This window comes from Phasianus colchicus, chromosome 26 (genome assembly GCF_987193195.1).
Source record: "Phasianus colchicus chromosome 26, bPhaCol1.hap1.1, whole genome shotgun sequence".
Lineage (NCBI taxonomy): Eukaryota > Metazoa > Chordata > Aves > Galliformes > Phasianidae > Phasianus > Phasianus colchicus.
Window position 1 is genome coordinate 5,449,256 of NC_143461.1, and position 107,288 is coordinate 5,556,543.

The window sequence follows — 107,288 nt, forward strand, 5'->3', positions numbered from 1 at the left end:
TGTAGTTTAGCACAGAAAGACCTGAAGATGGTGTTCTGAATAAATGTGTATGCATATTAGAATGAAGATAATGTAATGGTTAACCACAGCTAAAACAGGACCTCACCAGAATCTGAGTTTTATTTAAGAGTAACCCTAAAGCTGCTGAGCACTTGCTGCCGTGCCTTTGAGACCAACTGCTTCAGCTTGAAGCAGAACCTCACCTCCCAGCTCTTAAGCCCAGTTGAATACATCAGAAGTCACAGACCACATGGGGGTCTCGCAGTGTTCGGTTGCAGCCCCTCCCCAGGCGCTGTGCCCGCCCGGCTCTCACTGCAGCCCCCCTGTGAGAATCCTTTGTTTTTTGGCTCAAAGCTTCCTTTTTGAGGTATTTCTTGTGATAAAACTGACTTGTCTAGGAGGTGAGTGATGGGTGTTGCTGTGTGGACAATTTTAGCTGTTTGCCTTCAGAAGATAGTGCTCAGGAGTGTTTACTGGCAGAAGATCTGGCCTGTGACCAAAGAACTCCAGCTTGCTATCGGAAACTGGGGGATGATGCCACTGTATCCTGTGAAGGCAAGATACAAGTTGGTGCCTCCCTGCTCCCTCTTATCTGGCAAGGCCAGGAAGATCGGAACCAAGGAGTTTCCGCTAAGATCCCAGAGCCAGAAGCTGCCACTCCAAGGAGAGCGGACTCAACCACTTTGGATTTGAGCTGTCACTCCAAAGACAGCTGACTCGACCACTTTGAAAGCATTGAAAAAGGGCCATCATCACCATGGTCGTCCTCGCCATTGTCGTTGTCAACAGAACAACAACACCCGATGAGCCACTGCTACTGAAGATCAATGACTGAACTACGAACCTCGCTGGATCCATGGTGGTGAATGTGTCCCTCCTGCTTCCTATAAAGACTCCTTGCTTCTTCTCTCCTATCTTTTCTATCGCCCTCCTTCCCCTCCCCATTACCCTAATTCATAATAGCATCCGTCCTCCCCTTCACCATCTCCTTAATTAACATCTGTAATAAACTGGTCGGACCAACATTTGAACCGTTGTTTCTTAATCTCACGCCGGGGATACAGATATTAAAAGAACCTCCTCTCCCTCCTAGAAATCAGAGCGAGACCCCCTCAGCACTTCCCTCCTAGGAGGCCGATCCCACTGCGGTCCTTCCCTCATCCTGGGGTCCTTCCCACCCCTGCACACCATCTGGGGTGCCGGACCCACACTGACTCACTGCAGCTCAGGCACCTGACAGCTGTCACCCCTTTATTTGGCTTTGCAGGAGGTTGCCTGCAGTTTCCCTGCCCTACACTTACATCCCTGCCTGCAGCAGGGGGTTGGAGCTCCGTGATCCTTGAGGTCCCTTCCAACCCAAGGCATTCGATGATTCTGTGATCCCTGGCCTTTCAGTACACTCTGTTGTCTTATCTGTAGGCAGGTGCTGCTCACATCCCCGTGACTATTTATTGCTCTATTTTCCTTTTGTTCATCAGCTATCCTAGCAGGTACGCTGCCTTTAGAGCAGCATCTTCAAACCACTTCCGCCAATAAGGACGAGAGATGAAAGGCTTCCCTCCAGCACCGGCAGAATACTCAGAAGAGGTGGGCGTGGGGCCTTCAGCTGCTCTGCGCTGCCTGCAGAGCGCCGCAGGACGGGCGCTGCCAGCTGCATCACTGCCCGGCAGCTCGGAGGTGGGCCGTCGTGTGGCTGCGGTGCATCTCCAGACCCCGTGCTGATGGAGCAGTGAGGAGCGCAGGGCAGCTCACAGCTCGTTTCCCTGCTCCCAGGCACTGTGTGCAGAGCCGTGCGCTGTCAGAACCAACTCAGGCAAAGTGTTTATTTTCAGCGTTTCCAGTTCTGCGAAGAAAACAATCTGCTTTTCTTATGACACTGAATCTTCTTGTACGGTCTTGTCTGGGGCCCGGGGAGCTCTCAGATCATTTATAAAAGCTTTGCTTAATTTGGCTGCGTATATTTGCAGTCTATTTCACGCCTCTGCGACTTTCTTTGACATCCTCCCTTTCACACGTGCGTCCCACGAGCTGCCCTTACAGGAGGGTGATCCTGCTTGAACAACACAGGGTCTCTCAGGGCCAGGCCTCAGGCACACAGCACTGTTTGCTCACCGCACTGCATTTGTTACTCTAACATTCAATAGCTATGTAAAAAAAAGAGAAAAAGGTGTTTTGGTCCTGGTTAGATCCTAGATTGGTGTCAGCTGCACTGCAAGAGCAGCAGAAATTGGTGACAAAAGTCACAAGTGAGGTCACAGTGCCAGAGCTGCACAGGGGTTGTTCATCAATACGACTTCAGGAGACAACAGAGTTCCTTTAGGTGAACTGCAGTGAAAACTGACCTTGTGACAAATCTCAGCTGCACAGAGAGTCACCCACACGAACCTGGCCTGGCTGGAGCTGCTGGCAGATTCGGGTAAAGAAACTGATGTGGTGAGCTCCGGGCTGGGCACTGGGAGGTGCTGTCTATGCCTACAAGTCACACAAAGCACTACAAGGTGAATTCAGGTGTTACAGGTCCTTTGCAAACTGCTGGCATCTCTCTTCCCCACACCCTGCCAAAGGGCCAGCAGTGCAGTGCTCTGGGCAGAGCATCAGTGCCTCCCTTTGCTCTCTGCTGTACAGCATGGAAGAGTTTGTCCCACTGCTGCAGGATGCTGGAGTCGCCCAGACAGAAGCAATGGTGGCTTAAGGGTGAACGTAACTCATGTGCCCACTTCCCATGATGTCTCTCCTCTTACGTTGGATGGGACCTTGACATTTGCTGTCTGCAGTGCCTGGCTTGGGACCTCCAGCCCTGCCTCGTGCCCAGACCCCTCATATCTTGAGTTACTGAGCTGGGAGATATGTGGGGAAGGTTCATGCAGTGCAGTCAGTAAGCTTACTCTGGAGAGGACTTTTAGGGTTTTCTTCAAGCAAACAAAATAGGAGAAGTGAAATTTTAAGTAAATTCCTGACATTAAGAGCAGTACTGAGCTGGGATTCCACACCGAGAGGAGTTCTGAGAGTGGTTTTAGGGGATGCCCTGAAAAAACAGATAAAAACGAATCTTGTGATTATCATCTCACTGTGAGGTTATTAAAAGATTCTTATCCACCCAGAAGAGGAAGCAATCTGCACAGCAGGCAGGCTTGCCTCGGGGGCACACAGCTGCCCATGCTGCCTGCTGGTCAGCCACAGGAGGGAAGGAACATGCATGGTGACGCTGGGAATTCACCTTCCTCATCCTGCGTCACAGCGTGATGCTATTTCTTTCCACAGAACAAAAAACTGTTGACCGGTTCAGCATCTGCTCTGCACACAGGCAGCTTCCTCACCCTGCAGTCCAGGAATTGAGCTGAGAGCAAAAGCACCCAGAGATGCAAACAAAAGGGGAGAGATCTGGTTGGCATCTCTGGTTTGCAGCTGAGGTGCGAAGGAGGAGAGGGGCGGTCGCTGCCCCACACATCACCAAACCCCTCCGGGTCGGGGCTGGGTGCTGCCTGCAGATCTGCTCCTTTTGGCCACCGAGTTCATTTGCAGATGCAGGGGTCTGTGGTGAACAAACAGATCCCTTCTGGCCTGAAGTAACACGAAACAGAGACAGGTGGTCATGTGTGAATGATAGGAGAGGAAAGGCAAGGAGTAAGAAGCAGCAGGAAGACACCCATGGACACTGGGCACCACGGTGGGGAAGTGCGTGACTGCAGGTTATGGCTGGAGAGAGTTATGGAGCACTCCCTGAACTTTGTTCCCACTCTGATTGGGAACTGCCAGCACCTTCCTGGAGGACATCAAACACCAGGGGCAGGGGAACATTCCACGAGAGGAAGAGGTGCAGTTGGGTCTCTTAGAAGAGCTGAGAAAGGTGAAGTGCCATCATGTGCTCATGCAGAGAGCATCCTTCCCACAGCCTGAATGACCACCTTCCAGCGTGGGGCTTAACGCCCATCCCCTGCAGCAGGCTGGATATGGGACAGGGGTAATAATCCTGCCAGTGGCTTCCCTGAGAAGAGCTCAGCCAGAAATGCATTGCTCACATGACAGGGGAAGAAAGCATTTGCTGATGTTCTGCTCTGCTCCGCTGTTACTGCTCCCGTCCGACCTTTCCCCCATTGCAGAATTGATGCCTGCATTAAAACAGACCTTTCTTATTGTTGTTTTTTTAAAGTAGAGATGATTTACAAAGAACAAAATGAAACTGTGTTCAGAAATTCTGGGCTTCTGTAAGTGGAGCTGTACGTGACAGTTTACAACCCAGTACGATTCCAACCCAATAACTGCAAAACCACTTCAAAAAAACCCAACAAAACACGAAACCCAAAGACCATGAAAAACACACACACTCACACACACACACGCGCGCGCGCGTTAAAGAAGGGAACCGAGAACAAAAACAGTGAGATCAGAGCAAGCTCTGTGCCTTCAGCCGCCGCTCTGAGCGCAGCGCACACCGCCCAGCCCCGCAGCCTCGTGGAGCCGCACCGTCGGAGCCGCACCGGGGCAGGTTTCACACGCAGGGATGAGCAGCGCCGGCTCTCAGCGTTCAGAGCCCCGGTCGGCTGCTGCGGCTCCCTTCAGGCTGCCGGTGTGACGCAGCCCGGCTCCGCGCCCGCAGCTCCGCATCCCCTCCCGGCACATCGCGGAGCCCCCTGCTGGCGGCGCGGAGCGGCCCGGCCCTCGTCGGCAGCGAACGCGGAGCTTTTGCTCCTCACTCGGCCGTGTCCGTGTCGGCAAAGCCCGGTGCCAGCGCGCCCAGAGGAGGTTTGCAAAGCCCGGATTTGGTTGCAGCGGAGCAATTCGTGTCCCGGCCCTGGCCCGGCTGCCAGCGAGCTGCGTGCAGCGCCGCGCTGCGATGCTCGGAGCGGCTCCTCATCTCCCCGCCCTGCTTCACTCTGACGTTTTATCCCCCCAAAGCAGCGCTGATCCACTCTGTTTTTTCCTGCTTAGGGATAATCCTTTCTGCAAGCAGAGCTCGCACGGCCGAGTCCTGGTTTTGCTGGAAGCAGATGAGCCGTGCAGGGCTGCCCCCTGCCATGCGCAGGTAACGTTTTGTGAACTCCTGCTCAGGGGTAATTCGGGTGCACAGAGATCTTTGGGTCTCAGTAGGAACAGCTCTGATGTTGGGTTGCTTTTGAAAAAGTCTCGAGAGGACTCCCAAGGGTTTGAACACCTGAAAACCTTCCAGCCGTGACCCTTTGGGTCTGCTTTGTGCCACGTAACCGTTAGGTCAGCTTTGTAGGTCAGAAGGTTTTGGGGTAGCAACGATTTCTAATTACATTAATGTAGGGGAAAAAGAAAACAAAGAGCTTTTTTTTTTTTTTTTTTTTTTTAACCCAGGCTTCTTAAGTCACCTCATTTATTTCTTTATTTATTTTTGTGGTGAGATAAAAGCATATTTTTGAGAACTACAGAAGAGAACTTTTGCCTTCTTGATTTTACCCACAGAGCAAACCCAGCAGCAAAGTGCAGAGCAGCAGCTATGGCAGAGGTCAAAACGTGTGAGTCAGCCCCAGCAAAGCCCACTTCTTCTTGAAGGGAAAAACAAAGTGCAGAAAACAACTCCCTCGCCATGATGTCATGTTTTGGATTTGTCGCCCCGTGTCCTTGTGGGTCCCCTGTGTGGGGGGGAACAACACCCACCCCCTGGCGGCACCCAGCCCCACACCGCAGCGCTCACAGCAGCTGCTCTGCATCCAACGCACGGAGCAGCGCCGCCGGGCTCTGTGAGCGTGCGCCCAAATCCCAAACGCAGTGCACAGAAAGGGAGGAGAAGGCGGGCACTGAACGGCCCCGAGCCCAGCAGCGGCACTGCGGGCTGATCTGCGCCGTGCGCCTCTGGGACGGTTTCACGTCTGGCCGAGGGCTCTGGCGGTGAGCTTTCATCAGGAGGCCCTTTTAGCTGCCGTGTGCACGAGCCCTTGGAGCCAGCTGACGGGAGGTGGTGGGCAGACATCGGGCTGCTGGGCGCTGAGCCCGGCTGCACCCTGAGGATGCGGGGCGAGAAGGGGCTCCTGCCGGAGCGCAGCGTTGGAGCGGGGTTTGGTGGCAGCTCGGTGCTGCGCCTCCCGGCGTCTCCTCGGCGCTTCCCTCGTTCGCTTTGCAGTCCCGGCGCTTTTCACTGCTTCCCTGCAGCCGGACGGGGGCGGCGCTCCTTCAGGGCCCCGCTGGGGTTCCTCTCCCTTCCCGATGCTCGCACCTCGTGCGGACGCGTCCTGCCCACGGCTCTGCAGCTCTGCCCAGCGCTCAGAGCTTCGGAGTCCCCACGTCGGGCATTCGTTCGGGTTTCTCTGCGAGCTTGGAAAGGTGGTTTTACCCTTGAAGATGCCACCTACTCACTCAGGCACTCAGGTACACACCCGTGGCTGCAACACGCCCCGTCTGTGCCAGTAATTGCTGTTATTTACGTGTACCTCGAGAAAAGGTGGGAGATGGAAAACACAAACAGTCTTCAAACAGCGGGGCTGCAGCACAGATAGGAGCTGCTGCACAAGGAGCTCATTGCCCTCCTGCTGTGTCCCAGCCGGTTCCACCCGAACCCCTTCCTGCTCACATCGCTGCAGGGACAACAACTCGCCTGTTTTGAGAGACTGGAATTCTGAGCTTGAAATTATTGTAATCTGTAGCAGGTTTCACAAAGAACTGCAGCTTGGCATCTGTGGAGCACAGCTGTGAGCCACCAGGCCGTGTCCCACGAGGGTCTGTTTTACACAAGTTTTACACACGTTTTACACACATTTTACACACTGCTGCCTCAGCACCTCCCAGCAGGAATCCCTCATGGGCTCACGAAGCCGTGTGCGGTCAGACGGAACGCACAGCAGTTAATGAGCAGTAAGGATTGGATCCAGGTATTAAGGATTAGGAGTGTAATTACATCGTATCACACGCTTTGTAAATGCACAAACATCACAGCCCTGCGGGGTGGAAGTTCCACTTCATTTGGGGTGACAGAAACGTGACTGCTGATCGCAGGGAAGGAGGCAGTTAAAAGCTCGCAGGCAAAAAGATCACGATTTCGTTACAGGCATTTCATTGCAGGTATTATTTCCTTCCCACGTTCCCCATCCAGCAGCTCTTGAAGCCAAGAGCTCTCACCAGCTCTGGTCACAGCATCTGAACAGCAGCCCAGATCAGCTCTGAGTTTTTGGTTCCGAGGTGCTCCTACAGCACAGCTTTCAGTCCTGAATGTATTTCAGCAATGGATTCCACATTTTCGTCTCCCCTGGGCTTAAGGCAGACAAAAGCCCTGCAAGCACAGCAGTGCCTCCAGACAAGAACCAGACCACTATCGGTTTAAAAAACAAGAACGTTGGATTTTATTCTTTTTAGACCATTAGGAAAAAAACATTTAGAAAAACACAACCATCTCATATACCCACTATTCCATCAAAACATACTATTTACCGAGGCGTGTACACCGTGTGCTCTCTTGTAGCTGGAAACAAATGGGTTGTGTCTGGTGCAGTTCTCTGCAGAGGCTTCTGCTTACACAGACAAGATGGGGCATTTCCAGCAGTAGTTTTATAGGGTTTTTTTGGAGGCTTTGGGAGGGCACAGCAATTGCTGCTTGTCACTGTGCTGTGCTTGTGACTGCAGTAACACACTGAAGGGCTCTCCTGCTGTGTACTTCGCCAGATCTTTGGCTGAGGCCGTTAGGATATCTAAGTAGCAAATAAAGAAATAAACGGTGGAGAAAAGCAAAGGCTGCTGTAAGTAATCCACTATCACAGAAAAAATCCTTAAGATACAATGTTGCTTACTTCAGGATAACTGCACTCAGTCATTTGGGAATGCATCTCTGGATCTGCTGCATGCAGAACAGCAAGTTTCCCTCTCTGCTGATGGGCCATTGTCCAAAAGGTGACAGAAATTATACAACAAAAGTCCAAATCTTGCAGCCTTGTTTAGGAACCCAACTCACAAATACTGAAAGCATTCTTTAAAACCAGGCAGCTGCAGTAGACATCATTGCTGTCAAGAACTGAAACAGCAGCAGGAACACATCCTGGGCTGCTGTGGGTTGGGTTTGTCAGCTCCAACCTCTGTGCATGGCACTGCCTTCCTGGGTGCAGGCTGACCTTCCCTTACAGCAACCAGGAGATGCCGGGGCTGAGGCAGCCCACCGCCACATCAGGAGGAACGCAGAGGTGCTGCACATCTCCACCTCCTTCAGCCACAACAAAACCAGGGCTCTGAAGGAAGACTGCTGTTCACTGTGATAATTTAGTCAGAAAAAGGGGAGAAATCCTGATTTTGTTATTAAAAACAAAGCTAGTACTATTGTTCTGGGGAAGAAATTCCAAACAATTATCTTGATACATATCGTACCACTATGCTTAGATGTGTGAGATATTTTCTGTCTGTTTTAAGATCTCCTTTGCCCCTGAAATGCCCTTTAGGTCACTATGCTGATAACAGGTGTTACCAAACCCCAGTATCTTTGGGAGACACGTGGTACAGGCAATAAAGATACAAAAGCCGCTTAGCACATTTTGAAATCAAACCAGTACTTCATTAAGAGGACACACATGAAACAAGTCACTGTTTATTCTTTCTTCTCACTTTCCTCAGTGTTGGGGTCTGCAGGAGGCTCTTCCACTGTCGCACTGTTGCTCTCTGAACCAGTGTTGCTGTCACTGGTTCCTTCCTCTGCAGTGCTGTCAGCCCCCTCTTGGCCACTCTCCTTATCATCAGGGGTAGATGTTCCTTCTTCACCATTCTGCTGGTTTTCTGTGCTCTCTTCTGGGTGAGGCTCTTCTGTAATAAAATTCTTCTCAGTGTCATTTATATACTGATATATTTATTTAGGTAGTGCAGTTAGAATTTAGGAATGGAACTTGTAATAAATAAGAGCATTTCATAGCAATTATTTGTTACTTAGTATGTGCAGTAAGAGGCACAGCTCTCAAAGCCCACTCAGTGCTCAGAACATACGTGGTCCTGCCACATGGCACCCTGAGGGTCTCCTGCAGCTGCCTGAACTCAGGAGTGGGGCACAAGAAAGCAATGTGCCTCATTAAGCTACATGCACCAGAATCCAAACAGTCCACTCTCCCTTATGCTGTTACAGCAATGACTCACTGAGACACTGGCCACCGATTCTCATAAATACTGTCACTGTCACCTGAGTCACTGTATGGACCACAACAAAGCCTGCAGTCAGGTTGGAAGAGCAGCATGGGAAGAGCTGCAGTTCTAGCATCCTTGCCAGATGGTGGCAGTGGGTCAAGGAAATGTGCTCAGTTGCTCCCACCTGACCCAAGTCTAAAAGACGAAATCTTTTTTTTCTCCTTACACAAAGTATTACATACTGTTTTTGTGATATTGTTACCCTTTCAAAAAGGAACAACTTAATGAGGAAAACAAACACCCGTGTCCACCAAGATAACTATTCTGAACATTCCTGTGAAGAAGCCTTTCTTCCTAACAGCACAAACCTGAGGCACTCCCCCCAGCCAAGCAGACTCTCTACAGAGGTACTTTAACAGTGATCCTTTGGGGATCCTGAAGGTGGTTTGAAATGTGGTTACCTGTCTCCATTGGAGTGCTCTCCTCTTCTTTCTTCTCCTCCATTTTGTTAGCTGCCTGTTCTTCCTCAGCTGCTGTGTTATTCTGACTGCGCTCAGCTTGCTCAGCTGCTTCCTTTTCCCTTTCCTCCTGCCTCTTGCGAGCCTGTTCCTCAGCTTGAGCAATTTCAGCTGCAATTTTTTCCATATCCACTTCCACCTTCAAACTGCATAGCTAGCAATTAAAAAAAACCTCTTTTATTATCCCAGTTATATTGTGAAAGACAAAACATCAAGAAAACTCAATTATTAGCTCAGTATCTCTATGTGCAGCAATATGTGCACAATAACTATTGTGATATGACTAAGTTTATATTAAAAGCTTCAGAAACCACAGAAGTAGCAACAAGTATGTATAAAAAAAACTAGGTAAGTGATCTAAACCTTGGCTTTGGGTGCAGCCTGGAACACAGCCATATGTTCTCCATAGTGGCTCCAGGCCCCTTTCCTTGAGCTGCCCCTTGGTGAACTCCAGGAGCCTGGAGGTGCTCACAGAGTGCACTGCCTGAACATAACCACTGCAGGACACCAAAGGAGCACTGAATCACAGAAATGCTGTGTGCTTTACAACTGCCACACACTTCATCAGGCCTAGGACACTGCAGTCATCTAATGAGAAACAATTCAATACTGAACTAAAGGGAAGTGGGCAGAGTATCTGTATGAGCAGGTAACTAGTAGATTGCTCAAAGTGGAGAAGGAGACTCGTACCCTTTTGAGCTCATTGTTAAAGGATTCTGTGCTTTCCAAGAACTTCCTCTTCTTCTCCTGGTGACGTTCTTCAATTTGCAGCAGTTCAGCTTCCAGTTTACGCTGGAAATGTAAGAAATGAAGATGCTTTATTTCTGAAGAAATGGCAACAATATTCAGTTCAACATTTAATTGCAGCCATGTTTAAATCCTTACACCAAAATGTTTTCTTGATCCAATACCCAACATACACCAAAAAGTAAAAAAGTCTGAATGACAAATGGTCTGTGCAGTAAGGAGACTGCAGTCATAAGCAACTGAATCTATTAAACTGCACATTTACTCTCTATAGAGAAAGGTTGTATGTAATAATGAAGAGCTACGGGTTTGCTACTTAAGGTGTCCAAAAGAACAATATACACCTTAATGTAACTCTCAGTAAAAAAGGTCACAGGAGGTGAAATCTCACATCTTGGCACTCCTGAGAAAACCCAAAGATCAGCAACCAGAGTGAACAGAGCACAGACACCCAACAAGAACAGCGTGGGGATGATCAAAGGATGCGGGACTTGGCGTGCTGCCTTCCCATCATTTATCTTTACCTGGTGAACCATTAAAGACTGAACCTGGCGTTTAAGAACTTGCATTCTAGCTGTAGTGACAACGGAGCGGACGTCAGGAACCACACTTTCGCTCAGGATCTCACTGATGAGCCGATGGTTCCTTTGGAAGCGAGCTGTAGCCGTGTGCTTCATTGAAAACCCATCGTCGTAATCTGAAACAGGAGTTGGAAGTGCAACGGCTTCAATTCCCCAAAGTAAGCACTGGGGCTAATGAGACTGTACCAGTGTCACCACTAATTACAAACAAACCAAAACCTAACACTGCTTTCTCGTGTCATGGAGTTCATACTAAAATATTTGACTAAGGAACAGCAGCTAATGAGGAAAAAAGACAGTGTGAGGATCAGAATGCCATTCACCTCAGCACAGCTACGGCTGCTGTTCTGTATGCATCTCCCACACATATCAGCTTTGGATTGACCTCATTATTTACTGTGTGTTTTCCAAGTTTCCAGATTAAGACGAGCTATTAATGCACTGAATAAAGAAACCATTTCTGATTAACTGTGGTACCAGAACAACATTCACTGAAAAAGAAAAAAACAAACGTAAAATACTAACAGAAGAGAGACTCCTCCTGACATCTGGAACTACAAAACTCTTTTCCTATATCTAGCAGCACTCAAAGCTTCTGGCCTGTAGAAGTCAAGACTTGCTGTGCTGTGACTTCCTGCATTTGCCCAGGGAGCAGGTCAAGCCTTTTGCTATAATGAAAATCGAAGCAGAGTCAGGTTCTCAATAGCAGAACTGCTATCTGAGCCTCCAGAAACACAAGGTCTTTTTCCTCTTCTCACGATATTCCTGCAGTCCCTACAATCCTAGTGACACACAGGGCAGCACAGCAGCAATGTTCCTGCCAGGAATGAATTTGCCTTTGATCCCAAATGTGAGCGGATCCAGCCTGGTGCTGGCACAGCCTGCATTAATTCTGGCCCATGTACTGCAGAGCAGAAATTAAAGCCCCAGAATGTCAGCTGCTTGGAGCACTACACGTGTTGACTAAGTTCAGCAGTTACCTCACATGGGAAGGTGCTGTTGCTGCAGGCTTTATCTCAGGGTGTAACTGAACAGATTTTTTCACCCTCAGGTTTCAACAAGCACATACTGGGTCACGAATTTAAAAGCAGACCTTAACTGCACGAATCTGAATTTTTCCTGCTGGGTGGGGTGCATTTCCTTGCAGTCAAATAAACTTTCAGAATTTTCTCATCAACTTGTCAATAGTGAGGATAACTCTGTTCTAAACAATCTCAAATGACATTTGTTGAACGTTTGAAGTTCAAGTGCTCCTAATCATACCAGAACTCGGCTTATCAGAATGACGTGCTTCTGGTAATGAAGTGCAGGGTTCCACTCAAGTTGGATTAAAAGAAGCAACTCATCATTTTGTAATTCATGTGTAAAAGCCACTACAGAGTTTTAAGCAGACTGATTTCTTTTGAACTGTACGCCTTACTTCACACACAATTAAGGGCTGGAAGATTTACCACTGGCTTGTCACCTTAGGTTTTGGGAGTGAGACAAGGACAGCTGTTAGCTATACGAAATAAAATGAAATCATGAGAATTAGTATTGAAGGTATGGAAATAAAAGGAAGTCACGCTCAGCACTGCAAGGCTACACAGAAGTAATTTTCTCTATCTGGCACGTGCTTGTGGCACAGGCCCTGTGATGAGACTTTCTCCCTGCACATGCATACAGACTGCTTTCTGCTTACCATCTGGATCTTCTGCTGGCTGTATGCTCATGTAAGGTTCACCCTTCTCCATGCGTGACTGCCTTTGTCGGCTTTCTTCTTCTAATGCAGCCTCAGCACGACTTTTTGCATTGATGTAGGCAAGGTATGCAGGAGAGTTATGGTAGGCCTTCATGGACTCATTGTACTCAATCTGAAACGTGACCAATATTGTTTGATTGCACCACTGGCCAATTTCAGACCTGACACAATTAGGTGTAACTCGAAGCGCAGTTATACAGACATCTCTTCTGAACTATCTGACTGATACACAACCAGACTCCCTCAGCTTTAAGTTTTATAAATTAGAACTTCTTCCACAGTCATTCAGCCAAACTGGTGTTGGGTTTTTGGGTGTGTTTTACTGCTTAAGAGGTCTTAAGAACGCTTTATTTTTGTTGTTTGAAGTCAAACTTCAGAACAAGGCATTTATCAAATGAACTCTGATAAAATAAAGATGAGTTGACTTAAAATATTCTCAGTAATTCTTTGGAGTTTTAACTACGTCTTTTATTCCAATTTCTTCTCTTTCTTTATTCCAGTTATGCCATGAGCCAGTTTCCAAATAACTTATGCCTTTGCGTTCTTTGATCCATCCCTGCACTGGGATGATACAGAGTGCTGCAGCCAGACTACTGGTAGCAGGACTGCATCACTGTTTTCACCTTCTCTGAAATATTTTCCCTTTGAATTGCTTTCTTTCACATAACTTTTAAAATTTGCCTAGTCTAGAATTTGTACAGAGATGAGGTATTTCCAATGAAAAATGAGATAATCTACAATCCTGGTATTGGTACCTACGTATCAATACCTAAGGGTGTCAGTTTCTTCATTACTAGGACAGGAAACCTATCTAGGCACTGGAAAAATACAAGCAAGATGGCCCCTGCCCCAAGGAGCTTACAATCTAAACACTGTTACCAAGTTAAAAAAAAATAGAATTCCTTAATTTTGTTTCAACTAAGAGCAGCCAGCTTGGAAGTACTTCTCTACTGACTTGGAATAAAACAGCTCAGGTTTGATCAGGCTGTGCACAGACAGGATGCCAAGCAGGTTTAAGTACAAGGCAGCGGGTGGACAAGCTCCCCTTTGTAGTTTAGGATCACAGTAACAGTCTGTAAAAGTCCTTAACACTTACCAACCTAGAGACATGGCGAAGCTGTCATCTTTTGTCAGGAAGATAAAAAACAAAAACACAAGAAAGCCCTAAAAAATGGTATAATTTTTCTACTAAGAAACAAAACACTATGCCACAGCGTGGAGATACACCAGATAATAGCATGGAAACCAAACCCTACGTGACTGGAAGTCTTTTCATGCCTCAATAGCAGTAGTTGCAGAGCACTAGTTTTGAAAGAGGATTTTGGTGTTGAGACAATCTTTTCAACACTGATGTTGTACAATTAAATCCACTCATTAAACAGTTAAAATCGGCACTCAATTATAAATACTTCATTTTGAATTAGGTCTAAAAACTGACCAGTCACAGCTGATGTACAGTTATTAAAAAAAAATCTAAAAGATGTGTCAGGACATACTTCCATTAAGTTACATACAGGGGGTCTCGTGAAAGCCTCATACACCACTGCATGGGTAAGATGAATTTTTCTTCTCAGACCAGTTCCTAGAAGAATCAGCTGTAATAAACATCCCAGATTTCTTCCATTTACCTTTTCAGCTTCATATTCATTCAAATACTCTTGCTTCTCTTCATCAGTGAGATCTCGCCACATTCCTCCAATAATCTTGCCAATTTCCCATAACTTCAAATCAGGATTGGACGCCTTCACTTGGTCCCAGACCTTAACAGAAACAGCTGGAGCTTTACTAATGATATCTAAATACTTCCAAATTAAACATTTTATATTGTCATCTCAGTGTTCTTTCTGGAACCACCACGAAAAACAGGATTAAGTTAGGAATGAGCCTGGCTAAACTATCTTGGTTATTTTCTGGGGCAGGAAGTCAGTAGGAGGTCATCTACTGAAACGGGCAATTGCTGAAATGGCTTTGGTTTCATGAGAATATTGCCTTTAACCCTCTTAATTCTCTTCTCAAATGCACATCGCTGCATCTCTGGGAAAAAAAAAGTGCTACTGAGTACACACATCCAGCAGTAGATTACGGTAAAGAGCACTGAGCTTTTCAGATCAGAATGCAACATTTCAAAATATTTTTCAGTCTTGCTGATCAATTTGAGTTCCAACAAGTTCTGACTCCACCAAAAAGGTTTCTAACTTTACAGGGAAAAAAAAACAAGGAGAGAGCTGCCAGTGTTATTTCTTGCTGCGCCACTTGACTTTTTTTTTGTTGCTGGTTTTTTGGCCTAAGACAGAAACGCTGGTAAAGATACTTAACCAGAAGTGGAAGAATTTCCTTCTGGTTCACCCGCTTCAGACAGGCTCACATGCCCTCCCCATGCCAATCAGATTTCAGACTCCACAAGGGTCTCTCTCCTACTTTCTGTCAAACAGTTCAGAGAATAGCGAAGTAACCGTTGCCACAGGCTAGGTTGGTGAAGGAGAACATGCAAAGTCCACTCATTGCTACTGTTCAGTCCAGCTACAGCACTGTACCAAGCCCAGTATACTGCAAGGAATATTTCCTTTATATAAGAAGTTCTCTCAGTAAGTCACAGGAACTTCTGAATGTGGCAGGGTGGATCCTTGTCAGCGGACAGCAGTAGGAAATTATCATTTTAGAGACAACCTTTCCCCCCAGAAACTGGCAACTGTAACAACAGAATACTGCTGCCATTATTCTGCAGGGCAATGCATCTGTACTTTACAATTCCCTTAAAAGAATGTGCAGGCTGTTAGGAGTAAAAGTTTAAAAGTTAAAACTAAAATAACAGCAATGTATTGTTAGCACGTACAACGCTACCGTTTATTATTACTTGTACCCATACCCACCTTCCGGCTGTACCTCATGTAGGGCATCAGGGGCTTGTCTGGGGGCTTTGGGGGCTTTGGAATGGTAATACCAGAGGAAGCCTATGGAAAAAGATGAAGAAGCCCATTTGTTAACGTGCTCACTGGACAGTTTCTACACGCGCCAGCTTTGGGAAAGCATTTACTCTTGCACAGTTGGAAAAAACAAACATACCCCCACCCCATTCCAAGAATGAAGCACCAACCCCCCCAGCCTGTGCACAGGTACACAACTAGTCCTGTTAAACTGCTCGCTATGAAAAGCAGATCCCCCTCTGCAACCCATCCATCCGTGTGCGTTATTTGCCTCCAAGCTGTAATTATCCATGTTAGCCTCTGCACGTTTGTGTGCTCTGCTCTTCCTTCCGGTCTGTGCAATGCTGAACACCTTGTGCTAAGTAAGAAGACAGAGAGGAGTGCTGCTGACGGAGAGCTGCTGCATGCCCTGCTCGTCCCTTACAGGACACCTGGCAGCTTTGTTCCCCTCACCACAACCTCACAGCCCACCAGCTCCGCTCTGCAGGCACTCACTCAAGTGGGGAGTTACCACTGGGGAACATTTTCATAAAAACAGAAAGCAGTTTTGAGCTTTAGGCAAATATCTGAAATTGGCCATAAAGGCCAACGCTGTATTCAGCTTTCCAATTGTTCCTCTTCACTTTTTTTTTTTTTTTTTCCTGAATTTATGAAGTTCTATGAAACAATGCATACAGAACTGCGTATAGGTATAGATAATGTACATGGAGTATATGCATTACCAAAATGTATACATAGATACACACACAGATGGATTTGAAAAACAATTAACGGAAACTGTTTAATGCTTTTAAATTAACAGGAGTTCCAAGACACCATACATATATTGATATATGCATGGCAGAGAAAGCTGTATATGCTTATGACATACAGAAACAATGAGAGTTCTCAGAGCAAACCTAACTTAATCTTGCTTAAGAAAATAAATATATGTTCAGACAGTACATCAGTCGAGTTCCAGCTTGTATGGGGAAGGCCTTTTCTGTAAGCATTTCAATAAGCCTGATGAACTCATGAAGTCTGAAAGGAGGTTTATAGAAGAGGCACAAGACGACTCTTCACTTAAGGCACTGTCTGTGTTCCTTGACAAATCACTTCTTATACCACATTCTAAACTGAGCAGATTTTTCGAAGTTAAGGAAGTCTTAAATAAAAACATTATTATGATAATTACAGGAACTTTTTTTTTTTTTTAATAGGGATTTACTCTATTTCTGTTGTGTTAGTTAAGAAGATTTTGTGCCTTCACTGCTTTTTCCTGACTGCACCTGATGCTCAGGAGTTGATCTGTATTTGAAGGAAGTTTTCACCTCTCATTTCACTTCACTTACTCCATCAAAAATGAATTTAATGTCCATTTTTGATACACCCACAGAATACAGAATATCTGTTTCTATTTTATATCATTATACTTCTGTTGAAACAACTGTTTCTGAACTAGGGACTTCGCACAATTAAACCAGACGAGCACTGGAAAGAAAAACAAAGGCTCACACTTCTTGCACAGCTCAATAGTGTGATGCAACTACTATCAACGATCCCCGCTCTGCAAAGCATTCCTCCTTATTTTTGTGCCACTCAAAGTCAATAAATTTGCAGTTCCCTCCCCCCAGGGATCGGTACCTGCAGAACAGACCTTCCCTACACGTGCAGTGGTCACTGAAGACCACAGAGTGTCTCCTTGGAGTTCTGCATCACACAGTTCCCACGTTTTTCCCCCCTCTTGAACAGAAGTCCATTTGCTTTTAAAGGGTTTCAAAGTGAAGGGGAAGGGGTAGGGATGGAGAGTGAAAATCAGAAGTAATCTTTTGTTCCTAGAAAACGAGGCAGCAGCCAAGATTCAGAAGAACCTAACTCTAAAGCCATTTCTGGGCAGTGCCTGTTGTTTGCCGGATGATGTAATAGTTGATTCTCCTACCGTGACCCGGCTGTTGGTGCCCGGGTTCCCTCCCAGCCTGTAGTTGTTGTAGGCCAGATGGCTGTATGGATTGTATCCCACAAACCCTGGTGTGCTGGGCATTTGCTGATGGAAACAAATGAGACAAAAACACGAATGAGAAATGAGATCAAACGAGGAAAACACATAAATGAAAATGAACTGCAATATGGCATGCAAAAGCAATCAGAATTTAAACAAGCAAATGAGGTGTAGCAGTTGATATCTTCTCAACACACAGAATTTAGTCCAATATAAAGCTATTAAGGAAACAGGATTCTTTAGCAGCTGTGTCACTACAAATTTCTGTCCATAGTGCTTTTACTTCTGCTAAGCGTGTCACAAGAATTCCATCAGTCCTGATTATATTTCCAACATTTAAGCCACCAAGAAATTCAAGAGGAGTCTCATATCCAAACTTAGGAGGCAAAGTAGCACATAGTATAGGGGCAAAAATTCCCCAAGTCAACATTTACTACAATAGTGAAAATCTCTGCCTCCTCCTTTTCCCATCCTTTTGACTTCTAATGAACACGATGTTGCCAGCGAACGGTAAAAAAAAATAAATCAAGTCTCTCAAAGCACCATCTGTGCACCAGTACCAGGAGCAGAAGACTTTACTGGTGGTTTGCAGAATCAAAACCCTTTGGAGAACTGTAAGGATTAGAAAAACCAAGAGAGGACGATGCATGGAGACGCTGCTCTGTTAGGAGGCTGCAGACTGACGGAGCTGAAGAAGTGCTGCAATGCAATCTGCAGGTTAGAAACCACAAACTAGTCCTAGGCCACGACTGAATCAGAGACGGTTTCAGCAGTTAATCAAACACATCTTCACCCCTTCTTGTAGGTGGATCAATTTGTTTTCACCTCCTGTAATGCTGAGAAAATCTAATTTCTGTGCACGCAGATGGTGGGTAAGTGGGGACTGTAATCAAACATCAGAAGGTTCACTGTCTCCCCTTTTTCTTCTGAATCCCCACTCCTGCGCTTCAACTGCACTCTTTTCTTTATCCAGAATACAAATGGTGTTGGAAATAAAGCAGACCAGGCATGTAATGGTGATGGAGTGCTGCTCCCATCCAGGGCACCAGCACTCCCTGCAGCACCACGCCAGGTTCACACATTACCTGCACTGTCTCACACTTGAGTGCCACTTTGGTAAGGCCCATCTCAGCAGCCCTTTAAGGCAATGTGCTCACGGTTCCCACTCTACATTATGGCTACAAAAGCTCTATGATTAAGTTCAAGAATCCAAGGTGTGACAGATGCAAACAGAGAACAAACAGAACCTGTAAGCTAAACTATATTGACTTGCAAGGTTTTCAACTATAGGTGCACGTGCTGTAGTTGGTTTATTTCTGAACAAATAATACAAAAGTACCCTTTAAAAACCAGCCTTCATATATTCCATTGCCGAACTTAAGCTCAATTGCAGCAGCTGACATTGACTCAGTTTTTATGCCTCTGATGATGACACAGACATTTGCTGTGTAATATGATGCCATTTTACTATATGACAGCATTACCGTAACATCTTCCTTAAAATCAGAGGACAGCTAACCTCCATTGCAGAGGAAGAAATCAGCAGGAGTTACGTGCTACAAGGTAACCACCCTGCATTACACACCACCTGTTACTTCAGATGCAGTACTGCAGTCAGTGAGAGCTGGTGACACTCTGCTGAGCTCAGGATCCGGCCCAGGAGGGGTAAACAAGGTGTTCCTCTGCAGCTCTTCACAGAGCGCTGACTATCTCAAGGACTGCAAGTGATTTAAGTTAATACAAAAGGTGTTGGAAAGACAGGCAATGCACATCACTGTTAGCAAACGTGAACCTGGCTTTGTGTACACTGCTGATGAATTCATAGCTTGACTAAAGGATGCATGGCCTCTGTATCCATCCTTCAGCAGTGCAGTGTGCCCACACTGCGCTCCAGGAAAACCACAAGCACAGCTCCTGATGCAGGGATTCACTCGTAAGGAAGAGTGTGATGGCACGTACCCTTACAGCACAAATCTATCAAGTTGTGTGCAAAATGAAAACTGAACAAGCAATGCAAGACACAATGATTTCTTTCTTTTTCCTTATTTAAGCTTAACTTGTACTTCACACGTTGCAATCACTTTTGGGCCTCTTCTGATGTGAAGTACAGCACAGTGAAGTGAAAGCACTGCATTTCACCTGACTGCATCTGCACTTCCCATCCCCGATGCGGAGATCAGGGATGACAGCTCCTGGGTAACAGATTCCAAAAGCATTCCAACATAGCATCTTCACTCATTCTTTCGTTCCACACATTAACATTTCTCCCCACGAGTGCACTGCTTCCAAAACAAGAGCTGCGTTTGCTTTCAGGTGCTTTTCCAACCACAGCACATGAATACTTCAGGATGCTTTTATACATGCACGACTACAACTGGACATCATTTTCCTGTTTTCCTAACCAGCATTTCATACTATTTTACGATTATATTTTATGATATTTATCATGCAGTGAACCCCAAAATATCAGTATTTTTATGAAATCTGAGTAAGATTACCATCAGTGAGTGTTTCCTTTTTCTGACCAAATACAACAGACAATTGCATTCCACTGAAAATGTGTCAGAAGCACAAAAATGCATCCTGTTTTTGCTCATTATTTGTGTACAGATTGAGCGCGGAGTTTGAGAATTAACTGTATCAACTTGTTCCTAAATATTCCAGTATTCCATTGCAAATACTGCAAATACCATTTTAGAGCAATGGGCAGCACTGTCTGCATAAATTTAATGGCCACACAGGTGAGTAATTCCAGTGACTGCTGATAAAAAGGCCAGATCCTGCAGATGCTTAATTTAAGATGAAACCAGTTTATTCAGCTTCTTTTTCACAAACTGTTTTGAAATTGAGATGACTTTAAACAGTGCATATCATATTATGAATGAAATTCAACAAGTGTGTTTTTCCAACATAGGAAGGTGCTGCTTCTCCGCCGTTATGGCTCTAGTAAGTCACTAAGAGCTCTGCTACCAGGGATCTGTGTTAATGAGAAAAATCACTGTACTTACGGTTGCAGGAGCGGGGGTAGGAGGTGGAGCATAAGATGGCCTTTCTGTTAAAATATAAACGTAAGCAAAGAAAATCCTTGAAATTTTGAATGAGTTCTTTAAAAGGCATCCTCTGTGGCAAACATTTTGATGAGAACATACAGCGAAGGACAGAAGAAACTTAAAAAAAACCCAAAAAACACATCATTGCTACATTGCTGGTCTTTTATTTCGGCAGATTAAGTAATATGAGATGAGGGTAAGGAACAAAGCAGGGCTTAGCAGAAGCTGACAGTCAGATCTGCCGTGAGACCAAATGCTTGGACTGCAGCAATGCCTGAGACCTCCGAGCAGGCATCAGAAACAGCTGCGTGCAGAGCCAAGCTGCAGGGAGAGCCGACAGCACGGCAGTCAGACAGCATGGAGCACTGTGGATACAGCACTGCTGCTCTGTGCACGAGGACTACGGGCACTGCCTCAGAGCCTGCTGAACCAGATCTGTCATTCACCAAAGGAAGAAAAGTCTGAAAACTTACTTGACATTTTGATAGGCAAATTTTCAGCCACCTGACATTATATTTGTGTTTCTGAAAGACAAAAGAACACCACCCCATTAAGCATTACGCCTTTACCTTCCCCAGCCTGCGATGCTTCGACCACCCGTCCATTCATCACAATTACCAAAAGCTCGCCAGTTCCGAAAACAAAAGACCTTCTGGAAACAAAGGCGCTCCCTCCCACAACGGCCGCGCTTCCCACGGGCGGAATTAACGGGCCGCGGCACGAAACGCGCGGCTGTGCGGCGCTCACGGTCGGGACTTCGTGTGCGCGCCCGGCGCCCCGGGAGCCATTTCACGTCACGCCGAGCGCCGCCCGCACGGAGTCCTTCGGCAGCCCGTTCCCGCTGCCCGGCCCTTCTCCTCCAGGAACTCCGCCAAGTTCCGCCGCCACTCGGCGCCGCCCGCCGGCCGGCCCCCAGCGCGGAGCCCCGCACGGACCCGCAAACACCGCTCCGCCGGCCGCGAGGGCCGCACCGCCGGGAGGAGGCCGTGAGCGGAGCCGCCGCGCGGGCAGCGCCCATCTGAGCCCCTTCGGCCCGGCGCAAAGAGCCGAGAGCCGCCCCGCGACACGGCGCCGAGAGCTCCCCGCCCGCCCCGCGCCCCGCCACTTACCGCTCCGCCGCCGCCGCGCTCCCTTTGTTCCTCCCCGGGCCGAGCCGGCGGCGAGCAACGCGCCTGCGCGCTCCGCTCCGCACTTTCGCCACGGCCGCCGCCCTCCTCCTGCCCGCGGGTGTTCGGATGACGGGGGGCCGGTCCGTCCGCCCCGCTCACCTCGGAGCCGCCGCCGGGTTGAGGGCTGCCCCGCGCCCCGCTGAGAGAGGAAGGGGAGCGGAAGGTGTTGTGGCGAATCTGCGGGGAGCGCTGCCTCACCCCGCCGAGACCGGGATGGGCGAGGGAGGCGCGGGCGGGACGAACCGCTCCGCTCCGCTCCGCTCCGCTCTGCTCTGCGGCCGCAGCCTCGCGTGCCCTCAGCCAGCACAGCCAGGGCGCGGGGCGGGGGGGAGCCGTGCGCTTCCACGTTCTTTTCAGCACTTTCCACAGAGATGCGGCCGCGTTCCCCGGTAGCGAATCTGCGGCGCAGGGCGGCGTCGCGCAGCGCCTGCTAGCGCCTCGCGGCCATTTCGCGCCTTTTTCTGCTGAGGCGGCGGCGCCGCGCGTCCGGCCCGAGTAAATCCCGTACAAAATCCCGTACAAAGTCCCGTACAAAATCCTGTAAAGGGGCGAAATAAGGGCTGCGGGGCTGCCCGGGGAACTGTCGGCCGCCTAGAACAGCTCTGCTCGATGTGGTGACAGAATGGCGGCTGTGGCCACCAGAAGGGCCGAACGGCGGCGGTGCTGCGAAGGGCCCCGAGGTGGAGGCGCGGCGCCGTGCGCTGCGCGGGGATCGGTTACACCGCGGGACTGCAGGTGGAATGAAGGCTGGGGACTGGAAAACTGTCCTGTGGCTGAAAAATAAAGATCCCTGTCTCTGTAATGCACGGCTGTGGTGGGCCTGGTGAACGAGGAGAAACAAACCGTGACTGCCCTTGGAAAGACACCAGAAATAGGGTTTTTTAAACAAACAAACGATGCCTATATAACCCAAAGGGGAGAAGAACAAACTGGCCGTAATGCCGAGGTGCTGCAGTGGACCAGCTCTTCTTGGTGCCTACAGCCTGGCCTGCTTTGTTTTTCTTCTTAAGCAAGCACACTTACGTGGACATAAGGAGATGAGCTCTGCCCCCGCTGCTCACCGTGCGCTAATGGAGATTTGTGGTATTACAGCAGAATCATCTGACTTTCGTTCAACAGAAAGAATATGACAATTGAAAGGATCCTCCAACAGCCAAATCTGCAGCCTTTTGGTCTGCCAGCTTCACTTGGGCAGAACCCAAGTTTGTAAGGTAAAGATAAGAAAATACTTACAGAAGTGAAAAATAGCCCTGTTTTGTCTTGGATTTGACTCCATGCATTATGCTCGATGTTGCATTAAATTTACACAAGTTACTGGAATGTTCAATTCAGTTCCATGCTAATAATTCGGAATCATTGTATATGTTTCCAAGGTCAGCAATTTATTGTTTTATTTGGTTTACTTGTTTTTTTTTAATTATTATTATTTGGTGTTTTTTTTCAATTTTTTTTTTAAATTTCTGTTGGGCAGTGATAAATTTTGCCTATATTCAATTTTCAGCTTACTGCATGGCACATGTACTCTTACTGGTGTAAAACGTTTGTTTGTACTGGATCATTCTGGTCAGGAGCTCTAAATGTTTGGCTTCTTATCCAACTGTTTCAATTAGCAACAGTTTTTTAAGGTTTGTAACAAGGACATATATTCATTAGAGACAAGGAAGCTAATTCTTCTACCAGGTGTTTGCAGGTAAGGAGCTGTGGTGCTCAGCCCAGCAGTGAGGTCCGTCTGCAGCGCTGTTGGTTTGGATTCAGCCTGGTGCTGATGTGTGCTCAGGGTGTGATGTTGCTGTGAGTTCTTCTTGTGCCCATGCACACCCTCCTGTAGTTCACACTGACACCTGTGGAGGTTTGGGTAGTTTATGAACAAACAAAGGAAGCTCTTCAAATTTGAAAAGAGCAATTTTGTAGGTAACTTAAAAGATACTTGCATAGGTTCTGTAGGGGGTGAAAATGCAGTTAAAACCAGGGTGCATACTTGAATTGGTTTGAGAGTAGCAGCAGTTCTTGATACGGCTGAGGAATTCTGTGTCAGGCAGTCAGCCCTTTGATCAGAGAAGGGTGGGCTGCCTGCAGGGCTGTAGTAACCCAGCTATTACTGTGTGCTGCAGTGTTTTTCTTTTTTTTCTTTTAGCCTCAGGTTTCATGGTCATAAAACCGTACAGCTGAGTTAGTACAGCTGGTTTCCAGCTTCAGTCAGAAGCTGTGTGTTTTAGGGGCTGTTGAGCTGAGTGTTACAGCTGTGTGGATGGATTACAGCTCTCACTGCAGGGTAGCTCAGGATGTGTTTGTGCTGCTGCTGCTGTACTAAGATGGCTTCAGAAATGGCGAGGTCAGGTGTGTGGATGATGTAATGTGCACAATTAAGGGCAACATTTTTTCTGGTTGCTTAAGCTTCCCACATGAGAGTGACTAATGTAGATGCACAATAATATCAATATTCTAAAATAATGTTTAGATACTACTGCAAGATTAAGGCCGGGTCTGTGCTCTGTACTGTGCTGCTGAGCTTTGTGTCACAAGGGAAGACATTTGGAGTTAGACTGAGGAAGAGAAACCCCAAATACTGAGTACTGGGGGTCCAAGAATGAGCCGGGTGCTCACTGGCCAAAGAAAAAATATGTCTGTGAGTAAAGTTATTCCATTTTTGGTTACTGTGGAGCTGCCAGGGCTTCCGTGTGTATGTTAATGGCGATGTGCCTGTGCAAGCTCTGCCTGCGTGAGAGGAGCTGTAAGGTATATGTGTTCAACCAAGTTTCTGTACGTGTTTACTTGCTCTTTACCTGTGCCAGCCAGCTTATCTTTTAGATCATCGCTTTGTAAGCCAGATGCCATCATCTGCTCCTTGTGTGGCACTCATGCAGAGATCTTGTCAGGTTGGTTGGAATTAGCAGCAGATTTTCTAGTAGGAGGACACACATCTTCCACGTGTTGGTAGAGGTCCTCGGGGAGTTGGAGTTACACTGCAGAGAGCTTTGCAAAGTGCTTGGATGCAGTGCTGCGGATTTTCTTACCTATGGCTTTAGTTTGTGTTGTCTGCCACCCAGACCCTCTCAAGACAGACACACTGAAGCTCACAAAGCAGGCATGGGCAAACTGCATTTTATTATTTTTATTGTTGTACTGCTGTTTACTTTGGTAAGTTTGTATCCCTGTTTAAAGTGCCTTACAGCAATTAAAACTTAGTTTAAATTCAAGTATTGTAAAATATAGAGTATAACACAAAAAAAAGCTGCATAGTCAGGAGAGGCTGTTACATTCAGGATGCCAACTACTCAGGTATTAACAACACCAGATCAGTTTTAAGGTTAATGATAATTAGCCAGCTTTATACAGTAGATAGAGACGTGGGCGACGTAAACATTGCATTGTTCTTGCCACTGATAAAAGACAGAAGCATAACTGAACGGTGGAGGACTTTGTGGTACCAATCCTGTAACACATGCCTTAAGTCATATGGCACTCACTGACACTGCAGTCAGTTGTTTCCCGCTGCTTTGGATCCCGCAGATTCTGTCTGTGTGTTTTCTCGTTTTGAGCCCCCATAGTTCCAGTGATCCCAGCAGGAGTTTCTGATTTTAAGAGTTACCTCTTTAAATCCTTGTAACAAATGTCCTTACTCTGTTTCTTTTGAAGTTTGTCCTGTGGTCTCATAAAGCACGTTGGAGTTCCATTTCTGGTTTCTGTCCGTGTACAGGTGCAGGACTACCAGCCCTGCTGTGTATGTGCCCACTGCACTACGTGGTGCCTCAGGGGCACTTAATGTGTGTGGCAGGGTCTGACTCAGCATACGCAGCCCTTACTTTGTCCGTCCCACTGAAGCCAGTGGCCGTGACCTGGCAGCTCAGTGATCTGCTGTGTGCTGGATCAGGGGCCTGTTCTACCTACAGGATTTGTCAGAAGAGGAATCTGTTGAAGGTATTTAAATTCACATTGCAACTACTCACAAAATGAATTAAATATCAATATTAAAAATGGATGCTTGACTCCTTAAATTTGAACAGTTAGAGGATATGATTCTCAATATGGTTGGGAGTCGTTTTGCAGATGCACGTGGACAACAAAGAGAGTGACTGATTTTCAGTGGGAATCCCTGCTTCAGAAGCAGCAGAACCATACAGCTCAGTGTTATCTGTTTGTAATGGCACTGCTGAGAAATGTGTCCATAGTTATAGGGGAGAGACATTTTTGCTCGGTTGCTGCCTAAAAAGTACTTAAAAATACTATTCACTTTTAAAAGAAAATTGTTGGTTAATACCTTATGTGTTTTAAGAGCATTGTTGCATGTCACTTTTTTTTTTTTCTATTAGAAAGTGTTTTAAAATATATATCAAGTATGACAGTTATGATAGAAATCATTCCAAGGGTTCATCAACCAATATGCATATGGAGTATTGAAGAAGAAAATGAAATATGTGGCTCTCATTCCCAGAGTTCTCTTGCCGAAGTATAAAGTTACAGTTTAATTCTTTTAATGTTTGGAGAAGTACTACAAAACAACAGTAATGAGAGAATGATGGTCTGTACCCAGAGTATAAAACTGGTAGCAGTCAGGCTTCCTGGGATCTGACTCTCCTGCTCTTCTCCCTCGTTGAAGACTCACGTATGTCGTGCTGTGTGCAGGTCCAGGCGTGGTTCTGTAGCAGTGGCAGGAGGTTCTGGCCTGCTGTGCTGAGCGCTATGGTTGGATGGAGGGAATGCTGCACGAGCGCCTCATCACCAGCCTGACCTCGATGGCTGGCAGGGCTTTCTGCTGGCTGGGTTTGCATCCTTCCTCAGCTGCTGCCAGGTGCAGGTCAAAGCGCAGCGAAACGGATTTCTTCCTTAAGCGCGGGTTGTCCTTGAAGAAAGAGCCTTCCCATTGCTTAATGACTTCATCCACTTTTTCTGTCCTGGAACAATAAAGCAAATGTGTTTTGATCCTTTAGGCACTGTGTAACACATACCTTCAGGACTGCTTTTAAAATGTTATACTGAGTAACCAGAGTTCTTATTTATTTATTTGTTTATTTATTTAATTTTTAACAGCTTCCTTCTGGAAAGCCAAGTCAAGGTGGCATTTCAGCGTGGTTTTGTTTGTACACTTTTAACTAGACTTGGATATGAAACCATTGCTCTGAACACAGATAGTTTGTTTCCAAGGAGAAAGTTTAGAATTCAGCCTGCAGTATAAGTTAGGAGTCTGTATGACTGAGCTGTGCCACAAAGCTTTTAGAACATGGAAGAGAAAAATGTAGTTCACATTTGAACTACAGAACTATAGAACATTTAGGTTCTGAGCTTCAAATGAGGGCTGTGTATGGCAGCCCCTAAGGTGGCATCACGTTTTAAGCAGATTGATTACAGCTAAGTATTAGCATTGTGTGGAACAGCACAGTTTATTCCAAATGTTTTGTTCAATGCCAGACTACAGAAAACCTGAAGAGTGGCAGGAAAGAGGAAAAAGAGGCGATGCAACACCAGCAAAGTCAATAAAGATGAATAAAACATTCCAACCCTCAGATGCCCCCTGAGCAGCCAGGCTCTCCTTCCCTCTGTAGTAATCAGCAAAACAGAGGGGTTTCCCAATACAAGTCAAGCAGCCAGGCCTGAATTTATGCGCATAAAAACGCCCCAGAGGGACTTTGCAGACATGGTATGGGCTCCTTTACTTTCAGCCTTAACTAAATGTATTATTAATAGTTTCATTCTTGACAGAAATTGCAATTAGAAGCAGCATCATGATATTGCTAGCTCAGGAAGTAAATGCTAATCAAAAGATCTTTAATTTTTCATTTATTGTTAAAATACATCATTCAATCCATCTTGAACTACCAGTGCTACTCTGGAGCTTCCTAGCTGTGTGGATACCAAAGAAAGGAAAAATCAGAGAGTGAGTTGTAATGCCCAAGATTCACATTTAAATATTTTCTTAAATTTATGCTTATCTTACTTTATAGTGCCATGAGCTTCAGCACTTTGCTTCATAATATTTCCTTCTAGGACTGCTTGTTTTGTCATCAACTCCATCTTCTCAGTTTCGTGCTTCTTTACACCATCTATAAAAGAAAATGCAAAGTGCCATGCAGGTAGATGGGTGGTGGTGGCACACACCCCAGCTATGAAGCTCTGTGGAGGCCATGAGTCCCAGGGAGCAGTGAGAGCACCCACCTGCAGGCAGTGTGAAGGTGGTCGTGTTGAGGTTGGGCTTCCTGCCCTTCTGCTCGGGTGTGGAGCAGCGGTACCTGCAAAAATAAACAGCTTCACCAGCACCTCGTAGTACTGAATTACTTTAATCCATCACTTGTTTTACAAGCTATGGGCAATTGAAAAATAGGAGGAGTATGAGAATTTCTGTTTGACTGTAGTAACCATTGGGATTTCTTGTTCTGAATGTAAAACTAAAGAAAGTTACTGAAAATATCTGTTTAATTTTGTCAATATTTTTAACAGGTTATTGTGTGCCAGGTAGAGGTATTTATTAATACCGTGTTGAGTGTATTTTCACAGAGTTAGAAGCACCAAATCTGACTCCCTTGTGTGGAATCTTCTTATTCAGATGTGTGAGGTTGCTGGATGAAGGCCCTGCGTCATCTGAGGGAGTGGCTGAGGGAGGCAGTGATCTGCTGAAAGCTTTCTGAGCCCTGTTTTGTTTGGGTACCAGTGGAAGTGATGCTTTGCATTTCCTTATCCTCTGTTGCTGACATAGCTGTAGCTGCCTCTCGCAGTTCTACGTTTGAAAGTGCTGCTGTTCAGTGTGCTGGGGAGGGCAGACACAATGAGCAGCTAATGCAAAGCGTCACCATCAGACATTGTTAGACAGCGTGCTGGTGTGCAGAGCCCCAGATGTGTGACTGACACTTGTTTCAGGCTGTGCTGAGTGATATGAGCCTCATGCAGAGGGATCCTCCATGTGATCCCATGGGAGCTCCTCTCCCAGCACGTCACACACGTGGACTTGTCTTGTGTTGTCAAGCAGCTGATGCCACACAGACCTGCACTGATAGCAGTGCCTCCAGTGAGGGTGCAGGCAGCTCGTTATTACCTGCAGTGTACTGCAGAGAAGTCTGACATCCATAAAGTGTGGAATTGGTAAAGCTGAGTACAATGAAAACGCTTGTAAGGATTTTATAAAATCATTTTTTTACTGATCGGTTCTTGTATTTACAATTCGGATGGTTATTTCATTGGGGAGTTCTGAAGAGGAAGATAATGTGAGTGCTTCAGTCAGCAGGTACCTGTTCTCTTCTTGCTCCAGCAGGCTGCGGTACGTTGCTATCTCCTCCTCCAGTTTCATCCTGGTGTTCAGGAGAATTTCGTGCTCTCGCAGCTGTTTCTCAATGCCTCTCCTCACTTCCTGCAGGTCTTTCTCCAAGCATTCAATCTCCGCCTCTAAGTTCTGTAGCTGCATGTGGTACTGCTGCTCTGTGACACGCAGCGAGCGCTCCAAACCCTTTTCCTGTTGAATTTAACTCCTTTTAGGATTTGAAAAGTGTCTGTGAAGATGCTGTACATACTTCTCATTAACAGTCAGACTGTGTTTTTATATTGAGTCCTCTAAGAATATTACTTAAAAACAATAGTACAGACTTTTTTAAGGCTGAGATATTTTCCAGTAAAACCTGTAATCATTTAAGAGAGGATAAAAGCACACAGCCCTGTGTTATTTTCCCCAGAGCTGGCTGCTGTTCTGTGGTGCTTACCACAGCATGCAGGGATTCAATCTCGCTCTGCATGTGGTGCCACTGCCGCCGGGCCTCGCTCAGTTCTGCTCTGGCTGCCTGCAACGCTTCTGCATCTTTGTCCATTCTTTTAATTGGAGCTGCTTCTTGCTGCAGGGAATAAAGAAATAGATAATATAAAAATATTTATATAAAAATAAACAAAACAGACACACAAAGATCTCTTATTAGGATTTTTTTTAGATTCCCATCGATTTGTTGGAGCTAACAGTGACGAGTTAACATTTTATGTACTGTGTAATGAGGGAGTCCTTATCCTGCTGTGCATGGGGAGTAGTTGGCTGTCTACAGCCCTAACATTTCTTGCAGAGGAATTCCAGTACAAACCAAATGGTTGTATTTAGCCCACATCCAACTCCTGAGCACACAGGCTTGGCTTCATGCAGGCAGGGGAACTGCAGTAGAAATGGTCTTTAATTGTAATGTATTTTTTTAATTCGTTTCTAAGAACAGCTTTATAGAAAGGGACGCATGAATATGTTACAGTTGATAATAGCTGTCATTATGTTCTTGCCTGAGCAGATTGCTATTTGAAGGCAAGCACCTCCATGCATTACCTGAATAGCATCTCTGTCCAAATCTACAACTTCTTGTCCTTTAAGAACAGGTTAATTAAGATTTGCATAGAATGTGAAGGAAAAGTTGGCGTGCTGAATGTGTGCTGACAGCCATGTGAAATGTGACAGTTCATCTGCGGAGCTCATGATGGAAATAAACTCTTTAAGGTCAGATGTTACAAAGCAAATAAAGCAAGGTTTGCCCCCACCCTACAGTATACTAACCTACTGCAATGATCATCATCACACCATCATTTTGGTGAAACCCTGGAGCTGGCTGTTCTGTAAGGGCACACTCCATGCTCCCTGCTCGTCCCTGCAGAGTTGCTGTCACACAGCTGTCGTGGTACTTCTGGGCTGCTTTGTGCCATACTCAGCTGTGGGCCTGGAATGGGGCTCCAGCAGGCACTGCAGCAGCACTGTGAGCAGTGCTTCAGCACAGAGCTCAGAACGCCTGCAGTCCCTCTTCTGCAGCACTACTGGGTGACAGCACGTCTGATTTGCAGATTGAGTCTCTTGGCATTTGATGTCAGTAACTTGGTTTGCTGTTTTATTTCAAGGTTTTTAGGTTTCAGAGATGTTTTGTATATAAATCTAAACCAGCAGCACTGCACATTGGTAACATGTAATGAATCTGTATGGAAGAACAAATTATATTTGCTGAAAAGTATGGCAGTTTTACTGTGTGCATTAGGAAAGAGGCCCTGAAAAGGTACGGGTTTCTTTAATATAGGTGCTAAAAGCTGTAAGGCTTTCTTCAGATAAATGGCTCCTTTACATCGCCTTTGATTTTCGAGACTCATTAGCTGTGGGGTAACGGAGAGGTGCCGGTGCTGCCGTGGTGCAGCTCGTATGGCTGTGCAGCCCAGCAGTGCCACTGTGCAGGTACAGAGCACGGGCTGCACAGCCTCCATTAGTGTGCATTGCATGCCGTAAACAAAACCTTTTATCTTCCAGTCCAAATCTTACTGCAGTAAAATCAAAATCCCGTCCCCCGTAATATGCTGCATGGAAAAGAAAATACTGTACCTCGTAGAGGCTGAGGGAGGAGCTGCATAGACAAGGGCTGTCTCCTTCCTCTGGAAGGTGTCTGTCTGCATGAAGTCATTACCTGGGTCCTTGCTGAGACGGCGCTCCTTATCTGATTTCTGGTGTCGGGCGTTTCATACTTTGCCCCGCTGCCCCCGAGCAGCCGGGCCGCTTCCATCCCCCTCCCATGCTCCCCTTTGGTGCCCGGCCTCGCTGGGGGTGGGGGGGCTCTGCAGAGCCTGCGGCGGGAGGAGGCAGAGCATCGGCGGCTCTTAAAGCCGCAGAGCTTCGGTTCTGGGCACGGAGTGGAGCCGCGGCTTGATGTCCGTCCTGCAGGTGTCCGCTAAGCCAACGTCTGTGCTCCAGCAGCGGCTGAAACCAGGATGCCCAGCTTATGTGTGGAAGGGAATGCATACAATGTCTTAATGTTTCTGTTATGCCTTAAGTTAGGGTTTTTTATAACCTCAAAGTGTGTGAGGTTAGGAGATACAAGGCTTAACTTTCCCCATTGCTACTTGGAGGGTGGAAAGTAAAGGCAGTCTGTCCTGCTTTCTACAAAACATTCTGTTTTCTGGCCTGTTTTGATTGCTGAATAACCTCAATGATCGTGTATGGTAAGAACTTCCCTTAACTTTCTGAAGTTTTTTTCAGTAATGTGCAGTATGGGATATTTAGTAAAAATTCTGATTTCAGTAAGAAAATGAACCCACAAAGCAATGTATTTTAGACTCTAGCATACATCAGTAAAACGAGGGGAAAAGGCAGTAATTTTACAAGATGCTCCTTTGAAGAAGTCAAAGCCTTGTTCCACTTCAAAGTCCCCTTGTGTGCATAAGGCTTCCTTGTTCCTGACTCTGTCTGCTGGCACACGTGAAAGAATCCCATGTAGTGCTTTGATTTTTCTGAGCTGGTTGTTCTCCAGCTGACCCGGGCAGGAATGAGAATGTTTTGTTGTCCACTGTTTTTTCTGCAGCTGTCTTAAACACTCTACTTTTACTTAGTTCTGAAAACAAATATTGTCAGTTTTTTCACTGATCCATGTCCATGAAACAGACATAAGATTTTTTTAGCTTAGGAGAGTATAAACAAGAAAGGAAGAACCCATGTCTCCAAGCAAATAATGTATAATTTTCTTTTATTTTCTTTTCTTTTTTTTTAAATTTTTCATCACAGTAGCAGTTCTTTGCAGCTGCACTGCAGTTCCCTGGGGCTCAGAATGTCTTCTGCTTCCACCAGGCAGTCAGGGCTGTCTGCTGCTCAGAAATGTTTCTGTTTGAAGTACAGTGCAGAGGTCTGCAGGGGTGTTGGACTTGCTCCCAACAAACCAAATGTAATGCATCAAAAAGTGCCAAGAGCTGAAATGTTGATCACATTTCTGAAAACTTTTAAAAAATAAATGAGCAACAGTGTTTTGTTTTTCCTTCTCTTTTTCCAGGTGTAAGGGGAACATCTGGCTATGACCTTGCTGCAACTCTCAGGTAGGTTTAAGCTACCTTATTTTCACTAGGTTTTGTGTCATTTTGGATCCTAGCAACTTTCAGTTCTCATATTTTATTGCAGATGTTGGATTTTTGTATTCTAAATATCAGTTGTCAATTCTTTGGATTCTGTGCTAATGTTACTGTGATTGCAGACTCTTTTGGTTCACCATTGGTGACAAGACAGATCATAAATGGAGTGATTTCTAGTAATCATAAGTGATTCTACTTTATCTTTTAGATCATAATATTAAGTTCAGGATTAATATGCATGTAGGTAAATGCGTGATTACTCAGTAAAAATCTGCAATAGTACAAAAATGTGTCTGAAATCTAAAAATTTCTGAATTCCCAATGAATCACAGCTGCATTCCTTGACACGATGTATTGTTTCATATTTCTTCATGTACAGTTGTATGGAAAATACGAAATCTTTGGAAGAGGAATATGAAAGAAACATATTTTTCTCTTCAAAATGGAGATGCTATTTATCATGTGTTCCCAATTTTTACCTCTTCATACTGACGTGTATATAACAATCTTCTAATTAATATCTTTGTGGCATTTATCACGGTGACTTTTATGTAGCTGCTTGGGATTCAGACATTGTGGTTTTGCTGTACTGATTTCATTCTTTGATTGTTTTTATTACCCTGGCTTTTGCTTGTTCCAAGCAGGAAGCTGAAGCAATGCTCATAGTTGGGTTTGCAGAGTGTGAAACAGAAGCACAGCATAAAATCTGTGCTGCCATTAGACTTTGAGTTTGGGTCAAATGTTGAAGGGACGTGACAGAATGCGTGGAACATTTGTATTCTGGATGCACAATGGAATACTTACAAGAGGTCGCAGCATGTTCTCTAATCTGAGAATCACACAAAAATGGTCAACATTTTGACTCATGTGCAAATATGGAAGTGTAGGTTGTAGGGGGGTTGTATATTGGTTCTTAATTTTGTTCTAAATGACAGATTGTTTTGAACAGTTCATCACCGGATGACCAGAAGTCAGTCCAAGGTAGGTTTCAAAATGGAAAATGATGCTTCCACCAGGTGGCACTCTGGAACATCTCTCCGGGTTTGTGGCATGCTTAGAAGTCAGTGCAGCCCTTCTCCCCTACCGTGGCAGCCTCTGTACTGTTGGCAGAAACTTCTCTCTTTGTCCTCTATATGGCTGTAAATTGATAGCTTTATGTATTTTTTATTTTTTTGTATCCACTATTCCTCTAATCCCAAGTTTAAACAGTTTTTTTTAAATCATTTTTGTGTTCTAACATTGGATTAATGCCTCTATGGGGGGAGCACAATACTGTGGATATAATATATGGTAAAGGAAAATACCAACAGAATGGAATATATGGCTCAGGAGTTACAGTCTTCAGTGGTGACGCGCAGAATGAAAGGAGATTAATATCTTAAAGCTTGCTGAGTTCTCTTTTATTAGTCAAGAAATTTGGAAAACTTGGTTAAAACGGCAAAAATGTATTATCTATTAATTCTATTAACTCAGAAATATAGAAAAGCATATTTGATTGAATGTGTGCACAATATTTCTAGTAACTGAACAAAGAATTGATGATAGACTTAAAGAACACCATGAAAATAATGCAGGTAATACCAATGGACTGAAGTGGAAAGTGTATTGCATGGCTGCTAAGAATGAAAAAGAATGTTCTGCTTCTATCAAAGAATCTTAGCAAAAAGCCAATCTATTTTTTTTACTTCATTCAAAAGAACAAACTTATTTATACTCTTGCTTGGGAAGAAACATGGAAAGAATGGATCCTTTGCGACCTCAGGTTGTTCCTTATATCTTCTCTTCAACTTCCTTCACGTGCGATGCAACGACTTTTCCATCCACCACTTCTTCAACGATCGTCTTGATCTTTCTGGTTTTGGTGGGATCTGAGCATCACAAAGGACACAAAGCAAATATTGATCCAGTTGTTACCATACCTTACATGGACAGCTGAGTCCCTTTTCCTAGGAGATTAGTTACTTGTTCCGAAGAACTGTGATGTAATTAAACAGAATGGCATGCATCATTTTACTTTAAAACTTTGGAAATAATTCTGAATAAGTACTTAATAGTTCTGTATCTGATAGTTATGCTGGTTATGTAAAACATCTGTGTTTGGGCACACATCAATATTTACCTGAATTTTAATGATCAAGGACTATTATAGCAAAGCTTTATTTGGTTGAGTTCTGCCTACCCTGAGAAGAATCCAGTGATTGCGTTTGTGACTTCGGCCCCGTCAAAGATGAGCTTTCAAATACAACTCCCTGCCCGCCACCCCTAAAAATGAAGCAGAGACATGCAGTGCTGCAGTGTTTGTCATGTTCAGAGAGTTTGTATTATCTCCTCTTCATGTTGGCATTCATAGATTCATTAAATGCTGTGTAGAATTCATGATGTTGGTGAAGAAGAGCCAATTATTCAGAATCTGTCCATCTGCCTTACTTGTCTTTTGGTGAGTGCAGCACTTGTTTATAACTCTTTTCCTGGAGAGGATATTGTTACTGAAAATAAAACAAAGAAGATACTGTATAGACTCTTTTTCCTTACACAAACTCGCCGTCCAGCAGGCGGCGGTAGGTTTCGATCTCCATTTCCAGGCGAGACTTGATGTCGAGAAGCTGCTGATACTCTGCGCTCTGGCGCTCCATGTCAGCCCTGACCTGCAGCAGCTGAGACTCCAGGTTCCCAATCTGAAGCTGGATTTGTGAAAGCTGAGCGCAGTAACCTCCTTCTGTTTCTGCTAATGTGTCTTCAAGGGATTTTTTCTGTGTAGGAAAGATACTGAGTAATAGCTGACTGAGGAAGAAGGATTCCTTACAAATACAAAACCAACAGAATCAGTTTAATGGGAGTAAGTGTAGCCTCATTGTTCAGAGTATTTGTTTTTTTCTTGAAATCCTGGTTTGTTAATTAGCTTTTGCTACTTCACTGAATGTGGACATGAAAGTTTGCTTGCTTTATAATATGCTACTTGCAATTCAGTCGTGTATATATGACTGCTATTTAAGAACTAAAAGAATGCACGATTTAATAGGAAATACATGCAAATCTTTGATCCTGTAGAAAAGTATAAGATCTAAAAAGAGCTGGTAAATTGGAGAAGGTTCTCTGTCTAATTAGCAGTTTCCTTTCCACATACCATGGCAAGCTGAGATTGTAGCTCAATTTCCAAGTTCTGAAGAGTTCGTTTCAGATCAGTGATCTCGCTTTTTCCTGACTGAAGCTGCTCAGTGTTGGTGGAGATCTCCCTTTTCAGCTCCCCACTCTGAAATGGCAAGGAGGAAGAGTGTAATTTCTCTGTTCTGGGCACTTACATTTACACGCGTTGGGCCGAATTTTCCTTCAGTGAGATTGTTACTTTTTCATTGAACCACGCTTCAGCCTCTTTACGGTTTTGCTCAGCAATGACTTCGTACTGCCCCCTCATGTCATTCAGAAGCTTGGTGAGGTCAATTCCTGGGGCTGCATCCATTTCAACGCTGACTTGGCCAACTGCACTGCTCTGGAGACCCTGGAGCTCCTGGAAAGATTTGAAGTACAAATTATCTTAATAAAAGGCAAAATACTTGTCCCAGCAATGTATGCAGAGAAATGTGTGATATAAGTTCTTTTTCCATGGGAACCCTTCCTAACTACGTTCTGTCTCTTCTTTGAAGAATATAAAATATGTTGAAATATGAGCACAGATCTTGCCTGTCATTTCCATTTGTCTCATGGATTTGATATTTAACTTTCTGATTCATTTTGAAACTATTATGGTAGGTAGAGTCATTCTTTAACCCACACTCTACGCCATCAGTACAGATGATGCCTGAAAAGACTGCAATAAGCATCTGAGTTGGCTCCCATTTCCTTTATGGTTTTAATTGGCACATTTTTGTAGCAGCTTTCACTGTAAGGGAACTGTTTAATCCCCGTCTGGCTGAAGTAAGTGTAGATATTTATTTTATTTAAAAATCTGTTTATGTTATAAATTCTTACTTTCAATTTTTTTACATATTTTTGTATTACTTAAAAATCTCCATCAACATGATGACAAGAAGAATATTGGAATATTGTGTTAGGATGGCAGCAGGAGGCATCTTCTGCAACACAGTAAGTGCTGTGGTGGTATTGTGTAGCCAGATTAAAGAATATAACCTGAGCTTCTGAGTTGGTTTGGCGAGAGGAGAAAGGGAAAGGTTGGGTTGTGGTAAAGCAGGAGCTTAAAGAAGAGCAGCTTTCTGGGTCGGCTCTGAGCACATGTGGGGAAACACTGCACAGCCAAAGCGAGGCAATGGGGAATGCTGCATCAGCAGAACACGTGGCTCAGTGCCTATCTCCTTAGCAAGCTCAGAAAAGAACAGTGAGCAAACGAAACAATGACATGAAACCAAGGATCTGCCACTTGCATAACTAAGGGAATAATTGGATGTTTCAACTTCCATCTGCCATTTTATGAGTATATAAAGAAAAAACATATACCTCTTCATGATTCTTCTTGAGATAAGCCAGTTCTTCATTCAAGCTTTCAATCTGCATCTCCAAATCGGCTCTTGTCAAGGTCAGCTCATCCAGAACTCTGCGCAGACCGTTGATGTCAGCCTCCACACTCTGACGAAGGGCCACTTCATTCTCATATCTGAAAAATAAGTAATTAAATATACCTTTAATGTGGATAATGTGGTCAAAAGTCAAAAGCGCACTGTTACTCTACTTGTACAGCTTTTGCTATGAAATCTTAATGCACAAAATTCTCGTAGTATTTCTGTTAACATATTCTTCAATGAAAGAGATCTGTGAGTACTAAGAACATTTCCCCTTGAGTACCAGGGAGAGGTTTTGCAATATTGAGGGATACTTACTTCAGTCTGAAGTCATCAGCAGCCAGTCTGGCATTATCAATCTGCAGAATGATTCTTGCATTGTCGATAGTCGCATTGATGATCTGGAACACAAGCACCGACTGGAGAATGATTTTACAGCCCAATGGCTGTGCAGCTCAGCATAGCTTCTTGCACAACTCTTATTCTAAATGTGACTGTAATAAAAGTAGCTTCTTAGACAATTGCATAAATAACTATGAACGTATATAGGACAGATTTCCAGCCTCTGCAAGTTGTCTTGTTTCACTTAGTGGAAGAACACTAGTTTGCCTTGTATAGTTCATAATCTCTGAAGAATTTGCCAGGAAGTCTGTCTAATTTATGAATTGAATTTGTGATTTTAAAAATATGAAACTTTCTAAAATGTGAACATTTGAACAAGAGTTTGCACAGCTGGACTCTACTGCTTGCTTCCTTATTCAAATTAAACTAAGTCACTTCACAGCATTGTGTGACAAAGCTACAGAAGTGCAATTAATTATACATGAAAAATTCTACACAAGATTGCAGTGCAGGATGATTACAAGCACCCATCATGTACGTTTGCTCTTGGTTTCTGAAAGGAATTTGTTATTTTTCTCCAATTGTGATGCAATGAATTGCAAACACAGAGATGCATTAAGTACATAGCTTTGCTACCTTGTTTCGAAGATCTTCAATTATTGGGTAGTATTTACTGTAGTCATTCCCAGATCCCGGAACTGCAGCTCCAGGCCCATTTTTCTCATACCACTCTCGGATTTTGCGCTCCAGCTCCGTATTGGCATCCTCCAGGGATCGCACTTTGTCCAGATAAGCGGCCAGGCGGTCATTGAGGTTCTGCATCGTTTCTTTCTTAGAACCAGAAAGAAGGCCGCCATCCCCACCACCACCAACGCCAAATCCACCTCCAAAACCAGCAGCTGCGCCGCTGCCAAAGCCGCCTCCAAAAGCGACGCCTGAACCGCTCCCAAATCCGCTTCCTAAACCTCCACCAAAACCACTGCCTGAGCCGCTTCCATAGCCGCCTCCTGAGCCACTAACAAAGCCTCCGCCAAAGCCGCTGCCTGCGCTGCTCCCAAAGCCCCCGCTGAAGCCAGAGCCGAGCATAGAAGCAGCACCGAACCCTCCGGCGGATCCAGCGCCAAACCCAAGGCCGCTGCCGCCAAAGCCGCCTCCAGTGCTACTGCCGGACATCCTGAGAGATCCCCCGCCAAGGCCGCTCCGAGAGGAGAACTGCCGGGATCCCACACTGCTGCGCACAGAGAGGGCCATGGTGCTGCACGGAGCTGGGCTGTTCGGCCAGGCACGGCGCGGAGCAGGGCAGATCGGGGAACCGCGATCCCTTTATATAGGGGCTGTCGTGGTGTGCAGCACCCTAACCCTAACCCCGCCTCAAACAAAGCCCTGAATTCTTTCTCTCCCTCTCTTTCGAATTTAGGGAGGAGAAAAGTAGTTTAGGAAATCCAGACCAAACTAAATGATACGTGCAAATCTAAATTGCCCATGGGAGTGGAAATCTAGCACCCTGCAGGTGTTTGCTGTATGAGGAGAGATGGGTGGAGTAGAGCTAAGACATCATGATAATGTTTTGCCATGTGCAATAGAGCGCAAATTTCTTTTCACATTTAAATCCATCTTAAATAATTTTTTTGTCATTATATATTCATTGCTTTCTTGGTTTGGGGCTATTTTTATAGAATTATGCTTAAGTAAGTAGAATGATCCCTTTCATGTTATACTTCCCAGCATGCGTGTCAAAAATGTGTTTCTATTCACAACACTTTTCTGGTACAAACCTCTGGCAGATCGGTGTTCTCTGGGTGTTAAATAAGAACTTAGAAGATCAAACGTAGCTCTAGAAGGTTAGAAGCTTTGAGCTGGAAGCTCTTCAAAATCAATATAGTTTTATTTCTAAGTTATTTTGAAAGACAAAAAATTGATTTTCCTTGGCCTGGCTTAATTATATCACTGGATTTGTCAACCGAAATTTACTCCTCTTTAATTAATGTACACCCAGGAGCATAGGTGTGGTTTTTGGGGTGGGTGGGGGATGGCAAACTGTATTAAGAGCAGTAGATCAAAAGTTTAAGTGAAGCATTTATGTAGAAATGAATTGATAGCCTGATATCAGTGACTCAGGTTAAGAAAGCAAAGATTTATTTCCCTTGGCAGCTGTTTATGAACAGTAAATAATGCAGTGGACAGGTGAGATTTCAAAAGGAAGAGCTGTGTGTTTATGTGAGGAGGAAGCGCCGACTCCTTGGGCTGGAGGGCTCAGCAGGTTTGTGCAGCAGTGACTGAGGAGGGCCTGACAGACGTGGTACTCTTCAGTTCAGATCTGATGGGCAGGTTGTATTATTGGTTATCAGATATCTTTGGCAATACAGAAATTCCCAGAGAATGACAATTAATGAGAAGGCTTCTTCGGTTTTGCATTTTAATTTATTATGAAATCACAATTGATGTTTCTTCTTATTTGAAAATCACGTTTATTGAAGTGAGTCTCCAATGCACTGCAGTGATATTTCACATTCAGAACAGATGCACCGAATCAACTTTGTAATGCTTTTTCGAATATAAATCTACTCTAGATGTTCTGCTGTGTAAGGCAAAAAATGATTTTATTAACAAACACACACACACACAAAGATGAAAAACTAATTGTCTGAGATTGGATAATTTGGCATTTTTCAACCCTTGCTTTGGTTTCTTTATGAAGTTTAATGGTGCCTTTTTGGTGCTCTCCCCTCCGCCGGCGCTGCTCACATCTTCTCCTCAATCTCCTTAACCTGAGAGGACACGACTTTGCCATCAATCACCTCTTCGACAATTGTCTTGATCTTTTTAATTTTACTTGATTCTGGTAATGAAATTGAACAGTAAATTAATAAAAATGGAGTGTGTACTGACAGAATAATATTACTGTACTACTGGCAGCAATTTCACTAATGAGAAAATAGACAAAAGCATCTTTTCAATGCACAGTTACTAGGAAGTAAGCTTTTGGAAGATACAAGATATGGTTTATCTTCCTTCTAATATTCTGTATGTTACCCATAATACTATTCTGGGCATTGTGTTAAATAACTGTTCATCATTATGTTTTTGCTTCAGATCACAAATTTGCAAACTTGAAAACTAGGAACTTGCTTACACAGACAGGGATTTTTTTGCTGTTAAAAAGTGTGTGCACTTCATTTAGGAGCCTGGTCTCCCTGTGCGGTCAGTGGAGAGAAGCAAATGCCTCTGAAAACCTTCAGAAAGGAATTCCATAACCTTGCCACTCACCTGGCCCTTTGAGAAGTCCGTGGTTTTACGTTTGGCACCTAGGTTACATACATAAAGCAGGGCTTGTGTAATCCCTGGAGGTTCCCTATCCATACAGTTGATTGCTTTCTCGTTTTAAGAGTTCACTGGTTGTTTATTTGCTCTGAAACTGCACTTTTTAAAATCAGGCTGCTTAAGTCCATAACATTTAAACAAGAAGCCATCAAAAATACACGGCTTGTGCAACATACCTTTTTCAAGTTCATTTGTAAGTGCCTCCTCTTGGACAAACCTGTTCAGATTGTAAACAGAAAAATGTAAGTAAATTGTGCGTGACAAAGTGAAGAAACAACCTGGTATGTTTTCTGCACCTTTGATCAAAACACGTAAATTTCCTTTCATCAAGATGTTAGTTAAACCCATGTCATGTGTTTGGATGAGTTTTCAGTACTAAAGTAAATTTCATTAAGCATTAGCTATAGGTGAAATTAACCTGCAGGCTGATTTCTGCACTGTTACAACTTCAGCTCCTGAGGATTTGCCCAGCCTGGTTCCTGAGGCAGAATTGCTGCATGGGGAGACCTTCGGGGGAAGCACTACTCTCTGCTTGTGCTGCTCTGTGCTCTTCCACAAACCTCTGTGCACTGCTGAGCAGGGGATGCTGGACTATCCAGACAATAAGTGTCAGCTCATTTGCACCTCCTACGTATTTAAGTAGCTCAGCTGCTGGTGGCAGAAGTACAGCAGAACAGAATCCTGCACAGGCTCCAGAACTTGTCATAGACTGCAAGAGGAGGTCAGTGTGTGCTCACTGAGTGGGCTCTAATGTGGGCAGGTACTCGTGCTGCCTAAAGCAGTTTAAAAAACTGTGCCCTGGGTTTCTGTCACTAATGGAAAAGTTGATCTAAAACCGCATCACTTTTATTAATGAGTGTGGGCGGCTATCAGGCTGCTCAGCTCAAAAGAGTAACAGCATGTACCCGTGCAGAGGCTGGCACAGACTGATCTGAACACTGCAGCAGCCTCCGAAGGAGCACAGACTGCAGCCTTGGAGCCTGCAACTGAGAGCCGGGCAACAGGCAGATTTTTTCCTTCAAAAACCAGTTGCCATAAGACAGATTTTACCACTGTTACTGTCTGAGAATTTAGAGAGCATTTGCACTGCTGTCAGTGGTGCGAGGCTGCTGGAGCCCCTTTCCTCACCCAACGTCCTCTCCTTCCAGCAGACGTCGGTACGTGGCAATCTCCAGCTCCAGGCGAGTCTTGATGTCCAGCAGGATGCTGTACTCCGCGTTCTGTGCCTCCATGTCGGCCCGCAGCTGCCTCAGCTGATTCTCTAACCTGGCAATTGTTTCCTGTATTTGAGCCAACTGAAAACTGTAACGTGCTTCAGTTTCAGCCAGAGTGTCTTCCAAAGACTTCTTCTACAATTGGTGAAAAGAACAGAGATTTATCATTCAAGAGGATACATTTTGTCCTTAAAATTACATTTTGAAAAATGTCTCAGTTTCTGTATTTATCTCCATAACCATCTTCTAAACACGGGCCCTATTTCAAGAACTGTTTATTGCTCACCATGTTCAGATTGGTCTGTAATTCCAGATCCAGACTCTGGCAGATCTGTCTCCGATCTGTGACCTCTCTCCTTTGTTCTTGCAGCTGTTCTACATTGATTGCTACTTCCTGGTTCAGCGCTTCTGTCTGAAATATGAAAATGGAAGGACTGTAAGCTGTGACCAAACACGACAGCGGCTCTTGCTGATGTTCAAGCAATTGACCTTACTTGCTTTTCGAATCGCTCTTTGGCTTCCTGGCGGTTCTTTTCTGCCATTTCTTCATACTGCCGTCTCATGTTTTCCATAATACTTGAAAGATCAGCACCTGGAGCAGCATCCACCTCTACGTTAACTGAGCCGCCCACTTGTTTGTGCAGTCTGTCAATCTCCTACAACATTGAGCACTGCATTAGCATCAGCTGAAGTGAACATTCAGGCCTAAATGTTGGGCGGAAGTTCACAGTTACAGAAACAGAGCTAACTCTTAATTCTTAGGTGTCCCTGACAAAAAACAAACAAACAAACAGATGACAGTTTTGCTGCTCTCACCTCCTCGTGGTTCTTCTTAAGAAAAACTATTTCTTCATTCACGTTTTCAATCTGTGACTCCAAGTCTGATTTAGTTAAAGTCAGGTCGTCAAGGACTCTCAGCAGCCCATTGATGTCACTCTCAACACTTTGCCTGAGCAATAACTCGTTTTCATACCTGTAAAACAAGGCTTCTTTTGTCATCATTGAAGTGCAGCCGTTTGACAGAAATATCAAATCAATAACTTCTACATCCCAAACCCTGAAATATTTATTTTTACTGAGCTTTGTGGTTTACTTCTCAGCCTTGATACTAATAACTAGTTGTTATCCTGAGTAACTGGAGCATGAAGGAGTGCAGGCAATGCACGGAACTTACTTCAGTCTGAAATCATCAGCAGCCAGCTTGGCATTGTCAATCTGCAGGACAAGCTTTGCATTTTCCATCTGTGCAGCACTGATCTAAAAAGGAATGGTTGGAAAGGGATGAAGCAGTGGTAGTAGAACTCGCAAAGGACACCGAGTGAGTCTTAAACATTAGAAAGTCTGTCACTAATTTGTATCAGGCCAGAATTAAGCATTTCCTGTTCCCAGGTGAGACAGTTCCAACTTCAAACAGCATCTCTTCCACAGCAGATTATTATCTTGCAGTTCATGTTTTTATAGATGGCTGTATGAGATCTTACCTTGTTTTGGAGATCCTCGATTGTTTGAAAGTACGAGCTGTAGTCACTCCTTATGCCCCCTGTATTCTTCTCATGCCATTCCTTGATCTGCTTTTCAAGCAGGGAGTTTGCTTTCTCCAGAGAGCGCACCCTCTCCAGATAGGCGGCCAAACGGTCGTTTAGATTTTGCATGGTTGATTTCTCATTGCCAGACAGCAGCAGGTCGTTATCAGAAATGTTGGAGTGGAAGGCACCGCTGGAGCTCTGCCTGCGGACGGAGCTGCTGGAGATGCGGGTGCCATAACCGCCCGCCCCGCCATAGACGCTGGGCGCCTGGACGCGCTGCACGGCCACGTTCCTGACCGACAGAGCGCTGCTGCCGGGCGCCATGCCCTGCAGGCGGGCAGCTGTGCCCAGCTGGAAGCTTTGCGTGGAGAATGACATCGTGCTTCTGCTGAGATGGGGCGGCTGACTCTACGACGGCGAGCAGCTGGAGCGAAGTGCGGTGTGTGTTCTGTAAAGCTTTATATTGTCTGTCGAAGAGGAAACACGGTGGTTGTAAACCCCACCTCTCTTGACGCATACTGTAATTGGTGTCAGTGCAAATAACATGCAGGACATTGTCCCCGCACTCTGTAGTGCAAAGGGTTTTTAATCTCTTCATCTGCCTTTGAAAAAACTCCTCAGGAAATTTGGTTTTCTTCGTTTTTATTTTGAATAAAAGATAAAACACAAACGAGCTGCTGAATCATTTATAGCAGCCTATCTCTATACAGCCATTGTCAAACAAACCCCGTGTGCAGGTTATGAAATTAAAATGAGTTGACTGTATGTGACAGGAGACTTTAAATATTTATATCTCAATCAAGAACATATTGCTGTTGTGTGAGCCATTGCCTGGGCCTGAGGATGATGTACAAAAGTCTCGAAATGATTAGAAAGATGGCATTTGTAGCTACTGCTTAACTCATTCTATAGTGGGCACAAAACAGTCATCTTGGCATGAAAATTACTGGCGTAGTTTGCTTGCATTGACTGTACGCTGTTCAGTGGAAGAAAGCCCTCAGAAGTTGAACTGGGCTGCAGTGCAGTTGAGATGACTCAGAAAGTGTATTGCTTTGTGAGTAGGCAAAGCCATAAGGATACTGGAACCACCTTGATTGCTCACTTTATTTTACAAGTGAGATGCTGATGTCCATAGAGTGATAGTGCTGAGATCAAGCTTCCAGCACAGCTAGGTGCTCCAAGGCCTCCTGCGTGGCTGAAGGGAAAGCAGAGCAGAGCCCTGGCAATGTGCTCAGCACGTTGTGCCCTCTGGCCAGTTCCGCTGCTGGCTGCTCTGCCACTGACAGGAAATCAGCTGCCTCTGTTCAGCACACAAAGAAACCCAAGCAGCTGTGTTTTGAGTGGTTCCTCCAGCTGCAATGTATGTACTTCTGAGATGTGAAACGCTGAGATACGTGAAAAGTGAGTGAAGAAGCTGATAGCTGAGGGAGTTACTAGCATTGCACAAAAGCAGCAGCAGGTGTGCAGCAGGACAAAGCAGGGGTAGTTCCTTGGGGCACTGCATTTAGCGTACTTCAGTGTATTAATAATGTATAGTGAGTCAGGTAGAACAGTTTACATGTATTGTTTATTTTAGTGACAAAGAGCTGCCGTACATACTGGTCTTCAATCTGGGGACAAGGAAATTGGTGACAGGCACTGCGCTGTATCTTGGAAGCATCCTCAGGTTCTGAGAACTGAGCGTGGGATTCTATGGGACCAGTTCTGGTCAGTTAAGTTCCAGTGCTATGAATAGTCTGCTGACTGGTGCTGGAGCAAGGCAGAGTCCAGCTGTTCTGGAAATATGCATCTTCCAAACTAAAATGAGCAGCATTCAGGGCAGAGCTCCTTTTTATGAAGATGCAAAGTGTACATTCAGCTGTCTGAACTGTCGTTGGACCTTGAGCTTTGGGTGTAGCTGAAAAGTATGTGTCTGAAAAACATTTATGGCAGGTCCAGTCAAAGTACACCAGCCAGGTCAATTGGCCTGTTGCTATAGACACTCAGGGTGGGTCTGTTCTATCTGCACTGAATAGGAATCATTTCCATTAGTAGGGCAGAGTTTACATCTTTAAAGCCATGAGAAGAGCACAGCCAAGATCCTGCTACAGTTACATCTTCTGGCCATGTGTTTCACTGCCTGCATCTCTTACAGTATTCTCCGACGACCTGCTTTTAGTAGACATTCGGCTTTGTCAGATTTTATGCAGATGTCAGTCTGAAGGTTTGTGTGCAGTCACAATAACTGTTCATAGCAACGCCAGCAAGTTGTTTGATTTCCTGGACGACTGTCACCTTTGTGACGGACACCGAGCTATGAAGATAACCCATATGAGGTTTTGATAGCGTGTGCATGCCATTAGCGTTAGTCACTAAGCAGCCAGAGGTAACCAGGCATGGGAGTTCCAGGAAAAAAGACACACCCAGCTTTGGCGCTGGGTTTGAGCAGCCTGTAGCTGGAGCACAGCTTTCCTTTGGCTGAATTAAAGGTTTAACTGAAAAGGTTTTTTAGTTCAGGCTTTAGTGATGATCTGCTTTAATGGTGAAATCCAGTGCCTGTTTATTAGTCCCCGTGACCGCATGGTCGGGTTCAGTTCAGGTTTTGTGTCATAAGAATTTGATTCCATGTCTTTTCCAATGCAGTTGTGAAAAGGCTTCTGCTGTGTGAAGTACATTCAAGGAAGAGGAGTTCTATGTTCAGTATTTCAGCTGTATTCCAGCCAAAATCCATATTGCTGTGTTTGAAAAAATTCCCCCTTCTCTTCATAACCTCCCTGTGAGAAGACGTGGCCTCGTTTGTGCCACACGTCTGGTTTAGAACCAAGAGAGCAGCAGGGTGAGCGTCAGGGCACTGTGCTGCTGTGTGGGTACGAGCCAATGGCAGCTTCTGAAAGCAGATTTTTCTGGAAGAGTGAAAAAGGATACTTAGGACAGTTCTCCACCCTGAAAGCAAACAGTGTTTGCACCATTTGTTAATGCTGCACCCTGTTTGAATGCAAACAGTAAACAGAGATATTTTGTATTTTGCAAACTGTGATCCAGGCTCATTGGTTCCATCTGGGAAGCAGGATTTCCCAGGACACAACAACCCTGCAGTCTGCAAGAAAAGCTCCTCCTTTGCACCTGGCACTGGGACCTGTTCCGTGTTGGTCTCTTATCTGAGAGCCACTAAGTGGGAGCAGCCCGGCTGGGTTCACGGGAAGGCAGAAAGGATGGAGCTTTCTAGCTCTTGTCCCTGCTGACTTCTCTGAGAACAGAGGGTTTTTCTCAGAACAAGTGAGAAGTGCTTGTCTGGGCTACAAAAACACTGCAACCAAATCAGAGAAGAAGAGAGACAGATGAGGTCGCTAATTAACTGCCTTCCTTAATCCCTGAACATCTGCAGCGCAAGATCTTACAGTGGCTGCCTCACATATGCATTTTTTTCCTCATTTCCCTCTCCTTTTTACCTTTTGTCCAGTGAAAATGTTCTACTAGTCAAAGCACTCCACCTTATTGTTTTCTGCAGTGAGTTTTTGATCAGAGGCAGATTTAAACATGATGTTAAATTGTATAGTACTTGAGGAAGTGCTGCAGATTTGCAGTGATGAGTAGGACAGCGTGTTGGATGCATCCTTCCCCAGCCACTGACTGCAGATGGGAGCTGGGAGCTGCCTGTCCTGTCTAGGCCACTGTCCTCAAGTAGAACCAAAGTCAGTGCCAAGGAAAACAGCCCCAGGCCACACAAATGAGCACTCTTTTTTTTTTTTTTTTCCCCTTGAAAGTATTGCAAGTGTCAGCTTTAACGTAATGTAAGAAACTGCTAGCAGGAATTTTTCCCTTGTGGGAACCATGAGCAGCTGAGGGGCAGCGGATGAGGAAATCAGCAAGCTGCAGAATATTCTCCTTGATGCGAGAGCAACCAATAGCAGTGTTTGCTGAACATTTCTGCGTGTGGAAATGAGGTTTGTAAGCAGTCACATGAAGCAGCTTAAAGCTAGCACAAAGCTGGGACATCTCAATACTCACAGGAAGATGTGATACGGAACAGTGGCATCCCAGAATACCCTGAGCTGGAAGGGCCCATAGGATCTTGGACTGTGCAGGACCTCCTGCCAACGTGTGTATTGTTCAGGAAGCAAACACAATTTCCATGACCCTGTGCAAATATATGCACACTGATAGCACGCTGTAACAGATAGGTACAAACACTGCACTGCACGCAATGACATTTATGTAGAATTTTCCCCTAGCTCTTACAAAACAGCAGGCCTTGGGGTCCTGGCAGTGCCCAGCACACAATCCCTCACACAGTCCCAGCTCCAGCTGGCTCTCTGAGCCTCAGGGGAGGCACAGCTACCAGGGCACAGGGCAGGCTGCTGTGCTGAGTTTCAGTCTCACCTTCATGCAGAAATGTCGTGCAGATGGAGCTGTGTGTCACTAGGGGCCACCATAGGCCTTCTGAGAGGAGCTGCCTGTGCGAGTCTGTATTGCTTGCTGCAGCTAGCAAGTCGGTGCTGGAACCTGAACGTGCTTCGTGACAATTACATAACAAAATTTCACGTATTGCCCACTTTTCTGTTCCCATATCCAGAAGAAAAATTTTTTGCATAATTCTTGTGGCCAGATGTGTAAGGCAGTATTTATCTTCACAGCCACAAGCTGTAGTTACAAAGAGTTCAGTGGTGTTTGTGGCAGTGAGCTTGTTAAGCAACAGCTCTGAGTATTTTCTGTGTCTGAACCTCCTGTAATGACAGACACGTTCATTATCCATTCAGCTGATGCCCCTGTCTTCATTGCTGGAGCTCAAATACCTTAATCTTTAGAGAGAATTAAACTTTAGACATTAAATATACATATATAGACATTAAATATACATATTTTTTTATTATTTGTGTGCTTTGTTTGATTTTGTTGTGTTTTTACATAGTAGCTATGTAATTTCCAGTGGAACATATTGGTCAGAAAGTGTGCCTCAGTAGGAAGGAAGGACAGAAGTGGTGGTGGTGATTTTCTAGCACTGATAACTTTAACATTCCAGTTTTTGGCCTGGTTCTAACAACACTGCATGCTCCCTGCTTTGTGGTTGCACTGCTAAGAGTTCCTTCCTGTTTATTTGTTTTAAGCCCTTTATGCTGCAGTTTCTTGTTTGTGTGATCCAGGCATTGGAGGTCTCAGCTGGAGCTCGGACTTTCCTCTGAAGGTTTCACACTTTGTTCCACAGAGGTCCTGCATGGTTTGTCAGCCGCTTGTCAGCTTGTTTCTTTCCTCTTCTTTTCCCTGTCTGCTTCAAATAATTATTCCTCTAAATTAATTATGTTTTCTCTAATTAAATTGTATTCCTCATTTTCACTGCTTTCATTAGAGCTTAATGACAGCCTATCAAATTAAATCCCTTTGGCTTGTCCTCAGGATGTTGCAAAGCAAAGAAGGTTTACCCCTGAAGTCTAGATAGTTATTGAAAGTGCCTTTGCCACAGCTGATGTTGTGATTTTATGCCTTTAAGCTTCTGATGTATATTCAGACATTCAAAAGGCAGTTTAACGTGTCTGGAAGCAGCAGCAGTGCTCCTGTCCTGCCATCAGGTCACGTCTGGTCCTTCGTCAGCTGTACGCTTCTATCGTAAGGACAGTCCAGAACTCAAACGTGAGGAATTGTGTTCAATGTGATCCTGGGAGCAGCTCCTTTATGCCAACCCTTAGGTGTACGGCTCAAAAAGGTCATTTCAGTATAGCTCTACAAATAAAAATACCTTCAAAACACGGCTTGATAAGAAACAGAATTATAGTGAGGCAGGAGTTCTGAGGATGCAGTGTGCAGTAAAACAGGCCCAGATGCTTCCTGCTTTCTCAAAGCCAAACACCCATGCGGGGCCAGCAATTAAGATGCATTGCAGAATAGCTTGGGCAGTGGGGGGCAGGGGGTGCAGACCTCTCAAGCATCATTCTTCATTTGCTTTCCCATTTATAGATTCTTCCCTCTTCTGCATGATTCATACGCAGGAGCAGGCATCTCCCAGCAGAACTGCAGAAACCTTTATAGGTCAGGGTGTGGACATTGTGAAATGTTTTACTGGCTCTTCCACCTATTCTCTGTGCTTCAGTAATAGCATGCAAACAGTGTTTTTAGCAGTGATGTAAATGCTAGATTTTGTTTTCTGCTCTTGCTGAAATTACTAGCTTAATTTTGCAGCTGTTTTAACAAGGCAGGTACAAAGCAAAAATTTTGCATTCAAGAGAAGTATCTTGCTTGTAAATAAGAAAGAGAGCTGCCAATGTGTGGCCACATCACCAGAAAGAATGTGTGATTAATGGCACCAACCATGACTGCATTACCTCATCGCAGACCTCTTCCAGAGGATCAACAATTCACTTACCAAAGCTGTGTATTGTAATGCACCTTAATAAGTTCTAACATTTCTACAAGTGAAATGAGCTGTGACTCATACGCATTCTGGAGTGCATTCAAGTCTGTTATAAATACGTTGGAGGATTATTTAGTGCAGGACTTCCTTAAATGGCAGGTGAAACTACGAGCGGGGATTTGAGAATGCTGGTGGTTTCAGCCTCCTTTTATAGCCTGAAAGTTCCTCAGTCTTGTCAGTTTGCTGTAGTGTTACATCACTCAGTCAGCCTTAGAAATGATATTATGTCCTGCTGGGGTTTTTCTGCCATTCAATTCCATCTGTGGGAAATCGAATGTCTTCATTTTGAGCCTGTTCTTCTTTATGATCTTTCAAATCAGAAAAATTGCAGATTCCCTTGGGCCTGGGTCAGTCACTTCTTTGATACTGAATGAGCACCTCTGTATGTGTTTAATACTAACGTGGAATAAATTCCAGCTCACAGCGTGTTCAAACAGTCGTACAATAAAATAATGCCATAAAGCACAGTACCACACTTGTGAAGATTTCCTTTCCTTCCAGACACTGATCTCAGTCTCAGTGAAAGCAGGACAAACCCCATCTCTTTTTTAGAGTTTCCCAAATTCTACAAAATCACCAAAACTGCTGTCAGTGTTGCTCACAGCAGTGATCTGTGCAGGGCTGCTGACTCGGAGTGCCCGCATTGTGTGGGTGCTGGCTGGGATGGAGGATTGCTGCAGCTGCTCTTTGCTGAAGGTGCCTTACCTGATAGCTGAGGGAAGTAGGAGCTGTGAAGTGATGAACTCCAGTTTGGCCTCTCTTGGTGATGTTCTTTGCAGCCCTCAGCAGATCATGTCATCTCTTTTACCAGTTTCTTAAGCAGTAAGAAAGGGAATGCTTGTGCCATTCCCACCCGTTATCTCCCTAACTTCATTTCTCAGTGTGTTGTGAGAATATGATGCTGACCATATGTAGAAGTGGTAGATGCTAATATCATGATTTGTTATTGAGAGTAAAGAACAAAACTTCAGAACTAATAATGAATGACCTGCAGATGCCGGGTACCATAAGGCCAGTGACACAGCATCGTTAGCTGTCCCAGTAAAAGGAATCATCAGTGACACATCCTATTCTGAAGTCAGGAGAAATGCCTAGGAATAAGCTTTTTTTGCCATAGAATAACTGCTTTCATTTAGCAAGCAGAGTACAGTGTAACTAATATGTATATGTTTAAGGACTAATTGGTTTAATTCAGTTATTAAAAGCAGCCGGCATGGATATATTAGAGCATGGATGTGTGATGACGTTGGTAAATTGAACTGAGGTCAGTGAGGAGCTGTGCTGGGCTGAGCGCTGCGGCAGGGACACAGCTGTGAGCAGGGGAGTGGAGCAGCTCTGCTTTGCACCTCAGCGCTGCTGTGCCGAGCTGAGAGCAGTGCAGGGACACGAGGAGGGCAGTGCAGGGACACGAGGAGGGCAGTGCAGGGACACCAGCAGTGCACCTCCGTGCTGCGTGGGACGCTGGGCACAGCAAAGCCAATGTGCTGCACAAAGGTGTGAAAGAAGGACAGGTTTGTTCTCTATTGCTCGTTCTACAGCTGTTCAGTTTTCTTTCTTCACAGCTTAGCACAATCAAAACAAGTGCAAAACAGATCCTCTCCTTTGGCTTACAAGTTTGGGACTGGTTAGAAGTTTTAATAAGAACCTGTATCACAAGAATGCCAACGTGCTTTGTGAATTTGATAAATACGTACAGCTTTAAGTAATACAGGAAACTGTTCAGGAGCACCCAGGCACATTTTGTCCAGCTGCTACGAACACCAGATCTGGCTTGCTGGATCTGGTAAGCCGTAAGGAAGGACATTGTTAGTTAGCCAAGAGTTACCAGTCCTGTATTACAAGTTTTACCCAATTTAAAGAAACCATTAGGTAATCCATTCGATGCTTTTGGGATCTTTGTGCAACAAGGGTGGAGAGTTGGGGGAGGGGGCAGGGGGGGATCATGGACTGGTCGTAACTTGCTGGTAAGAACTCGTGGTGTTGTAGAGGTGGACTTGGTTTATTTTAGATCTGCATTGTCTTTGAAATTTTCTTTTGTGAGCCATGTTTCAAAGGAAAGCTGGTAATAAGATCCTGCACGAAAATCCGTCATGAGGAGATATGAAAGAGTACTGTGACAATTTCACTCATGAATATGAGACTGCCCAGAACAAACTGTTTTATGTGTAGATGCTGACTTTGGAATGCAAATCCACAGACACTCTTGGTGCTCCACTTTGTCTCTCTTTGTTCTGCTTTCCGGGTTTCACTGTCTACTGCCCTAATAACACTGCTGTTTCTCATGCTTAGCTTTTAGTGTTGTGTATCTCTGGAAACTTTCATGTTGCTGCTGGGGTCTGAGCTGGGGCTGGGCTGGTCTGAGGAAGGGGACGGAGCCTGGGTTTGGCTGAGCAGCGCGGGTCTCTGCCTTCCTGCGCACACACCTTGCTATGCACTGCATACAGCAGCCGTCCTGATCCATCAACCAAAACAGTGAGCATCAATAAGAAAGCAAATTGCTGAAGTGGAGTTTTGAATTAAATAGGTCACTGAGAATGTATGGGAGTGTATGGGGAATTACTTACAGTCTTGGAAGGAAAATGTGTAAAGATAACTGAAGGAAATTTCTCTAAAACTGAAGAATAAATAAATGTTTTGAGGATGTAAAGTGTACTTTTCAACGCTGCTGATAATGCTGCTTTAAATGGCAGCAACCAGAAGCTGTATAGAAGAAAATCTGACAGTTTTGCATATAAATGTCACGTGTAACTTGCACCACCTCTTTTTCTATCTGCACCCTTCCAGCTTCATGCTGCTCCATCAGTGAGGAGCTCTTTGGCCTCTTTCTGTAGCCCTGCCATTTTGGGCAGGGGCATGTTTAAGAATAAGCAAAATCAGAAATTCCAATAACCAGTACGAGTAAAGGAAAAGAGTTTATTGGCAGCAGTGAGGTATATGTAAGAGACATGAGACCAGGAGAAGAAGTCAGAGATTATTCACTTTAAATTATAGTTAATTTTCAGAGCAGTAAATGAACCACAGATGGAGATTCATGCCCCAGTGAGGCGTGCATAATACATACATTACCAGCCCAGACAGTCATCTTGATTGAATAGTTTGGCTCCAGCGTTTTGATGACTAAAAGCTCTTTAACAGCATCAGCTCTGCCTAGCTCTGCGTGGCGCTTTGCAATGTTGGGCTGCAGATGGCTGCAGGAGCGTCGCACCGAGGACCAGCACACAGCTGGCAGTTGCAGAGCAGCCAGCAGAGGCAGCACAGCAGCCCACCAGGAGCAGAGGAGCTAGCAGAACGTTTTCCTTCACTCTTGCTGGTGGATCTGGTTGGTGGTGGAGGACATCAGCTGCCCATTCACGCTGTCATGCACAATCGCTTTGATCTTTCCATTGGTCAGTTCAGCATATTCTGGAAGAAAATGAAAGGTTAATTATACCAGACTTTGGGGAAACTTCATTTACAGTAATTTACCAGCTACCTCAACTGATTTATCTTTACATGTTTTCCTTTAAGTCAATACTTATTACTGCTCTGTGTGAAATTTACAGACAGAGTCACCCTGGGCCTTGTCCAGGTCAGGGCAAATGAATAGCAAAGCTGCATCACAGCCAATGCAAATCTGACTTCAGAGCAGATTCACCTGCATGTCCGTAGGTCATGCTCATACCAGAAGAGGAGTTTCCAGACATGCAGATTTTGTTTGCTCTCATGCTCTCAGACTGTTTTAGTCACCACATGGAGTCTTTATGCCTCCTCATCTGCCATGAAAGCTTTAGTCTCGAGCCCAGGCTTTGGCCATGTCTCACAGGCAGGGCTGTGTGTGGAGCAGCTGTGAGAGGGCAGATGCAGCAGAATGTGCTGTGAAGTGCAGTCCTTCACAAGCCTGATGAATCACAGAAGTTATTCTCAAATATGGCCTGCATGAGGAGCCAACTGCAGTGTAACCCTTCCGTAGCTCTGCCGTGTGAGGTGAAAATGGAGTCAAGTTTGATAGGAAATGACAAAGTTAGAAGTCACTACAGAGAACAAAATAAAGGACTTTTACCTTCAGCTTTTGATTCACATCTTCTTGTTATCCTGTAAAGATGATGAAACAAAGACAAAATAATGAAAATACTGATTTTAAGAAGTTATTCTTCCCCTTCTTCTCACTGGTTCTAAGACCTTGTACAGGTATGAGATGAGAAAAGCCCCGGTTTGGGCTGTGATAAATAATGTGGAGCCACCTGTCCTGCACTGCATGCTGCAGATTCTCACTGATGCAGGTTACACATCTTCCCTGTTCTGATTTGGCATAAATTAGGCGTACTCTGTACATAAGACAGGAGAACAAAGGGCAGAGAGGTGCAGCCATTTCTGAATGTAGATTCAGACAAGACACAGATGGGGAAAGACAGCAGCTCAGCAGAGGGACACATGGTGGAGGTTTTGATTGCTGGTATTTGTAGCTGCACATGGCTGACCCACACATCTGCACTTGTCTCCACGCTTCTCCTTGACCTAGAATCTAAAAATCATTTAAATATCTATATATTGTTATATTAATTTAGATAATCCGAAGTAAGATACATGTTTCTCTGCATACCAAGTGGCTCAAGCTTTGTATTACAATCCATCAAATTAAAATATCAACCCCTCTGTAGCATGGGACTCACAAACTTTGACTGAGTGTAAACAAACAAACAAATAAGCTGAACTTGGAACTCTCTTCTCATCTGTTCCAGTCGGGGCAGCTTTGCCTTACCTGTCCACATTCCCTTCCAGCAGCAGGCGGTAGGTGGAGATTTCCTTCTCCAGGCGTGTTTTAATCCCGAGCAGAACCCTGTATTGGTTGTGTTGCTGCCTGATGTCATGGCGAAGCTGGCTTAGCTCTTCCTCACATTTGGAGATGATCTGCTGCATGTTTTGAAGTGCGACAGCGTAGTGATGGCGAGTGTCAGCCAAGGTGTCCTCCAGCATGTGTTTCTGACAGAACAGACAGTAAAATTCTACGGTTATGAGGGATGTAGTATGTAATAGAGAAATATCAGCAAATTTGGTCTCTGATCAGAATAGTAGAAAAGTTAGACTGTGGTCATTTAAACACGTGCACTTGAATCATTATTCATGTGAAGATAGCAGAATCATGACGTTATGTGTGCATAATGAATGGCAGAAAATGAGTAATTGAGCCCTGCCATATTCCTTATGCTCAAAAACGGTGTTCCTGTATTTTCTTCTCCCCATATTTTGTTTGTTTGTAAGGTGAGATATACATTTTTCACATCCTGCTGATGGTTGCTGAATCTATTTTGCATATTCTGGCAAAGCATGGCCCAAATTTCAATTTCACTTCAATAACTACAACAAAATTGCACTCGGCATAATTTAAGCAGAGAATTGGTCCAAGAAGGTTCCTAAGAATTTATGATGCAACAGTGGGCAGCCAGAGATGTCTGCCATAGATACCTTACTCAGCTGCGCCTGCAGCTCGATGTCCAGGGACTGTAAGGTCCGTGTTAGGTCCTTGATCTCGTTCTCACTGCTCTGTATCTGTTCTGGATTGGGGGCTGCTGCCAGGGACACAGCTGTGCTCTGCGGAGCAAAGGCAGGAGAAAAGTTCAGTGGTTCTGGTCAGTCAGTGCAGCAATGGGGGTCTTTGAAATGAGCAGGAAAGAGCTGTTACCAGTTCTTTGTACCAACTGTCAAGGCTCTGACGATTCTTTTCTATTATGGCTTCATAATCTTCCCTTATTTCTGCCAGAATCTTGGCCAGGTCTTCAGGAGGCGGCGCGTTTACTTTCACATTGACTTTGAAGTCCTGTGATGAGCGATTTGCTTCCATGTCCTATTGGTACAGGCAGAGGAAACAAGAACATTTGTCTGTGAAAAGGGAAACAGTTTCCATACCTATACTTGTCTCATCTTCAGTTCTGTCCTCCCAGAATGCCCCAGATACTCCTTTTCATTGTGGTAAGGTTAACTGGCACCTACACCCCCCGTTTGGGAGGTTTATGTGGATAATGCTGTGACATGACTTAAACCAGGACTGATACCTGCTGCCATGGCAGAGCTGTGAGAGAGAAATCAGTAGAGAACCGTGTCGGAAGATCTTGTCAAATAAAGCTTCTGGAAGATGTATGCACTGAAGCAGTAACATTTTTAGTTTACTTATCTGTTAAGAACATAAAACCTTTCATGAAAATCTAACAGTAATTTCGTATTTCTTACCTGGTATGTTAATATTTATGGAACTATAACTAAGTTTACAGGATAGTAATATAAAGGTTCTGTGTAATTGTTAAAGGAGTAATTGGATTAAAACATATAATTACTCTGTAAACAACATAATTACAGGACAAGTTGAGCAGGTCTGCTCACATTCCTGTGCTGTAGCACAATCCTGTGTGCTAGGTACCATTTTCAGCAGCACCCAGGCAAAGCAGCATTGCAGGCATGACATCACAGCCTCTGAAATGCAGATCAGCTGGACACAGCCATGGCTCTGCTGGTTGCCTCCATCCCAAGAACTGATCTGATATAGCTGTTCAGTGTATGTCAGTTTATGCTATGAGGGAACCAGCCAAGGAAAGCTGCACCTACTGCTGTGTAACCCTCGTGTTTGTACTCTCCTTTGTAGCAATCCACAGATACTGAGTAGGATGTTTGGCACTGCATTAGGTAATAACTGAAAACAACATTAGCTCAAGCAAAATGAAAGCAGCATGTTGACACACAGTGGTTTTATATAAAGGGGAATAACAGATATTATTGTGGTATAGCTCTGAAAGAAGTCAGAGCAGCACTATTTTTTCTGACACGGATTATTATCTATTTAATTGTGCTTAGAATTTTGCAAGAATAAGCAGTCTTACTTGACTCCATTAACCACTGTGTTCAGTTTTGGTCCTCTGAGAATTCAGCAGCCTGATGGAACAGGAGGGGATAAGCTGACCTCGAGGGGTCCCTTCCAACCTCCATCTCTGTGATTCTGTGATTCTGTGCAGTGATATATCCAGAGTTGAGGGGAAATTTGGTGATCAGTCAAACTGAACAGCAACCAGTGATGTTTCCTGTGTACAACATCTCTGTGTGTGTATGTAAGTATTTCTGAGAACATTTATGTCAAACATGTGAGTTGTTAGCTATGTATGACAAAAGAGTAGGTGACTAGAAAAGAGCCTGGGAGAAAACACAGCAAGTTGCTATTCTTGCTGAGGTCCCAGTGTGACTGGTAATGTTGTACATAAGCCTTATGCTTCATCTGACTCTCATTGGCTTCTTTAGAAACGTAACTGGGTCCTGAATCATCAATCCCATTTATAGATTATGGATCTTACTCCAAGTTAATTACACAGTAGCACAGATTTGTGTGATGGTGTAACTTTTTTTTACCTCCTCATGGTCTTTCCTCCTGAGGATGTGTTCTTCTCTCAAGCCTTCAATTTCCATTTCCAGATCTGTTGTAATAATGGTGAGGCCATCGAGTTCCTTACGCAGGTTCTCAACATCGCACTGCACTCCCTGCCTCCGGGTCTTCTCTGCTTCATACCTTGGTCAGGAGAAAGAAAGCAAAGCCCGCTCACTGAGAGCTGCTTCTAGCCTCTCATACAAGTAGTAGCAAAGAAACATTATTTGCAATTGTTGCTTTCTGTGTTTTTTTAAACGGTCAGTTTTCAGTCCATCAGAGGACAGGAAAGAAGCCAGTTGCTAACACTGCTCTCTGACCCCTCACAGTTTGACATCTTTATGAATCAAGGTCAGAAGGGCTCTGCTATATCTTCCCTTGGGCACCTGGAGCACTTCTGCTCCTCCAAATCTGCCCCTTTCCTCCCCTCTGTGTGGGCTGTGCTGGCGTTGGTACGCTCAGCCCTCAGACTTACTCTATTCATTCCAGCCCCTCAGTGCAGTTCCACTATTGCCTTTTCACAACACTACTGAATGATAAAGAGAAGCAAGGCGACCTAAGGCATGCAGTGTGCCAGGTCCTTGTGTTTGTTACAGTATTACCAAGAGCTGAGATGTGTAAATAGCTGATCATCATCTGTTAAAAGTAAGACCAGATATCTGCATGATTCCCAAGAAGTCTGATTAACAGAAATGTGAACTCCTTTCCTGTGCCAAGACCTGCCTGGAAGCTCTCAGTCCAAGCATTTGGGCTTTTTAGATGGTCTGAGAACTCTTTCAGCAGTGTACTGATCAAGCAGACTGCACTGAGAGCCTGGGAAGCATTGGCCCTATTGCTGTGACAGAAGTAAGAACAGGAAGCAGAGGATGCTGAAGGACAGAGAATCCAAAGCAGAGGATGCTGAAGGACAGGTCTTTCTTGCAGAGCTGGGTGGGAGAGGTGATAACTGCAGGAAGTAGATTTGGGCTGGATTAGGGAAGCGTATGGTGCGGAGAAGAGTTAATTGGTGCTCTCAGATGACAGTGTGAATACCATTTGTCACCAGTATCAAGTGTCTGCTGTAAAACCTGCTCTTCAGGACCTGAACAAAGTATCATAAACAGGGTGACTCGAGTTCAGCAATCTGAACGTTCTTCACCCTTTTTTAATCATTTTTTTTAAACTACTTTTGTTCCGCATTGGTTCCATTTATCTGCTGTCACCAGAAATCTGCCATCAAATCAATGTCCTGCTGAATTGTCAGGAAGAAAGATCCAGCTTAATCCTCTGTCAAACAATGAGGAAACAAAGAAGTTCTTACTTGAGCCTGAAGTCTTCAGACGCCATGTTAGCGTTGTCGATCTGCAGGAGGATGCTGGCGTTGGTGATCTTCCCGTCCTCAATCTGCAAAACAGCAAATAACCTGTGTGTGCTTCCTTATGGATGCCCCTGCTCATATCAAACGTATGAACAGGAGAAGTCCCAGGGTCAGGAGAGCAAATGAATAGAAGTTTAGTTTCTTGATTAATTTACATATTTCCACAATTTTTGTCTATTATCATCATTTTTTGTTTGCTTTACTTTCCTGGATATGAAACAGGAGGGATTGTTTTGTTCCTGGCCAGGTAGTAGATATGGATAATTACACAGAAATCTCATGGAGATCACAGAACAATGATCTCTGTCTCCTTTTTTTTTTTTTTTTTGTGAAGTGATTTTGATTCTGTTCAGCACAGTTGGAAAAGCAGCTTTGGTCATCGTTAGGGCAAATTTCAGTAAGAAAGATTTCATTCTCCCTGTGTACAATTAAAACGCTGGAATTAATCACATACTAAAAAATATGCATCTGCATAAAGACCTTGTTGAGTCAGTGCTGAGATGCAGAGCTGTAATGATGATGGCAGCAGCTCCTGAGCAGCGCTGCCTGTGTCAGTGTGTCTGGAGCTGTGCAGGTGGCCGTTCTGAGGTTAACACTGGCTGTCATAATCCATCCCATTGTTCACTGTAACTGCACTGAAACCTCTAACAGCGTGTGGTGATTAATTCAGATTTTTTGTTTGCTTTCAAATGTTGAAATTTGCCCCAAAATGTGAAGGAGAAAGTGCGCCGTGTCAGACATGTAGTGCTCATGAGGAAGCTTTGAACAATAAATCCAAGTATGGAAAGTGCAGGATTGCACTCTAAATCTTTATGCATCTTGTACATAATTAGCAGCTGTAATTGTGGAGCATCGTGTCCTTTTCTAACAGGAAAGAGAAGTGTGGTTGCAGCTGCCTTCGCTCAGTGCTGCCGTACCAAACGAGGCACTGCGGCCACAGAGGAACCATTCTGTGATCAGAGCTCCCAACACTTGTGAGCAGCACTTCCCACACCCCCATGAATCATAGGGACACCAGGAAGTGGGAAAACTGTCCTCAAGTGTCAAAAGTTTACCTTCTGTAGTGAAAATCCGAACACCCAGGTGAAGTTTTAACTAATCTCTGGAACAGGACAGGCTGTGCATTCCTGAGCAATTAGCAGCACAGCGAGGTACGGCCCTGCGACGGCATCGAGGGGACTGGAGAAATCTGAGTGCCCCAAGTGTGTCAGTGCCTGGAATGCGTTGTCAGAGAAGAGGCAATTGTTGCTGTGGGAGGGAACAACCAAGAAGCCATGAGAGAGCACTGCTTGGGTTCTTTCACTCTGTGCCATTTCATACGAATGCGTCACGGCAATGCATGCAGCTGCAGTCCTGGCTGCCAAGGGAAGGGATCGTCCTGCTGTGCCCTGCATGAGGCAGCCGTCCTGCAGGCACTGCAGTGGCAGAAGGACAGACAGCTGTCAGGGGGCTGCAGAGGTGGTGAAGGCAGTGAGGGACGGGCAGCCGACATCCCTGGGTTTGCCCAGCAAGGCTCTCTGCACTCGTTCCTCTGTGTGTCTTCTGGTCAGCAGTGCGGATCCTGTCCCCTGAGTGCTCTGTAAACCAGTTTGGTTATTTGGCAGCACCAGATGCCTGGGTATGAACAACGAATGTGCTGGTGTTTACACAAATGACTTCACTTCATATGGAGCAGGGCTGGAGCGAGGCAGCGCGCTGCTCCACCGGGACGTTTGTCCTCTCGTGTCCGTGGGCACAGCGTGGTGCAGCGTGGACCAGGTGACTGTGCCTGCAGGTTTGGGTAGCCACTGTCATGGACTTTCTGGGTTATTGGATGGAAGTTCCTAAACTGTGTCTAAAAATCTTTTTAGGTGCTGAATTCATCTCACCATTTTAATTTGTGGGTAATTAATTTAATAATGATTAATAATTAAATGTTAAATTTTCACTCATTTTGCTGGCATGATGGTAATTGCAATAATTGATGGAGAAAGTGAAAATCCTGTGTTAAACCACTGAATTGTCACTTGTAGATGATCCTTTACCAGCACTGCCTGCCCAGCACCAGGACCATCGGGCTGCCAGCACTCTGTAGTGCATTAGGAATAACGCTTTGGGTGCAGCCCATTTGGAAGTGAGGGCTTTGCCACAGTCAGCACGGAGCTTTCAGTCATAGCATCTTTCTAAGCCTTTTCAATTTGTTAATTTCAAATCTATGTGAAAGCATTTATATTCCTGATGAATAAGTATTCATCTCTGGACCAGTTAACAACGAGGTGACAGGTTTGGAGACTGATGGCCTTCCTTTATCCTGAAAACTGAAATAGGTGATGGCAATCCTGGCTCTCTTACACGCTGCCTGTGGTCGGAGCACTTCATCTTCTGCCTGCAGGCAATGCATAACAGCGAGCACGGCTTTGCTGGAGCCCCGAGCTCCATCCGCAGGGCTGTGGGACTGCTGTGCTCCCAGGGCCTCTGGGAAAACATTTCTTGGGGTCGTGAGAATGCAAAGTGAGCAGACTGCAAGAAGTGGGCAAAAACAGCAGCATCGCAGTTGGAATAGCTCTGCTTTTTGCCCTGTGTGGCTGTGCAGTTAATTATGGTGATTAGTCACAGAGATGGTTACAGTGCTAAGTACGTTCATTACGAATACAGATTAATATTATGGTTAAATTTGAAGACACGTGAGTTTGGGAGACTGAAAGAGTTACTGTTGAACATTAATATTAACAACTGGCGAGAACCAGAATTTCTTCTTTTAATTATAGTGAAAACATCCACAAGGAATTTGTCACTGCTATTTCCTTAATTACAATGAAGTATTTTTCCATCTGATTACATAAGCTCATTGGACCCAAAAGTCCTGTAGTTTCATTGTCTGCTGCCACAGGAATCAAAGAAATGAAAGGCAGCAGAACTACGTCTGAGGACGGCGCGCATGAAAGAAGGCATTCACTTCAGGCTGCCTGCTTTTTAATTTGCTTGCCTACATGTGCAGTCAGAGGATCATATTCTGCCAGACGTGGTTCTGAAACCACAGTTTCATGTACAGCAATGAGCACCTGGCAGCACACGAGCACCTTTATGCTATCAGCCTGCACAGGGGCCCCTCGTTTCCCTTCCAGCCTTTCTTATTCCCCACTTTCCTCCTTGTGGAGGAAACGTTCGTGCCCAGCTCCTGTAACCACTTTCATTTGTATTTCTAACATTTAAAATGCTATTCTTAATTTTCTTTAAAGGAAAGCCATCAGCATAAATGAGGAGCCAGATCCCTTAGAGGAGCACAGAATGGCATAGCTGCTTATAGCTCTGACTTACCTGTCTTTGCATGTCAGTGACGTTTTGCTCGTACTGGTTGAAGTCATGTCTCTTTCCATGGGACTTTGTCCTGTGCCACTCTAGGATGCAGCTTTCGAGCTGAGCGTTGGCTGCTTCTAAGGAGCGGACCTTGTCCAGGTAGGCAGCCAAACGGTCATTCAGGTTTTGCATAGTCTGTTTCTCATTCCCACCCAGGAAGATGCTTTCCCAGTGGTGCTCGCCGAAGCATCCCCAGGATGCCCCTCCTCCGGCGGCCAGACAGAGGGGTCTGGCGGGGGAGAAAGAGGTGTGTGTGCCGCTGGCACCGTCTGCACTTGGAGGTCGGTAAGCAGTTCCTTGCTGGGCCAAACCACACCCTGCACTACCCCTGAGGGACCCAGAATAAAACTGGAAAGGGCCTTGGCTGGTACTCATGTTCGGCTCCGTTACGGATCTCACCCAATGTTTGACTGACTCGCACTGAGCAGCTCCTTAGCCTTCCCTGAGCGGCTTTATGCCTTCTCCTGTGGGAGTTCCCTTCGCTGAATGACTACAGCAAGATTGTGTCATCATGAAACGTGCTTCCTCTTGGTCAATTCTGAAGCATTTATGAGCCTGCACACACTGTTGTTATTATTTGGAATCACAGCCACATACCAGATTCCTTTTGCTTGTTTTCTTTCTTTTTTTTCTTCGCTTTTCATATTATAATTGCGAGGTGTGGCTAAAAGCAGTAGGTGTGGAACCGGATCGGCTCTGCCTCGGACTGTTGACTAAAACCCAGCAGCGAATGCGTTGTATTCTCGTGTTTGGAGGGGGAGATCGTCATCCGTCACAGAGCGCAGGGAGGCTGAGGGCAGGGGCTGCTCTGCCGGGCCGCTTTCCTGCTGCCGGAATTGTCAGCTTCCGAGCTGCGCACTCTGAGCCCTGCGGCACGGCGCGTCCTGCGGGGCTGTCCTGATGCACCCGGCCGCGTCCCACAGCTGCCGCCCAGCTGTTCCCTTCGGCCGCCTGTTTCACCGACAAACACCAGAACTACATCCTTTGCAATCTTTCCTACTCGTTTTATTCATGATTCGATGTGCGGTCATCTTTCAATTTCTGCAGTCTTGTTGAAATACAAAGATAATAAAGCGGGGATGTATTGCTGTTGCTAATGTGAGCACTATAAATATACTATAGCTGTAGAAAATATTCCGAAGTCTGTTATAATACTCCAAAAACTGAAGCTACCAATGGTGCAAATTGAGCTGGCACTGTGCAGAAATAGTCTCTCTCCGAAGTTCCAGGTCCCCTCTGAAGCTGCGTAAGTCAAAACCAGAGCGGATCAGCGCAGCCCCTGCCGTGCCGCCCCGTCCCGCACCCGGCAGCGGCGGCGGGCGCTGAGTTCGGTCGCCGCTCCGGGGGCACAAACCGAGCGGCTGCGCTGCGGTGCAGGGGCGGCCGGAGAGCAGCGGGGGATCTGTGACCCTACAACGCCCCGCATTCCGAAGGGTTCGGCTGGGGAGATGCTGCGGAATTATACTGACCTGGGAGAAGCCGCGGAATCCTTTTTTTTTTCAGTGTTCGTTTAAATTGAAATTCGGCAGCACTGAAGAAGCACCGCGTTTCGCCCAGCACCGCGGGGCAGAGGAGCCGGGGCCGGGCAGGGATCGGGCTCCGCCTCGTGGCTGCTTTGCGCCTCGGCTGCTGACGTCCGTGTTCTTATTTCTCACACACTTGATGGCATAGAAACGCTAAGAATGTTCTCCTAACAGCTACAGCTGTCGTCTGCTGTTGGAACATACTCCTCACTGTCAGCGCTGCAGCTTGAGAGTAACGGGAGCTTGAAGCGCCGGGCAGAAATGGAGAGCTAACTGCAATGAAACGTGACAGCAGGATGGAACCGGGGATGTCCTGCTGTTCGGTTCATCTCCACAAAGCTGAATTTCACACTGAGTTTTCCAGTCTGGCAGTTCAGCAAGATAATGTTCTGTGAAATATAATGTTGGAAAAGGAGTTCACGCATAACCAGAGTCAGGAAAGGCGTGGGCTGGCGGTACCCTGCAGCACAGAGCCTCCCACGGCCCGAGGTGCCGACACACAGAAATGTCTCCTCTGAAACTGAGCTTTTTTAAATTGGAAAGGGCGTCACACGGTTTCCCTCACGCACACACACGTGAAGGATCCATGGAAAAGACAAAAGTCTTCATTCAAACCCGGCACAGTTCTGCGGGTGTTTTTTATGCTTATGTTCCCAGCCAGCCGTGCGATCCAGGCGGTACGGAATGAAAGCAATGGTCAGAGTAAGAAAACGAGAGCCGCCAGCAGGTGGCACCATGGGCTGAGCGCTGCGGGGCTCCCGGAGCTGCGTGCGGTGCTGCAGGGCGGCCGATCGGCCACTGAGCACCGAGTGCTGTGACAGCAGCGATGTGGAGGTAGATAACGTGTGACAAAGTGTAGATCAGAGCTGTGACATTTACACTCACTGGACGTGACCGTTTAATGCTCACTTTGATAAGATCCAAGTTGCCCACTTCTTGGTCAAGTGCTGTTAGTGCTGGGGCAACATGCTAGTGGAATAGGGCCGTTATGCCCTAGTCATGTATCCTCTATCAGCAGCAATTAATGCCATTATATCGTCCAGTAGAATTTCATGGCTGCTGGCAGAGATGGATATCCTTGAGAATTAATGTTATTTTTCCCCAAATTGTGAGGCTGTGTGTGCTCAGGGTATGCTTTGGCTGGAAGAACCTGACCATATGGTAGCCAATAACAACACTGATATTTCAAAGTTGTGCACGTTGAATTCAGAGCAAAGGGCTTAAGGGTGTTTTGCATTATCTTTTTCATATTAACTTCTGCTTCCTGGGAGAATCCAATGGCACTTCATATCCGTGCATTCGTTACTGCCTTTCTTAAGGCTGCTACGTTGCTGTTATGCACAGAGGTACCTCCATGTCAGACACCACGGCTGGGTTGCAGGGAGTGCTGTGTAAGGAGGGCAGATGGCTGCATGGATGGCAATGCTGCACTGACTACAGAAAAACAACATCAGACTGAATGCATTTGCACAAGCAGGAGAGAAACTTTATTGTGTAGACTCTTTCATAAGGATGCTGTACAGAAGGAAGCAGATGTCTCTGACCCATAGAGCCAAATGATTGTGTAAAAAGGGAGAGCAAATTTAAGGAAAGACACGAAGCTGGTGCACACTTTTTGGGTTACATTCTTGTGATCTAGCAAAAGTAACAGCACATTTCTGTAAGCATTAGCCAGTGGTTGGACTGCCCTTCTTACAGCTGGTCCGGCACAGGTGGTGTCATAGCAAGAGAGGATTCAGTATTTCTTTATTAGGGTCTCCTGTCACGAGAGGAGGAAGACCTTCCCTCATCTTCTGTGCCCCCACGGACTCTTCCGGCAGCTGTGGTAGGAGAAAAAAAGATCATCAAGCTTATGGGAACACACAGAAGAGCCACACAATGTTTCTTGTTTGCTCATTTCCTGACTTTTTTTTCACATAGCAGAGGAGGAGCTGCCTCTGCACCTCATCTTCTGTTCCTGCTGGTCCACATCCAGTAAATCTTCCCAGTTATGAAGTAGGAGAGGTAAAGATATAAACAGAGTGCACTGCATGTCAGATCTCTCCTGCAGGCTGTATGATTAAGCAGAGGAACTGAGGAATCTCTGTGAGATTGCCATGCTTTAGAGCCACACGAGGAGTCAGTGCAATCATTTTGCAAGCTGTTGGGGTCAAAAGTGCACATAAAATAAGATAAAGTACTGTGCTTTCCTCTCCAAATGGAAAAGAAGGTATCATTGCAGAGAGAATATGATCTGTGTTAATAAGAAGAAATACCAAGGAAAAAAGGCTTATTTAATTCTACTGCTTGAACTCATTTCCGCCCCTCTTTACATCACATTTTTTACTTACCATCCTTAGGGTTCACTCCTGGCATGCTGCAGAAAAGAAGAAAAGTTTGGTCAGTGACCATCAATGAGTTTGTCCACCGACACAGTTAGGAGACGCTGTGTGCCCAGCTCAGACCTCACACTGCTTCATCAGCAGGTTGGCTCTTACTCTGCTGGTACTTGTGCTCATGTCAGGGCTTTGAATAGCACTGCTGTAAACTCTAAAGAAAACATGGCCATCAGTGAGACCACTTGTTAGTCTTGATTTGTCTCTAGAAACAGCATAAGGAGCTGATTCCCTCTCAGAAATCAGAAGTGATTCCTTGTGTAGATCAGTATGAGAAATGGGCAGTAAATGTTAGACTTCACTGAAGTCAGTTGTGGTCTATCCTCTTCTATTCTGGGTGTGTGATGATAAATATTTTCACCTTTGTTCACAAGTGCAGAAAAACAACGCCTGAGAACAGACGTGTGAATGGTATGTTAGGCTGAAGGTGGTGATTCCAGCCCAGCAGGAGGATTACATGAGACATGTATGGGGCCTGGTGCCTTCTGTAGTTCACTTTAGTCAACATGCTTGCGTTTATAGCTTCAAATTATCAGCACAACTGATCTGCAGATGTAGTTTGAGTGATAGCAGCTCTGGGGATGTTGCCGAGCATCCGCGTTGCCAGTGCTCAGCAGGCTGTGTATGCAATCAGTGTAATTTAGTAATCTGGAGTCAGCTTAACAACCACAAATTACTGCTTTACAATGTGCCCTGTTATTAACCTTATCTATCCATCACCGGATTTGTATACAGTAACATACTGAGAGTCCTGGGTCTCCAGCAGCTGGCGGTACGTGGCGATCTCCTGCTCCAGGCGGCTCTTGATGTCCATCAGCATTCTGTACTCCTGGTTCTGGCGCTCCATGTCACATCTGATTTCACTCAGTTGCTCCTCAACGCTGGTGATGAGGTTCTGAATTTGTGCCAGCTGTGCACAGTATCGTCCTTCTGTATCTCGCAGGTTGGCTTCCAGTCCGGCTTTCTAATGCAGGAAGACATTAGAACAGGTTGTCGTACAGATTCATCCTGCAGATGAAATCTAAAGCAAAGCAAGGGAGGAGGGGCAGGGGAGGTTTCTGGCTGTGGCTTGCAGTGTGCTCCATACCATGCTCATCTGTGACTGCAGCTCGATCTCCAGGCTCTGCACCGTGCGTCTCAGTTCTGTGATCTCGGATTTGCTGCTCTGTATCTGCTCGGTGTGGGTGGCAACTTCACGGTTCAGTTCATCAGTCTGAAAGAAAAAAGCAACTGCAAAATTAAATGCATAAAAATTACATTTTAGGCTTATCTCTTCCGCTGCAGCAGCAGTGATGAGGCAGTGCATCAGTTCGATGTTCGCTGCCATAAGCATACCTGAGTGAGGAACCACGCCTCAGCATCCTTACGGTTCTTCTCAGCCAGAGCCTCGTACTGCTCCCTCATCTCCGAGAGGATCCTGGTCAGGTCGATGCCAGGAGCAGCGTCCATTTCCACGTTGACTGTTCCACTGAGCTGAGTGGAGTACTCCTTCATTTCCTGCGTGGGAAATGAGAGGTGGGGGACACAAAGGAGATTATGCTCTGTACTCTGACATGCTTTCTGCCAGCAGCAGTCCATGCACTGGTGTGTGGCACTTTAATTATCAGAGATGGGACACGCATAAAAACATTTCTCAGATTGTATCTCTCCATGTATATGCCTTTCTATCCTGTATACTCTCACACACTCAGACTTACATATAGTTTCTACGTGACCTGTCATGCCTAGGAATGTCAGACTGAGACTCTGCAGCTCTTGGATCTGAACATTTTGGAATCAGATAAATGCTTCTCAGGACCAACTTCAGGTTCTTTTAATATCACAGTTTTCTCCTTATTAATGTTGCCATTCTGATGTTATTAGACAAATTCCAAGGGAAGTAATTTCCTCTCTGCACTGCTAACAGCGCTCACCTCCTCGTGGTTCTTCTTCAGGTAGGCCAGCTCCTCCTTCAGGCTCTCGATCTGCATCTCCAGGTCGGTCCTGGACAGGGTCAGCTCGTCCAGCACCCTGCGCAGCCCGTTGATGTCGGACTCCACGCTCTGGCGCAGGAACAGCTCATTCTCATACCTGCAGTTTTACAAAGAAACAAGCGTTGGCACACGCACAAGTTTGCATGCAGTGGAGCCTTAAGTCAAAAACCCAAACTGTTTTCTTTTCCCCTGTGATTGCAGGCTACTAAAGTAGTTAAAAGCATCACTAAAGAACTGAGACACGATTTACTGGTATATATTAGCAGCTCAGTAATCTGGTTACTCTGTTCCGATCCCTCATCGTGTTGTTTTTGCCAGAGATTTTTCATTAGAAGTTATTAATGAAAGGCATCCATCTGTGATTTGGAAATACATCTTTCAGTGGCTGAAGAACTTTATTTTCTAGATGAGAAGTAATACTACGCTTCAGAAAACTTTTGAGAAAGGGAGAAAAGGAGAGAGAGGACAAATGTGTTTCAGGCAAACTTACTTCAGTCTGAAGTCATCGGCGGCCAGCCTGGCGTTGTCAATCTCCAGAACGACCCTGGAATTGTCGATAGTGGCTGCAAGGATCTGACAGGTGGAAAAACAGGAGGAAGCACTGTGAGTACTGTGAACTGAGCACACTTTCCATGTCCTGTTAACAACTTCTGTAATCATTTTAATTGCAAAAACCAGCTCATTTTCAGGATGCAACATTTGCTGTTTAAATGAAGGAAAGGTTACAACTTTCTGTTGGTTTGCTGAGAGCCACAGGCAGCTTTAGCTTGGGGAATTCAAGATTTATTTTCTGATTGTTCTACTTGATTTCAGAGGTGTGAACTGTGCACTTCCACAGCTCCAATGCATTTTTCTAACTGCCCATCTTATGAAGGCCATACCTTATCTCGGAGATCTTCAATTATCTTGTAGTAGTTACTGTAGTCTCGAGCCGGGCTGGTGGGAGCTTCCTTCTGGTACCAGTCTCGGATTTTGACTTCCAGTTCTGCATTTGCGTCTTCCAGAGCTCGTACCTTCTGCAGGTACGTGGCCAGGCGGTCGTTCAGGTTCTGCATCGTTATCTTTTCATTGCCGGAAAGCAGGCCGTCCCCGCCACCAAAGGCACAGCTAGCATCAAAGCCTCCCCCAAAGCCGGCTCCTCCGCCCAAGCCGCACACCGCACCTCCACCAAAGCCGCCGTAGCCTCCGCCGAACCCGCCGCCGAACCCGGCGCAGGATCCGCCCCCATAGCCGCCTCCGGCCGAGGAGACGAACCGGGCCGAGGAGACGGAGACGCCGCGGCCCCCGGAGCCGCCGTGGATGCTCGGGGCGCGGTAGGAGCCCCCGACCCGCACCGAGGACAGGCGGGAGCCGCCGCTGCCAGCAGCGCCGAAGCCCCCGGCACCGCTAGCGAAGGAGTTGTGCACGCTGTAAGAAGTCATGGCTGCAGCACGGAGGAGTTGGTACTCAGCGCAGTGCGGAGCAGGAAAGCGTAGTGCCTCGCTGCCCTGGTGCTTCTTTTATAGCCAGGAGACAGGAGAAAAGCCGAGCTGCAACCCTCCCTCAAAGATTCTCCTCCCTTGAGGTGAGGCCAATTATGATGACATTCCTTACACACAGAGCTGGCTGCACATCCCAGGGGTTAGGGCTTGGGTTTTTTCTTTTAATTAAACTAAGCGGATGATTCAGGTTGTGTTTTTCTTCGGGCTATAGTTCTGAAGCCCCGGGTTTACTTTTCTGACAGTCAAGAATGGAAAAACAAAGCGAGTCGAACCGCACCCACTCACCCATCCACAGCAGCCACCGCGGTTACTGGGAGATCAATGACTTCCCCAAACGAAGTTTCGTTTAAGTAAAATTCCACTTTCATTGAAAAAGTACAAACTGTGCAAAAATGTTCACGTCACCATTATTTCTTGTTTCTGTTTATGTTTTTTTTCCCGCAAAAATTTGGAATTGAATTTTCCATGTTTTTATTCCTGTTCTTTGCTCAGAATTTGTATTTAAGTGTTGGCATCTGAATTTCTATTACAGAGAGCACACAGCACGGTGTGGGGAACGACTGGCATCCATCTGTGTTCTGGGAGACAGGTTTAATTTAATTTACTGACACTTGTGAAATAGGTGAGGAGGGCAATACAAGAGTGAAATGATTTGATTAAAAGAAGAATGTGGGAGGACGAAGTTCCTGTTACTTTTGGCAAACCTAAACAAGCCGAGCTTCAGCTGAAACAGGTCAGCGTGGAATTAACGTGTGCAGCACTGATCTGCACTGTGAAATTTGTGATTTTTGAAAGTAAGGTCTGAGAATCACTTACAAGGTGACATTAATCTTTCATCTAAAGTGAATCTCACATACAGTGTATTTCAGTTCTACCCATTTGTGAGTGATGTTGTACATCAGTAACCAACTGCTGAACACTATGTGCTCGTAAGAAACCACATCTGGGGGATGTTCAGCAGTGTGCACTTCTTGCTTAGAGCTCAGGGTGTCAGTGGGGACAGCGGCTGTGTGAGGTGTGTGCCAGCAGTGTGGATTTTGCAGACAGAACGCCGTTCTCTGCCCATAGGTGACAGTTCAGGTGAAGGAGGGGTGAGCTTATTGCTGTGACATGGGGTAAAGGCACAGGGCTGGGCAGTGTGGGGTGGGAGGAATTTCCTCTCATCTCTGCTCTGCAACAGATGCATTCTAAAATTTTTCAAAAAAGTTGACCTTTTTCCTTTTAAAGAAGGAACAATCTATATTTGCTAAACACCACAGTAACAGCTGTGCTTTTCTTAGCAGCTTTTCAGGTTTCATATCATGCAGGGTGCATGTTTTCGGATGCTGGGCTCGCACCAGTTGCTGGGATGCCCAACGGGGTTTCTGAGGTGTGGCTGTGCCCCCGTGGCGGTGAGCAGCCTTGTATGGGGGGGAGCTGGGAGGAGGTACTTGGAGGCAATGAGCACCAAAACTCTCAGTAATACACAGCCTGACAGCCCGATTGTGAGCCTGTCCACTCGTACTGCAGCTCATCAGCAACGGCAGGATATTTCATAGCTGTGGAAACATGTTTCAAACGGAGCTTGGACCTCTGCCATAGCACTTCAGTTTTGCTCTGGGGCAGATTAATAGTTGTGTGTAGCTGCCAAATGTGCGTATCTGCGAGAGGCAGCATCTCAGGGACAAGTTGAGGCAAACTCTCCCAAAGACAAAGAAGTTTCTTTAAGCCCCCTGTCATGGCAGTGTGCAGAGGTGTGCAGGCTGCTGGGCTGTGTGTGACGGGCAAGATCAAATTGCAATTAGAAAGTAAGAAACGCACACACAAACCAGCAAAACCACTGTCAGCTGTATCAGGAAACTTCGGGGATTTTTCATTCAGCCACACCAGAGCAGCCTGCTGCAGCCCCGTCCTGCCCTCCCCTCCACATCTCTGCTGATTTGTGCTTCTCAGGACTGTCTTTTTTTTGCTGTCAGTTCTTCATGTCATAGTCAGGCTGCTGTCAAATGCCACAGAGCTGGATTTCCAGGGGCTGAGCCGGGACTTGCGCATCAGGACACGACAGGTGCTGCTGATGGGTCAGCTGAGTCAGCGCAGAGCCGAGCCCAGCTCCGGCCCCTTCACCTGGGGAGGATTACCCAGCCCTGACAGAGCAGGTCTGCAGCTCTGCGCTGCTCCTTGCTGTGCAAACACTTCATTAATCTGGGAGGACTTACAAAAATGAATGAAAGAATGTATTCCCTCCCAAGTCCGAGGAGAGAAGTGATGAAGGGTTTGTCACTGTTTGAGAGGAGTGATCCACCCTGGGGAGCCGTGTGTCCCTGCTGGGGCTGAGGAGTGGGGCTGGAGGCCTGGGCTGTAGCCCCAGTTTTCTTTTAGCACAAGCCCAGAGAATTTTCCTTGGCTGTAAGCTTCTGGAGTGATGGTTGGGAGTGAAATAACTGATTTCTGATGGCCTGAAGTAAGAGCGATTGCATTTATGATTTCAGCCAGAGCACCCTTCCAGTGATGTGAGAAAGAAGGTGGTTGGAAGAGTCCCGAGAGCCCATAGCAGTGGATGAGCTGAGGGTTTGATTTTTCTGTTTGAAGATAAGTGCATTGGAATAGAAAGTGAGTGAAGAAATCTCAGCCCTGTTCCTCACTCCCATGTATCTGCAGCCATTCTAACAGCTTCGCATTTTGCCCTAACAAAACACTCTCCAGCTCTTGCTTCTTGCTGGAATCTCCCCACATCTCGCTGTTGGTGCCCTGTGGGTGCATCTCCCAGGAGGGCTGTGCTGGGGCATCGTCCTGTGGCTGCAGCCCAGCTTCAGCAGTGACTGCACAGTGAGAGAACAGGAGCCGAGATTGCAAGATCATCTTTATTGGAGCAGCTACAGCATTTCAGTACAAGAAAAAGTAATTAAAAACCTAACCTAGTCTGCAAATTAATCACTGCTAAATGAACCAATCTACTTAAGCTTTGTGTAGACAAGGATTTTCTGTGTAGTTAATTTCCAGCAGTTTAGTGTGATTTCTCTGCATTTTATTTCCCTTTTTTCTCTTCATCTTGAAGTTGACATTTATGGGACTTTCAGTACTATTTTCCATCTGCCAGCTTGTCTCTTTTGTCTGCAATAATATGGAGAAAAAGAAAAAAGTTACTTAACCAGAACACATAAGACCATTCTGCAAGTTACTGAGCTTAGTTTGTGTCTCATCTGTCATTCCCTTCTCTCAGAAGTTTTGTTCTTCATAGAATTGATTTGAATCATGCATCACTTTTACAATACAGCTGACCTTTAAAAGCCAGTCATACTTGCATGTTGGTACAACGCCCCTGAGCTGGCAGGCTGAAATTGCTTGTATTCTTCCACCTGGGGGAATATTTGTGTGTTTTACAGTGGCAAAGTCTGACATTTTTTCCTGATGTCTAATAGCTTTTGATGTCTAAAACTTGTTGAATTCTGGCCAGAGCCATCACTTTGACTTTTTCTGTGGCACAGATCAGTGCAGCAGCCCAGTCTGAAATGGACAGAATTACCTTAATGTGTGTATTTATGTTTTTGGAAAATCAAACTTCTTTGCTTACTAAAGGTTTCCTAGAGGAGAAAAAGTCCTTACCGGGAGATCCAGAAAGGGAGCCAAACAACCTGCAAGCAAAGAGAGGAGAGCTGAAAGGGGAGGTAGCACACTGCATGCTGTGTGAGACAACGATGTACGACAGCAGGTTCTCATCATTTTGTATATGGTCAGAAAACAAGATGTTCATTTCCTTGGTCTCCCAGGAGAAGGAATCGTTATAGGAAATGTTTTTGTGAACTACAACAGTGAAAGAAACAGTGGGAGAAGATAACTTCTCTCCTGAAAAAAAGACTTGTTACAAAACGCAGAATCCCAGCAGTATCTGAGCTGTGTGTACTGCCGTGCTGCGGCACACGGCACCGCGCCACGCTCACGCGGCACGAGGCGAAGCACAGAGGCTCTGTGCCACGAGCCGTTACTTACTGGGACTCCTGACCCTCCAGGAGCTGCCGGTAAGTAGCGATCTCCTGCTCCAGCCGGGTCTTGATATCCATGAGCATCTTGTATTCGTTGTTCTGGCGCTCCAGATCAGCTCGGAGCTCAGCCAGCTGCGCCTCAATGCTGCCAATCATGTCCTGGATCTGCGCCAGCTGTGCGCCGTAACGCCCCTCGGTGTCTGCCAGGCTGCTCTCCAGCGCGCCTTTCTGCCAGCACAGGTGGAGGGAAGGGTTGCTGGGCTGCTTGCAGGTGGGGAATACGGGTGTATTTTAGGGGGTCTGCGTTTACGCAGTGCAAATTTTCACATACCATGCTGAGCTGGGACTGCAGCTCTATCTCCAGCCCTTGCAGGGTGCGTCTCAGGTCGGTGACTTCGGACTTGCTGCTCTGCAGCTGTTCAGTATTGATGGCTACCTCACGGTTCAGCTCTTCAGTCTGAAAGTGGGGAAATGCCACATGAGACACGTGGGGCCTCTGAGCAGAGGTCGTAAGGCTTTCAGATTGGTTTTCTGTAAGTTACAGGGCCACTTTTTCTTCTGTGGATTTAAAAATTAGCATTTATTTAGTATGAAGCTTTTGATACCTTACTGTGGAACCAGGCCTCAGCATCCTTCCTGTTCTTCTCCGCCATGTGTTCATACTGGTCTCTCATATCGGCCAGGATCTTGGACAGGTCAATGCCTGGAGCAGAGTCCACTTCTACACTGACTTGGCCGGCTACCTGACCTCCCAGGGCACTCATTTCCTGTGTCGATATAGCAGAGGAAGACAAAAGAGGGTGCAGTTGTGAATGAGTACATTATGAGCCATCCATCCTTTCTGCAAGGCTCTAAGTGACTGCAGTGGAAAACTGGCAGGGTGGATCTTTCATTTGCCAGTCTGCACAGAAGTCTTTTCTTTTTCACTGGAGAGCCCAAGGCAGTCCTGAGGCATTCCACACACTGCTGTCCTAACTCACTCCTAAAATGCTTCTTGTTTGTTTTTTAATTTACCTCCTCGTGGTTCTTCTTCAGGTAGGCCAGCTCCTCCTTCAGGCTCTCGATCTGCAGCTCCAGGTCGGCCCTGGCCAGGGTCAGCTCGTCCAGCACCCTGCGCAGCCCGTTGATGTCGGCCTCCACGCTCATGCGCAGAGCTTGCTCTGTTTCAAACCTCGAAAAAGCAAAGCAGAACTCTTCAGGCTGATGAGGGCACTGTGAAATGCGTTATTTGTTAGAGACATATCTGGCACTGCAGGAACTATAATATAGCAGATGTTGTCCAGCATAAAGCTTTTCTACACGTATTTTACACGATGGAGTGTTTTCTGGGGCATAGGTGATGTTTTCAGCAATGCATAAGGGGCTGAGCTGCGATGACAGGATCAAACTAGTGCTGATACAGAGATTTTACACACGTTCTTTTGTTTTTTCACAGCCACTGCCCTTTGCCTCAATAGGGATTTTTGCCTCCTCAGGAGACTTTTCCCTTTCAGAAATTACTCACTTGGTCTTGAAGTCGTCAGCAGCCAGCCTGGCGTTGTCGATCTGCAGGACCACCTTCGAGTTGTCAATAGTGGCAGCAAGGATCTGCAATCAGCAAGAGTTCATTGCTGAGGTGAAACAAGCATGTTGTTTCTTTTCCTTACCCTAAAGGTGGAAGAGTTACGATTGTATTTCACCCATAGCTCCACCAAAGATGAGTGCATTTTGTTTGGTGTCAGTAGGAAAATATCAGATTAGCTGTAGCAAACAGGCAGCACAGATTGATCACAGCATTTCTGCCATTGCTGTTGGCCGTGGGTTGGTCCCCTTGCTTGTGTCCTATGAAGGGCTTTCAGCTGGAATCCCTGCAGTGTGAGGGAGAGGCCGGTCAGTGGGAGCTGTTGTGGTTGTGAGGCACAACCAGTGCTTCCTGGAGAAAAGCAAAGGAAGCACAGTGCAGTTCTGGGCAGAACTGGTTCTGTCTGCGTGTTTTCTTAACAGGGCAGTGACTGCAAGGCCTGTATGATTGCAAAATAAATGGCATGTTTGTGTATTGTAAGCAATCTCGGTTCATACTGCATTTGTAACGTCTTTGAGCATGTTATTTTCCTTAAAATAACCAATTCGGTGTTTATTGTCTCTGATAATTAATCATGAAATGCTGTGAAGGAAATGTTCCTTAGCAGTAATCCCTTCTAATTTTTAACTAGAAAATGTGTCTTTTTTGCCTGCTGCTTTCAAAACTTAAAAGGTCATATACAAAAACAGCAGGAACAACATCTTCTCTAACAAAAGGGAATAAAAGGAGGAAAAAGAATGCCAAAAGGTGAAAATCTGATTCCCAGTTCTGTCTTTTGTGGAGCTCAGTTTTGAAATCAGTGGAGAATGTGAATGTCTTAAGACAAAGAGAAAATAAACCCCGTGGGAGCGGTCACAACTCCAAGCTCAACTGTGAGAAATGACCCTAAAGTTTTCTTCCATTTATTTACACAGTGCAGTCAGCTTCCAGGTATGTGCTCCAGGGCCTGCATCTCCTCCAAGAAATCTAACATCGGCTGCCCATCGGCTGCTGGGACAGAGCCTGCATTTATAGATGGGATCGATTATTTTGTCTGCTACTTCCTTTGTCCGTACACAGAATGTTTCAACATTCTTGTTTCAGTTGCTAGCTTAAGTAAGTGAAATGTGCAACAAAACGTGTAGTTAAGTTCATGAAATCATGAGCTTCTATCATCACCTTTACCAGACTGCACTTTGCTGTACCAGCAGTGTGTGTGTGCTGTACCAGCAGTGTGTGTGTGTGTGTGTGCTGTACCAGCAGTGTGTGTGTGTGTGCTGTACCAGCAGTGTGTGTGTGTGCTGTACCAGCAGTGTGTGTGTGCTGTACCAGCAGTGTGTGTGTGTGCTGTACCAGCAGTGTGTGTGTGTGCTGTACCAGCAGTATGTGTGTGTGTGCTGTACCAGCAGTGTGTGTGTGCTGTACCAGCAGAGTGTGTGTGCTGTCTGGAGTTCTGCTGGCAGTGCGGCAGTCAGAGAACCACCAGGATGAGATGCTGGGAGTCTGAGCTGAGCTGTTCTGTGCTTTCTCCCTGCTAACACTTCAAATCGTGGATGATTTCGTACTGCACATTTCTCTCCCTGCCCCAACCAAAGATTGTGTTTTCATCTTCCTCCTTTTCACAGACCTCACTTCCTTCTGGCTCTTTCCTAGGGAGTTTTTGGGTTTTTATGCTTCCTTCTAAGGTGCTTTTTAGTAAATACAACCACCTACCTGGTCTCGGAGGTCTTCAATAGCCTTGTAATAAGGGCTGTAGTCTCGGACAGGGCCTGGTCCTTGTTTTAGGTACCATTCGCGGATCTTAGTCTCAAGCTCTGAGTTGGCTTCCTCCAACGCACGCACTTTGTCCAGGTAGGACGCGAGGCGGTCGTTCAGGTTTTGCATCGTCGTCTTTTCATTCCCTGACAGGAGACCATCCCCAGAGCCCCAGCCCCCGCCATAGCCACCACCAAAGCCTGCACCAAAGCCGCTGCCGACGGCACCTCCATATCCACCGCCCAGGCCGCTTCCTAGGCCAGAAGAGACAAATCTGGCGGAAGAGACTGACACACCCCTGCCACCGGATCCCCCATGGATGCTCGGAGCCCTGAAGGAACCCCCCCCCAAACGGAGCGAGCGGCCGCCGGGCCCCCCGGCCACGGAGGAGGTTTGCCTGAAGCTGTAGGTCGCCATGGGGAGAAATGCCAAGGACCTGAAGCAGCTGCGTTTGTGATCCTGAAGCAGGAATGCGTGCTCCTTTCCCCCACCCCAGCTCTTTTATGCCTGTGACAATGGGAGTTGTCTCCAGAATGTGTTATCTGAGACCCGTGGAATTTATCGGCCGTCAGCCCTCTGCCAACACAGGAATTCCTCTCATTGGTCAGTTGCTGAGAAGTGAGCTGGGTTTCATTCCCAAATACCTTCACACAACGAGCCGATTCCCTCCCCCAGGGCTTTTGAGGAAGAAGGTGGGATTGAGGGGAGGTGTTGCTCCATGATCTGGTTGCAGTTTGTGTGCTGGGAGCAGCAGGGCTGGCAGCACGCAGCCCCACCGCAGCCTGTGCTGCGTCCCCAGCAAGGTCACACAGCAACTTGCTTCTGCAGCCTCAGGAAAGTTAAAATACGGAGTGATTAGATCAGCTACTGCAGGCTGATAGCAGAGCCTGAAAGGAGCCCACATGGTGAACAGTGCCTTAGCAAAGCAGGGTCCTACCAGCCTTTTTCCTTCTTTCCCTCAGGAAAAATCCTTCTTTCAGAAGGAACAATTTCTTTGCTGGGCAGCCTTCACGGGGAGGTGGATCCATGGATTCCCTGTGGATGGTGGTGGTGGAGAGGCACTGGTCACTGCCCTCAGTGATATGGTACAGTGATATGGCATTTCCTTAGCCCTGATGTGCTCAGGCAGTTGGACTGGATCCTTGAGCTGATGAACCGACTGGACTATTCTGTTCTGTTACAAATCTTAAGTTTGTTTCTTTGGTCTCATTTCCTTTTGGGCCAACAGTAAAATGGAGGATCTGACAGAGAACGTGTCGTGTGTGAAGGAGTCTATTTTTGTACAGAAACAAGGGTCCTTTTCAAGGAACCATTGCAGTGCTTGTAGGAGATAGGCATTAAACTTCCCCGAGTGTTACCTGGGGAGTCAGCAACAACAGAAACAAAGGCCCAATTATACGTTCAGTCCCTTTGCTACTACCAAGGAGGGAAGTAAACAGAAGAAACGTAATCACATCGCTTTCTGGGCTCTGAAAGTAGTGAAAATGTTATTTCTTCAGTGCTTAAATCCAGTTCTCTGAGGTGAATTTTCAAAGGCAGTGGTGCTTTTATCACTGCAAGCATCCCCAGCAGCGAGCGGCTCTCCATCTCATTCTGCTGTTCTCTTTCTTTCCCCACCAGCCCTCCTGCCCTCCAAACCTCCGGGCCCCTGAGGTGCTGCTGTAAGGAGGGATGCAGGGACAGCATTGGAGGCAGCCAGGCCAAGGGCCGAGCTCTGCTTCCTGCAGCTGCTTCCACAGCTCTGGGAGTGCCAGCTGTGGGCTGTTTGAATGAGCAACCCGTGTAGTACCAAGACAATGAATTACAGATAAGCCAAATGAAATGCATACTCGGCATGAGGGCACGGCTGTTCTTTTTTTGCCTGTAAAAATGCACTAAACACACATCAGTGCTTTACCCACTTGGTCCGGAGAGAGAAGTCAAACTGCAGGGCAAATACAGGGAGTGTTAAAGAACAAACACACGAGCTGGAAGCTGGCCAAGGAGCCTGTGCAGCCAGGAGCCCCGTGGAGTCGGCCTTACAGCCTTCCTTGCAGCCTTCTGGCCATCCACTAGCTTTCAGTGCTTCGCAACTCATCATTTGTACAGATTGATACTTTCTTTTTTCCCATTTATGCTTCACTTTCAGCTGTAATCGATGAGATTGGTTTGCCAGTTGACCAGAATTCAGTCATTTTTGTCTGAATGTACTTCATTGTGAACGTGGGGCCTTGAGGCTGACTCATGTCCTGCTTGCTTTCCTATGTAGATGATCTGTATCCTCAGATGAGAGGAGTCCTGTCCCGCTGGAGTAACTTGCAGGCTTTTCTGCACCTGATGATGAGGCTGTATCAGAGCGGAGTTCTGCAGCAACTCAGGCACAGAATGTGTCAGCAGATACGTGCAGTTTGGGGCCATACCTATTATCTGTGGTTCTGCAGCCTAGGGGCATGACAGCTGGGTTCTTTTGTGTTGTGCAGCCTGCCCTGAGGCAGAGCACAGCCCCTTCTGCAGATCTGAATGTTTTATTCAGCCCGGTGGGGGAATGCTGCCCAGCAGGTTCCAGCTCCCATCAGGAGCACTGACAGCCTGGGAAGCTGTTTGCATGTGGGCAGAAGGGACCGACAGAGAACAGTTACTTTATTGTTAAATGCTGGAGTCCATAGTTAGAGCATGAAGAACAGAACTCCGTGCACTCTCCTTCCCTGAGCAGAAATGCGAGAAGCGGAAAGAAGAAGCAGCTTCCCATCGGTGTCCTGCAGCACGGAGAAAGGAGCATTCTTCCCTCTGGGCATCCCCAGGTTCCCTCCTGAAGTCCTCAAGGCAGTGTGTTTTGGATTTCTGCAGAATAAAAGGCACATGTATGGCTTTGCAAGTGTCTTTACGGTCTACTTCATAGAAGTTGGGGCTGGAAGGCCCCTGCATTCCCTCAGAACCTCCTGAGTAAAAGCAGCAATCACGGTATATTTTGAGAATACTGCTAATTAGCTGCAATCAGGCTACATTTTCTTCAGATAGGTGGCGAAAACTCCCAAAGAGTTCTTTTTGATAATTTGGAATTCTATCTGGAATTGTCAGGAGGGGAAAAGCTTGGGAGGCACTGCCCAGTGGAGCAACTATTCCATCTTCTTCGTAGCTCCCAGTGTATGGCAAATGCCTGGACAGCAGCACCTCGGGCAGCATTCCTAGGAAAACTATTCTGAGTTTCCAGAAGGGTTTGGGTTTGTCTTTTAGCTCCACATCTCTTGTAGCTCTGTGGCTGCACGTTTGCTTTTGCTGAGGCTCCCTTCAGGTGATAACACATTTAAATGCCTGGAAAGGCCTTCAGTGTGGCGAATTATTTGCTGGAGGAAGAAGGTGCTGTTACCACTGAGTGCAGGCCTTGGTTTCTCCCACTCCCCTGATCTCAGCTGGCTGTACAGTCAGCTCTTCCTGCAGCAAACAGAAGGGTGGGACAGCCCAGGAATGGCCTTTATCTGCGGTTTATCACAGATAAGCACAGCGCGGGGAGCAGCCTGCATGAGCCTCATGCTGAGCCCCGCGTTTGCTTTATCTGTCTCTGTTCTGCTTTCCTATTGCTGCTGCTCTGTGCAATCGTAAATGTTTTTTCAGGGAATTTTTATGAACTTTGATGTAAGCCAGTTTTATTGCCCTTGAGTAACACTGGCACGTACCTCATCTCGCCCGCTGCTGTTGCAGTGCTCGCACTGCCGGTGCTGCTCCCACCCGAGGAGCCCCTGCACACTTTACCCTTCCTGACTCTTTTGCACCCACATTTTCAAACTTTATATTTTCCAATTATCGAAGCTGTGCTGCCCTGCCCCACTGATCCTGTCCTGCATCTGCTTGGATCACCACTGTGGATGTCCTCTCCCATTAGAAACACAGGCACGAAGTATCTGAACCTCTTTAATTCAGACACACACTTTTCTCCTTTTTTTTTTTTTTTTGGAACTTCCCTGTGGGAAGAGCCAAACCCGAAGAGAGCCGATCTGCAGCCGGCCGTGGTGCGGCTGTGCTGCTTGGGGTGCAGCTCTCACCCTCCTGGCTTCCCTCTCCCCTCATCAATCATTTCTAGGCCTTTTTCCCAGATGCTCACAGCTCACATTGCTGCACAGCGCGCCAAGAGATTCCGAGATAGGAATGTTTGTGTGCTGCAGCAGCAGGTCTGGGCACAGGCAGGCACAGCTGCTGGTGTTTAAAGAGGATAGATAAGAGCAGAGCGATCCTGTTACCTCCTCAACCCTCTGTCTTTTGTAGAGGAGAGGGAATGGTGTGGTGAAGGGAAATGTACGTGCCTGAAGGTAGGCTTGGCTGGGACCCCCAGCCCTGGCACGTGAAAGACAAGCTCTGGATATTTTTACATTTCTTTTAACCTGTTATCTGCTGGTAGATCTCAGCATGGTGTGATGGGGCTGGAAGCTGTTCTCCAAGGCAGCTCAGAGGCTGCTGCCCAAAGCAGACAGCTGTGCCCGCCTCATGCTGCCCAGTGCCCACAGCCTGGGGGGAGTCCTGCTGATGGAGAGGAGCAGGGCCAGCATAGCGGGGGCATGGCTGTCAGGTTCCCATCTGTAAATGTTTGCAGGACACATTCGTACCTGTGTGTATTTGTATTCAGATGTTTATATATTTACATGTCCATATTTTTATACTCATGTTTAAATACTATTATTTCTGTTGCTAGTTTTCTAAGTGCAGGTTTGTCTCAGTCTCACCCCACCCGAAACCCAGATAATATTCCAGTAGATTCATTTGGCTTTCAATCCTCTCTCAATGGAACACTGAGGTCGGTGCCAGCCATCTCGTGTGCTGGGCAGCCCAGCACCACCGAATGAAGCCAGTGGAAATACCTGCTGGATGTCTTTCCACTGCTTTCCAACAGATTCGACTTCAGTAACTAATAACACCCGGCAGATCCCAGTGAGAGGTTTCCGACGGCGGGTTCGGCGGAAAGGAGCTTTCGATTCTGGCAGCAGAGCCGGCATGGAGCTGCAGGGCAGAGCTGTGCTGGGCAGCCGGGCGCTCCGCAGGGCCGGCCTTTGATCCGCAGCCACGGCCCGCTGCACAAAGGCGCTCCCTGCGGCCAGCCTTGGGCTCACAGCGGCACTGCAGCAGGAAGGCAGAGCGCGCAACGAGCTGCGAGGCGCCTGCGGCTCGCGGGGAAAGCCGGCCTCGGCACACCTGAAACGGGGGAACGTTTGCCCGGCGGTCTGCTGTAGTGTGAGACTGCTTCGAGTGCTCACAAGTTCGTTGGCGTTTCCTCTCCAAAATGCTATCTGCTGCATGAAACGTACTAGAAATACACTACTTAGAAACACAGAAAGTGCACGTTCCTACCCGCATTTCTGTGCTTGCTTCATCTGACTGCTGTTACGTTTCATGATTATGGTAGGCCGGTAAATGTGAGTACAGCACTAACTTGTTCAGACCGTGTCCTTCCGTCTGTTTTTTCTCGAAGGCAGAGCGAACGAGAGATGTCCTCTGTTAGAGCCCTGGGAAGCGCTGAGGGGACGGAGGGGATCAGCGCAGCACAGCAGCGCCCTGAAAGCTCTCCTGCAGCACTGGGAGAGCGGGGCTGCGGCGCTGCGGGGTCTTCCTCTGGCCTTCCCGAAAGCTTCTTATCCTGCAGGCGGAGATGATTGATTTCCAGAATTGAGAAACCCGCGCACGCCCGCGGGCGGAACAGCGCCTGCTGAGCGGCGGTGCCGGAATCACGCCGTGCCTCCGCGCGCCCCCTGCAGGCCGGCTGTTGAAGCGCAGCCGCGGAGCCCCGCGGAGGGCAGCAACCGAGCGCTGTGCAGGAGCTCCGCGGTGTGAACGCGCGGTGTGGACGCGCGGTGTGGACGCGCGGTGTGGACGCGCGGTGTGGACGCGCGGTGTGGACGCGCGGTGTGGACGCGCTCTGAGCTCGCTGATTTCCGATGGGATTAGCTCAGAACTTGCGGACAGGACTGCGTGGAGCAGACGATAGCCCCTATTTTCGGACATCTTTGCTGTTACTGTGATTACATGCTGTCTGATATCTCAGTGTTAGCCTTGTGAAAAATATATCTCTTTTATTACTTCTTTTTTCCTTTAAAAATATGAGTTTAGCTAATAATTTTTTGGGGAAAAAAAGATTTTCTTCCATTGTTTTTTTTGGCAGCACATTTTAGTAATGGAAAAGGCAATCGTGAAATCTGTTTAAGCTGCACCCTTACATGTGGCCTTTCTTGTTTGCTTCAACTGTTTGACTTCTCAGGAATAATGACACCTGGGGGGAGCGGGGGGAGGGAGAGGGGCGCAGAGCTGCTGTGTGACAGGGTGACGTTTTGCCTGGCCTGAATCTGATTGCGAAGCAAAATGCGGAGAATTGTGTGCTGCCTGCAGAGCAGCGGCCCTGAGACGCACCCAGCCTGCAGTGCTGTGTGACAGATCCCGCTCTGCTCCGTGTGCTGAGAACCGAAGGCTGAAACGTAGTCTGTAAGTCTCAAATGAGTCATTTCACTGCTTTTTCTTCCTCTGCCTAGCTCAAATGGTGTCAGTGTGTTCTGTGAGGTTGGGGCAGCTACAGAAAGAAGGATGGAACCTTCCTCCATCCTGGGTCCCATCCCACCGCAGAGCTGGGGCTGTTCCCACAGGAAATCAGAGGGTGTTCCTCAGCTGCTTGGATTTGAGCCTTCAGATAGAGGGTGTGAGCCTGGCCTTCCAGCAGGTCAGGGCCCTAACAGCTGAAATTCATGTTTCAAGAGCCATTTCTCTGCATATTGCCATTCACTGCCTGATGGACTCTTTGGCTTTTATTGAACAAGATTAGACAGAACCCTCCTCTAAATTCGGGGTTGCCTGAATACGATGAATTCCTTCTTCAGCAACCCAAGGGCACATGTCTTCAGATTAACCCAATTTGAGCTTTTAATCATGTTAGGTTTGTTTTAAGCTGAACTGTCACATCAACCACTTGGACGTACAGCCCTCACATCGAGCGCTCTGCGCCTTCACCCATCCTTTCTTGTTCCCATAGGTGTCACTCTCGAGTTTAATATGAACCTGGGCAGGCATTCCTTCTTCCCTTATAGCTTATCCAAATCACCTGATGAAGTAGGATATGCTGTTTTCTTTGGGTCTGTACTAAAGAACATCCCCAAACTGTGGATATGTATCTCATTTCTTTCACATAACTTTGAATATTTGTACAATATCAATACATTAAATCATCTACTGGACACAGGTTCTTTTTGCACTGCAGAAAAGTGAAGTTTTATTAGAGGCACTTTGGTCAGCAGAAAGCAGAGCACCAGTGGCACTGCAGGACTGTATGGGCATCACAGTGATTTGTGAAGAACAACAGAAAAGAGGAAGCAGAAAACTTTGGGAGGCCTGGCAGGGATTCATGGTCACTGCATGGCGATGTGTGCAGACGGAGCTGTGCACCACCAGGCACACAGCCTGAGCTGTTTGTTATCCCTGCACCTGGGGCTGCGCAGCTGGCAGTAGGCGGATCAGAGCAGAGCATCGGTGGTATCTCAGCACACTCTCGTCTGCCCTGTGGGAGGAAATAAGAAACGATTACTCTGTTTAATGAGGGCATCAAGAGTCTGCTGAATGTGCAGGTTTATCCATTACTATACGGTCCATTCACATGAGCAAGAGTGTGGGCAAAAAGCTAGCCAATTTCTGTAGCTGGAGTTATGGCAGTCTGAAGTTAAGAGACCTAATTGTCAACGGTTTAATCTCTTTTGTAATTGTGAATGTGGAAGCCATAGCACAATGTTTAGTGTTGACCAGCAAACAGCAGTGAAGTACAAAATGTGAAAGCTGTGGGCACAGGAAAAATGAGGATCCTTTTTAGAAGCTGTTCCTTACCTGACTTGTCTCCACCAGATTGTCCGTGAGAGTAGGAAGAGGAAGAATAGGAGTGGGAGGTTCGTCCTCCTCCTTGGGGCATCCTGTAAGGAAAGGGAGAGGTGATCAAGAGAATGAGAAATGAATTCCTAACCAGACACACTGTGGCGTGCTGTACAGTCCGTGTCGCAGCGGGATTTTTCCTGGATCTTACACTTATTTCTTTTTGTCTCTTCATTTCATTCCCTTCTAGCTATATGTTCTGAGAAAGCCAGAGAAGCATAAACTACAGAGTGCTGTAGGAGTGCAGTTCTCTCACAGCAGCTGAGCATGCCCAGCTGTGGGCAGAGGTCACGACTTGGTCTTCTGCAGTGGTTGCTCTCACAGAATGCACGGTATAAATGGGCTGAGAGGAGCTGGGAAACTGAAATAATTATAACTGTAATTGCTTGCTTACTGAGCATCTGATATTTGCATTTCAATGAAGATGCTGTGAAAAAATGTTACATCTGGAGTTCAACCACAGGCTACAAAACACTGTGCTCTGTCCTCTGCAAGGGTCAGCACAGAAAACACTGCACACTAATGTATGCCTTATTAACAAACAGAATACATACGCAAGGTCTTGCTGTCCCTCATTGAGCAGAGCCCGGTACTGAGCAATCTCCTGCTCCAGGCGGGTCTTGATGCCCAGCAGCATCTTGTACTCCTGGCTCTGGCCCTCCATCTCGCAGCGGATGTTGGCCAGCTCCTCCTCTACAGCGTTAATCTGCCCCTGGATTTGTTGCAGCAGGCAGCCGTAGCGAGATTCCGTCTCAGCCAAGGAGTTTTCCAGCGAGCCTTTCTGGAGGTGGAAGGCAGGGGGTCAGGAGCAGAGCTGCGGCCCAGGAGGCAGCTTCCCATCCCGAGGAGCCCAGGGCCCTCAGCGGTGCCGCCCCACGTACCGTGCTGAGCTGCGCCTGCAGCTCGATCTCCAGGTTCTGCATCTCGCGCTTCAGCTCGGTGAGCTGGTGGCTGCTGGTCTGGATGTCCTGGCTGCTGGAGGTGACCTGTCGATTGACTTCTTCGATCTGCAGGAGCAGAGCAGAGCCTTGTGAGCGGGGCCGTCCCCTGGTGGAGCAGATCCGCTGCCTGAGAGCGAGGGCGGGCAGAGAGCTGCGCTGTGCCGCGGAAGGAGACCGCGCTGCGGGCACTGCTGCCTACCTTGACTTCGTACCACTGCTCAACCTCCCTGCGGTTCTTCTCAATGATCTGCTCGTACTCATTCCTCAGGTCGTTGAGAATCTTGGTCAGGTCTTCTCCGGGAGCAGCATTGACCTCCACGCTCACATCGCCTCCAGTCTGAGACTGCAGCTGTCGTAATTCCTGCAGGGTGCGAGGAGAGAAGGCAGGGGCACAGCTCAGTGCTGCTGTTGAGGGCAGCAGGTGAAGCAGTCCTGAGATTCTGTGGTGATCTTTTGAATGTGAAGCACCGCTTAGAGCTTTTAAACTGGAACTGGAAGTGGATGTTACTCTGATAAGGATGTGCTGATGTTGAGAGATATTACTAAACAGTGCAATCTAATGAGCTTCTGGCTATCAGCAGCTCAAAGTCTGGTTTTTTTTTTTCCTTTTCATCTGCAGCATATATCTAATGTGGTTGTTTAACTGTTTTGTTATCATAGCCATAAAGACATGTATTTTCTCAGCTGTTGTGATTGCAGTTCTGTTCACACCTGTACATAGAACAGCCAGTCTAAACCTATGCTGCCCAAGATAATTTCATTAGATATATATTTGGTCCTTTTGGTATTGCATAACTAAGTCGATCATACCTCCTCATGGTTTCTCTTGAGGGCAATCAGCTCCTCCTTCAGGGACTCCAGCTCAGATTCCAGTGAGGAGCGTGTGTAGGTCAGCTCATCCAGGAGATTTCTCAGACCATTCAGATCAGACTCCACGGTCTGACGGATGACCAGTTCGTTCTCATACCTTTCACCGCAGAAAAGAGAAGCATGAATTTCACTACAGCATGTAGGCATTGTCATTCTACTTGGGAAGGTGCATCATCTCCCACGCTAACGAATCTCATAAAATTCATGACAGGGAAGACATGCACAGAGAGGTACTCACTTCATTCGGAAGTCATCGGCAGTCATCTTGCTGTTATCGATGTCCAGAAGCATCCTGTTGTTGTCCACAGTGGCAGAAATGATCTGCAAAAGAAGAGGTTGGAGAGGAGTCAGTCAGTGCTCAAGGTGCGGGAGAAGAAGAAAGGAACCAAAGCTGTGAGAGGGCTTTGTGAGGATCTTAGGCTGCAGCATCACAGGGACCGCAGGAGGCCATTGATATGCCATGCCAACAGGACTGGTGTGTGCTAGGTTTTGTTTTCCCCAAACATTTTGACCCAGCAGTATTTGGTGGGAGAAAAATAGAAGAACATTTGTGCTGTGAGATCATCAACACTTTTCGCTTTGAGCTTCGGGGCAGCGCTGGTGCGGGAGATGGAGCCGCGCTGCGGGCTGCCCTACCTGGTTCTGGAGCTGCTCGATGGTCTGGTAGTAGGAGCTGTAGTCCTTTGAGGCGCTGGGAGCTTGTTTCCTGTACCACTCGCGGATGTGGAGCTCGAGCTGGGCGTTGTCCTCCTCCAGCCTTCGCACCTTGTCCAGGTAGGAGGCCAGGCGGTCGTTGAGGTTCTGCATGGTGATCTTCTCGTTGCCGCTCAGCAGCACGTCCCCCCCGGCGCCGAAGCTTCCCGCAAAGCCGCCCCCAAAGCCTCCTCCCAGGCCCCCGCAGAAGCCCCCGGCGAGGCTGCCGGCGCTCATGCCCCCGCCGTAGCCGATGCCGCACGCTGCCCCCGCGGAGCTGCCCCCGCCGATGACGGAGGAGGCGTATCGCCGGCACGAGGCGGAGGAGCTCCTGCCGCCGGCACCGGCGCAGATGCCCCCCCCGCCTCCGCTGCGGTACGAGGTGCTGGATGTCCTCTTGATGCTGCAGCTCATGGTGAGAGGTGGATGTCGCGCCGCGAAAGCAAAGCCTGCTGCGAGCCTGCTGCAGAAGTGGAAGCGCTGCCTCCTGTCCTCGCCGGGGCTCTTTATACCTCACCGGGTGGGTGTCACCTCCAGGCAGTGCCGCTTCCCATGGGGTTTGCCAGCCACAGCGCTCATGCCAAAAGTGATGTGCTAAGGGGAATTTCTTTTGGGACCTGGGACAGCCCTCCCCATAGGTATTGTGTTTGCAATGCTGATTCACACCAAGCACGCTCTATAATTTGGGGTGGGTGGCTGTGTGTTAGATTTTGTTTCAGATAGTGTGTTGCTGGCTACTTCATGAGTGAAACTTATTTTAATAGTTCCTCTTTGATCCTTGTCATTTTTTTGACCTGAGCAGAGGTGGTGAAAGCACCACTTTGTTACCGTTCAATTTTAGAGTTGGAGAAATATGAATTCAGGTCCCTTAATTTTGCCTTTTTTTTTTTGGAAACAACATCTCTGAGGTTTAGCTGCTGTCCTACAGAGAAAGCTCATCTTGTGCAGCATCTTCATGGTGTTTATTGGTAAATCTCAGAAGAAGAATTGCTGAAGAGGCAGCGTTCCTGCTTCACCAAACTGGTTCTATCTCCAGGAAATAACCTGATGTTGTGCACAGAACGGAGGACATGCAAGAATGTCATTCCTTAAAGCTGTGCTTCTGAATTTTTCTTCTTTTATGTTAGCTGGTTTCCAGGCTATTCTGAGCAGAAAGAGAGGTGTGGAGTTCACACCACTGAGTGTCTTGGGAGAGGACAGAAAGCGGGTGCAGCTTTTTACCTTAGCAAACAGAAGGCTGAGGTGGTGTCAGCTTGCTCCTCTGGAAGGAGGCACCGCTGCTATTTAAAATAAAGACAGTTCTGTTGTTCATAGGGAAGGATGTTGTCTGGCCTTGAGTGCTGGAAACAAGGGAAAGCATTCTGTCCATGGAAGCATGATGGTTTGGAAGGTGCCTCTGCTGTGGGGGTTTTGATGGCAGAGGAGGCAGCTGTGAGGTTGGCCTTGGTCTGTTCATGGGAGGCATTTATTCTTCACGTAAAGGACACTCAGCTGTGACCCTTTCAATCCCCAGTGCCTTCTGGCTTTGGTGCAGTGGCACAATCGCAGCATTTGTCGGAGAACAGGGTGGGAAGAACCCTTCTTTGCAAATGGGATTTTGCCATTCAGTCACTTCTGGAGAACATGCATTTTAAGCCTGGGAGACAGGAGGCTCCTTATGGGAGAGGGAAACTTTGATGGGAATTCATCTCTACCAGTTCTCCTTGTGGGTTTCTTCACTGATGGTCCTCCTTGCTTCAAGTTGTGGCTGGGGCAACATTCTGTCTCTTGGCCAAACCGGTTCTGAACCCGTAAAATCCCTGATGTGTGCAGTAATTGAGTGGAGAGTCAGGGAGAGCCGTTCACCCTGCTTTGGTACCACTACACATGTTTCATAGATATGCTGAAGATAATTTGATACTTTGATCTTTGTAATTAGGATTGTTCATTTATTAGTAGCTCTCTAATTACCTGCACGTCAGAACCAGTTGCTTTGCATATCTGGGACTGAGTCATCATTATTAAAAAAGAAAAATGATTTTCTCACAGGGTGTGATTCCTTACTCATATTTTCCCCATTAGATTGTTGAAATGCTCTTTTATTCTTCCTTATGAGATGTTTATTGCTGATTGGCATTGATGCCAGAGGTGTTGATTTTATATCTGCTTCTCGGTATTGTTGCATCATAACATCTGACCCAACAATTCCAAACATTTCCCAACGCTGTAATTTCACGCCATCGACAGAGAGCTTTTCTATGTCTCACCATCCCTTTTTTCCTTTTTTCCTTTTTTTCTAACATGGTCATGGCTGTTTTACATTTCAGTCTTTCTGTTCTGCAGCTCCTTTCCGTGTCCCACTCCGTTTTGGTCCTGCGTGCCGTGGCTCTGCGTTGGGCTGAGGCAGCCGCAGGGCTGTGTTGGAGGCACACAGATCCTCAGCACTCCTACAAGCACCAATTCCTGGGCTGCCGTCGGCATTCAGAGCCCTGCAGTGGCAGGAGGAGGTCGGCCTGGGGCTGCTGTGGGCGGCACAGGGGCTCCTCAGCTCCGTGACATCGCTCCTTCCCTTGGGGGACTTTTTGCTCACAATCAGAGCAGTTGATCTGAAGTATCAGTGTTTTGAAAACTTTCTAATTGCTGTTTACTCACTGGTGAAATTGGGATCAGAGCACAAACAGATGCTCTGAATTGGCAAAAGAATCAAAATATTCAGTGGTTTTCACAGAAACCATGATGCCATCACTGGATATATGTCTTTGGTCTCACACGAGGGAGGGGACAACCTTAGAAGCATCTCCTGGCAATTAAGTGTTCTGCAGTGAATGAGTGCCCTCCTCTTGGTCCGAAGCATGCTTCTCTGATCTGCTTCAGCAGGAACTCCATCAGAGTGACCCAGACAGAAATTCCATCCTGCCAAGGCCCTTTTTATTCCCTGCAGCTCTCTCCAGAGCAGTGCACATCTCGTATCGCTCCTGGCGCAGCCGCGGCTGTGGTGCAGCCAGAGCAGCCGCTGGTGGGAGGCAGCTGGGCCCAGGGGCAGCCCTGCTCACAGCACCCAGCGTGTGCTGCCTTCTGCACAGCTCTGTGTGCTCCGTCATCTTCCCTGGGAAGATGCTCCTGCTCCACACCCAGGGGAGGTCAGCGCCCACCGAGCCAGTGGCAACACGCAGAGGGTGGTTATGGGGAGGACTCAGCGGTGATCTCATTCTGCTGCAGTCAGTGGCAGTTTTATGGGACGTCCACTCCTTTCAGCCTGAAGATTTTTCACAGCTTTGGCTTTCCAGATGTAACTGGAAGCTGCCGTCTGTTTCACAACACCCTCACACTCTTACACACTGATCCCGAAACGTTCTGTGCTCCCTAAAGCACTGTGGTGTGGAAGGCTGTAGCTTTGGTCATTGCAGTGCTTCTCTGTGCTGCTGCTGGAGGTTTAGAGCCAAACAAAACAGCCTTGCAGTGCTTATTTATACGCACTAACTGGGGTTCAGGTCTCCACAGCCTTTCCTGAGAGAGATCTTCGTAACATCATTGGCTGTGTTAAGTGCAGCTGAGACCTGAATGAGCTCTGGTAGCATTTGGAAAGGAAACTCATGTTTGCATTTGCTTTGCATCGCTTTCTCTATTGTTAAAACCTTAAATGAACCTTTTTTCTTTGGAATAGGGCTTTTCTTCACACGAATTCCTGATGCTAGCCTAAAAAAGTCAGTTTGACAACCCAGCTTTTCAAGATGAGCAAGAAGTATCTCCTCATTGCAGATGCTGTGAGCTGCAATTATGTTACTGTGATGGCCGAGCCCAGCCACATAGCTACCGAAACAACACCTAACCTAAATAACTGCTGAGTTGCTTGGGATGAGAAAGCTTTTTGTTTTGTTACCCTATGGAAACAGTGCCTCAGCCTTCAGTGAAATGGCCGGGCTGGTGGTGGAGGGGGGTGCAGGAGGTGCTCTCAATGGGCTGAAAGCTGCCTTTGGGGAGCTGAAGTGCAGTTATGGATTGAAAAGGGGATTGCTGTGTCCTTCAGAAAGCAGAACATGTATAAAGCATCTGTTCTAGCATTGCCTTTTCATCTCCAGTCGTATTGCACACTTTTATCTTCTGAGAGAAACAGAAACATTAAGAAAATACCATCCATGGGGGAAACAGGTCTCTGATTCCTTGGAAGGTGCTGTGTCAACCAATGGCTGATACAGACAAAAGAGACTTCTTGGCATTATATTAGTATTTATGTTGGAATTTCAGCTGTAAAATGGAGAATGTTTTTGCTGCATGAAACTAAATGAAACAGGCGTGTTCCCTTGTTGCCTGCATTTCCTAGCAGAGGTTAGGAATCAGAACTTTCTGCATAGTCAAAGGTGTGGAAATACTTAACGTCATGAAACCCCATCGTACTGCAGCAACCTGTACTGAGTCACACCTTCCCTGGGAGCTGTACCTATAGTGAACCGAGTAAAGCCAGAGATGAATGGATTCTGATGTGTCAGAGCAGTGGCAGTGAGCGCAGTTTGGTGCAGTCACGGTTACTTAATCTTCAGAGATTACCCATCATTTTCCTTCTCCTTTCCTTAGCTCACTGATGACACCTGGGCACAGTGGCCATTTTCTTACAGCAGAACTGGTTGTTCTCAGTGTGTGTACAGACCATGGCAGGACAGCCTGTGTTTTGTTGGCTGGCTTGATAATATGTGTTCAAAGTTTGTTAAATTAAATTCCTTAGACATTTTTATTTGCATCAAAGAAGTGAAGTTTTATTAATGACAGCATTATCAGCAGAATTCAAGCTTTTAAACAAAGATCCAGTTGACAAGGACAAGTTGAGTAAGGCCAGCATTGCAGAAGGGAAGGTGAGGCCAGCAATGAGCGCTCCTCCGCACCGCATCGCATGGGCTGTGCTGCAGGAGCATTGCGTTCTGCCTCTCATCGTCCGTGGGTCAGTTCAGTGCATCTTAGGAGGAGGATGCCAGCATCACTGCTGTTGCTCTAGCACACTCTTGACTGCCCTGTGTGAAACCAGGGGAAATCGCTGACTGAAGGAGAAATCTGATTCTGATGTTTCCAGCTGAACTGAATTTTTTCACCTATCATGGTGTGTTACCAAAAGAACAGTGGGAGCAGCCCAGATGGCTGCAAGTGGAGCAGCACTCTAAGCATATTATCAGAAATGTTTTTTTTTAATTATTTATTCCTATTTTAATAAGCTTTAATCATTATGGCTATTATGACGAAGTGTAATCTTACCTGTCACGTCACCAGACTGGGATTGAGAGAAGGAACTAGAAGAATATGACTGGGAGGATTTTCCACCTCCTTGGAAAGCTCCTTGGGAGGCACTGTGAGAAGAGAGCAATTCACCAACAGTTAACAATAGCCACGATGTACACGGTCAGAGAACGTACTGCTGTAGCAGCATGCACTAGAAGACTCTCTAAGAAATTACAGGCTCAAAAGATTTACTTTTATTCCCTTGCCCTTAATATGGTATACATACGCAAGGTCTTGCTGTCCCTCATGGAGCAGAGCCCGGTACTGAGCAATCTCCTGCTCCAGGCGGGTCTTGATGCCCAGCAGCATCTTGTACTCCTGGCTCTGGCCCTCCATCTCGCAGCGGATGTTGGCCAGCTCCTCCTCTACAGCGTTAATCTGCCCCTGGATTTGTTGCAGCAGGCAGCCGTAGCGAGATTCCGTCTCAGCCAAGGAGTTTTCCAGCGAGTCTTTCTGGAGGTGGAAGGCAGGGGGTCAGGAGCAGAGCTGCGGCCCAGGAGGCAGCTTCCCATCCCGAGGAGCCCAGGGCCCTCAGCGGTGCCGCCCCACGTACCGTGCTGAGCTGCGCCTGCAGCTCGATCTCCAGGTTCTGCATCTCGCGCTTCAGCTCGGTGAGCTGGTGGCTGCTGGTCTGGATGTCCTGGCTGCTGGAGGTGACCTGTCGATTGACTTCTTCGATCTGCAGGAGCAGAGCAGAGCCTTGTGAGCGGGGCCGTCCCCTGGTGGAGCAGATCCGCTGCCTGAGAGCGAGGGCGGGCAGAGAGCTGCGCTGTGCCGCGGAAGGAGACCGCGCTGCGGGCACTGCTGCCTACCTTGACTTCGTACCACTGCTCAACCTCCCTGCGGTTCTTCTCAATGATCTGCTCGTACTCATTCCTCAGGTCGTTGAGAATCTTGGTCAGGTCTTCTCCGGGAGCAGCATTGACCTCCACGCTCACATCGCCTCCAGTCTGAGACTGCAGCTGTCGTAATTCCTGCAGGGTGCGAGGAGAGAAGGCAGGGCCACAGCTCAGTGCTGCTGTAGGGCACAGTGGGAAAACCTGTTCTGAATTGTGAGAGATTGGCCATCACGTGGCATAAGTCTGATTTGGTGATATTTAATTTCAGGAACCCTAAAATAACAACAGACAGTATCTTGAATATGCTGTTGATTACTGGTTCTTACCTCCTCGTGGTTTCTCTTCAGAGCAATCAGCTCATCTTTCAAGGACTCCAGCTCAGATTCCAGTGAAGACCTAACCAGAGTCAGGTCATCCAGCATATTTCTCAAGCCATTAATGTCAGACTCCACGGTTTGACGGATGACCAGTTCATTCTCATACCTTTACCACAGACAACAGAGACAAATGAGATGATGACTGTCAACAGCGCGTCTTTCCCGTGACAGTACCAATAAAACACGGAGGCTCAGTCCCAGCAGTTGGTGCAGTGCCTTGCCTGCTGAATTTAGGAACAGGATAGAACAGACATCACAGGGGGATCACAGAGAGGTACTCACTTCATTCGGAAGTCATCGGCAGTCATCTTGCTGTTATCGATGTCCAGAAGCATCCTGTTGTTGTCCACAGTGGCAGAAATGATCTGCAAAAGAAGAGGTTGGAGAGGAGTCAGTCAGTGCTCAAGGTGCGGGAGAAGAAGAAAGGAACCAAAGCTCTGAGAGGGCTTTGTTGCAAAACTCAGAGCTGTTTCCTGCTGCATTGCAGGGAATGTGGGAGTGGAGCGTGCTCCAAATTTGCTTTTCGAGGAAACTCAGGCTATGCTGCTGTTTGTCAAGTTGGAAATAGTTCTCCATGACTCCTGGGGACTGCATTTATCCCTTTCCCTGCCATGTGATCCTTCCTAGTCTGACTACTGCAATTTCTTGGAACTGGAATAAGATAGCTGTAAGGGAAGGCCTTGATCCTTCTCACTGACTTGTGTGGGAGTGTGCAAAACCAAAGGCACTGCAGGTCTTGCAGTGCAGCTGTTTGGCTTTGTGGGATGGGAGCAGCATGGAAAGTGTGGAACCGTGGGGATTCAGCGATGTGCTCCAGCATGCTTGGGCTGCAGGAGGCCCTGCGGATCCTCGGGCTGTGCCCCCAGAGCTCAACCGTTCCCTGCAGGGCTGTGTGGGGCAGCCGAGCAGCACCAGGACAGCAGCGAGCGGCCCCCAGCTCCCCCAGGTCGTGGGAGGGAACGGGAAGGAGCGAGAGCTTCTGGGCAGCGCTGGTGCGGGAGATGGAGCCGCGCTGCGGGCTGCCCTACCTGGTTCTGGAGCTGCTCGATGGTCTGGTAGTAGGAGCTGTAGTCCTTTGAGGCGCTGGGAGCTTGTTTCCTGTACCACTCGCGGATGTGGAGCTCGAGCTGGGCGTTGTCCTCCTCCAGCCTTCGCACCTTGTCCAGGTAGGAGGCCAGGCGGTCGTTGAGGTTCTGCATGGTGATCTTCTCGTTGCCGCTCAGCAGCACGTCCCCCCCGGCGCCGAAGCTTCCCGCAAAGCCGCCCCCAAAGCCTCCTCCCAGGCCCCCGCAGAAGCCCCCGGCGAGGCTGCCGGCGCTCATGCCCCCGCCGTAGCCGATGCCGCACGCTGCCCCCGCGGAGCTGCCCCCGCCGATGACGGAGGAGGCGTATCGCCGGCACGAGGCGGAGGAGCTCCTGCCGCCGGCACCGGCGCAGATGCCCCCCCCGCCTCCGCTGCGGTACGAGGTGCTGGATGTCCTCTTGATGCTGCAGCTCATGGTGAGAGGTGGATGTCGCGCCGCGAAAGCAAAGCCTGCTGCGAGCCTGCTGCAGAAGTGGAAGCGCTGCCTCCTGTCCTCGCCGGGGCTCTTTATACCTCACCGGGTGGGTGTCACCTCCAGGCAGTGCCGCTTCCCATGGGGTTTGCCAGCCACAGCGCTCATGCCAAAAGTGATGTGCTAAGGGGAATTTTGTCATAGGAAAGTAATACGCATTACTGTTCTACTCAAGTATGTGTGTGTTGATTCACACATGCACTATAATTTCATGTGGGTGGCTCTTTGTTAGATATTTTGTTGGATAATATAATATCTCATAGCTTTTATTAATCTGACAGTATATCTCCCGTAATGGAAGTTAATGAAGGCTCCGCCTTGGTTGTCTGTCTCCTTCGGCCTTCCCTGTGGTGAAACTCGGCGTTCCAGCTCCTGCCTTCCTTCTGCAGGTGCACACAATGTCTCCTGCCTGCAGCCACCTCCAGGGGGCTCTTCGTTCAGTACCGGGTTTGGAATTGACTCCAACTATTTAAAAATCTGTTTCCATTTACTGGAAGACATTATTCTTTTGAAAAACTGTGTTACTGCGTCTCGTGGCAGAGAACATTACTGTGAACTTTCTGCTGTTTCCTCGCTGCTCCTACCAGGGGAGCTCCTGCCCATACCAACGTGCAGCTCTTTTTCTGTAAGCACAGCAGGCCGACTTCCCTCCTGCTTTCTGCTGAAGGCAGTGGCGCCATGTTGTGCCTTTAGTCTGTCCTGCTGGCTGCTCTTGCACAAAACGCACATTGTCTGTGTCTGTTCACCACTGGAAGCCATTCCCTGAGCTCAGCCCTGCACCACAGTTTAGGTTGCAAGGCCACATGCAGTTGGAGCCGTACGGCGCCTGCCCCTGTGCTGCCCATGAGTTTCCCTGAGGACTGCATGGCCAGAGCGGCTTCTGCTCGCAGTGCCTGGTGCGCTGTGCCACGGGCTGGGACTTCAGTCAGCTCCGAGTTCTGGTGCTTGCTTCTCATTACAGTAAATAAATCAATAAAGCCCTGGCTTACGATCTGCGTGTTTTATCAGTGCTCTCTCCTCTGAAGCATCATGCAGAAATTCCTGAGATTCCTGAAATGTGCACAACTGCTCTGGGGGCCCAACACTGCGTGCTTCATTTCCTTCGATCTCGGAGTTTGTTAGGATGCAGGAGAAATCGTTTTTCCAGCCAAGTCTCTGGAAGTGGGCTTTATCCTGGGGGTGGGCTGCAGTAAAACAAGCCGGTTTTGTTTTGATGATCAAAACTATCTCAGTTGCTGAGAAAGCTGTACTACAATTGCTTTGAAATAATGAATGTGAAAAAACAGGGAGCACATTCAGCTGGAGGTGCAGACGCAGCTCCCGCAGCGCAGCCCGCAGGCAGTGGGGGCTGCAGGTGGGTGGGCTGTGGGGCTGCCTTGGCGTCTGCGGCCAGCCGTGTCTGCAGGTAACGGCTGGATGTGGGTGGAAGAGTTTGTGGCAGTGTCCTTCACAGTCAGATCTTCCTATAACTAAAAATAAACACTCTGGTTACTTTCATGTGTTCTTCATTTGGCACAGGTAGAAGGCAAACACTGCTGTGAATACTAACTTGAAGGGATCTTCTTAAAGACCCCGTGAGTAATATTCCCTCTCTTCCTCTTTTTTTCCTTCAGTTCAAAAGCAGACCACATTTGTGCATTTCCAGTTTAAACTGATCAGTGCCAGGTAAGATTTTCTGACCCACAAAGTGAAACTTTGCTTTTGTTTCACAGTCCTGGTTCTGTGATGGTTCACATCTCCCTGTCAGGAGGACACTCATCTGAGGCCTCTTTTACCGGCTGTGCTGCCATTCTGCAGTCTGCTCTGACTGACACAGCTGCTGCCGAGTGTCAGAGCTCAGCTGCACTACCAAGTGCTCCATGGAAAACAAAGGCACAGCAGAGGATGCTGCAAGAAGATTATAATCTGCCCCAGGTGCTCAGGAACAGAGCCTTAGCTCTAAATTTCATTACCAGCAGTTGCAGTGCATCGTCAGCCTTCCTGCCTGGAGGCAAGTGTTGGCATGGCTTTCTGTTTTCTTTTTAAGTGTTTACATTTGCAGAATGGAAAAAGAAATCGTAGACATGGGATTCTGGTTGCATCAGACAGAAATGAAGTTTTATTAGGGACGTTTTTCTCATACAGAACAACCAAATAACAAACTGGTTGAATCTTTAAAGCAAGCATTTCAAGTACAAGTGATTGAGCCCACCAAGCATTCTATGCAGAGGCAGCGCGTGGCACGCACAGCAGCTGGCCTGTCAGAGCGGCTCTGACGGACCCTTTGGGCAGAGCAGCAGCAGTGAGGAGCTGGTAGGAGCATCTCCTTCCTCAGGAGCCTGAGGAATACTGGGGTGTTGGGCCGATTTCTCTTTGACAGGTCTTGCACTGTAGAATCCTCAGTTCTTAGTCAAAGGATTTTCTTCCGTAACCTGTTTGGTGATAAAGAAAGCATTAACTTCGTCAGCACTGGCAGCTGATCGTTGAGGCACCACCTGTGGCAACAAAGAAGCTTGGTTATGTGATAGATGAACATAAGCATGAAGGAAAACTTCAGCTCAGTATGAAAAGAATTATAGCCAGGTTTTTAACTACGTGACATGGTGATATTATCCTCAAAACTGAACCAAAACTGAAACTGTATCTTAACCAGAACCAGTCCTTTGCACACAGATGCAAAAGATGTTGTCATAAAATCTAGCACTTTCCAGAAGTGCTTTTTTTTCTTGGTACTGTTTGCCCGCAGGAGAGGATGTTGGCACAGTGGATCAGTTAGTAAGAATGGGACTGGGGAAGCTGTGCCCATGAAAAAGTTCTCACCTTGGCTTTCACCACCGCCCCTGCATGACTGAGACTGGGAAGATGAAGAGTAGGAGTGGGAACTGCTGACGCCTCCTGAGGTCCTTCCTCCTCCTCCGCTTCCTCCTCCGCCAATGATGCAGCTTCCTCCGCTTCCCCCTCCCATTCCTCCGCTTCCTCCTCCTATTCCTCCTCCTATTCCACCACACATGCTACCACTTCCTCCTCTTCCTCCTCCAGAGAAACCACCACCACCTATTCTGCCGCCTCCCATTCCTCCTCCCATTCCTCCTCCTCCTCCCATTCCTCCTCCTATTCCTCCTGCCGGGATTCTGTGAAGAGAGAAAACACAAATAACAAGTCAGTCAGATGCACTGTTGTTTTCAAAAGCACTGCTCACAAGTTTGCACTTCTCCTGTCTGTACTTTTCCTTTTGGAACCTCACACAGATCAAAAGACAACTGAAACCTGTAAGTTTTCTCCATACAAGGTGACTTCCATCTGCTGAACTCCTGGCCTTTTCTGGCACTGGGGTAAAAGCGAGGCCACATGCGTGGGTTCCCTTGTCCAGCCCAAAGCTGGGAGTTCAGAATTTTTGTACTGATATTTTTCTCAGACAATTTCTATTCTGAATAGATTTGCCAAGAAATGTATTGTACCTCAGACCTGGGAGGTGGTTGGTTTAAAAGGCTGATTATCCTCATTTTGGTATAAAACCTGTTTTGCAAATCTAAACTGTTACAGTCTCTGTGACTATTTAGGCTTTTGCATAATGCTGTCAGTGTACGTACACAAGGTCTTGCTGTCCTTCCTCGAGCAGTGACCGGTACTGAGCAATCTCCTGCTCCAGGCGGGTCTTGATGCCCAGCAGCATCTTGTACTCCTCGTTCTGGCTCTCCATCTCGCAGCGGATGCTGGCCAGCTCCTCCTCCAAGGGGCCAATCATGCCCTGGATCTGCTGCAGCTGCATGTTGTAGCGGCGTTCTGTGTCCTCCAGGTTGGACTGCAAAGAGTCTACCTGCAAGTGGAAGAAACAGTACAGTGTTTGTGGGAACGTGGCAAACTGAACTCGTGTTGGTGACAAAATGGGAGATCTGCACCAAGCAGGGAGAAGCATGTTTTTGGTAATACAGTCCAGCACCCCGTTCTGTACAGACAAGGTACGCGCTACTTGTAACCAACCTCCTTTCATTCTAAGGGCACCTGCAGCCTGTGTTACAGGGGAAGCAGAAGCAGCCACCTTTACTTACCATGCTGAGTTGCGACTGCAGCTCGATTTCCAGGCTTTGGTATTCACGTCTCAGCTCAGAGATCTGTTGGTTGCTGGACTGTATCTCCTGGCCGCTTGAATGGACTTGTTGATTAACTTCTTCCATCTAAAAAATTGTTATCATAAAGGCATTTAGGAAGCAAGGAATATGAATAAATAAAGATGTAATGTAGACTGACTGTAGATTTCCCCCATGCCATTCTGTTCACCCACACCCAATCCATGTTTCATTCACCTTGCTGTTGGAACACGGGGATTCCACTTTTCCCATACTCAAAATCACTTAGTAGTCCCTTGTATAATACCTGATAAGTTGCCTGTGCCCTACTGCGAGCAAATGGAATCTTTGTAAAAGATTTACTGACCCAAAGATTCTCGTGCTTTACCTTGGTTTCATACCAGCTTTCCACCTCTCTTCGGTTGTTCTCAATAAGCCGCTCATATTCAGAACGCATTTCATTTAATTTTTCCATCAAATTAGTGCCAGGAGTAGCATTGACCTCAACATTGACATCACCACCAGACTGTGTTTGCAGTCCTTTCATTTCCTATGAGAAAGAAAAGAAAACAAAACTTGGAAAGGTTGAAGGTGAGGAGAAATGTTGTAGCTTTAAAAACAGGAAAAGGAAGGGACACAGATCCTCCCAGCAGCCAAGTCTCATTGCTGCCAGCAGAAGAAATGCACAGGAGATTCTTGGAGTGATAATTTTTGTTAGTTGTTATTTTAAATGTAGAGAAACTTACCTCTTCATGGTTCTTCTTAAGGTAGATCAGTTCCTCTTTCAGGGATTCAAACTGTGTCTCCAAGTCTGATCTGGATAGAGTCAGTTGATCCAAAAGTGGACGTAATCCATTAATATCACTTGCCACGCTCTGGTGGAGAGTATACTCAGTCTCATACCTAAATCACAGACAAAAAAGTAAAACTGCTGCCAGAGCTCTCTTCTCTCTTCATTATGCACAGTTCCCATCAGTACACCTTTGGTCAGTGGTCCCATTGGTTTGTGCTTAAAAGCAAGGACCTGATTCTCTTTCCCTCTCCAGTAGGATTGTTTGGTTTCAGTGAAATTATAGGATTTCTCTGATAAAGTTTATAAACCTATAAAGCAAATATGGAGAAACAGAATGTTGTCCTATAAACAACACTCATCAACAACTTATCTGAAGCAAAATTCTAATGAAAAACACAAAGTCCTGCTCACAGTGCTCTTCCCAACAGCAGCCTTCTCTGCTGCTGGAGCCAAGACACTGCAGTATCTCAAAGACTGGCAATACAAATTTGTGGTCGGAAAGGGACCAAAGACAACATGAGACAAAGAGGGAAAGACTCACTTCAGTCTGAAGTCATCCACAGTCATCCTGGTGTTGTCAATGTCAAGAAGCATCCTGTTCAGGTCCACATTTGCACCAACAATCTGCAAGGGAGAGGGCAGATGCTGGTCAGCCAGCTGTCTTTTCAATCTGACACACAAACAGAGGGAAGAAAGCCCTGTGCATTAACACATTCCAGAGCATCTCTGAGACAAGCTTGCCCAGTCTACAGAGGCTGCACAGAGAGAGGAGTTTATTGTTTCCAGCTAAAAGAGAGCCTTCCTGTAGAATCAGCGCTGGTTGCTGCCTCAGCTGCAATTCTAGTTTATAGGTATCCATCAGAAGTGCTATTCTTTGTTGGGAAGAATAACAAAATAAGCTTTCCATACTTCCAAAACAGTGGAAATATTAGCCTTGCATTTGGCATCAGTATTAAAGTGGGAGACTCTGGAACAGCTGAGAGCTGGAATGAGACTGACCGCTGTGGCCCATATTAACTCATCCTATGCATCACAGATTCCATTTAGATGGCCACTGGAAGCACAACAGAAGCAAAGAGTGATTCTGTCTCCTGTTCAGGAGAGAGAAAAGCAAACAAAGGCACAACATTGAAGGGAGCCCTGGGCACCAAATGGTGCTGCTGTGTCACAGCACACACATCAACCAGAGCAAACGAAAGCTGGGAGTCAGGCTTTGTCATCACAGCTGTCTGCATCCTGCCTCAAGTAAAGAAAGGAATATATTGCCCCAAATAGGAAAATTGTGCTGTACCACGTGTGAGGCCATTCTAATGAGACTCTGCCCAAAGTTTGCCAAATTGCACCATACCTGGTTCTGCAGTTCTTCAATTGTTCGGTAATATTGGCTGTAGTCCTTGGAACCAGTGGGACCTTGCTTTTGGTACCACTCCCTGATCAGACGTTCAAGGTGAGCGTTTTCTTCCTCCAAGCCTCGTACTTTATCCATGTAGGAGGCCAGGCGGTCATTAAGGTTCTGCATGGTCAGCTTTTCATTTGTGGAGAGCAGTCCAGAATCGTCACCAAATCCCGCTCCGCCAAAGCTGCCTCCACCATAGCTGCCCCCACCAAAGCCACCGCTGCCCCCAAAGCCACTGAATCCACCTCCGCTGTATCCACCAGAGCCACCACCAAAGCTGCCTCCTCCGTAACCACCTCCCATGCCCCCAAAGCCACCTCCACACGATCCATATCCTCCTCCCATACTTCCACCCATTCCTCCTCCATAGCTGCCGCCGCTCATTCTCCCACCATAGCTACTGCGGCCAATCCTTCCGCAGCTGCCGCTGCTGAACCCCCCGCCATAGCTGGTCTTGGAGCCTCCTCCACCAAAGCTTCTCCCAGAGAAGCCTCCGCTCCCTCCAGAGGAGGTGTATTTTCTGGTGGACACGGAGGAGTATCCCCCAGACTTGCGGATGCCGCAGCTGCTGCCCCCTCCACCGCCGCTACCACCGCCGCATCCGCCACCGCTGCTGATCCTGGTGGTGCTGGAGGAGGATTTGGTGCCACAGCTCATACTGGCAGCAGGCAGGAGTCTAACCACAGTCCCGAGTTTAGGTGCACAGCCTGATAAGATTCAGGACTGTAAATTTTCATCCCCAGCACTCTCTATTTATACTTTTGACAGTGGGTGTCACCATCAGGGAGTTCCCTTCTCCCAGGGCATTTACTGGCCTTGTTGTTTGTGCCAAGAATAATTTGCTGAACAATATTTTTCTGCTGATATCTGAGGCAATCTGTCCCATTGCTGAGTTTATGGTGATTGTTCAAGACCAAACACTGTGCTTTCTTTGGGTGGCATTCTTTGCATTTAGCTTTTCTGGTTCTGGTGGCTTCACAGTGCAAAAACCACCTCAGGAGGGTCCTGTTGTGCTCCTGTGGGAGTGATGGTTCTGTATGTGGAGAAAGAAAGAAGATGATGCCCAATCTCTCATGTTAAGGCTGTACAATTATTGACTTTTTTATTCATTTAGGTTCCTTGCTCAGGTCTTTGTAGCTGCTGTTGTCGGAGGCTCTTTCCTACTTTGTGCATTTAAGAACTCTTACATTGCTTTATTATTGTTATTATTATTATTATTCGTGGTAATGTAAGAGTTTTAGTAATAAGACTTGCCTACTGGGATTGTCCAACTGTGTTTCCCTGCCAGCACCCAGGAAACATCTTTATGTATGAGACGCTCTTTCAAGCACTGCAGTGCCGTGCGTTTTTAGAAGTCAGAACCCTGCCTTTGTGGGAAATGGTAGCTCAGCTCACAGGACAGTTGTCCTAGAACTCAAAGGAAAAAAGCTTTTTTTCACCGAAGAGATGTTGATCTAAAATCATATGAAGATTAAGGATGCTTTAATCGCTCTATAAAGTCAAAGTAAATTGCAGCTCAATTAGAAGCTTTATTAAGCCAGGCAATGACCTGCTAACCACCGAATGGGAAGAGCTGTAAGGTTTAAGGTAGAACAGCTCACTGTCTCTATTGTGCCTTACCTTACAGACAACAGAGCAATTGTGTGGACTGTGTTCCACTTACAGTGCAGAGATCAGTCAGCTCTAAAGTATGGTTGTGAGAGCAAAGCTGAAAGGCTTTCAGCGTTGTGGCACGCAGTGCTGTCTGAGTTTTGGTTCTGAGCACCGTCACCTACAGAAGTTCTACTTGTCTTACAGTGGTTCATCTTTGTTCTGGGTGTAAGATAAATGTTTTGGTTCAAATGCAGATCTGTTCCTCAGCATCAGCTGCCTGCTCTCACATACATACACCCTTCTGTGATAGCTGTGCATTCTGCTTTGCAGTGCGGCTCCTCCATGCAGACACAGAGCACAGCAGATGGATCACACATTGCTGCTTTCCACACTGCTGTCTGTATCCATGTGCATAATTCTTCTACAAACTCTACTGCTGCTTCTCCAGGGCTTTTTTTTTTACATTAAATTAAACATTATTTAATATTTTCTGCCTGGATGTCTTGTGCTGTGCTTTGGGCTGTGCTTTAGTTGATGTTGTTATATTGCTGCTTGTGCAATCTCTTTCAAAAGCTCTCTGATCTTATCTTGCTATTTTATACTCTCAATAGCTGACAGATGATGAAAGCTTCCAGTTGCCTTGATGATGTGATCTTATCAGTGGGATGTGCAGCTGGGGACGGCAGTGTCACCAAACAGTTTCTGGGATCTGGGTTCTCCTGCTGGTGTTGAAAGGCGTCCTTTACAGAACAAAAGCATTTGGTTTTCGTGTTGCTCTGTGTGTGGGTCGGGATGGGGTGGTGAGGGGGGCCCTTCCTCCCAGATCCCACCATGGTCAGCATTCCATCACTGCTGCTGGAGATGATCCTTATTGGTGTTTCACAGACAGGCCAGAGCACTCGGTAGGTTTGTTAGTGATAAAGGGCAAAAAATGTTCCAAAGTTCCTGCAACAAGAGGAACAACATTTGCCCAAAGAGTCTCTTAATCTGTTTATGTACTTCCTGAGTACCTACACTGTTTTCTCCTTTTTCTATACATCTCCTTTTTCTATATGTACTTTTTCACTGCATGGACTTGTCGATACCTGAAGGTTTTCCTGGTGAGGGCACATCTCGTGGTATGCTTGGAAAATACCAGAAAAGCAATGAGAGCAAGGAGCCATGAGGGCTTCAGATGGCCTCAGCCTTTCATTTTCGTTCTGTGCTCTTACTGCTACACGTGTACACAGGAGGAGCACCAACAGGAGGTTCTGCCTTCAGATCTTTGGTAGCTTTTCAGTCATAAGCCGACAGGATGTTCCTTATTGTGTCGTGTGTATTTCCTTCTTGCTGCCAGTTTGATGTCAGTGTTATGGAAATCTGCTGGCTCTTGGGCCTCGCTGTATTGTTTAGAGCTGTAGCATCTCCCCGGGACGCTTTGTTTCTGTCACAGCCACTGTGCTCACAGGAGATGCCGTTTGCCTCTTCAGTCTCTGGCACTGAAGTTGCAGATGTGTTGCTGCAGCATGTGCTGTGCTGTGTAACACCACTGTTTCCAAATCGGCCCAGAATAAAGACATTCATGGCCACAGCTGCCAGCATTGCTCAGCCTGCAGAGCCCTGAGTGTTTTGACAGCTCTGTGCTGTGCTCAGCACGTCACGTTTCAGGTACAGCTGACATTCCTGACACTCAGCTTTGTCTTCCTTTCGACCAAACCTCCCTGATCCATATCGGAGAAGCGGCTGCGGCCCTTCAGAGCTGCTGCAAGGTGAGCAAAGTGGTGGCTGCTGTGTGCTGCAGCTGCTGGCTTCACCTGGAGAGGATGTGTGCTTTCTGTGGGTCTCCATACCAGAACACTTACACATCTCCCCTACACACAGTGCCGTGCTGATGCCATGCCTCAGGAAGTGCTGGAACTTATTCTCTTGATCTATTTAATAATCTCTTTCTATCACTCTTAGCAGAAATTTTTGCAAGAAGAGATCTGTATTCATTTGGGATTCAGTGTTCTCTCCTGATTCCCACTTCATCTCAAAATATTTCTCTGAAATCACAATGATTTCTGAAGGAATGCAGATGGACCCGGCACAGGACGGCTGAGGTCACACTGTGCCCTGAGCCTGAGCTGTGGGCTCCTGCTCTGCTCCTGTGCCTTGCAGATGGTCAGGGCCAGGTCCTGCGATGCAGCCCTTGTGCTGATGCCTGCGGATGCTCCCATGGGCTGCAGGCCGTTTCCCCCCACCGCCCGCTCCCATCGAGGTGGGCCCCACTTGTCCCTGCCGTCCCTTGCTGCACCAGGTCTGAGCACAGGTAGCTTTGTGCTGGCAGCACAGAGCTGGTGCTGAACACGTCTGTAGGCAATACTGAAAATTGGAAATTCCATCTGTGTGTTCAGACGGGCACAAGAATTGCTCTGGGAGCTCTGGAGCAAACACACAAGAGTGCGTGTAACGTTTATTTTTGCCAAAGGTTGCTCTGAAGGTCCTGTTCCAACACGCACTGCAATTTTCTTCTCAGAGCACTAATAGCAATACCAGATAAGTATCCAAATTGCAACATTTTGTGCTCATAAAATTAAAGCTAATTATGCAGATTAATGCCTAACAAAGTGCGTGCAAATAAAACCTGCAGGGCTGTCCTCCCTCCTGTCAGTCCCGCTCAGGTCCCGCTCTGAGCACCCCGAGCTGCGACCCTTCCGTTTTTCTCCAGGTCTGCAGTGGTTTCGGTTCTGTGGTTCTGTTCCTCCACACACGCATTTGTCACTGTTGTTCAGTTGTTGTTGTTGCTACAAGGCTGCTCTCATAAGCACACACTGCCACACCAGTGGTATAAATGCAGATTTTGTATTAAAAAAAAAGGAAAAATGAAAGAATTCTTAACCTGGCACTTTCTTCCACATTGCAGTATCAATTCATCCCAGTGCAGTTTCCCTTCTGTCTGCTGTGGGCAGTAATGCCATGATTAAGTCAGGGTTTTCTGAAGTTCATTCGTGGCTTCTATTTATTTTGTCACATTCTGTAAGGTGTAGCAAATGATACGCTTTGAAGTGGATCTGCATGATGGATGCAGGCTCACTGTGCGATATAACAGCATTATAACAGCCCCTGCTTAAGAAAGGTACAAATTTAAGGTAAGGAAGCAAATTTGGGAAAGGAAATTTTAGGAGGAAAACAGAATGGACAGCAGTGAGCAGTAAAAACAATAGCAATGTTGTACTGTTTATCCTAATTACTCAGAAATGTCTCCTTATTTGTGAGCGTGGTTCTAACACTTCCATGTCAGCACCTACATCAGCAGCACACCACGCTGTATTGCAGGAGCAGCACTCACCCATCTGTTCTCAGTGTGACCCCTCTGTGTGCCTCGTAGTGACGGGAGCACTGAGAGCAGCAGCAGGACACTGGGCTTATGGAAGTCAAGGATGGAGGAGCGGTGCTGTGGCAGAGCAGCACGCTTTGCTGTGCCCTGGTAGCTTATTGCCCCGAGCAGACGTGCCAGAAAGTCGTCACGGGCTGCAAGAAGTGCAGAGTGCGTGCAGCACACAGGGAAGGCCGGGTGAGCTGGCAGTGCAGGCATGTGGTGCTGCGATGATTTAAAGGGACGCGGGTGATTTTGCAGTAGGATGAAGTCAATAATCAGCACTGCCTCTTTAGCACACGAGGTCAGGGATATCAGTGCTGCTGTATGTCAGGCTGTTCTTCATGAAGGTCCGCCAGCTCCTCGGGTGCCCGCACAGACTGTGGTCGGAGGAATTTTATTTTCTTCAAGCCGGATCCCGTTGGCTGAGCGCCCGGCGCAGGGCAGTGCCATGAATCACCCACAGGTACGTGCCTACAGCTCGGGCTCTACGAGTCCCGTTCCCACGGTCTCCCACTGGATCAGTGTTTCTCAACCTCCTCCAGGGGCCAATGCCGCCCTCGGAGTGAGAAAGCAGAGCTCGTGACAGCCCCGTCTTGGGCAAAACTGGGAGAGAAATCCGATGCCAGTGATAAACCTATCTGCTTCCTTTGGTTTGTGTTGAATCGAGAAATGCAAGGGGTAGGAACGTGTTGAGAGTCCTTTGAGTTATATTCAAGCAAATTCTGTGTACGGTTTGTTTCACCAGTTGAGCACAGGGAAGTTCTGCACAGTCCCCACATTTTCGTTATCCTCAGCAGAAAAGAGAAGCACTGTGTAGGGCACAGCATCGGGTGCGGGCTGCAGGAGCCCCCTCCCATTGGGGCCCATCCAGGACATAGGGGTGGATCTGGGTCTGTAATTAAAGCAAGGAGGAGTTTTGCTCGTGCCCCTGCTGTGTGCTCTGCGTGCAGCCCTTAACAACCACCTGGGAATCATTTCTCTTGGGTTTCCTGTACTTACAGCCTACCTCTGGGTTTGTAAAAGATTGTAGGTATGGACAGTTTGTCTGTCTTCCCTGCAAAGTATGTCTGTTCATCCTCAAGCACTGCAGATGCCCTGAAGAGGAAGTACATCGATGAGGCCAAATATTGCACAGCTGCATGGCTGTGAGCAGTACAAGTAGCCTCAATTCCTTCTTTTGT

The 107,288-nt window shown here is 46.8% G+C and overlaps 10 protein-coding genes and 2 long non-coding RNA genes across 15 annotated transcripts; 2 read left to right on the plus strand and 10 right to left on the minus strand.

Annotated features, from left to right (window-relative positions):
• Positions 1-8,511: 8,511 nt before the first annotated feature.
• On the minus strand, positions 8,512-21,980 carry SMARCE1 (SWI/SNF related BAF chromatin remodeling complex subunit E1). 2 transcript variants are annotated; one of them, XM_031600728.2, is made up of 11 exons: positions 21,700-21,977; positions 21,064-21,114; positions 20,549-20,592; positions 17,481-17,585; positions 15,509-15,589; positions 14,267-14,398; positions 12,579-12,750; positions 10,841-11,013; positions 10,260-10,361; positions 9,513-9,723; positions 8,512-8,739 (listed from the first exon to the last, which is right to left on the minus strand). In XM_031600728.2, exons 2-11 carry the CDS (start codon positions 21,068-21,070, stop codon positions 8,528-8,530), a joined length of 1,239 nt encoding a protein of 412 aa, XP_031456588.1. In that variant the 5' UTR covers positions 21,071-21,114; positions 21,700-21,977; the 3' UTR covers positions 8,512-8,527. The 2 variants fall into 2 exon arrangements, with proteins under 2 accessions (XP_031456588.1, XP_089980982.1); XM_090124856.1 differs by lacking the exon at positions 14,267-14,398 and having other exon boundaries at positions 21,700-21,980.
• Positions 21,981-23,821: 1,841 nt separating this feature from the next.
• KRT222 (keratin 222) lies at positions 23,822-31,319 on the minus strand. Of its 2 annotated transcripts, none has more exons than XM_090124859.1 (6): positions 31,149-31,319; positions 29,442-29,570; positions 28,973-29,197; positions 27,910-27,979; positions 27,692-27,797; positions 23,822-26,651 (listed from the first exon to the last, which is right to left on the minus strand). In XM_090124859.1, exons 1-6 carry the CDS (start codon positions 31,242-31,244, stop codon positions 26,438-26,440), a joined length of 840 nt encoding a protein of 279 aa, XP_089980985.1. In that variant the 5' UTR covers positions 31,245-31,319; the 3' UTR covers positions 23,822-26,437. The 2 variants fall into 2 exon arrangements, with proteins under 2 accessions (XP_089980985.1, XP_089980986.1); XM_090124860.1 differs by having other exon boundaries at positions 23,823-26,651; positions 31,067-31,290.
• A 3,018-nt stretch (positions 31,320-34,337) lies between these two features.
• Positions 34,338-38,759, minus strand: KRT12 (keratin 12). Its single transcript, XM_090124861.1, has 8 exons — positions 38,067-38,759; positions 37,407-37,489; positions 37,027-37,183; positions 35,921-36,082; positions 35,702-35,827; positions 35,110-35,327; positions 34,757-34,839; positions 34,338-34,445 (listed from the first exon to the last, which is right to left on the minus strand). The coding sequence occupies exons 1-8, from the start codon at positions 38,679-38,681 to the stop codon at positions 34,348-34,350; spliced, it is 1,542 nt and encodes a 513-aa protein (XP_089980987.1). The 5' UTR covers positions 38,682-38,759; the 3' UTR covers positions 34,338-34,347.
• Positions 38,760-39,577: 818 nt separating this feature from the next.
• KRT20 (keratin 20) lies at positions 39,578-46,272 on the minus strand. The gene is made up of 8 exons (XM_031600721.2): positions 43,447-46,272; positions 43,140-43,222; positions 42,782-42,938; positions 42,460-42,621; positions 42,252-42,377; positions 41,880-42,100; positions 40,928-40,968; positions 39,578-40,269 (listed from the first exon to the last, which is right to left on the minus strand). The coding sequence occupies exons 1-8, from the start codon at positions 43,867-43,869 to the stop codon at positions 40,172-40,174; spliced, it is 1,311 nt and encodes a 436-aa protein (XP_031456581.2). The 5' UTR covers positions 43,870-46,272; the 3' UTR covers positions 39,578-40,171.
• A 5,087-nt stretch (positions 46,273-51,359) lies between these two features.
• On the minus strand, positions 51,360-63,522 carry LOC116233668 (keratin, type I cytoskeletal 23-like). Of its 2 annotated transcripts, none has more exons than XM_031600724.2 (9): positions 63,417-63,522; positions 61,909-62,898; positions 58,555-58,637; positions 57,242-57,398; positions 55,533-55,694; positions 55,316-55,441; positions 54,612-54,832; positions 53,913-53,944; positions 51,360-53,275 (listed from the first exon to the last, which is right to left on the minus strand). In XM_031600724.2, the coding sequence occupies exons 2-9, from the start codon at positions 62,320-62,322 to the stop codon at positions 53,172-53,174; spliced, it is 1,299 nt and encodes a 432-aa protein (XP_031456584.1). In that variant the 5' UTR covers positions 62,323-62,898; positions 63,417-63,522; the 3' UTR covers positions 51,360-53,171. The 2 variants fall into 2 exon arrangements, with proteins under 2 accessions (XP_031456584.1, XP_089980981.1); XM_090124855.1 differs by having other exon boundaries at positions 61,909-63,189.
• LOC149914989 (uncharacterized) lies at positions 55,309-57,381 on the plus strand. The gene is made up of 3 exons (XR_016459953.1): positions 55,309-55,358; positions 56,854-56,946; positions 57,305-57,381. It is a non-coding gene; the product is annotated as an uncharacterized LOC149914989 (long non-coding RNA).
• Positions 63,523-64,952: 1,430 nt separating the features above from the next.
• On the minus strand, positions 64,953-69,480 carry LOC116233658 (keratin, type I cytoskeletal 19-like). Its single transcript, XM_031600704.2, has 8 exons — positions 68,700-69,480; positions 68,309-68,391; positions 67,759-67,915; positions 67,181-67,342; positions 66,933-67,058; positions 66,589-66,809; positions 65,801-65,826; positions 64,953-65,290 (listed from the first exon to the last, which is right to left on the minus strand). Exons 1-8 carry the CDS (start codon positions 69,237-69,239, stop codon positions 65,220-65,222), a joined length of 1,386 nt encoding a protein of 461 aa, XP_031456564.2. The 5' UTR covers positions 69,240-69,480; the 3' UTR covers positions 64,953-65,219.
• A 2,649-nt stretch (positions 69,481-72,129) lies between these two features.
• LOC116233670 (keratin, type I cytoskeletal 19) lies at positions 72,130-77,294 on the minus strand. Its single transcript, XM_031600726.2, has 8 exons — positions 76,512-77,294; positions 74,763-74,845; positions 74,273-74,429; positions 73,864-74,025; positions 73,590-73,715; positions 73,266-73,486; positions 72,882-72,910; positions 72,130-72,389 (listed from the first exon to the last, which is right to left on the minus strand). Exons 1-8 carry the CDS (start codon positions 76,968-76,970, stop codon positions 72,358-72,360), a joined length of 1,269 nt encoding a protein of 422 aa, XP_031456586.2. The 5' UTR covers positions 76,971-77,294; the 3' UTR covers positions 72,130-72,357.
• A 6,744-nt stretch (positions 77,295-84,038) lies between these two features.
• On the minus strand, positions 84,039-87,337 carry LOC116233662 (keratin, type I cytoskeletal 19-like). Its single transcript, XM_090124863.1, has 7 exons — positions 86,867-87,337; positions 86,469-86,551; positions 86,171-86,327; positions 85,560-85,721; positions 85,301-85,426; positions 84,974-85,200; positions 84,039-84,460 (listed from the first exon to the last, which is right to left on the minus strand). Exons 1-7 carry the CDS (start codon positions 87,335-87,337, stop codon positions 84,286-84,288), a joined length of 1,401 nt encoding a protein of 466 aa, XP_089980989.1. The 3' UTR covers positions 84,039-84,285.
• A 2,705-nt stretch (positions 87,338-90,042) lies between these two features.
• Positions 90,043-94,882, minus strand: LOC116233708 (keratin, type I cytoskeletal 19-like). The gene is made up of 8 exons (XM_090124853.1): positions 94,412-94,882; positions 93,666-93,748; positions 93,333-93,489; positions 92,980-93,141; positions 92,721-92,846; positions 92,394-92,620; positions 92,144-92,235; positions 90,043-91,905 (listed from the first exon to the last, which is right to left on the minus strand). Exons 1-8 carry the CDS (start codon positions 94,880-94,882, stop codon positions 91,886-91,888), a joined length of 1,338 nt encoding a protein of 445 aa, XP_089980979.1. The 3' UTR covers positions 90,043-91,885.
• Positions 94,883-97,135: 2,253 nt separating this feature from the next.
• LOC116233700 (keratin, type I cytoskeletal 17-like) lies at positions 97,136-103,102 on the minus strand. The gene is made up of 8 exons (XM_090124849.1): positions 101,070-103,102; positions 100,320-100,402; positions 99,732-99,888; positions 99,374-99,535; positions 98,968-99,093; positions 98,509-98,735; positions 97,739-98,049; positions 97,136-97,350 (listed from the first exon to the last, which is right to left on the minus strand). The coding sequence occupies exons 1-8, from the start codon at positions 101,829-101,831 to the stop codon at positions 97,325-97,327; spliced, it is 1,854 nt and encodes a 617-aa protein (XP_089980975.1). The 5' UTR covers positions 101,832-103,102; the 3' UTR covers positions 97,136-97,324.
• LOC149914990 (uncharacterized) lies at positions 101,158-105,611 on the plus strand. Its single transcript, XR_016459952.1, has 2 exons — positions 101,158-101,225; positions 103,098-105,611. It is a non-coding gene; the product is annotated as an uncharacterized LOC149914990 (long non-coding RNA).
• Positions 105,612-107,288: the final 1,677 nt, after the last annotated feature.

Excerpts from the sequence above, each read along its gene's own strand:
- LOC116233658 (XM_031600704.2), bottom strand. The coding sequence starts at position 69,239 with ATGACTTCTTACAGCGTGCACAACTCCTTCGCTAGCGGTGCCGGGGGC. Across the intron at positions 67,343-67,758 it reads TGAAGAAGAACCACGAGGAG|GAAATGAAGGAGTACTCCAC; the intron begins GTGAGCGCTGTT and ends TTTCCCACGCAG. Across the intron at positions 65,291-65,800 it reads AGGAGTGAACCCTAAGGATG|CTGCCGGAAGAGTCCGTGGG; the intron begins GTAAGTAAAAAA and ends CTCCTACCACAG.
- KRT222 (XM_090124859.1), bottom strand. The coding sequence starts at position 31,244 with ATGGAAGCGGCCCGGCTGCTCGGGGGCAGCGGGGCAAAGTATGAAACG. Across the intron at positions 29,571-31,148 it reads CCGTCTCAGCAAGGACCCAG|CAAGAAGCAGCTCCAATTAA; the intron begins GTAATGACTTCA and ends TATTCCCTGCAG. Across the intron at positions 27,980-28,972 it reads AGCAAGAAGAGAACAGGTAC|CGCTGCTCCACACCCGAGCA; the intron begins CTGCTGACTGAA and ends TTTTGCAGGTAC.
- SMARCE1 (XM_031600728.2), bottom strand. Across the intron at positions 14,399-15,508 it reads ACATGAGGTACAGCCGGAAG|GTCTGGGACCAAGTGAAGGC; the intron begins GTGGGTATGGGT and ends GTTTCTGTTAAG. Across the intron at positions 11,014-12,578 it reads GCCAGCAGAAGATCCAGATG|ATTACGACGATGGGTTTTCA; the intron begins GTAAGCAGAAAG and ends CTCCTGTTTCAG.
- LOC116233670 (XM_031600726.2), bottom strand. The coding sequence starts at position 76,970 with ATGGCGACCTACAGCTTCAGGCAAACCTCCTCCGTGGCCGGGGGGCCC. Across the intron at positions 74,026-74,272 it reads TGAAGAAGAACCACGAGGAG|GAAATGAGTGCCCTGGGAGG; the intron begins GTAAATTAAAAA and ends ATATCGACACAG. Across the intron at positions 72,390-72,881 it reads CTCCCTTTCTGGATCTCCCG|ACAAAAGAGACAAGCTGGCA; the intron begins GTAAGGACTTTT and ends ATATTATTGCAG.
- KRT20 (XM_031600721.2), bottom strand. The coding sequence starts at position 43,869 with ATGTCATTCTCCACGCAAAGCTTCCAGCTGGGCACAGCTGCCCGCCTG. Across the intron at positions 42,378-42,459 it reads AAGAGCGATTCGAAAAGCAA|ACAGAAGCGCTGAACCAGGA; the intron begins GTAAGGTCAATT and ends TTCATATTTCAG. Across the intron at positions 40,969-41,879 it reads CTGGAAGGAGAGGACGTTGG|GTTTGTCCAAGAGGAGGCAC; the intron begins GTGAGGAAAGGG and ends CAATCTGAACAG.
- LOC116233708 (XM_090124853.1), bottom strand. The coding sequence starts at position 94,882 with ATGAGCTGCAGCATCAAGAGGACATCCAGCACCTCGTACCGCAGCGGA. Across the intron at positions 92,236-92,393 it reads GAGGGACAGCAAGACCTTGC|TGCCTCCCAAGGAGCTTTCC; the intron begins GTATGTATACCA and ends CTCTTCTCACAG. Across the intron at positions 91,906-92,143 it reads CCAGTCTGGTGACGTGACAG|GGCAGTCAAGAGTGTGCTAG; the intron begins GTAAGATTACAC and ends GGTTTCACACAG.
- LOC116233662 (XM_090124863.1), bottom strand. The coding sequence starts at position 87,337 with ATGAGCTGCAGCATCAAGAGGACATCCAGCACCTCGTACCGCAGCGGA. Across the intron at positions 85,201-85,300 it reads TGCAGGCGCAGCTCAGCACG|AAAGGCTCGCTGGAAAACTC; the intron begins GTACGTGGGGCG and ends TTCCACCTCCAG. Across the intron at positions 84,461-84,973 it reads GAGGGACAGCAAGACCTTGC|GATGCCCCAAGGAGGAGGAC; the intron begins GTATGTATTCTG and ends CTTTCCTTACAG.
- KRT12 (XM_090124861.1), bottom strand. The coding sequence starts at position 38,681 with ATGGCCCTCTCTGTGCGCAGCAGTGTGGGATCCCGGCAGTTCTCCTCT. Across the intron at positions 37,184-37,406 it reads GCTGATGACTTCAGACTGAA|ATATGAGAATGAAGTGGCCC; the intron begins GTAAGTATCCCT and ends CTTATTTTTCAG. Across the intron at positions 35,828-35,920 it reads AAGCGTGGTTCAATGAAAAA|AGTGGGGAGCTGAAAAGGGA; the intron begins GTAACAATCTCA and ends TTGCCATTTCAG.
- LOC116233700 (XM_090124849.1), bottom strand. The coding sequence starts at position 101,831 with ATGAGCTGTGGCACCAAATCCTCCTCCAGCACCACCAGGATCAGCAGC. Across the intron at positions 100,403-101,069 it reads TTAGAATGGCCTCACACGTG|ATTGTTGGTGCAAATGTGGA; the intron begins GTACAGCACAAT and ends TCTCCCTTGCAG. Across the intron at positions 98,736-98,967 it reads TGCAGTCGCAACTCAGCATG|GTAGACTCTTTGCAGTCCAA; the intron begins GTAAGTAAAGGT and ends TTCCACTTGCAG.
- LOC116233668 (XM_031600724.2), bottom strand. The coding sequence starts at position 62,322 with ATGAGTACCAGCCAAGGCCCTTTCCAGTTTTATTCTGGGTCCCTCAGG. Across the intron at positions 58,638-61,908 it reads TCACTGACATGCAAAGACAG|ATTGAGGACGGGAAGATCAC; the intron begins GTAAGTCAGAGC and ends GCTGTTTTGCAG. Across the intron at positions 55,695-57,241 it reads GGAGGAAAGACCATGAGGAG|GACATGGAAGCAAATCGCTC; the intron begins GTAAAAAAAAGT and ends CTGTACCAATAG.